This window comes from Rhinolophus ferrumequinum, chromosome 12 (assembly GCF_004115265.2).
Source record: "Rhinolophus ferrumequinum isolate MPI-CBG mRhiFer1 chromosome 12, mRhiFer1_v1.p, whole genome shotgun sequence".
In the NCBI taxonomy this organism is placed as follows: Eukaryota; Metazoa; Chordata; class Mammalia; order Chiroptera; family Rhinolophidae; genus Rhinolophus; species Rhinolophus ferrumequinum.
This window is the reverse complement of record NC_046295.1, coordinates 14,277,415-14,421,593: the sequence shown is the minus strand read 5'-3', so window position 1 is coordinate 14,421,593 and position 144,179 is coordinate 14,277,415. Positions and strand designations below refer to the sequence as shown.

Sequence of the window (144,179 nt, the reverse complement as noted above, 5' to 3'; positions counted from 1 at the left end):
AAAGATGAAAAGTGGAAGCTACAAGGTCTCTTGTGGCCTCAACTCTGGAACTCACACTACTGGCCAAAGCAAATAACAAAGCCAGCCAGGTTCAAGGGTGTGGAGAAATAGACTGTGGCTGAGAGGAATGGAAGCGTCATATTGCAAAGTGGAATGTATACCAGGGGAGGAGGAATTATGGCCATTAAACATGCTTTCACCCAAAGTAAAAGGGAAAAAGAAAACAGGTTGTACTACTACAAAATCCATGGAATCCTTAAAATGCTTCTACCTAGGAAAAGGACGGGATTCAGGGTCCAATGTAGATGAGTATATCAAGAAACAGCGCAGCAAATCATTCCAAAGCTGCCTTGTCATTGCTGAATACGGTTCTGGTGTACTTTGAGAAGCAAAACCACAGATACACTATTACTGAGGGAAAGGCAGGGAGTTAGCTATCCAGACAGCTCAACCCATGTTGGCAGTATGAGCAGTCCCCACGTTCCTGAGTCTGGTCACCAGACTCAATTGTCAACATGCCAAGAGATGATTAGCATCCTGGAGACTGGACCATGCTAATCAAACCCATGAGTGGCTCTTGTGTAAAGAAGATTGCCCTAATTTGCAAAGATAAAGAGTCCATTAGACGGTTTGGCTGCTTAAGTTCCTGTTCTAAATAAAGCAACGTGAATATCCAATTTGTATTAAAAAAAATCACTTAGTAAGAATAAGATTTCAGTCAGGGGAGCCATGTGGTGGGAAAAAAATACGGTGGAATAAAAGGCTGGGTCTAAATCCTACTCCTGCTGACGACTAGCTCTGCAACCTTTGACAACCTCCCTCTTTAGAGAAGAGTTCTCTCTCTCCAATCGTCAGTTTCCTCATCTGTAAAATGAGCATAGTTATATTTACCTGGAAGAGTTGCTATAAAAAGTAGAAAAGATCATAGAACATAGTAATGTGCTATTTATGTTACGATAAATAGTAATTATTAAAAATAATTATAAAGTGCTTAAAACTATTACAAGTTATTATTAAATATACACTTTATTTCCAATAACACCAAGATCTAATTGCTGGGTCACACAGTGAGGACACCTCGGCCCCTGGACACTGTTAGCATGTTTTGAGAAATCCAGATCAGCATTTAAAACTTTGCATGAGTGCCACCTTCTCTGTCAAAACTTGCTGGGTATCTTCTATGTTTCTACGCTTACATTACTACACATGTTTGTAAAAGACTTGGAAGCAGAGGGGGAAATGCACTAAAAGTGCAAATCCGTCTCGTAATTTTCTGTGACCTGGATGGAATATATTGGCTGAGATGTGAGAAACAATTCAGCTGATCTCCCAAGGATGAAGATGTCACTGATGAGGTTTAGTGTATAAAGCGACCACGGCAGTCTTAATAGCAACCACATCAGAGGCAATTTGCCCATCTTAACACATTGCAATTAAGAGTTTAGATTAATTTCCCACCATGACTCCACCGAAGGAGGATGTAAGCTTTGTTGAATAAAAGGGCAGTATAAGACCAGCGTGAGGTGAAAAAAACTACACAATTTTCTTAAAAATAAAAATAAAAAATTGTTTTAAATAATAATATTTCAACTATAGTGACTTCATTTTCCCCAGTTTTTCCCAAAATAATTGGAAAATGTATTATTCCTTCTTTTAGCCTCTTTCAACAGTTCCCCTCACTTATATTCTTGGTGAAATAACAGACCATGACAATCATTTTGAGGATCATTTCAGATGTTAATCTTCCCACTACCTAGCAGAAAAAAATAAATGGTCTTTTCCAGTTGGATTTATCCACTCAAACAAATACCTTCAACAAAAAGAGGATAACCACATCGTCACATCTTCCTTTCAGGGAAATTTCCCGTAATTCTCTAAACATTGATCATAAATGAGCCCTTCTCTGAGACATACTGGAAATTCTCCTGGGCAGAGGAGATTAGCCAAGATCAGGTGACACTGAGATTAAGGGAAAACTCACGAGCCAGCAATGCAGACCACAGAATCAAAAATTAAGGGATTTTACCCAATAAATTAAAAAATAAAAAAAAAATTTTTAAATTTAAAAAAAATTTTAAAAATTGAGGGATTTTTGCTCTCTTCAAACAAACATTCCTAATAGTAGGTACTTGTCTTAGTTAACTCAGGCTACCATAACAAAATACCACAGGCTGACTAGGTGACTTAAACAACAAAAACCGATTTTCTCACAGTACTGGCTAGAAGTCCAAAACCAGGGTGCCAGCAGGGTCTGGTTTGGGCGAGAGCTCTCTTCCTGGCTTGCACACAGCCATCTTCTTGCTATGTCCTCACATGGCACGGAGAGAGAGGAAGAGGTCTCTTCCTTTTCTTATAAAGGCAACAGACCTGTTAGATTAGCACACCACCTTTACAACCTCATTTAACCTTAATTACCTCTTTAAAGGCCCTATCTCCAAAGACAGTTCCATTGGGGCTTAGGACTTTAACATAAATGGGGGGTGCAAACTTCAGTCCATAGCAATACACAGATACTTAAGTGATTAACAAGCAATTCAAGATATGAGCAAAGGCATGAAGGAAAGGAATCAAGAACAACAAACAATGCTATTTAAATGGCACACAGTCTACTTAAAGGGCAATGATGAAGGCTAGGTTGGGACCAAATGGAGAAGGACCTTGAATATCAGCATAAGAACTCTAACTTTACCCTATAGGTGATGGTTAGATAAAGAAGGTATTTGAGCCAACAAGAACCATAGTTAATGTTATATCTTAGGAAAAGAATTATAGCAAAAGTATGGGGAATGGCGTTGCAAGGTGGAGATCAGAGGAAGGGAGGCTGATTGAGACTTGACTACAGAGATAAATTCTACATTGTCAGAAATCTGCTAGGAAGCTTATCATAATGATTAAAAGTGTGGGTGCAGCAGGCAGCTGAGTCCAAATCCTGGCTAAGCCATGTACTAGTAGGATTCCCTCAGTCTCATTGTTATCTGTAAGACGGAGAGAGAATTAGAACATACCATGAGCTAATCCATGAAAAATGCTGGCTGCATAGCAAATATTCAATACATTTAAACCATGGTAATTATGTGTTTTTCTCTATACCTGATATTCTTAAATATATCAAATAGCAAAACATATTTGAACTGTTTGTGCAGCACAAATTTGTTGAGCAGAGTTCAGGCTGTTCAGTAGAATCAAATGTGGCCTCATAACTAGAAGAATAAGTCACGTGTTGCCAGGAAGAGGAAAGGAGGCTTACCTTAAACAAAGAAAAATGAAAACTGTTCCCCTGAGCATTTTTGTTTAATTTCAAATATATAGGCAGACAGGCGAAGAAAATTCTGTCTAGCAAAAAAAATAAATAAATCATATATTCTATCTACTAGAGAAGGTCAAGCTTGTTGATTCACTCTTTCAGTGGTATATGTTTATGCTAATTTATGAAGGTACATTCTGTTGATTACAAATGAAATGATTTTACTAGGCAGACAAGTGCAGAAAGACAAATATCAAATCTCAGTAGCTACACTTCCAGCTGTTTTGCAAACAGGGATAAAAGATAATCCCTGACTAAGTAACATCACTTTCAAGATAAAAAATCAACTTTCAAGAGTACTGTATTGAATAGGGGAAGCCAAGTTTACCCTAAAAGTTTCCAACACTTTGGGTTGAATAACATTTATTAAAAGAACTTGTGCACTGTGTTGAAATTGACAGGAGTGGTACTTTTTGGCACAGCATGATGCTAATATCTGTAATTAAGGAAAAGCTTAAAGAGCATCTGCAAAGTGAGTGTTTAGTTTGACAAATCTCTCTGCAAGTAAATTTACTGGGCTTTGTTATTTCTTTCCAACCAAAGACACATTACAAAAAATTAAAGGTCATGTGGCATCACCTCATCTCATAAAGATTCATGACTTCTAAGCCCTACAATCACTTGTAGAATCATCAATATCATTACTATCACATTCCCCATCTCCATTCACATTCTCACTTCCAACACCAACTCTACTCCAAACTCAAAAACTATCTTCACCTCTCTCACCTCTATGATGACTCCCACAACCACAAACACCATCAGCCCTACCACCAATGATACCAGTCGACCATATGCCAAGTCCATCACCACTATCATCCCTATATCCATCTTCACATTTTCTTCACCATCATTATCAACATTACCCACCAACCATGAGCTACCTGTCCACCATCCCCTCATCATTCCCTGCTCTAGCACTCCATCACTCCACACTTGCCATCACTGTGGTGACACTGTCATATGCGTAGTCACAACCATAGCTCTTTGCAGACCTCTCGTGATATCAAATGCTAGACTCTTGTGGTTTCCCCTTCCTTCAATCCAGGCTGTCTAACTGGGACAGTAGTAATATTACAATTTAGTCATTTAGCAGTCAATCAATTTATATTCATAGGGTAATCCCAAACTCAATTTCTGCTGAAGTGCTCACAACTTAGAGTAGAGAATAATGTGCAAAGGAGCAGGATATTTTTATTTTTCATCTAGCCACTTTACCACTGCCATTTTGATGTGATAAAAACTTTTATGTGGTCACTGGTTTTTGAAACTCACCCATTGCTCATCCCGTCCCTCACCCTCCTTTTACAATATATTCCTGAGAGTTTAAACATTTAGTAACATTTTTAATAAAAGCAGAAAGTTTAGCAATAGAAACATACTTCAATCAAAGGAGCCACATCAAAATCACAAAGTCAAGAAATTTCTAGAATCAGAAGGATTATATTGAAATGCTCAGTTTGAAAAACCTTCATTCACATGTAGATAATTGACAATAAAATGTGTTAAACACTATGATATCAATAATGTATTTTCCTGCAAAATACGTTATCCAAATTATTTTTTCTGATGACAACACAAACTGACATGTACAATGTTTCTATATCATTCGGAATTTTTCTAACTCCAATTTGTTTATGTGAAAAGATTTGACCAACTAATATTTCTCATTCACCATACTCATGCATTACAGCCAAAAATACTTTAACTTAAAGAATCAATAATAACCCAAGCGTTGCATTGTAAAAAGGTATGATCTGGTGAGAAGCAGATGAAAGATTTAAGAAAATGGGAAAAAAATTATTTGGGAGATAGTAAAGAACTATTACACTAAATATCCTTCGTCTTCTTTCCCTATCCCCAGTCTGATCTCTACATTTTGTTGTTCTGTGTTCCAAGAGGTTGACCCTTGCTGCTGCACCATCTCAGCTCTCTTGGCAGCTGGCTTCTAGTTGGATACAGCCAATGAGAGACGTGGAAAAGGAAGTTGAGGTCTTTCCTCATGCGCCTTGACAACTTCAGTCTCTGTTTCTGTGTCTTTCCACTACCACAGCTGTAGCCAGGCACTGTCTCCTCATGACTCTCATTGTTTCTAGACTAACACAACACGATTTCCTTCCCTTGTTTTTTTGGTCCTTTGGGTACCAACAATTCCCCATCGTTGCTAGCGTCTGAGTGCTTCCGCTTTTCTAAACATGCACACACATTGAAAGTAACCTTTCCATTAGGGTTCCTTAATTTGAGCCATCTGGGATGAATTCTATCTCCTGATAGCCATCTGATTGAAATAGCAATAAACAGGCAGAGCGATACTGATCGTTACGCTGCTCTTTTAATATCTCGAGAAGAGCTCATCACCAAAATCTAGCACAGGCATACCTCGTTTTATTGTGCTTCACTTTATTGTGCTTCATAGATGTTGCTCCAAATTGAAAGCAAGACCTTATAGCAACAAAAATACTATGATTCGCTTTATACTCCCCTCTGTTGATTGCGGGGGTCTGGAACCAAATGCGCAATATCTCTGAGGTATGCCTGCATATAGATCAAACAGCTCAGTCATCTGCTTCAAACGCATTAAGGAAAATAGTCAGGCAAGTGTGTTTTCCTGGATGTATCTATGTCATGCAGAGTCTCTGGTCCTACTCCCCGCATAAGAATGCAGCATATGGTAAGGCCAAAGAGGAACACCAACGGAGCCATAGATAGGGTAGTCATACCACTATATTCTCACTGGCAGCTGGGTTGGAGACACGGGAAGCAGGAGCTACACAATCCGCAACCTGCCGACTGCTTCTCTGCCAACCAACCAACCAACCCCTTGCTAACTGCAATCCGCCCTTGCTAGCTCATTATATCAGTGGCCAATGGCTAACTGGTTACAGCTGATGGCCATCTACTACCTGAGCCAGCACCTTTCCACGGGAGGCCAAGAGCCTGGAAACTGCTCTCTGGGACTCTGTCCCCACAATGTATCTCTCCACTTTCCACTCCACTCCCTGGCCCTGACTTTATAGTAAACAGATAAAGGGAAACTTAACATTACATGGCAATTTGCTCACCTCAAGTTACAGGGTAGGAGGCAGAGATTCTGGGTATGTTTCCATCTAAGCCGAGAATAGTGTATAATTAGAATATCCTTCATGTCAAACCTCTTGAGAATCCAGGCATGGCACAGAAAATACAGAAGAGGAAGGAGTACTACAACTTATAGCTTGGTCTATAGTACTTTAGTTTCCAAAGTGCTTTTATAAGCCTTCATAGTATTTGACTTAAATATTGCATAATTAGTAAATCGAATCCTAGCAGTCTGAATGGAGAAGGCAAACCTAAGAGGAAAAAGAAAACACTGGAAAAAAAAAAAGCTGTATTGTAAAAAATAAATAACATTTGGAGAGTAGGTAACAGAGCACTCTCATCTAATGCAATTGTTCCCGTTTTTGTTTTAAAAAGTGACTATAAAAGCAATTTTCTTTTAATCAAAACTTATTTTCCCTATGTGTTCCCCATAGGAAATATTTTAGCCCTACGTCTAAATAAAAATCACATTTAACAATGCAACAAACCCCTCGAAAGTCAATTATCTAAAATAAAATATTTAGTTTTCTGACAAAACAATATCACACTGAAAATAATTCAGAAAACACAAATACAGCCTCCAAAACAATATTCCCTTGAGGATAAACCCACATAAAAGCAAAATCACCCAGAAGGGCTTCAATATAAGGCAGCCTGTGGTCTTGTGATTTACAGGAAGAATATACATTTGGTCTTCCTTGGGTTCTTGGCCCGGAGTCCAGCGCTGCCCCCGGGACAATTGGAGGCTCCTCACCCGCTCCTGGTCCTTGGAATGTAAGTCAGCCCAGTGCCCCACAGTGAGAACCATAGTCAGGGATGCAGCCTTGAGAGAGCAATGTGTTGTTGAGACCATCTGGACGTATTATATTATAGGTAACGAAACCCCGTTAAAGTCGCCGATAAACTTGAAGATTCTGGCGGGGGGATGCTGCGATCTAGCCATCTTGCAGCACCCAAGGCAAGCCTGGTAGGTTTGTTCCCTTGCTTATTAAACCTGCCACCTACTACAAACCTGGAGTGGTCCGCAGCTTTGCCTTCTTCAGGCTCTCCTTGGGTACGGAGGCCGGTTTGCAACAATTTCCTAATTTATACGAGCCATAAGGGTAAAAGGGAGTATTTATTGTTAGTCGGAACGAGATCCTTCCAATCACAACTAAGTTTATGTTTGCAGTGACTTTGGAAAAGCTCCTTAAACACAAGGGACTGGCTGCCAGAGGAACCAAACGTGATTAAAGAGTTAGAACTTTCAGCCCCACCCCCCACGTTCCCCCACCCCCACCCCTCACACCCCCAAGAGGGGTATAGTTCATACTTTGAAGGACTCTGGGGACGTGCGGCTTTATCCTTTCCTACACTGCCGCCTGGCATTTCATTATTGGTGACTTATTCCTGCGGGTTAAATACTTCCTTCTCCCAGAGTCTTCTTTTAAACTAGAAATATCCTTCCAAAGGATAACGTGTTATACCTTAGGAGCCGTGTTCTCCAAATTGTAATCTTTGGGCCACCTACACTAGAATCACCAGGGATCCTTATAAAAAATGTTCAGTTTTACCTCCACCCTAGACCTTCTGAATTGGTATCCCAGAGGTTCTTCTGCAAATCTGAATCTTAACAAGCTCCCAGGGGCGTGTTAACATTTGAAAAACACTACTTGGTGTGAATGGGGTCATCAAATCCTTTCCCTCAGCACTATTCCAGAAAGGGGAAGAAGACTACCCTATCTTGTGTATATTGTGGTCTCTGGGTGCACAAAAGTTCTTTATTCTCTGAGATGGTAGACCGCTATGAGGATACACTCACAATATTCTCGAGCTGTAGGAGCTTTACAGTGTGTAAAGCATGTTTTTATTCACTCCCTCTTTTAATCTGCACAGCAGTCCCATAGGGATTATTTTTATACAATTTTCTACATAAAAAAGTGGATTTTCAGAGAAATTAAGTATCTTTCTCAGGATTACACAGGACTCAGATTCAAAACAAGATCGTCTAATGCTAATTCTCATGTTCTGAGTCTGGAAAAGTTAAATCGTTCTTAAAAGGGGCAGAAAAAAACGACGGTAAATGAAACATAAACTGAAATCTCAAATAATCAAAAGATGAGCGCACAGATGGGATTAAAAAATTCTTCTGTTGGACACTTACAATTCAAAGTAAATTGCCCTGACTCTCCATAGCACAGTCAGATTGTAATACCACAAAAACACTTGACTCTAATCAAAGGCCAACAGAGCACTGGTTGTTCTCAGTCATTTGATTTTATAATAAGCCCTAAGGAGACTGTTTCAGTCTAATGTGGAATGTTATACATTCTGCAATGGACAGAGCGCTGTGAAACAGGATATATTTTGGCTTTGAAAATACAATCTTTTAAATCCAATTTTTATTAAGCAAAATTTTCAGTATTCACAGGCAGAAAGAGTAAGTACTGTAATGATCCCATGTGTATCCATCACCCAGCTTCAACAATGATCAAGATTCTGCCATTCTTGAAAAAAAAAAAAAAACGATTAGAAAAACATCCTTTAGATCATATAACAATGCATGAATTCAGAATTCCCCAGTGCAAATCTCAAACTATTTCCTAAATCAAGAAGTGAATGTGTATATTAACAAATAAATTTATCCATACACATTTTTAAGGGGAATGAATTGCTTCCCTGGTGGCAATGCATACAAAATGCCTGCTTACGGCTCAAAAATGTGTGGGTTTTCACAATCTGTTTGATGGCAGGCACTAATGGTCAGAAAAAAACTAAAATTTAGTCCTTACAGTCTGTCCTGTCTTTAAGCAAAATGTGTGCCATTTTCTTGGGAGCTATATAACAGATGTGGATTTAAAAGGAAGAGACCAGTTATAAAGCACGAGGGGAAGCTGTGCAGATGTCCCTGTTTTTAATGTGTTACTATGCGGGTCCAATTTATCTCACTGCAAGTGATCTAGGACTTAAGGAAACAGCTCTACATTATAGATCACCAACATACTTTAAAGGCCTTACATTATAAGAAGAAAAAGCATCCTTAAACCTGGCCATGAAGGCACACAGGGTGGTGCTCTGGACACATTAAATCTGATAAATAAGATGGACGGAGGGAAATGCTTGAAGGCACTCCATGCAAGGATATATAACACGAAGACATGTGTGGACAGGCCTGAGCCCTTTGTAGGAAGGCGATTTCTAAGAACTCCTTGTGGAAAAGAGCGTTAGATAGTTCATCACAACCAGAAGCCTGAAGCAGCTTCGTTATCGTGGGAACGAAAAAGCATTCTTTTTGCTTTCCCGGAGCTGTAGCTTTCTATAGACCCAGCAACTATCACCTATAAGTGATTGTTTTGTGCCAAGCACTACACTAGATTCTTTATATGTAAAGATTATATCACTTAATTTCTCTAACCCTTTGAGATAATTTTTGCTAATGGATTTCACCGATGAGGAAGCTGAGATTTGGGAATAAATAATTTAAGATTAAAAAGTGGGTGATCCGGGATCTGTACTTGGTTCTTTCTGATTCTGAAGTCTTTTGTGGAACTCTCATAAACAACAAGAGTCCGTGTCATTGATATAATCATTTTTAGGACAATCTAGCAGTATGTATCCCCTTGCTTGATTCAGCCATCCCTTTTCTAGAAATTTAACCTGTGAGAATAATTGAACAAGGTTGCAAAGCAGAACAGACAAAGAGATTCATTGCAGTGTCGTTTACAATATAAAAAATTGGCCACCACCAAAGTGTCCACTGAGACTGAAAAAATTAATTTTGACAAATCCATATATTGAAATAGTATATACCTGTTTAAAAGATTCAAGGAAAGATACATAATGATATATAATCTCTACTTATTTTGAGGTGAAAAGCAAATTACAGAAGAATATTACAATAGAATTATGCATATGTATGTGTATATGTATATGTGTGTTTGTGGGTATTGAAAGATTTGGAAAGACACAGTTCAAACTATTGGTCTCAGTCTCTTCGAATGACTTAAATTTTTAAATAATTATAGTATCAGATAAAAAGGATACATTTTTTTTTTCATTTGAAACACTTAATCCCTGCTGTTTTCCCTCAAAAGTCAAACTCCTGGTGCAACCCTGCCCAGATTTTGACAGTGGCATCAGGGGTATTTTGTGGGAGAGGAAGGGTTTGTCTCTTTTCAGATGTCACCTAATTTGCAAAATCTTCCCTACCACTGGAGGCAGAAATAGATGCTCCCTCTCTGGGCTCCCAGGACATCCTGAGAACTTTCCTCGTTATGATAGTTAGTTATCTCACTACCGTAAACATTCGGGTTACACATAAACATTTGGGTTACACGTCTGTCACGCTCACATAACTCTGAGATCCTCAAGAGCAGGAACCATACTTCTTTTACCTGGTACCATGGCATATGTTTAATATATGTTTGATGAATGAATGAGAGAAGGGAAGGGAGAGAGGAATCGTTGGTGGATGATGTTTAACTTCAAAAAGCTGGTGATGTATTCAAAGCCCACACCACTGAACCATAGTATCCCATTATGAATCAATTAATCAAAGCCAGAGCTAAAGGTGCTGCTGGGTCATGAAAGGAACATGGGCTTTGCGGTTAGACAATGAATAGAAACCCTGGATTTTTCATTTTGAAATTTTGTGAGAAAATCTCTTCATCTCTGAGTCTTTGATTTGCCATCTACAAAATGGCTAGGCTAATACTGGCATTTCAGGTTAGATAAAGTATGCACAATGCCAACACGTAGTCGACATTCAATAAATATTCACTGTCATTACACAGCTTGTTATGTGAAGAGTATTGGTGCTAAAAATGGCTTAGAGGAACACAAGAGTATAAAATTAAGGATTGTGTTTAAGCTACTAATGTTCACTTCAGATCCAACACTGATCGGTTCCTGTAACAGTGATGTCCCAAAATTGGATGGACCTCCTAGGTAATCTGTCTTGCGAGGTATCTACTAGACCACTTTGACACTTGGCTAAGGAAGAATGGCATGGAGGTTAAGTGTCCACCAGAACTGAAAGTTGAAGTCTTTGGTGACCTCTTGGTTTCATGTGTCAAAGAAATTTTCTAATTTATAAACATAAACAAACAAACAACAAATGAAGATATTAGAGACTCAGATACATTGTTAGTGGGAGTAGAAGCTGGAACAACCTTTCTTAGAGGAGGGAAAGGGGCAAAATAACAATATCTATCAAAATGCAAAGTATGCATTACCCTTCGATTCAGCAATTGTTCATGTAAGAATTTATCCTATAAAAATACCTGCAAAAATGTGCAATTCTACGTGAACAGTGTGAAACACTGTTTGCAGGAGTGAAAAATCAGCAACAACCCAAATCAATAGGGAAATAGCTAAATAAATTATGATACATCCCTCCAGTGGTGTATACTGGAACTGTTAAGTCAGAATTAAGCTATGTATACTTCCATGCCAGATGTATGAATAAGTGTCAAACGCAAATTGCAGGACACTATGAGCCCAATTTTATAAAAAAAAAAAAAAAAAAAAAAAAAAACAATAGTAATAGTAATTTTCGTATAATATATCCATAGAAAAAATGTGGGAAAATGTATTCAAAATTATTCTATCTTAGGGTAATATGAAGGATTTTCGCTTTCTACTGTATGCAATGCCCGATCATTTATATATTATAAATGAACATCCAGTGAACACACATATAGATGATGTATTATAGAAATGTACACTTGAAAGCTATGTAATTTTACTAACCATTGTCACCTCAATGAATTTTAATTAAAAATAAAATAAAATAAGTGAACATATATTACTTTGGTAATTAAAAAAACAAACGTTTTATTTTTAAATACAAGTTATTAACAGGAAGGAAGGTGAAATATGGGACAAAGCATGACTTTGTTAAGGTCTCGAACTACCCTTTTTGATGATTCTAGTTCCCAAGGCCCTTTGACCTTTAGCCAAAGAATTGGCTTTGCCCTATAACTCTGTGAGCTAACCTGATTGGTCTGACTGATGGTAAATGGGACAGGAGAACCTGGAATGGTCTTTTTTTTTTTTTCAAGATGAACAAAAGCCTAATATACAACCTGGCTGTGAAATATGTAATTGGAAAAAGTATTGCCCCTTGGTTAAAGAAGTGACCACCAATGGGCAATAATTCCTTTAAATTGAACATTTTGTTACAATTGTCCACAGAAACTTAAAGAGGTTATTTCCTTGATCTGCAGGGCATTCATTTTCTACTATAAGCATCCCACAGTGTAATGTATATGCCCTACATATAGAAGATTTATAGCATTTCTGTAGTGCTTTTCCCCTGAACTTCTCAGTACAAGTGGTGTTCGTGGAAACGATTTGATCGGAATCACTTTTGAGCCTCAGCATTTAAGCATTCCTAGCTGTTCCTGTTATTTCCACCACTATTGCATAGTCTTTCTTTAAAAAACAAACAAACAAACAAACAAACCAAAACACCCCTACTCACTTCTAATCAAAAAAGTGTAAACAAAAAATATTTCCCACCTACTAAATTGGTACAGATTACAGAAATGACAAAATCCAGGGTTGTTGAGTGCACACTCAGGCACTGTTTTGGGGGTGTAAATTAGTACCCTTCTTCTAGGAGATAGTTTGGCAATGTGTATCAAAATGGGAACTGTGAATCCCTTTGACCCAGCCATCTCGCACAGAAGTGAAAAGGTGTATGCTTAGTGAAAAACTAGATATAACCTGTCCTGTCATTAGTAAAGAACAGCTTTAAAAACTGCAATATTCAGACAATAGAACATTAGTGCTGAGACATTTAACAGATGAAAGGTTACTATAGGAGATGAATAGTGCCCCCCACACACACACATACACACACACACACAAAAAAAATCCAGGTCTACCTGAAACCTGAGAACATGACTTTACTTGGAAATAGGGTATTTGCAGATATAATTAAAAGTCTCGAGATGAAATCATCCTGGATTTAGGGTGGGCTCTCTATCCAATGATTGATGTCCTTCTAAGAAAAGGAGAGGACACACAGACACACACAGGGAAGAGGCCATGTGGCCATAGAGACAGAAATTTGAGGGGTGCACTTCCAAGCCACAGAACTCCAAGGATTGCCAGCAACCATGAGAAGCTAGCAGAGAGGCATGGCACAGATTCTCCCTCAAAGCCGCCAGAAGGAACTAGCCTTGTCCATGACTTGATTTCAGACTTTTGATCTCCTGAATGTGAGAAAATAAATTTCTGTTTTTTAAACCACTTCTTGTGTGATAATTTGTTATGGCAGCCCTAGGAAATGAATACAGATATGATGTCGGAGATTTGCTTTAAAATGAATCAGTGATAAGGGGAGAAGGGGGAGAACAGAGGGAGGTATAGATAAGACAAAATTAGATGATAGGAACATGGGGGTTATGCAATATTCTGAATGGTTTTGTATATAGTTGCATTTTCTGTAATGAAAAGTTAAACAGAAATACTACGAAGATCTAAATTTATTGACATGGAAAATGACTTGTGAACATCTTACTGGCCAGAATAAAATAGGTCACCAAACTTGTTGGTATCTTATTATTTATCCTCGAGAGAGATTCCTGAAGGATATTCATTAAAACGTTATGCCTAGTCATTTCTGGATAGTGCGATTTGAGTTTTTATCTTCTTCATGTTTTGTATTGTTTGAATTTTTTTACAGGAAGCATAATTGGTTTTTATTTTAAAAATGAATCTATTTTCAACAATAGTAGTAATAATAACATCCCCTTCAAATTACACCATAACAAAATTTCCTTCTTGACCCCCAAAGTGCCTGCGATAAGTCTGACATTTCCATTCCCTTTTTAAAGAAGATGAGGATCAGGGACATAACCTCTCTAACATCATTAAGGATTTGGGATCAGAATGCAAAATTAAGCCCAGGGTTTGCCAAAAGTGAAGGTGGTGTCATTGTCAGCAATTATCTTAGACATTTCCTTCTCACTATTAGCAAGAAACTTTAGGACGTTCGATCACCACTCAGACATCACCAGATACTGATCTGATGGGTAGGACATTTGCCCAGCCTCTGGATGCGACAGTGATACCTCAAGACCAGTGTTCTCTCCCCATGTATCAGGAGGGCCATCCTTTATTATAGTGACATTCAAGTTGTGCTGGAGGAAGCAATGAGATTCGGGCGGAGATTATCATCCTTCTAACCTCCCTCTACTCCAGCCCCCATTTGGAAGCAAGGGGAACGTCCAAAGAGGGTTTACATCCAGTGGGTAAGAGAAATAACTCTAGCATAGGGAGCAAATGCACAATATACTTGCTCCCCACTCTCAGGTCTGGGACAACCATCCCGAACTGACCGTGACATTCTTTCAGACTGGAGATTGGATCACAATCCAATAGGGAACTTTTCCTTATGGAGCTGGTTTGGTCCTATTCCAGAAAAAATTCTGACCAAAGGCCAAAGGAGCAGTTTGTTGGAAAAATAGCAAAAGAGAAGTGAGGAAAATCTTAGAAAAAGAATGACAATAGTCATACATTTTATTTAGCATCTACTATGTGCAAGCTCTAGAGACATAAAAAAAACTAAGACACGGTCTCTGCCCTTGAGGAGTTTATAGGAAAAGACAGCAAATTGCTGTAAAAAAAAAAAATGAAAATAGACTTTACAAAGACCAAAAAACAAGATTCTTTTAAGGGTCTCTTCTCCTTAGCTAGCACTAAGTAGACTGAGTTTGGATTTCTCAGAGGTATAACCAAGGGCTCCTCCAAATAAACAAGCATGATTCTTTGCTGTACCCAGAAAATGCAATAAATTCAGGGACTCCTTCATCACAAGAAAAATTTTGGAACTACATGTGGTGATGGATGTTAACTAGACTTATTGTGGTGATCATTTCACAATGTACACAAATATTGAATTATTATGGTGTATACCTAAAACTAATATGTTATATGTGAGTTATATTTAAGTAAAAAAATACTTCCCCTTGAAAATAAAAAAACAAACCATTTTAAATGCAGGGAGTTCAAACATGGTGACTCTCTACTGAATACAGAAATACTCAGTGCTATCATTTGTTGAGCAAGTATTAAGTACTTTTCATTTACGGTCTCTAACTCTCACAACAATTCTGCAAGGTAGATATTATTATCCTCATTTACTCAGGAGGAAATAAAAGTTCCAAGAGCTGAAGTAACATAACCAGGAAATAGCTTTAAAGGTGTGGAAGTGAGATTTAAACTTAGATCTTTCTGAGTCCATGTGCTTTACATCATACTACACCAACTCTAAAAAAGGAAAAAGTATGTATGTGAGTTTCTGTGAACAGATACACACACACACACACACACACACAGGCATTCTGCTTTCTTCTACCGTGTTTCCCCAAAAATAAGACCTAGTCGGAAAATCAGCTTTAATGCGTTTTTTGGAGCAAAAATTAATATAAGAACTAGTATTATATTACATTATATTATATTATATTATATTATATTATATTATATTATATTATATTATAATGTTATGTTAAAGACCGGGTCTTATATTATAGTAAAATAAGACCGGATCTTATATTAAACTTTGCTCCAAAAGATGCATTAGAGCTGATTGTCCGGGTAGGTCTTATTTTTGGGGAAACACGGTAAGTAACTGTGTGGCTGAGGAACTGGAACTCAAAGTGGCGAAGATAGAAAGAAAACAAAGAGAATGAAACAAAACTGGCAGATTTTGGAGTAAGGTGATATGAGGAGCAAAAGACTCACTTCATCAGTCTCTAATGGGGGTGGGGGGATCCGGTGGAATCTAAGGAAACTAGACCAGTTTGATTCAAAGATGCTGCAAAATGAAAAAAAGAAAATCTTTGCATCAAACAAGAGCTTTCTTCCCAGAATGAATTCCTCAGAGTAGTTAATCACCCAAAATTAAAACACGCGATTCTTATAGACTTTGTTTTTTTGTATTGCTAAGATGTTTCAGTGTTCAAGTAGAAGCCAAAGATTAAACATCCTCATATTTTTGTTGTGATTTTATTGCCAAATGCAAATATCTAAGTGTAAGTAAGTCATTACTCTCCCGCTGTTGTGGTCTGATTAATTCTCACAATATTAGCCAGCAATTCATTTTATCCCTTGGCGTCACAAGTCCAGTTGAAAGAGATAAGTGGCTGATAAAAGATCGCTGAGAACAGTTATAAATGATTCACTTTAAAAGAATAATAAAGCAGCCACTGGATAAGCTCAACTGAGTAAACCTTCCATACATTGCACAAAACTAATTTAGTTTAAAAAACTTCAACAAATTATAGTCAATAATCTTCACTGTCACCCTGCTGCTCACAAAACTTTGGAGAAGAAACTTACTGCTAAAATGCAAATATTTAATTAGATTTTAATGGTGGGGTTTATTTTTCCTAAATCTGGTCATCTGTCTCAATTACGTTCTCCATTTTTTACAGTTAACCAGGAATTGTCATCCTCATGGGCTTTGGAGGATGCTTTCTCTTTCCTAATTCCTGTTGAGCATTGCTTTCTCACAAGTGTAGTTCTTTTGGAAAAGAGAAACATTGGAAACAAACAAAACACAAAAACCAGTGCATGTTCTAAGCAATGCTTTTAAAGCTAGTTGTCCTTCTGTCCTAGTAACAAAGAATCTTCGGTAGCTAAACAATCAATTGTCTTTTCCCTCACTTTTCCCTCTAATTCCCTCACTGCACAGGGCAATTAATATATGTTTTTTATTTATTTAAGGCCCAATTAAAGCAGTTCTGTATATACTTGAAAATTCTAAAGCTTTTTCTTCCAAAAGTCGTTCAGATTTTACATTAATTTGCAGAAATTAGTGAAATGTGGCTATTCATGCCCCCTTCCAACAAAATCAACATTACAGTGGGTCATAAAATTCTTCAGATCTGGTCTGGGGAGCGGGGAGAATATTGAAACTTGCGTTTCTGAGCTTCTCTTCTTTGCTCCAATCATCAAGCTACGTTTGTATCCAGGGTCAGACCCGTGCTTCTACACTGAGCTCTGTGATGCTGGAGCTGGAACTCTGAATCCTCTTTCTCCTTTGCCAGCAGCTGTGAGACTCCGCCAGTAGGGGGCACTGAAAAAAATGGAGGTCAGGAAAAGGGACTTGCTCTTCCTTTCTGCTTCCAGTTCTGTGAGCATCACCGCAGCAGGGCTTCTTCACCCAGCAGCAGCAGTTGATGCCAGTCTGAAGTTGTGCCAACACTGGCAGAAACAGCCTCATCTCGCGCTCAGAGACACCAGCACCAGCCAGCAGCATCCCCCAAAGATCAGAGTTCCAGCCCCAGGGGTCCTTCCTCCAAGCCCCTTGGTTTGATAATTCCATTCTTCATTCCTTTGTGTCCCTAACCCAATGGCGGGTCACTGCTTCCTGCAGTTGCTACCTCTGTAATACCTTAATGTTCACTTTTTGCATACAATATTTCATACTGAATTCTGCAAATTAATTGCTGTCATACCAGCCTCCTGACTGAACCCTGGCTGATACACCTTGTTTATTTTCGAATCAGATAGACCTGTGTGGAAATCCCTATCCTACCACTTACCAGCTGTGTGACCTTGGCAAATTTCTTAAAATTGCTGAGCTTTCCTTTTTCTTTATACAAAATGGATATGATATCCTAGAGTTGTCAGGATTCATGACATAATCTATGTGAAGCGACTTACTTGTGTACATAATAAGGGCTAAAAAAGCTGATTCCTTTCCCCTTCACCTTCTGTAGGGTGAAGTTCACCCGTTTATAGCAGATGTAAGAGTTTTATGGTGTTTCCTTACTGAGAATAAATTCATTCTTTATCCTTCTTGACAACTTATATTATGCCAATTGTAGTTCTAAAATCACCCCTGTTAGCTCCTCCATGATGCCTTAATTCCAGGTCCAATCATCACAATAATTCCTTCCATCCTGTCAATACATTTTTATGTTAACCATATTCTTTTCCATTGCAGCCTATCTTTTGCCAATGCTCATGACATTTTTCTTTAAGACACTCCTGTATCTCGTATTCTCTGTCCATATGGTTTCTGGAGCTGTCCTTTCCTCTCGTCTCATCTTCACCCCTTACTCCCCATATCCTTACCCTGTTCCTTGGTAATTTCACACAGCCGTAAAATAATTGCACATCAGATCACACATGTGTTTAATAAACATGAAATTCCTCTTTGCCCATTCACTTTTCCTTTGTGAAGCTTTCAGAGTATGGTTCATAATAGGTCCCTAATAAATATCCACTGAGTGAAAACATTAATGAAATCTCCATTTATCCCAATCATCAATCTTTTATGTTCCACCCTTTCCAAATACTTTGCCTTTTACCTTTTGAAAGTTACTGTTTCCTCACTCTGAACAAGAAAGAATCAACTTGGGTCACATTCCCCTTTCTGTTCTACTCTCTCCATTAATATCATAACACAAAAACAAAGCTTCAGAGACACAAAGACATATAAGGTATTCATAGATCTAAGGCAGTATGCTTATGCCTAGGTCTCTTTCACTCAAAAACACTCTACTTTCAATTTTTTGTGTATGATCTATTATTTGATAAGGCACTTAAGGCATAGTCTCTGCAGGGACAAGCCATATTAGGTTATTGATATCCAATTATAGCTCCTGTAGCTGTGTGCATGAGTGTGTACATATGAAATATTTGATATGTTACATTCATTCTTTTAAAAAACCAACTTATTTATTTATACCTAATAATACCACCAAGGTTGTAAGGCAGGCAGATGCTGTTACAAATGGACATTCTTTCCATATGAATATTTTTTTAATTGCTCTGTGTAACTGATCTCTTTTCCTTTGGTTAGGTCATACAGTTTTACAGTTGAACATTTCTGTGTTAATATTCGTATGAAAACGTTATGGCATCTTTGGCTCCTTGAGTTTCACCCTCAGTCCCTCTTCCTAAAATAAAATCTTCATGTCATGGTTTTCTCACTTGTGTTTTCCACAGAACTGATTTAAACCTCTGGCAATGAAATCTCCAGACACTCTATGAATTAGGTGTTGACCTTAATTGTTTCAGGGCTTGAAGGAAACAATGGACACCATCTGTGTAATGGCCCTCCTTCACCAGCATTTTACAGAAGATGGAACCGAGGCACAAAGAGTGGGGGCAAATTGGCCGGTTTACAAAATGGGGATGACAGAACGGGTAGATTCCTTGAATCTCGAGCCAGTGTCTTTCTCTTCATTCTTATTGTGTTCTTTGGAAACACCTGCGGCTTCTTACAAATCTTGAATATCTGGAGGAAACTATTTTATTTTTCTAAACTCTTTTCATTCCACTGTGATATATATTTTTTCTGTTTTTCTTTCCACCTCCTGATGTATACATAAAACCTTGACTATACCCATGATTCCTCAACACCACGTGGTCCTACCACCACTTCTACACACAATATTCTTAACTGAGAGGCAACTCAAGAGAGAGATGTTAACATTTGCAAGCATGGGACTTTCAGTGTCAAGATGGTGCACTAAACACATCAAAAAATAAAACAAAAGAATAAACACTTTTATGAGTCAAAAGAATAAATACTTTTAAAATAAGCATGGTATGGATTTATAAAGGATAGTTGAAAACAAGAAAGGGAACTTACAACAGCCCTTAAAAATTGTAGGGAATCTCTGAAATATATAAAGCATCTGGGAAGCTACAGACAAATTCTGCAAACCCATTACAATACTTCATTAATTACCTCAGGACTAAGCCACAGCACACTCCTTCTTTATATTATTTAACTTTAACATTAGAGCTAAAAGAAATGAGAAAAAAACGTAGTATTTCTGTATTTTTTTTATTTAATCCTCAAAAGAAATCTATAAATTTGGCATCATTGTCCCTACTTTTCAGATGAGAAAGTTGAATTCCAGAGAAATTAAGTAACCTATCTAGGACCTCATAGCTAATAAGTGACAGAATAAAAATGGGAACATGGGTGTTTCTGGTCCTGAAGCCTCAGCAATTGACACTACACCAAGATGTCTTCCTACATAGCAGAAGAACGAGCACTTATCACACACTACCATATGATAGGCGTGGGACCAGAATCAACATGATTAATGGCATTGCATTATGCAGGTAGCTTGGTTTTCTTAAGGATTTTCAAGGAAGAATTTGAGTAAGACAAAAAGAGCTAATCCCATTGACACTAAGAAAATCTGAGGAATGAAAAGGAGACATCAGTGGCTTAGGGTCACAGAACTCATAAGCTCCATTTAAGAATGGAAGTCATCTCATCACCAGTTAATGGTCACCACCCACAGTTCTCTTCTAGTCCCAACTTGGACCCAGAGTGCACATTTGTGAGATGACTAGTCAGAGATTAGGATGGCAGGCTATGGTTCTGGACCAAAACAAGATCAAATCCGTGGCCTTGGTCTCATTAGCACATGCCCTAATACTCTGGGTGGTCTCACTGAAGGCTTAATATCATCGCTGAGGAAACTGTGGTAAGTCCCCTGGGAAAAGCAAACCAAGAGTACACAAATGCCAGAGATTCTCCCACCCCATGGAAATCTTAGCCACCTCCATAGAGGTTGACTATATGTGCATCTATCACTGGCTTAGAGCTCAGAGATCTCAGAGATGGGTCTTCAAGAGCTCCTGGGAGATTTCAATCAGCAGTTTTTGATCTACGATGATTCACCCTGTGAGCTTGACTTTCTGCAATAGCAACATATTCTTATTTTAAGGTACTCTCCTCAGAGAAAGCGTTCAATATGGAAAAAAGAAGGAAGAAATGAACTTACATTTATTAAGTGTGTATTATGTACTAGACCCAGTGTGAAGTGCTTTAACTATGGTATCTCATTTAATTTGTACAAAACTCTACAAGATAAAGTGAGTGTCTCATTTTGACAGGTGTTAAAACTGAAGATGGGTGAGATTAAGAAACCTGCTCAACTTCACACAGTTAGGAGGTTAGGGACTTAAGAGTCAAATGTGGTTCTCTTTGAAATCCATGATCTTCTCATTAAGTTACCTTCTATAAAATAGAAAAACTGTTAAAGTTTTCTATACGATAGCCCATCGTATACATCTGCAGATTTGTATGTAAAAGAAAATATCATTAAATAACTAACCTTATTCTTATGCTAACTGATGCTTGGAAATAATTTGATATAAAATATAGTTTGCCTTTTTTAGGAAAATTTATCTAAATACAGAAAATATTGTACCAGTACCTAGTAAATTGTTTTTTACATCCCATAGTTTATCATCTGCAGACACTGTCAGGGCCTGATGTTTGAGTCATTATGCTTATGGGATTTAATTTTTAATGATGCAAAAATTATGCACAATATACTATCATTTCTCTCCCAAACCCAGAATCTGATAGCTAATAATTGCTCCTTACTTAGTTTCCTAACGCTCCGTGATATGAATTAGAATGCAACTGAAGTCAGAAAAGTGACTCTCTGAAAATGGCCTTTATGGATTCTGCGCTCATTTTCTTCCAATAACTTCAAGATTAAGGTTGTTGAGTATACACATCAACAGTTTTTTTTTCCCCTGGCAGACTCTTGTACACTTAAGATGTAAGCTCTGGAAAAGCTAGTTGGTGACCTTTCTGCTTCATGCAAATGCAAAGAACTCTGTAGTTGGATGAGTTAGAGTAATACTCGCCGGTTTAGTTTTGTAAGAAACCGCTAAACTGAAACATTTTTAATACTGAAGAATTGGTACAATAAAAATGTCACGTCCCTCGCGAGGAGGGTTGTGGGAAGCGAGGAGGGCAGCGCAGGGTTAAGAAAAGACAGTAGCCATGAATAGAGTGCAAGTGGGGCCAAGGGACTCCCAGCCTCAAAGGACTGGGCCTCTAATCAGGCCTACGCATTAGCTTTTATTAGTTAGGTGAGGATAAAGCTGGTCGGTCTCAAGCTCTGTGAATCCTGTACATCATAATAGGAAACTGATTCAAGCCAGTCACCCTTGCCTGCAGGCAGCAGAACCATAAGTCTCAGGGTGTATGCACTTCCCCAAGGGACAAAACCTTTATGCATATGAATAGATGGAGAGCACATCTTTGAATCTCTTCCCCTGCAGGTTGTGGGAAGGAATGCAGCCACAGAGGCAGAGGCTCTCCTTAGCCAGGGGAAGGTGGGGGGCTGTGCCCACCTCTATGAACCCCATGGGTTCTCCAGTGGGTCCCCACTCAACTGTGCCTGGCTTGAGTTGTCCCTCCACCCCCGCGTGGGGAATCTTACTCATCATTGACTAACCACCCATCTTTCTGGGGCCAAACAGGGAGACATAAGGAGCAAGCACAAAGGTGAAGCAAAGTCCCTGAAAGGATCCGTCTCACAGACTCTCCTTTCTTTAGGGGCAGGTACGAGGAGACAGACGGGTAGGCTGCTGCATGGCAACATAAAAATACATAAAATTTTATTTTCATATCAAAGAACATTTGTCCTATAAAAAATTGCGATTTCCATCGCCCACTTTCACGCTTCCTTTCGCTTGCATACACTGTAGACGATAGTGCCACTCTTAGACCCAGCCAGAGGGCCTGCCCTGGGTCCCAGGCTTACGAGGCAACCTCCACTATCCTTCTGCAGCCACACATCTTCCCATGGTCAGAAGTTTGTATGGCCAAAAACACTTGCCCACCCAAAACCCAGACGTTCCCTTTTCTAGACCACCACTGGGTTCCAGAGACCCTTAGAATTTACTGCCTATATTCCCCCCAAACTGCTTCTAGGACCAGTATGGTTTTCTTCCCCAGGTCTGTCCTATAGAGTACAGGCTGCACCACCAGGATGTTCTGCCCTAGGCCTGATTGGTCAATAGAGAGAGACTATTTGTGGAGCTTGTGGATAGAATGTGGACATATATCCGGAGATATATTCAGTGTATGGGCCTGCTTCTGAGGCCTCTTGCAGTGCAGGAATATGTGAGTCTGGGAAGAGAAGGGAATGGGTCCAGAAACTGGGCCTGCTCTTCCTGTGCTCACATATTGCAGCGTGGAGCTCCACGGAGTCCAAGAAGCCAAAATGTGAGTCTGGTCTTCCATGTCATTATAAAGGCATATTTATAAAATAGGATGAGAGAAACTATTTAATAGTTTACTAGCTTGATTTACAATTTTAAATATTTAGACATATGGTATCTAGGCCTCGATTTGTGCTCGTGTCCTGAGCCTCATAAATATTTGGGAAAACCTGACAGACTAGGAAGAGGGACAAAAATAGAGGGGAAAAATTATTCTCTCATAGCTCATCATCACTTTTTCTACGCATACATCATTGAAGAAATAACTTCTATTCCTTAAACATCTCCATCAAGTGAATAATTTCTGAAAGTTGAAATTTGCTGACTACATTTCAGCATTTGCTTAGTGCCGGTAAACATGAAATTACTTGCCACACGTTGACCACAGAGTGCAGTGAGAAGGCTGATGAGGCACACAGAAGAGCCTCCTCTGTACCCATACATTCCCCGGTTCTGTTCCAGGACCATGGTGCACTGGTCTGCTCAGCAATTGCTTCTGTGATAAACAGCTATGGTAGTTCCCTTGTCCCTGTGATCCTGAAGTCCAGGTGAATAAGGGAGTGAACCTACGGCTCTGAAATTATGTTTCCAAAGTTCATTTCCAAGGGTGCACTTTTAAGTAATTCTGAGAGGCAGCTTGAAGGTGAGGAAGGCCATGAATTTTCAAATCAGATGGAGTTCAGGTTTAGCTCTGAGTCATATGGTATAACCAGGCCTCTATTTGGACTCATGCCCTGACTCATGAATGCCAACCTTTCTGAGCCCTGGATTCCTCACCTGTAAAATAATACAACCCAGTTTACCAGGCTATCATACAGGTCAAATGAGAAAAATGGGTAGCATACATACTGGAACTGCTGGCACACAGCAAGTGCACAACAAGTGTTGGTTCTCGTGTTTTCCTTTTTTTCTCTTCTGAGACTGATTCTTTGATTCTTACCTGGATTCTCTGTCTTTGGTAAACAAATTGACTTTAATTCTTCAATCTGCTACTGATATCTGGTTTCTGAATATTTCCATCCTCTGACTTCTTTTGGATTTTATCACTTTTTCCTTATTCCCTCTCTGTGAGAATCTCATAACCAGTCTCCCAGAAAGAGTCAGCAAAGCAAAGGAAGAAAAATAAGAAATGGGAGGTAGGGACCTCATCCCTCATCACTACCATGCCGAATTGCCAACAAGAGTTCCTGACGACCCCTCAGCTCAATATGAGCGTCCACCCTCCCTGAATTTGGTACATGCTTACAAATTCACATATGATAGAAGCTCTGTAAGTTGTACTCTTCCTATAATCAAGATAATTTGCATAACAATTACAGCTACCAGGAGACATTTGGCTCTGCAACATGCACCATTTGCAAATCCCTGCAGTGGACAATCACTTTTGCAGTTGACAGGAAGGAGAAGGTGGGAAGTTAGTCATTTGCCATAATGACTTTTTCATGATAAGCAGTGGGCATCTGTGATTATTTCCAAAGGCAGTGAATAGGTTCGAAGTCTTACATTATTGGACTTTAATTAGGAGTCTAGTTTGTATATATTTTAAATGTTAATCACTGTTCAGTAAGCTGGTGAACTCAAGATAGGTCACCCAAAGCCTATTCTCTCTCCAGGAAGAACATATCATTTCTTCCTTTTTGTTGAGATGTAAAGTAATGTGTGACAGTGGGACAAGATCCTACGCAAAAGAAAATGGCAAAGGACAGGCACAGTTCAGAGTGATAACTCAGAATCTTGGGATTTACAAATCTCACTATTCTTAGCTAAATTCTTATAATACTCCTCTCTACTCCCCAAAATGTGGAATCATATATATTGCTTACAGATTTTATTAGATTTTAACACTATTTGGGAGACTGTGGATATAATTTGTGGCACAGTGACAAATATAGAAGCAGAGTCAAATATCTGGGGCCTAAAATTAGTCTGTACTAGATCTGAGCAGGTCATTTGAACAGAGAATTCTAAACCTGGTCCATCACCCAATTTCACCTTCTGGCAAACTGAGAAAACCAAAGACTAATACAACACCTGTATTTTCTTGAATAAAATTGTCCATTATTATAAAATTATGCTCTTCCTATTTTTTCCGGTTTTAAAATGCCCTTTCTTTTATAAAAAATTCGTTCTTAGTAGATGGTAGTCATGTGTTGATTGTTTTTTTAATAAGTTCTCACATAGTAAAATTTAAAAGTTGGTTGGTTTCCTAAATGTAGGGGGGAAAAACTCGCTAGTAGATGGGTAAAATTCTCAGGTCAAGGGCATGCTGAATGAGTGCACCTCTAGTCCTGGTATTTGCTGGCACAAAACCACGCTGCACAAGTCTGCTGAAGACCAGCATCCTGGCTTTGACTCTACTGTTTTGTGATCTTTCTTTTCTGTCCAAGACAATGTTTAAAAGTCAATATTTCTCCATTTCCTGCCTCTCTTTTAAATGAGAAAGGACAAACACTCGAAAACAAAAATGTACACAAGGTGCTTACAGACAGAAATTATTTCCTCACCGTGCTTTAATCATGCTTGAAAACCACTTCTTCCAGTGTCTTGATCACATAAATCATAGTAAAAGGTTAAAAACAAAGTACAATTGTCCCAAATTGCCTGTGATGGTTTCTCAGAAATAGATTACTTTCTATTATAAGGTGAAATCCTTTTGCTACCCAATGCTTTGATCAGGTGATCTCTGGGTTGTAACTTCACATTTCCTATTCAAATCATGAGCACGGACGTTTGATTTGGAGGACTGCTTATTTAGTTTCTATCAACATTTGATTCAGAAAAGGGCATAACAGCCATCCAATGTAATTACATACCACCAGCACCAGGGGGCAGCAGACAAGTTTTGTAAGAGGATAATGATGGTAATATGATCTAATTCCATTACTTCTGCCTTAATGAACTCAAATTATTATCTAAAGCAGTTTCATATCTTTATTATTCAGGGTACCCAGACACTAAGCATTGTGAATAAAAAAATTCCTCAGAAACATGATTTATTTATTTAACAAATATGGCAAGTTGATTAGGGAATGTATTACAATGATTCTTAATAATTTCAGAAGGATGGTGAGACAGAAAGAGCCCTGGACTAGGGAATAAGGAGACCAGGGGCCTATTTTTCCTTTGGTGTTGCAACTTATTCAGGTTACCTAATTCCCCTGAGCCTCACTGTCTTCATCTATAAAAGTATGTGTTTGGTCTGAAAAGACCCTTGTATCTCTGTTTATTAAGCATTTGTTTTGTGCCATATATTGTGCATGGTATATCACAATTACCATCTCATTTAATCCCTACAATAACTCCATGAGATGATTACTGTTATTAGCTTCACTCCTGCCCAGATTCCATAAGATAGTATCACTATACTTCCCTAAACAAAACACACTGGCTGTGATTATAGTGAAGGAATTGTGATATGGGGGTTGACTCTCCAGAGCAGGATTTGCTTTAGCAGGGTTCTGGTGCCGGCCTAGTCTGCCCTTTGGGTGTCCTTGGAGGTGGCCAGATGTCTTGGTCCGAAGCTGGCTGATGGGCGTGTCAGACCCCAGGGCCTCCTGGGAGGGGACCTGCTGCAGACTAAGCTCAGCTATAGCCTGTGCCCTGCCTGGGGCCACCTGGCATGAGCCACAAAGTCATCTGTAGATGGTCGCCCTCCAAGTTGTGCTTGGAGGTGCCTCGAGAGGCCAAACTGAGAACTAAGGCAGACTGTAGGTGATTTTGGGCTTAGGGCTGCTCAGCCAGAGGTACTGGACACACCAAAATCAGATGCTGCTCGTTTGGGTTTTGTGAACCTTTGAGAGATTTTTGCAAAGTCCACAGCATGAGCCAAGGCAAGCCATTTGTACAGAAAAGCCAGTGGAAGAGGCTTGGATATACCTGAAAGTTGGGAGGGGCAGGGTCTCAGAATCACCAGGGCTGGGCTGAACAAACAGTGTTAGCAAAGGTGATGGAGACTCAGATATGGCAACTGCCTGCATCTGCACACTGGGAGTGGGGTGGGCTCAACAAAGAAACAATGACTTCTGCCAGCTCCTCCATCTGGGAGAAAGCTGCCCCTTCAGCCCTCACCCTGCAGCCAGACAACTCAGTTCCTCGTCGTATGTCCCTGATGCTTTCAAGCTGCTGCCCCGGCTCTGGAGCTCAGAGCAAATGAGTCTGTCATTGAGTAAGTCCATGAGCAGATCCTTTAAGAGGAGTGCCTGGGACTCCAGCTGCCCTCTGTCTCACTCAGCCACAATCTCCACTGGTTTTCACAACCAGATGTTACGGGTATTTCTCTTCCCAGCACTGAAACCCGGGACTGGGGAGACTGGTGTGGGGCTGGGACTCCAGGGGGAGCTCTGCAGCCAAGATATCCCTCCAAATTTTTAACTGCCATGCATATGTGGGACCAACTCATTCCATTTCTCTGCCCCTCCTACAAGTCTCAAGGTCGCTTCTTCTGTATGCCTGTAGTTGTAAGACTTCTGTTCAGCTAGACTTCAGGGGATTCTCAATGATGGTTGTTCTGTAGTTAAGTTGTAATTCTGATGTGGTCGTGAGAGGAGGCAAGCACAGCATTTACCTACTCCACCATCTTGACCAAAAATCTGCAGCCTCTCTCTTTTCAATATGCTTTTTAAATATATGCTAAAATGTGCATGTGTTTTATAGGCTATCAATTTAATGTTACCATTTCCATATAAGCTGTAAAAACGACAGAACTACTATCACAGTATAATATCAAGAAACAAAAAGATCTAATTACACTTTACTATAGTCATATATCCCCTTAATAATATTCCTAAGTTTTCAGTTACATTATTAAATGCCAGAAGCGTTATCAAAGATACATTTTAAGGTCTAATTAACTGATAATAATTATGGTCCAATGCTAAGTCTACCTGATAATTAGTGAGACATTAAAAGAGAATGTCTGCTAATCTGAAAATTATGAAGCTCTTTCTCACCTGTTGCATCATGGATGAAGTTCTGCCTCCAAAGAAATGGCTTCAGGGCCTCAGGTTGAACTCAGAAAGTACAGATGTGGTTTTATGTGGACCTGAAATAAAATAATAATCACTGTTCCTGGACTTTTCTTTTTTTAAATTTTTAAAATTTTAATTGTGGTAAAATACATATGACATAAAATGTACCATTTTTAAGTGTAATAGTCTGTGGTGTTAAATATATTCACATTGTTATGCAACCAATCTCCAGGATTTTTTCACCTTGAAAAACTTTATACTCATTAAACAACAACTCTGCATCCACCCCCATCCACAGCTTCTGGCAAACCATGCTACTTTCTGTTTCTATGAATTTGACTACTCTAGTTAAGTTATATAAGTGAGATCATACAGTAGTTGCCTTTTGTGACTGGCTTATTCCATTTAGCATAATGGCCGCAAGGTCCATCCATGTTGTACAATGTATCAGAATTTCATTTGTTTGGAAGGTTTAATAATATTCCACTGTAGGAGGTGTGATCAAACAATACAGTACATATTTAAATTAAAAAAATTATTACAGTAAGACACATTGCCATTAATCCCCCTCAAAATATTCCCCCTCTCTTCGAACACACTTATCCCATCATTCTTGCCACTTTCTGAAGCAGTTCTGGAAGTCCTCTTTCCTGAGTTTCTTTAGTGTTGCTGTCATGGCTGCCAATATCCTGAATCATTTTGACTTTGGGGAAGAGTCAGAAGTCTCATGGTGAAAGATCTGGTGAATAAGGTGGATGAAGACACACCGTAATGTTTTTATTTGACAGAAATTGCAGTATACCAGATGTGATGTGTGACACGGAGCATTGTCATGAGGATGATTTACGACACACTTTAAAACACACCTTCTCTCAACCATAGCTCACACCCAACTGACTGCACTGAGCAAGTTGAAACTTGTCACACACTGTTACTAAGGTTCGACGCACCATTTCCCGAATTGAAGATCCCTGCCTTTCCGTGGGGTGGCATTCGGCAGCAGCATTCACCGTATTTTGTTATCGCAACAAAAAGGCTCTGTTGCATTCATAGTTACAAATTATGCTGTTTAAGGAGAGTCATTCTGCATGTTACATGTTTCTTTCTCTCATCTGTGCAACCCCTCCCATTCACTTAGTCACCCCCTATTATGTGCCTAGCCCCATCCTAGGCACAATGCGATAGTAAAGTATAAGATGAAGTTATACCTATAAGAAATTCACAGCCTATCTGGGAGTCATCATGGAAGGATTTCAAAGGAGTGAGTCTCTACAAACACAGTACAGTGTGAGTCAGGGTACAGGAATCCTGATCCCAGTGCTATCCACCATGGGTCCTCTGCTAGACACTTCACCTCCTAGTCTCTATATGAAACAGAAAAATGAAGGCATTGGCTTGGATTTCCTTTAGACCCTAAATTTCTGATGTCATTGCGTATATACAAACTGAGATGCCTATTACCAAGTGCCTAAGCACTTGAGGCCTTAGAGTCCTCATTTTTAAAATGAATATATGTCTTTCAAATTTAGGGGAAATTAAATGCAATATTTCCAAAAGAGTGCCAGGAATACCCTTTGGTAACAAAAAAGGTAGCTAATATCACTATAGAACTGCATGGTATACTGATAAAATCAACAGCAAATTTGTAGGGTAAAGATAATGATACAGTAAAGTACCTAAGGTGTAGTTTGAGGACTTTTGATCCCCCTCATGGAGAAAAATAACCCATTAGTAGGTACAATTTGGATTACCATTCTGATTCCTTTTGTGAGAATTAGACAGTGAGACACTCTACAAATTCTGTTTTTCATCTGCAAGGGAAAGGTTCAAGAATTTCATAGAAGTCCCATGGGTAGGTGGAGTAACAGTTATTTATCCACTTATAGAGCAGGAAGAGACCTTGAAAATCGTGGAGTTCTGTGATCCCCAAACTTTGCTGTCATCAAAAATACCTAGAGAAAAAAAAAATACCTAGAGTTCTTATTAAAAATACAGATTTCTGGGCCACTTCCCAGAAATATTTGATTCAGTAGGTAAACTGGGGGTGGTAGTTCTCCAACTACACTTGGACTCTCACCCTGACAGCTATGACCTCTTTTACGTCTTGCTTCCACCTTGTGCCAGGCTACAGCCATACTTTAAGAAGGTAGTTTTCTGAGCAATTCCATTTCTAGACATATACCCCAACAAAGTGAAAGCAGTCACTTGAATAGAGATTTGTACACCTATGTTCATAGCAGCAGTATTCACAATAGCCAAAGGATGAAAGCAACACAAGTGTCCATCAGCAGATGAACGGATAAACAAAATGTGGTCTGTATGCATATGATGGAATATTATTCAGCCTTGAAAATGATGAACTTAAAACATGGATGAACTTTGAGGACATTATGCAAAGCGAAATAACCAGTCACAAAAAGACAAATTCCGTATGATTCCACTTATACGAAGTAGTATTTAGAGTGGTCAAATTCATGGAAGCAGCACATAGAATGGTAGTTGCCAGAGGCTGGGAGAAAGGAGGAATGGAGAATTACTGTTTCATGGTATGGAGTTGCCGTTGGGGAAGATGAAAAAGTTTTGGAGCTGGAGGGTGCTGATGGTCACACAACAATGTGAATGCACTTACTGACATTAACTGTACTCTTAAAAATGGTTAAAATGGTAAATTTTATGTTCTATATATTTATCACACACATACACACACACAAAAAAAAAACCCAATAAAAATAAAGCAGTGAAAAAAGAATGAACTTCTCTGGCTGAGAGAAGGGAGACATTTACCTTGAACATCCATGGTGAACCAGGGTCTCCACTAAGCACTGGGGAAGTGATTACTTTTCTCAAAGAACCTTCTAGAGAGAGGCACTGGAATGTGTCAATAAATCCCACATGCAATGACACATCTACTCGGAAAGCAGCCCGCTGAAGGATTTTGTGGAGTCAGAAAAGGGGCAATCACCTCTTCCAGGGAAGGCTGGAGACAGACCTGTTGGGGGACAACTGAAGGCTTCTCCAGGAAGGTGACACAGACACTCAGGCTCCTCCAAAGGTCTGGCTCTGCTCCTACGCCCCTGCCCCCACCGCTTTCAGAATCAGTGCTGCAGTCTCCTCTGCTCCAGCCTCTGTATCATCTCCTCGGCCTCCAGGTCCCTTGTTACCTGGCCTGAAGTCACAGCTTTAACTTCCCCAGCACCAACTGATTGGCATTTTACAGAGAGCCTAAAATTCTTCCTCAGCCAACGGTTAGGTCTTTCCGTAGTCTTTTCTTATACCTAACATTCTGGGGCTATTTTTGTTTCGTTTTGCTGTTTTATTATCATCCACATGTCTGTTGTACAAAAATATAAATGTAGACAAAAAATAAAAATCACCCATAAATCCACACGTGCGCATGCGCCTGCACACACACACACACACACACACACACACACACACACACATTTCTACAATAATGGGGTAACACTATGCATTCTCATTTTGTAATCTGCTTTTTTTTACTCTGTTCTGTTTTATCTTGGGTCATGAGTCCTGTAGATGTTTGTGGTTGCGGAGAGCATTGAAACCAGATTCCAGCACTCATTATACCCAATTCTCATGCTCTGAAGGACTTCGCTCCCAGAGGGGCAAACCAGCGTCTGCTGTTGGAAGGGGCCAAGAGTCTGAGGTTGGGGACAAGGCAAGGAGGAGTAGTTCCCTGCCTCTCTGCTCCTTCCAGGTCCTGTCCCTTGCCCACTCCTTGCAGCTGCCCCTCCAAACCCAGTGCACTGAAAGCCCAGCGCTGTGGAGCATGCCTGCTCTGCCAGAGCCAGGCACAGTGCCATCCCAGCAGATGGGCTGGAGACTAGGTTCTCAATGTTCATTTCTATGGACACACAGGAGTATCAAGTGTGGATGCTGAAAATAGGACTCCTAGGTAAGAATTTATCCTTCAACGCTCAAATCAAGACAGACACAATCAGAATGCTAGCTGAGAGACAAATTCACTCTAACCCAAGAGAAACAGTTGTCAAGTCTGGGGGAAAAACACTTCCATGGAGAGGGGCGGGTGGCAGTGGGGCCAGGGAGCTCTCTGGTGGGTTCCCCTCACACGCGGCAGTTTCTCTTCAAGCCAAAACAAGCTTGCTGGGCCCAGCCAGCGCCTGGTTAAGCAGCCCATTAGAATGCAGAGTGGCACTCTGCAGGCTCTCCAGATACATAGAGTCCATAACATTTGGGCTGCAGCCCCGACTCATCATTTGCTATGAAAGTTTATGCAACCACAAAATTAAATGAGAAAAGCACATTAGGAAAGGTTTGAAACCTGCTTAACTCATGCCTGACAGCAGCAAAAGGCCACAGTGTAGCTGTCAGCTTAGTACCATGTTCCCCCGAAAATAAGACCTCACCGGAAAATAAGCCCTAGCATGATTGTTCAGGATGACATCCCCTGAACACAAGCCCTAATGCGCCTTTTGGAGCAAATCTTAATATAAGACCCTGTCTTATTTTCGGGGAAACAGGGTAGTTCTCCTTCCCACCATACATCATGGCTAGTCTTTCTGGGAAAGTTCCATGCACACCAGAGACTGTCACACATCCTAGGGCCTGCCCCTGTGGCCTGGTGAAGGGGAGTAGGATATGCCACCTCAAACGATGCCACTTTGGTATGTGGATTATTTTGAGCGGAAGGCAATCAAGACCCAGCTGACTCAGAAAAACTTTTACCTCTTCCTTAATTACCCAAAATAATTTAGGCTTGTACCCAGAAGAAGAGTCATTACCAGAGATAACTTTTTATCTGAAAGACTTATCTGCGTGGCAGGGCAAACTTCTAATGACCAAACGTCTGCTCTTCTGATCATCCTGTGAAGGACCCTCCTCCCCTTTGAAGCCACAGGCTCCCATCCCATGCCTGAGCTCAGGATGGCATGTAAGCCTCAATACCCGACTTGCCTTTGAATCTCATATCTTTGGGGCTTCCGTACAAAATTAAATTTGTATTTTTTCATTCCTCGTACTCTGTCTATGTCAACTTAATCATCAGAGCAGCCAAAGGACCTAAAAGGAAAGAGAGGAAAATTGTTTTCACTCTTACACTGGGATCTCCCTGACAGAGGTAAGCTAGCCATGTCTGCAGGAATGCAGTCTTACCAGGACACCGCTGGGGATCCCTGTTCCAGCTGCCGCTTTGCAAAAGTCTTGGGAGGGTTTCTGCAGGTTCATTTTAAAATAGGGTCTGAAAATCCCCATTCAACCACAGATTAGTCTTCTGACAAGATCTTTTCTTTCTTTCTTTTTTTTTTTTTTTTAAGATTTTATTGGGGAAGGGAAACAGGAATTTATTAGGGAAAAGTGTGTACTTCCAGGACTTTTCCAAGTCAAGTTGTCCTTTCAGTCTTAGTTGTGGAGGGCGCAGCTGAGCTCCAGGTTCAGTTGCCGTTGCTAGTTGCAGGGGTGCTGGCCAACATCCCTTGTGGGAGTCAAACCGGCAACCTTGTGGTTGAGAGGACGCGCTCCAACCAACTGAGATATCTGGACACCGGGGAGCTCAGCGGCAGCTCATTGACTTCGTTCTAGTTGTGGAGGGAGCAGCTCACTGGTCCATGTGGGAATCGAACCAGCAGCCCCGTTACCCAGAGCTCGTGCTCTAACCAACTGAGCCACCTGTCCACACCCTGACAAGATCTTTTCTTTAAATCATAGGTCCACAAACTATGGCCCCAAGTCCAAATCCAATCCCCCACCTTATTTTTAAATAAAGTGTTATCAGAATACAGCCACTCTCTCATTTGTATATTATCTATGGCTATTTTTACTCTACCAGGCAGAGTTGCAAAGCTGCAATGGCTGATAAAGCTGGATGGCCCATAAACTTGAAAAGATTCACTATTGTAGCCCTTTACAGAAAAAGTCTGCCAATTCCTCTACTAAACCATTATATATATATATATAATATGTGTGTGTATATATATATATATGTATATATATATATATATATATATATATATCAACTTGTTTCTGTTATTGTTATATGAGAATTGTCTGTATATTGTAGAGAAGACTGGAAAGCAGTGGTTTCTTAGGGATGGAGAGGTTGTGGATAATTTTATTTTCTTCTTTTTACATATGTGTATGTCCTACAAATGTTATATGTATTTTTCTAATTTAGGGGACTTTTTTTTTAAAAAAAAGAAAAAGGTGAATGGATGTCCTTGCTATGGAAAAAAGAATCTGCAGGACTGATTGTAGTTGTACAGATGATCCTAAAACCAGACCAACTGTTCCATTTTCTTCCATGGATAAGGTGAATTTCTCATGATACGAAATACAGGTTGTGTACTAGTCCAGGTCACCCAAGAAGCAGTAACTAAGACATGGAAGAAAATGCCTGCAAGAGAAAATGGAAAAGAGCTGGGTAAGCAGTCAGACTGTTATGCAGGTGTGACCCCGAGTGAAAGAGAAAGGGAAAGAAGAAAGATTGGGTGGACATGTTTAAAAATGTAGTGCATTTCTGGAAAAGTTCAGCAAGGCTGACGTGGGATCTTGCGTCAGTCACCTATCAGCGGAACGCTGCCTCTCCAGTGACGGGCGTGTTTTATATCCTAGCCCCACTCAGTCAATGACCGGTAACAGCCTGTGGGAAAAGTATGGCCTCACAAAAATGCAGGGATGGATACAGAGGCCAGCAGCTTGAACAATTACCCTCCTTGCAGTCAGAGATCACGGTTAACTCAAAGAAAACCATAAAGGACACACATATAAAAGTGAGGTATTCTATGAGATAAATCATTTGAAAACCCCAATTCAGCATATAAATGAGGTTCCAAAAAGACACAAAATTTTTGGAAGTAGAATGGACCGTAGAACTTGCTGATTTATCTTCCTGATTTTATAGATAAGATGTTTCAAATAGTGCCCCATGTAGAAAACGGTCAGAGCCCTCTTTCTCAGCACGGTATATTTTGTATTCTGAGCATTGTTGATGTGAGAGCTTGAGATATTCTGAATTCTAAATCCACAGGGAACGGAGAGCATCAGAGTGAAAAACAAGCCTCAACTGTTGGGATCACTTGTTAGACTTGGGCCCCGATGATAAGATTTCCAGACTGAAGTCAAATGACGATGTTATACATTATTTCTTAGAAGCATATAAAATATCATACTTAGCCTGGATTTTAAAGGTATCTAGTCTAAACCTTTCGATTTACCAGATAAAGCCACGGAAGCTGAGGAGGTAATGAAGTAGCATTTACTGGACAGCTATTATGTGAAGCAGTACTGCCAGCAATATCATGAGTCCACTTGAGTTTAAAGAAGTTAGTTCCAGCAGCAGAACAAAGGCTAGGCTGGAGGCAGAGAGATTAGTTAAGAGGTTACAATGATCGTCCAGGTGATAATAGCAGGGATGAGAAATGAGGGAGACGTATGTCCCCTGGTCAAACAAGAAAGTGCAGAACCTAAAAATTAGAGAACCTAGTGAAGAAAAACATAGATACTGAAGGAGCTGGAGGAAGATGAGGCCTTTAACAAAGAGAATCAATAAGGACAGAGTAGGTGGATAAAGATGGAGAAACAGAAGCTCACGAACAAAACTGGACTTGGATGGATGGAGAGGATGCTGGAACGTTCCCGTGGAGCCAGCTGGTGAGTGGGTTAAAATTCAAGTCTGAATCTCATTAGCAGAGTCAGGGCTAGTGATAACAGACTTAGGAGTTATCAACAAAGATCTGATCGTGGAAGCTGGACCTGAAAAGAAACCTGGAAAATGACGGTGTTTCCAGGGTGGGTGGAGTCACAAGACCCAGAAGAGCACCATGGGAAGAAGGGCAAAGGAAGACCCAGGAAAGATGGGGCTGAAGAAGGCAAAGGACAGAAGAGCCTCCAGGTGCTGCAACTGGCAATGGCGTCGATGCTACAGAGAGATCACGTCTGATGAATAATTTAGAGAGATCCTAAAGGCTGCCCTGGAACCAGGCCAGAAGAGCAAACGTCATACTGCAGAGCTGGAAGAGAGTAGAGCATGAGGAAGTAGAGTCTAGTGGTGAAAGGAGGGAATGGTGGGAGAGGGGAATAACCATTTGAGAGATGAAGGTTGTCATTGGCCAACCTTGAGCTTTTCTCAACTGATTTTGCTGTTGTCGGGAGAGCAGATGATGCTTAGGTCTCATTCACTCTCATTTCTGACACTTAAATTTGCCTAATCTGGTCTCCAGGTAATTGTACCCCATGGAATTCAACTGCATTAAGGATTAAATAGGATTTTGTGAGAAAGCCCCAGCACAACTATTTGTAATCACCTGCTACAAAGGAAGCTAAACTACTCAGGATGTGCTCTGTCTCTGCCTCTGTTCACAAAGGCTTAATTTATATCTTTTCTGAGCTTAAGCATTAGAGAAGGAAAGGGATTACAGTTAAAAGGCTTGTATATGAGGAAAAAAATTTTTTTAATATTTTAGAAAGTTGACCTCTAAGCATAATCATATCTTGGATCTCTCTGTGTGTCTGTCTCTTTCTCTTTCTCTCTCTTTCTCTTACACACACACACACACACACACACACACACACACACACACACAATAAATGTTATAGAAAGTTACCTGAATTTTTTGGCTCTAGGATCATCATTATTAGTAGTAATAATAATGGTTTTCAAAACATTTTTGTGTTGGCTCTGTAGCAAATCTTCACCGTAAAAATGTTAAGCAGTAACCGTTACATTACAAATAAAACTTAGACCTGTCTCTGTCTAAAATGCTACAGTTTATTATTATTGTTGTTGTTGTAAGAAAAAAGCAACCCTATAGGTATAACCTTTCACAGAAGAAAAATATCATGCTGGCAACTCATTATTTCAGGTTGTTACGATGTTGGATGATAGCTTCTAGGTGTAAGGCACACACCTGTAATGATCACATTAAGGCAGACCCTCATTAATAATAGATGAGATCTGATTATATCCATCCCTGATGTTCGTTTAATAACCTGTGGCATTTTTTCAACAAAAAAGTAATAATTTAAATCTTTTTGCTTTAAAAAGACTCATTCTTGGCACATCTTAGTACCAACCAGGAGAAAACAGGCTGCTTTGGAATCGAGGAGTAGTCCCGGACATGAGTCATTCTGTTGCCTTTTAACAGTAAAAACTTATCTTTCAAAGAAATAATAATTTTAGACTGAATTTCTGGCCTTTAGAGATTTGGGGAGGAGGGACTTGACAGTTTTTCATTGTTGTGTGTTGTGATTTTCTTTTGTCTTTAATAGACTCCATCAGCTTCTACATTCACACCAGACCCAAAGGCCTTGTATTTCTTGCCAGGGTACTTAGTCCAGTGGTTTCAATCTGTAAGAACTGGATAGATACTCTGTATAAAGAACTTGGTTTGTTATATCATATCATCAGAAACTTTGTTGCTGTTTTTCCTTGTTCAGTTTTGTTTAATCCTTCACCTCCTACATAAATCCCATGTGTCAGGCTGAGTGATGGTCTCCTGCTAAAACATCTCCATATGTTATCCTATATGGCACGAGGGACTTTGCAGATGTGAATAAGGATTTTGAGATGGGGAGATTATGCTAGATTATGTGTGTGACCGGTGTAATTATGAAGGTCTGTACAAAGGGGGAGGTTACGTGATGACAGAAGCAGAGACTGGAGTGATGTGCTTTGAAGATGGAGGAAGGATTCATAAGGCAAGGAATGCCAGCAGCCACGAGAAGATGGAAAGGGCCAAGAACCTGATTCTCCCCTCACAGGCTCCAAAAGAGCCAGCCCTACACACGCCTTGATTTTAGCCCCGGAAGACTCATTTCAGACTTCTGATCTCCAGAACTGTAAGAAAATTAATTTGTGTTGTTTTAAGCCACTAAGTTTGAGATAGTTTGTTACAGCTGTAATTGGAAACTAATACACCCCATACACTTTCCTTTCAAAAGAGAAAGAGAGAAGGGAGCAGAGAAAAAGGAAAAGAAAATCCAATATTATAATCTATGTGAGCTTTAACAACAATATCTTGTCCTTTTGTAAATGGTCATTTTCCTATTGAAAGATAAAGCTTACATATAAATTTGAAAAGTGCAGAAAAACAAGAGGAAAAATAAACACTCGTTGTTGGAATGCTATTGTTTTTCCTTCCAATGTCTTTTCTATACTTGAGTTTCTATTATCAGAGTGTTGGAAGTATCCATGGAAGACAGATGCTCATTTTATAGATAAGAAATTTGAGGATCAGGGAGCTTAAAGTCATTTTGCTCAATTATATTGCTCATGAAAGAAAGAGCCAGGAATCCAACATAGGTCTCTGTTGTTAAGAAAAGAAAAGAAAAGAAAAGAAAAGAAAAGAAAAGAAAAGAAAAGAAAGAAGGAAGGAAGGAAGGAAGGAAGGAAGGAAGGAAGGAAGGAAGGAAGGAAGGAAGGAAGGAAGGAAGGAAGGAAGGAAAGAAGGAAAGAAAGAAAGAAAGAAAGAAAGAAAGAAAGAAAGAAAGAAAGAAAGAAAGAAAGAAAGAAAGAAAGAAAGAAAGAAAGAAAGAAAATAAATGAAACTCTTACCCACAGCATATTACGAAGTTAGGATTGAAAGCAAAACCATGAGGGGAAAGATCCATCGATTTTGATGGAAGTTTTAAGATTCCACTCTTGCTCAGGGTAACCCCCAATGTTCCCAGAGCTTGGGGATGAGGTGGTGATGAGCTTCCCGGCAGAGCCATCTTCCTTTTCCCAGAGCTGACTCCCCTTCTAACAGGCCAGTGAGGCCAGGAAGACATCAGGTAGACATAATTGATACTGAGATGAGATGCATAAATTAAAACCCCTTTCCTACCAGCAGCCAAACTGTTCCATCCACAAAGCTAAAGGGAATTGTTGTTGTTGTTGTTGTTGTTGTTGTTGTTGTTGTTTTTAATTTTTTGCATCTTGCAATTCTCCAGATAAAGGGTTTCACATCCATGCATTTTATTAGCTGTGTTACTAATAGTACACTGAATTTGGTTCCACTTAAAAGCATTTGCTTTCTCTTTTCAAAGAAAGGAACGAAGAGAAGAAGGGAGGGGAGGCGAGGAGGGAGGGACCAAAAAAGAAAGGGAGGGAGAGAAGGGGAAGGAAGGGAGGGGTGAAGGAGAAAGAGATAGAGAAAGTTTGTGGAGCTCTACGATGCAATGAGAAAAGGTGATTAACATGCTCTCACAATTTCGTATATCGATTTCATCCATAGACTCCTTTTTTATTATTATTCATTAAACATTTCTATTTGTGTCAAGCAATTGGGAATTACTTGCATTTAACAGTTTAATGCCTTGTGCAGTCAGTGATGTAGAGAAATTAATGTAAATGAAAATAAATTGGGTATTATGCCCAGTAGGAAAGCACCCCAGCCTGAATCCCTCATCTAATTCACTGCCTACGCCAGAGTGCAGAACTTCTAATGCAGTATAATTTCCTCTTCCTAAGGCGCCAAATATAGCCTCCATTAATGGTCAATTTGAAGGATATTTCATAAATGGGGAGAATGTCCGCATCCCGAGATGCACTTGGGAAGCCGGTGTCCTCTATATGGGTTCCGGCTGGGACATTCATCCTGAAGGCAATTTGGAGAGAGAGACAATAGGCAATAAAGCTAAATCATTCCAGAGATATCAGAGGGCTCGCCTTTGTGCCTGGGTGGTGGAGCTGGGCTGGAGCCAAGGCTGTTTTGTCTACCCAGAGTGCAGTTCTCCCTCCTTCAAGGTCATTCTCCCCAGGAAAGCAGGGAAAGGGAAATGGGGTTGGACTGAGATGAGATCCCTGACTCGTTTTACACTGAAAGTCTATTGTCACTGTGCAGCTCACATTTTTCTCTTTAAGCCATGCGTCTATTCCTCATAGCCCTAGGACCTGGCTATTCCAGGGTAATCTGACTACATGGCTACAGTACATGAGAATTTGCTCCATGCTGGTGTTAGGACCTGTACTCGGTGATGCTGATGACGACGACGACGATGATAGCAGCTAGCCTTGACTGAACACTTATGTTCCAAGCACTAATTTAAAAGCAATCTGTATTTTTTGTTTTCTGATTTAATTCTCAAATCTACCCCATGAGGTAGGCATTATTACTATCCCCATTTTATGCATGAAGAAACTGAGGCACAGAAAGAATAAACAACATACCTGAGACAGCAGCAGCTATTAAGTAGAGGAGCCAGGATTTGAACCCTGGATGCCTGCCTCCAGGGTCTTCAGCCAGTATCTCTTCTGCCTCTTATACATTTATTTTAGCTAATTTCACAGCAACCCCAGGATAGAAAACATCATATTTTATAGACGAGGAAACTTGGCCTTGCCCAAGCTCACTCAGCTTCTCACATTTATTTACACTTCCATAGGGCACTGGTTTTGCAAACGTTTTTCTTCCGCTGAAGTCTTCCTAGAAGCGAAAATTTATTGGAAGCTTGAGGCCAAACAAAGCTTTTCAGATTAGAGCGAGAAGAGGGGCACTGCCACTCTTTACATCCCTCTGGCATCACAGCACCGGCAACCTCTTTGCTTGTTTCATAGCACCCATCACAATTTCTGATTATGTTATGCCATTGTTTGATACTCATTGCCTGTCTGCGTAACTAGTGGGTTCTCAGAGACAGGAACTTAGTCTATCTTATTCACCATTGTATATCTAGCACCGAGCAAATGCCAGGCACACAGTAAGCATTCAATAAATATTGACGGAGATGTACAAGTGAATTTATATGTTCCCCCTCCATCCCATTATGGAGCAAGTCAAAACAAAACAGAACTTCCCCAAACTGGAGAACAGAGGAAAATGTTAAATGGGGTTTTCCATTGACTGGGGTTTTATTCCATTTCTATTGCTATAAATTAGTTTACAGGGCACCGTGCCTAAACTGTCATTGCTAGGGGGAAACAATAGGACCATCAGGCCACCGGCGACAATCACTCAGCCCAGCGGTGCCAGGAGAGACAACATGAGAGGATGAACCGAACCAGCATCTTTCAGGGACGTCAACAGCTACACTTATGCACAGAAGGATAGTTTTCTTTCAGTTTGAAAAGTCTACCCAGGCCATACCTGGTGAATTCCCTATAGAAATTGAAGTAGAATTTGCTGAAACATTTCAATGTTCCAAAGGTTTCCATCAGGAAGTTCTACTAAACAATTAAAGAAACTACTGAAGTAAATGTCAATAAATTTGGCTACATAAAATATTCACCAATAAAGGTAAAAGAAGTTTAGAAAAATATTTTTAGCAAGTATAACAGACAATATTAAAAGATTACCCAAGTTAAACAAACAAACAAACAAAAACAAACTTCTCAGACTCAGTAGAGGGGCGTAAAAAGTCTGCAGGGGATGGGGTGGCCGGATGGCTCAGTTGGTTAGAGCACGAGCCGGTTTGACTCCCAGATGGGGTGGTGGGCTTCGCCCCCTGCACGTGAAGATTGAAAACGGCAACTAGACTTGGAGCTGAGCTGTGCCCTCCACAACTAGACTGAAGGACAACGACTTGGAGCTGATGGGCCCTGGAGAAACACACTGTCCCCCAATATTCCTCAATTAAAACAAAATTTTTTTAAGTCTCCAGGGGCATAAAAAGACAATTCTTGAAAGAAAGAATATAAATGGCTAGTAAATATAAAGCTCTTCAGTTTCACTGGAAAGCATGAGAACTGAGACTCAAAACCACAAGGCAATGTCATTTTTTAAAAAGTCAGGTTTACTGAAGTAGCGTTTACATACAGTAAAATTCATTTTTTCCAAGTGTGCACTTCAATGAGTTTTAACAAATATATACACTCATGAAAGCACTATCAAAATCAAGATATGGAACTTTTCCATCAACCCCAAGAGTTCCCTCAGTCCCCTTCCCTATCAGTCCCTTCCTCATGCCCAGACCCTGATTCATTTTTTTCCCTATAGTTTTTCCTTTTCCAGAATGTCATATAAATAGAATCACACAGTCAGTAGACTTTTGAGCCTAGCTCAATGTCTTGTTTAGTGTATCAAATTAGTAAAGATGTAAAAGGTAATAATAATGTTGGTGAGTGTGCCCAGACATAACTAGTGTGTGTAAAAACTACTACAACCTGTCTTGGGTGCAAACTGGCACTATTTATCAAGAACCTAAAAGTATTGATACACTTTGACCACTAACTCCATTTCTAGAAATTCCTATACCAACAGTTATTATCAAAGATGTACACAAAGACTTACATAAGCACAAAGATGTGCATTACAGTGTTATTCGTCATTGTGAAAAATTCCAAACATCCTAAATATTCAACATAAAGGAAATAAGTAAGTAAATTTATTTAATAAACACATTTATCTATATGCCAATTAGAAGTATAATTTACTGAAAGTTTTTGATGACATGGAAAAATACTGACGATATTGGAATAGCACAAAAGCAACACACAAAACTACGTACATATTATAACATCAGAGTCAAAATGCACAGAGAAAAGACTGGAAGGTAAATTATTGTCTCTGGGTAATAGAAGACTGTGAAAAGTATATATCCTGTACTGTCCTAATTTTCTCCAATGAACGTCTGTTATGTTTCTAACTAGAAAATACCTTAGAAAAGATATAAAGTTCTGCTTTCTAACATGAATCACTTTTGCCCTACTCTAAACTTAAAGAAGATTCAGATCAACTGGTCAATCGCTCACACCTTTAACCAAGACTTACTAAGCACCTACTCAGTCTCAAGCAGTCTGTTAGGTGCTAGAACTACAAAGAAGAATAAGACTCTGTCTTTATCTCAAAGGGACATTATGTCAATATGTAAACACATAATATTAATTACTTGTAATAATTTATTTTGCAGTTTTACTCTATGTTAGATACTAACCATTTTCATGCATTACCTCATTTTCTCATCTGTAAAATGGAGACAATACAAAGGTGGCTATGAAGAGTCACCATTACAGCACTTAGCCCAGTTCCTGACATAAGGTAAGTCAACAGATATTTGTTCTACTCTGAAGGGTGCTATAACAGAGGCAAGAACTAAATAAACTAAGAACTAAATATACTAGGGAACAAAGGAAGGACGTTTTTACACAGAAAAGAGAGATTTTAGACACTTGCACTTTGCTTGACAGATGATCAGGATTTTGCAGGTGGCCGAGTAAAGGAGGGTATTCCAGGCAGAGGGGCCAGTGTCCATCTTCATCTCTTTGAAGATAACTTTTCTAGCACTTTATAAAGAAATAGTTGCCTGGGTGATATATTCATAGGAGTCCTTTCAAAGCAATGTTGCATACATACACAAAAGAGCTTCCAGTGTTAAGACTCCTCCAACAAATGTCCAGATTCATTCTATAACTTAATCTATGGGAAAGAGAGACAATTTCATCCCATACATTGGATATTGCTCTTTTGTTGGCTTTTACTTCACACAGAGCAGGACCTTCACAAAACCTCATCAGAAAGCACACGGGCTTTGAGGTAAGGCCACAGGTATATAATCCTTTGAAGACAGCAGAACCTCAATATTGTTTCTGCCAACAAAGAGGAGTGTGCTTTTCTTCTTTACTCTTTCTCTTGTTCTTAGCATTATCTACTGGGAGCTCTTCTAGTACACAAATGACATAGAAATTCTAGCCATTTTAGTGATCTGGAAAAGGAAACTAAGAGAAGAAAAAAACTTTAGATAAAATTGTCCTTGTTTTGCTTCAGAAATATTAATCATTATCCAAAAGGTGTAACAGGTTACATCACTGGCTCAAGTGGCATAAACTGAATACACAAGTTCAGTGAAGACTGACAGCAAACATCCATGTTACTTGTCAACCATACCAAAAAAGAGAGCTGAAGAGAAACTCCATGTCAAGGCAAGAAGAGGCAGAGAGCACACCAACAATCATTCAGTTAAGAATTAGGTTCTTGTAACTGCTTTCAGCAGGAGATGGCACAGTTCTTTCCCTTTGAATATACATAACTTCCAGAGTTTCTGAACTTTCCTTCAAGAATTCCAGTTGTTTCAGCAATAATTTCAAAACACCACTGCTTCTGATAACACTTTGGCCCCAATTAAGAAAACACTGCTTTTTAATTTAGATTCCAACTCCCACTCATCTTCACATTTTTCTCATGAGCACAGCTCACAAGAAGTTTCTTCATTAATATAAGGAGTATAGAAAGTCACAGTAGACTAACAAAACCAATGGCATCCGTAGAAGTGGCCAAGTTCAGCAGAAACTGACATTTCATCCATAGTCACCTTCTCCTCCTAATGAGAGCACAGGAACTGGAAAATATAATACATGCTGGAAAGCACTAGTCACAAAAGAGACTGTGGGATTTCCAGTCAAGATGGCAGAGTAGGTAAATACTGTGCTTACCTCCTCTCAGGAGGTAAGCATCAATTACAACTAAACTACAGAACAACCATTACTGAGAACCACCTGAAGTCTAGCTGAACCAAAGCACTACAACTATAGACATATAGGAGAAGCCACCTTGAGACTGGTAGGAGGGGCAGAGTTGCAGAACGAGCTGGTCCCACACCTGTGAGTAACCATTAAAAATTGGAAAGGACATCTCAGCTGAAGAAGTACCCCTGGAGGAGCAAAAGGTCCCAATCGCATACATGTCTCCCCAGCCCAGGTTTCCAGTGCCAGGAAGAGAAGTCCCCATAACTTGTGCCTGTGAAAACTAGTGGAGATTGTGGCTAAGTGAGACAGAGAGGGGCTGGAGTCTCAGGTGCTTCTCTCAAAGGGCCTGCGCACAGATTTTATTCGCTGACGGACTCACCTGCTCTAGCTCCAGCGCTGGGGCAGTGGCTCAAAAGGCAGCAGCAACATATAGGGAGGAACTGGGTTGTCTGGCTGCAAGGTAAGGGCTAGAAGGACAGCTTTCTCCCGCATGGAGGAACTGGAGGAAACCATTGTTTCCTTGGTGAGCCTTCCCCTCCCTGCATGAAGATGCAGGCAGCCACCATATCTGAGTCTCCATCAAAGCTTTTGTCTGCCTCTCTCCTGATTTCTCCAGACCCTGCCCCCCCCCAACTTTCTGGCACACCCAAGCCGCTTCCAGTGGCTTTTCCATATTATTGGCTTGTCTTTTGGCTCGTGCTGCAGACTTTGCTAAAATATCTCAAAGGTTCACAAAATCCAACCAGCAGCATCTGGCTTCAGCATGTCCTGTACCTCTGGCTGAGCAGCCCCAAGTCCAGCAATACTGACAGCTAGCCTTGGTATGCGGCTTGGCCTCTCAAGGCATCTCCAAGCACATTGAGGGTGGCGGCTGTCTCTGGATTGCTTTGTGGCTCATGCCAGGTGGCCCTGGGCAGGGCACAGACTGCAGCTGAACTTGGTCCCCCCGTAAGAGGCCCAGGGTCTGGCAGTCCCAGTGGCCAGCTTTGGACTGAACTGGAGTATCACCTGGCTGCCTCCAAGGACAACACACTCAAAGGGAAGACTAGGCAAGCAGCAGAGTCCTGCTAAAGCAAACCCGGCTCTGTAGGGTCAGGCCTTATACAACAGCTCCTCCACTGTGGTCATGGCCATTCCTTACAGCCAATCAGCCTAAGGGTTAATCCCTCCCATTGATGTGCAAACAGCAAGCAAGGCCCATCTACAACAAGACGTCACACACAAACCACACAAGGGCTTTGGTGACAAGGGAGACTAAATCACTGGGCCCCATAGACACCTAGTACATAAGGCCACTCTACTAAGACTGAAAGGTATAGCAGCCCTACCTAGTACATAGAAACAAACACAGGAAGGCAGCCAAAATGAGGAGACAAAGAAACATGTCCCAAATCAAAAAATAAAACAAAGTTCCAGAAAAAGAGATAAACAAAATGGAGACGAGCAATCCACCAGACACAGAGTTCCAAACATTAGTTATAAGGGTGCTCAGTGATCTCAGAAAGAACTTCAACAAAGAGATAGGAAACGTTAAACTAGAGACAGAAAACAAAGAACAACCAGTCAGAAATAAGTTACAATAACTGAAATGAAGAATACATTATAGGGAATCAACAGTAGATTAGATGACGCAGAGGAATGAATCAGCAATTTAGAAGATAAGGTAGCAGAAAACACCCAATCAGAACAGTGAAAGAAAGAAAGAAAGAAAGAAAGAAAGAAAGAAAGAAGGAAGGAAGGAAGGAAGGAAGGAAGGAAGGAAGGAAGGAAGGAAGGAAGGAAGGAAGGAAGGAAGGAAAGAAAGAAAGAACCCCCAAAAATTAGTTTAAGGGACCTCTGGGACAACAAGTGTACCAACATTTACATCATACCAGAAGGAGAAGAGAGAAAGCAAGGACTGAGAACTTATTTGAAGAAATAATGACTGAAAACTTTCCTCACCTGGCAAAGGAAATAGATATAGAAGCCCAGGAAGCTCAGAGTCCCAAATAAGATGAAACCACAGAGGCCCACATCCAGACACATGATAATTAAAATGCCAAAGGTTAAAGACAAAGAGAGAATCTTAAAAGCAGCAAGAGCAAAGCAATTAGTTACCTACAAGGGAGCTCCCATAAGACCATCAGCTAATTTCTCAACAGAAACTTTGCAGGCCAGAAGGGATTGGCATGAAATATCCAAAGTGATGAAAGGCAAGTACCTACAAATAAGACTACTCTACCCTGCAAAGCTATCATTTAGAATCAAAGGACAGATAAAGAGCTTCCCAGACAAGAAAAAGCTAAAGGAGTTCATCACCACCAAACCAATATTACAAGGAATGTTAGAGGGACTTCTTTAAGACAGGGGGAAAAAAGATAAAAATTATGAATAATATAATGACAATAACTACATATCTATCAACAATTACTTTCAATGTAAATGGATTAAATGCTCCAATCAAAAGATAGGGTGGCAGAATGGATAAGAAAACAAGACCCTTACATATGCTGCCTACAAGAGACTTACTTCAGATGAAAAGACACACACAGACTGAAAATAAAGGAATGGAAAAAGATATTTCATGAAAACGGAAACAAACAAAAAAAAAGCTGTGGTAGTTATACCAGACAAAATAGACTTTATAAAAAGAGACAAAGAAGGACTCAGTAATCTACTTCAGAGTATCTATTTAAAGAAACCCAAAATGCTACTTTGAGGGGACATGTTTATCCATGTTCATTGCAGCATTGTTTACAATGGCCAAGATGTGCAGGCAGCTGGGTGTCCGTTGATGGATGAATGGATAAAGAGGAGGTGGTACATATACACAGGGGAATATTGCTGGGTCATGGAAGGAATGGGTTCTTGCCATCTGCCGTGGTATGGATGGACCTGGAGGGTATTGTGCTTAGTAAAGCATGTCAGACCAAATAAGTCAGATGCAAAGTGATTTCACTTATATGTGGAATCTAAGGAACAAAATAAACAAACAAAACAGAAACAAACTCATAGATACAGAGATAATTTTGATGGTTCCCAGCTGGAAGGGGGGTTGGGAATGGGTTAAAAAGGGGAAGGGATTAAGAAGTACAAATGGGGAGAGATCCAAAATGGCAGAGTAGATAAACATTGTGCCTGTGTCCTTCTGTGAACACATTAAAATTACAACTAAATTATAGAACAATCAACCTGGAGAACCATCTGAAGCCAAGCTAAACAGAAGGCCTGTAACTAAAACTATAAAGAAGAAGCCACATTGAGACTGATAGGAGATGTGGAGACTTGGAAAAGGCCCCAAACCTCCCTATGGTAGTTGAGAATCAGGAGGGATATCTCAGCCACAGAGGTTCCCCCTGGAGGAGTGAGGAACACCAGCCCCCCTTACCAAGCTCCCCAGCTTGGAACACTGGTGCAGGGAAGAGGAGCCCCCACAAAATCTGGCTGTGAAAAACAGCGGGAATTCAAACAATCCGATGGGACGGAGGGATGCGGGGAGCCCAGGCGTCCTCTTAAAAGGCCTGTGCACAGACTCACTCACTCACTCGCAGGTACTCACCTTGGGTTCCAGCAGAAGGATGGTGACTCAGAGGACCTTGGAGGCATATAGGGGATAGACTGAGGTGTGTGGCTTCAGGGGAAGAACTGGAGGACTGTTGGCATTTCCCCAGTGAGGGTCTCTTCTCCAGTTTGGCCAGCAGGCGGGCACCATCTTTCCTATGTTGAGCCCTCCCGCACCACGGCCAAATCTGAATCTGATTGGCTTGTTATGCTCTGTTGCTCCACTCTGCTGACTCAGCTGGGACCTCACCGCACCCAACTTGCTCACAGCTGGAGGCACTTCCTCCAATCAGCCCCTCCCACATTGCACTGTTTCATGGAAAACTCTCCACAGGACATGGGCTGGTGGTGACTGGCCTCAGTGTGCTCTGAGACCATTGCTGAGTCATTCTGGGCTCAGCACTGGCACCAAGCCAGTGTTTACATTAATCTGGTGACAACTCTAGTGAGACCCTACCTCATCTAACTCGAGGACCACATGAGGCTTTATTAGCTGCTGAGCATAGCAAGAGCCAGGAGATGGCAGCAGCCCTCCAGGTGTCATGGCTTTTTGTGGAGCTACCCCAGGCCTGGTCCTGGTGGCAGCTGTCCTTGGTTCTCAGTGTGGCCTCTCCCCTATGCCTCCAGGTTCAGCACAGGCAGCGACCAACTGCAGATCACTTTGTAGCTCCTACTGGGTAGCCCCTAGTCAGTCACAGGAGTCCCTTCCAAGAGGCCCTAGAACCAACATACTTGGAGGTTGGCCTCAGACCACAGCAGAGCACCACCCAATTAGCCCCACAAGTGGCACAAACAAAGGGTGGTCTCGACAGGCACCAGAGCTTGCTGGGGGGGCATCCCACTCAGTGGGGTAAGCCTCCCACACAGCAACCCATAAGCTATGGATGTAGCCAAACCCCACAGCCAGTCAGCCTGAGGGTCAATCCTACCCAATGACATGCCAATAGCAATCAAGGCTCAACTGTAACAAGAGAGCACACACAACCCACACAAGGGACACTCATGGAGTACCTGGCTCCAGAGACCAGGGAGACTGGACCCCACAGGACACCTACTACATAAGGACACCGGCCAAGACTGGTAGATATAGCAGATGTACCTAATACATAGAAACAAACACAGAGAGACAGCCCAAATGAGGAAACAAATAAATGTGTCCCAAATAAAAGAACAGGAGAAAAATTCAGAAAATGAACTAAATGAAATGGAGGTAAGCAACCTATCAGAGACAGAGTTCAAAACAATGGTTATAAGGATGCTCAAGGAACTTAGTGAGAACTTCAATAAAGAGATAGCAAACATAAAAAAGGACACATAAACCATAAAAAAGAACCAGTCAGAAGTGAAGAATACAGTAACTGAAATGAAGACTGCACCAGAAGGAATCACCAGCAGATGAGATGAAGGATCAAATGAGCGATTTTAAAGAGAAGGTAACAGAAAACACCCAATCAGAACAGCAAAAAGAAAAAAGAATTTAAAAAATGAGGATAGTTTAAGAGCTGTCTGGGACAACATCAAGCATTACAACACTTATAAGGGTACTAGAAGGAGAAGAGAGAAAGCAAGGGATTGAGAATCTATTTGAAGAAATAATGACTGAAAACTTCCCTAACCTGGTGAAGAAAATAGATCTACAAATCCAGGAAGTGCAGAGAGTCCCAAACAGGATTAACCCAAACAGGCCCACACCTAGACACATAATAATTAAAAAGGCAAAGGTTAAAGACAGAGAGAGAATCCTAAAAACAACAAGAGAAAGGCAACCAGCAACTTATAAGGAAGCTCCCATAAAACTGTCAGCTGATTTCCCAACAGAAACTTTGCAGGCCAGAAGGGATTGGCAAGGTGCATGATGAAAGAAAGGACCTACAACCAACACTGCTCTACCCAGCAAAGCTATCATTTAAAATCAAAGGACAGATACAGACAAGAATAAGCTAAAGGAGTTCATCACCACCAAATCAGTATTACAAGGAATGTTAGAGGGACTTCTTTAAGATGGAAAAAAAAATAAAATTATGAATAATAAATGGCAATAGCTACAAACCTATCAACAATTACTTTCAATGTAAATGGATTAAATGCTCCAATCAAAAGACACAGGAGGGCTGAATGGATAAGAAAACAAAACCCTTACACACGCTGCCTACAAGAGACTCGCTTCAGATTGAAAGACGCACACAGACAGAAAGAGATGAAAAAAGATATTTCATGAAAACGGAAATGAAAACAAAAAAATGCTGGGGTAGTAATACTTATACCAAACGAAGTAGACTTTAAAACAAAGGCCATAACAAGAGACACTGAAGGACCCAGTAATTTTACTTCTGGGTAATTATCCAAAGAAACCCAAAACACTACTTTGAGGGGATGTGTGAATCCATACGTTAATTGCAGCATTGTTTACAATGGCTAAAATGTGGAGGCAGCCTGAATGGCTGCCTGTTGTCTCTTGATGGATAAAAGGGTAAAGACGAAGTGGTACAGATATACAATAGAATACTGCTCGGCCATGGAAGAGGATGGATTCTCACCATCTGTAGTGCTGGGGATCCTGCCGACTTCGCCAAGTGTCGTGCGGGGTGTCAGGCGGGGTCTGTGGGATCTCTGCTCCCGCTCCCCACACAAGGACGCAGGACATGGTGAGGCCAAAAAGGAACACCCACGGAGCCATAGGTAGGGGAGTCATACCACTATACTCTCACTGGCAGCTGGGTTGGAGACACAGGAACCAGGAACAACACAATTCTCAACCCTCACTGCGCCGCTTGCAGGCTCAGCCACCATCTTCTTGCTAGCTCCCCCCTTCTTCTCTGCTAGCCTCTTCTCTCTTTGCTAGCCCAGCCACGGTAGTTATATTCATGGCTAATGGCTCACTGGTTACAGCTGACGGCCAACTAGCCACAGCTGATGGCCATTTGATCAGTCGATGGCCATTTACTACCTAAGCCAGCACCTTTCTATGTGAGGTCGAGAACCTGGAAACTGCTTTTTGGGGCTCTGTCCCCACACTCCACCCCTACAGGCTCTCGCCTCACAATCTACACGACAAGCGTCTTCCGCGAGGGGCCCTGTGCGAGGAACCTGGAGGTGAATGCTATTTCCTGGACAGAGCCAAGCTCTCTGGTCACAACCAGGGTTTCTCAGGGCACCACCAGTACTTCTGGGCACAGCCAGACTTCCTGGACTTCTTAGGGTACCACTAGTCTCCCCGGGCACAGCCAGGGTTTCTCAGGGCACCACCAGTACTCCTGGGCACAGCCAGACTTCCTGGACTTCTTAGGGTACCACTAGTCTCCCCGGGCACAGCCAGGGTTTCTCAGGGCACTGCCACTCTCTCTGGGCACAGCCAGACTTCCTGGACACAGCCAGGGCTCTCAGGGCACTGCCACTCTCTCTGGATACAGCCAGACTTTCTGGACACAGCCAGGGCTCTCAGGGCACTGCCACTCTCTCTGGACACAGCCCGGCTTCCTGGACACAGCCAGGGCCTCTCAGGGCACCGCCACTCTCTCTGGGCACAGCCCGGCTTCCTGGACACAGCCAGGGCCTCTCAGGGCACCGCCACTCTCTCTGGGCACAGCCCGGCTTCCTGGACTCAGCCAGGGCTCTCAGGGCACTGTCACTCTCTCTGGGCCTCTCAGGGTACCGTGCTGGAACAACAGCGGCTCACAGTCAAGGTGCTTACATATTCTCAATGGTGGCCGGTCAACACACAAAAGCAAACATCCCCCAGTTCCACTACATGGTGGTATGTTCCCAAACAGTCAAGCTGTCCATTAAATTAGGGATGGAAGGCAACTCCCCATAGTCCATAGTCATTCACCAGGGCTGTCCTGGGGGTGAGGGATGACCTTGACCTCACCCTCAGCTCCCACGGAGGATTCAGCAAGCCATTCCTCCTGGGACTACAAGTCCTGTATCCGGGCTGCCTCAGCAAGCACTTCCCAGCCCACGGGCCGCAACGACCTTCGCTTTCTCCGGCCTCTGCTGGTTGGGGAATCGTCCATGTCTTCCCACCCCTCCACAGGGATCCAGCTCTCAGGCAGCTGCTCCTCCTGGTCTTCCTGCAACTGAGTGTTCATAGGCACAAACTGCTCCACCGCCCTTCGGAGAGCTTTGGCCGACTCCATACCCTGCTCACAGCGCCATTTGTAGTGCAGGGGATCCTGCCGACTTCGCCAAGTGTCGTGCGGGGTGTCAGGCGGGGTCTGTGGGGTCTCTGCTCCCGCTCCCCACACAAGAACGCAGGACATGGTGAGGCCAAACAGGAACACCCACGGAGCCATAGGTAGGGGAGTCATACCACTATACTCTCACTGGCAGCTGGGTTGGAGACACAGGAACCAGGAACAACACAATTCTCAACCCTCACTGCGCCGCTTGCAGGCTCAGCCACCATCTTCTTGCTAGCTCCCCCCTTCTTCTCTGCTAGCCTCTTCTCTCTTTGCTAGCCCAGCCACGGTAGTTATATTCATGGCTAATGGCTCACTGGTTACAGCTGACGGCCAACTAGCCACAGCTGATGGCCATTTGATCAGTCGATGGCCATTTACTACCTGAGCCAGCACCTTTCTATGTGAGGCCGAGAGCCTGGAAACTGCTTTTTGGGGCTCTGTCCCCACACCATCTGTAGTGGCATGAATGGACCTGTAGGGTGTTGTGCTGAGTGGAGTATATCAGACAGAGAAAGAGAGATGCAATGTGATTTTGCTTATATGTAAAATCTAAAGAACAAAATAAACAAACAAATAAGAACTAAATAAACTCATAGATACAGAGGACATTTTGATGGTTGCCAGATGTGAGGGCATTTGGGAGTGTGGGTTAAAGAAAGGGAAAGAATTAAGAAGTACAAATTGGTTGTTACAAAGTAATAATGGGGATGTGGGGCACAGCATAAGGAATATAGTCTATTTAATAATCATGGATGGTATCAAATAGGTACTAGATTAGTCAGGGGGATAGATAGAAAGCGGTTTGGGGGCAGGGTGAAAAAGTTGAAAGGATTAAAAAGTATAAATTGGTATCTACAAAATAGTCATGGGGATCTAAATAAAGTATAAGGAATACAGTCAGTGATGTGGTAATAACTATGTGTAATGCTAGGATGGTACTAGACTCATCAGGGGGATCACTTCTTAAATTACATAAACGTCTAACCATATACTGTACACCTGAAATTAATACAAAATAATATTGAATGTCAACTGTAACTGATAAATTTAAAAGGGGGGGAAGGGGAAAGGGAATAAGAGGTTCAAATTTCCAGGTATAAAACAAACAAGTCATGGGCATATAATGTGTAGCATAAGGAATGTAGTCAATAATACTGTGATAGCATGGTATGGTGTCGTATGGTTGCTGGACTTACCCTGTTGGTCACTTCTTTACGTATATACGAGGTCACACAATTAAGTTTGAGAACTTGTTGCAATAATGTTGCTAACCTTTTTTGATATCAAAGGGATTATTCATTATGAATTTGTACCAACTGGACAAATAGTTAACCAAGTTTACTACTGGGAATTGCTGAAAAGGCTGCATGAAAAAGTTAGACAACCTGAACTTTTCGCCAACAATTCATGGCTCTCGCATCACAACAATGCACCAGCTCACATGGCACTGTCTGTGAGGGAGTTTTTAGCCAGTAAACAAATAACTGTATTGGAACACCCTCCCTACTCACCTGATCTGGCCCCAATAACTTCTTTCTTTACCAAAAAGATAAAGGGAATATTGAAAGGAAGACATTTTGATGACATTCAGGACATCAAGGGTAATACGACGACAGCTCTGATGGCCATTCCAGAAAAAGAGTTCCAAAATTGCTTTGAAGGGTGGACTAGGCGCTGGCATTTGGTGCATAGCTTCCCAAGGGGAGTACTTCAAAGGTGACCGTAGTGATATTCAGCAGCGAGGTATGTAGCACTTTTTCTAGGGTGAGTTCGTGAACTTAATTGTCAGGCCTCGTAAATGTTGAAAAACCATTGTGTACCCCTGAAACTAACATAATGTATAATAGCTCTATTTTTTAATCAAAATCTTAAAAAAGGGGGGAGGGTGAAGAATCCGATTAAGGACAAAAAGGAAATACTCTGATGTAAAAGATCAAGCAGAGCATCTTTTTCTCAAAGTTAAACGCTCAGTTTGCCCAGTGTGCTCATGCACCCCTTAAAGAAGAAACTTTTCAAAATAGTCTCACAATCTCTAAAGCCCAAAATTCTGCCTCTTATTAGCACTGTGACCTTAGGCAAGTGTTTTGACCTCAGCCTCAATGTCTGTATGTATGAAATACAGATAATACCTAGATGATTGATGTGAAAATTAAATGAGATAATACAGTACAGTTCCTGGTACATAGAAAGCATTCAATAAATGGTAATTATTATTATGAACAAGAAAAAAAATATATCACATGGACTCTAAATAATTTAATATTCCACCATTAGGTATTAATGCATGGCCCTCTACAGCTGTCTTTTATTAAATGGAAGTCCACCATGGAAAGGGTAAACTATTCCAGTCATTAACACTATAAGGTGGAGGCTTTAAACTGATCCCGTCTTCCAAGCAGCAGGAGAAATTTAGGGTAGCATGGTTATAAAATAGCATATGAGATAAGAAGGAAGGAAGGAAGGAAGGAAGGAGGGAGGGAGGGAGGGAGGGAAGGAAGGAAGAAAGGAAGGAGGGAGAGAGGGAGGGAGGGAGAGAGGGAGGGAGGGAAGGAAGGAAGGAGGGAGGGAGGGAAGGGAGGGAGGGAGGGAGGGAGGGAGGAAGGAAGGAAGGAAGGAAGGAAGGAAGGAAGGAAGGAAGGAAGGAAGGAAGACAGGAGAAAACACCAGTTTTGAATTTATCATGTGCTTCTTCCGCAACATCAAAAGGGAGAGAAAAGGTTGATATAATCCTGCCTTTGTCTTAATCAAGTCATTGTGTATAAGAGACAGATTTCAAACAGTGTTAAAATGAGAAAGCACAGAGTCAAAAGAGAGGATTAGAAATTTAGTAAAACACACCAAAGAGAGAGTAGATGTGAGTTTGAAATGAAAATTTGACGTGGCTTTCAGGGTTCTCACTGGTGAGCAAAGATGTTGGAAGTGAGTTAGGGTGAATCTCCCCAGAAACTGAAGAAAAGAGCTGGGTCTAGACACCATGTGGCAAAGCAGCAAAGGACTCAAGAGTCGAGAGAGGGTAGAGTCTAATGAAGAGGCCAGTAAAGAGGGATCCTTGCTGGATTTACCATCTATTACTGCATTGCTTTGTTTACGTTTCTTATACAGCAAACTTGTCTCTCAATATTAAGTCATGAGACTCTGTAAATTATTTTTAATAATGTTACCTCTTTAATAATTCTTCCTCAGATCCCACCATAGTGAAAATGGATATTATACTTCTTTTTAAAAGTTCAACCTTTTAAAAGAAGGTAATTTTAAAGATGAAAGAAAATGAATTATTATAAAAATAAAATGCTATCATAAGTTTATCATACAAGACATGCCCATTCCTCATTTTAAAGATGATTCATGAGTTTGTGGCATAAAGAAATCAAGAAAATGAAAAAAAAAAAGAAGTACAAATAGATTGCGACAAAGTAGTCATGGGGATTATGGTATAGCATAAGAAATATAGTCAGTAATATTGTAATAACTACATATGGTGTCAGAGGGGTACTAGGTTTGTGGGAGGGGGTGAGGGAGAAGGGTGAAAAAGGTGAAGGGATTAAGAAGTACAAATTGGTAGTTACAGTATAGTCACGGGGATGTAGAGTAAAGCACAGGGAATACAGTCAATAATATGGTAATAACTGTGTATAGTGCCAGGTGGGTGTTAGACTCGTCAGGGGGATCACTTCTTAAATTATACAAATGTCTATCTACTATGCTGTACACCTGAAATCAATATAAAATAATATTGAATGTCAACTGTGACTGAAAAATTAAAAGGAGGAGAAGGTAAAGGGGAATAAGAGGCTTAAATGTCCAGATATGAAACAGACAAGTCATAGGGATGTGATGTACAGCACAGGGAATATATTGTGATAGCATGGTACGGTGTCAGACGGTTGCTGGACTTATCATGGTGGTCACCTTTTTAGGTATATAAATGTTGAATAACTATGGTGTATCTCTGAAACTAATATAATATTGTATGTTAGTTATATTTTAATAAAAATCTTTTTAAGAAATTAAAAAAAAATAAACATGAGCCATAAAAAGAAGAGATTGTGAAATATCTGTTCTTAGAGATATTAAGCATAGAAACGAGGCCCATCCATCCTAGACTGCTTTGGTGCATTTCTGTTTTAACTGTGGGGCTGACTTTGAGTTTGCTCACTGCTATGCTTTTGCAGAAGGTAAATTGGGTTACTATGAAGATGTTTTCCCAAGTAACCAATTAGACAATGTGTCACTGAAAGTGATGGGATCATTCAATCCTACAGACAATTGTCCATGTAGAATAGGAAGGCTACAAGGTGAAAAAAAATAGCTTCCACTCAGGAATCTCCTTTCCCTAATACCTAGGACCTACTGGAACTTCTGGATAAATATGTCCCATTTCATTTCAACTCAGCCAACCTACCATGGCCCTGAGCAGAACCCATAAATCCACCTATAAGTTATTAAAGACTTCCATGGCACTCCACTCAACCAGTTCACACAGCATGCTCTGTTAAAAAATGATCCCGTCACTGGAAATGAGGAAATATAAGACAGGGCTGAAATAGGTTTAGAGGGACTGCATTTAAATGTTTATAGACAGGAATTCCAAGTACGTCTTGCCTTGATGTTGACAGGGCAAACAGCTCTGCATTTAGCCACAAGTGATGGAATGTGTGTCTATGGACGTTTCCCAAAGGATGGCCGAACAGAATTTCATCCACAGCTTTCCCCACCTTCAAGGAGCCCTCAACTTCTAAGGTAAAGTTACAAACAAGCAACACTCAGGTTTTCTCTATAATTAAAATCTTTTGTTAGAAGCTTCTTTTTCCATTTCGAATCCCTTTAGAAAGAAATGCTTCATGAGCACACCACGTAGGAACAACCCTACTGTGGATGTGTTGTTTCTATTTGGTGTGTAACAGATTTTTACCCAGGGCCAGTAGAAGCAGCAGAAATGATCCATATAGATTTCTTAAAGGGGAGCAGGAAGGAGAAAAACCCTGAGAACACACAATTGTGACACAAGAAAGGTCCAGAGCCTCTGGATAAGTTGGAAGAGTGGCTACACAAGACCAGGAAAAGTCTGAGCCTTCATGAACGTGGTATCTTCCAACTTTCTCAGAGCCGCCAGTGACAGAACTAGAGGGGACCCTCAGAATCAGAATCAATGCCCTATCTGCTAGGCATTGCGCTAGGTCACATGACTTCCATCATGGCCACATGCAAAGGGTTCATAATTTATAGAAATAAGACTTGGCTACCTTTTGCTAGCCAGAGAATGCAACAGGACCTAAGGAGGAGGCTGCGGGTTGGGAGGCCAGCTGTCAGATACCAGGAGGCCAAAAGTGTGACTACTGCTGGTTGCTACTGTAGAACAATCACTGATCTTCAGAAGAAATTCCAGTGGCTACAGAAATTTAAAGGGATGAAACAGAAGCTCAAGTTCGAGGACAGTTTTCCAGCAGATCATGTATAATTACTAAGGTCTTCTCTCAAGATGCCTCCACAAGATGATATTCCTTATCTTGAGAGTATACCATGGTCCTCGGTAAGGCAAAATCAGAAACAAAATTTTGTTGGGATGGTGAGAATGAATCCACATCTCACATTAAACAAGTTAAAGAAACTAATGTGTAAAACCAAAATACCAATTTATTTTTTTCACAATGAGACATTAGTGTTGAAGGGAATACGTCAAGTCCATTGAACCATTGTTTTCTGACCCTGTACACACATATTTATCGATAGTCCATTATAACCTACTCAAAAACAAGTAATAGAAAACCCTATTCAATTTGGTTAAACAATAAAGAGAATTTATTAACTCACATAACTCAAAAGGTCTGTGGTATGGGATGCTCCAGGTAAGGCTTGATCCAGCAGCCTAAGGCTATCAGCAAGGATTAAATTTCTCTCCACATATTGGCTCTATTGCCCATCACACTGGCACCTTTCTAGGGCTACTTCTTTTCTTGACTACAAATGGTTGTTGATAGCAATAAGATGATATGCATTTTCTTTATTCAACTTCAGTAAAAGAAGGATGGCTTCTTTCTGCCCAACCATCAAGTAAAGGTCCTAAACTTCACTTGAATTGAACTAAATTAGGTAACTTCCTGTCCACGAACTAATCACTACAGCAGAGAACTGGTTTAGGACTAGGTCAGTATCCATCAATCACTGTGACCAAGAGTGTGGATTTCTGAAAACTGGTTTAACGCTGATCTCTGAAGTTAAGGGATGGTAATGCCACCCAAACTGAACTGCAATGCCATACAATGTAAACAGGATGGGATGGATGCTTGGGAGGCAACTAGTTGTATCTATTGTAAGAAGCCATACAATAATCAGAGGATTGCTTTGTGAACATGGCATCAGAAGACATCCAGATATACAAGTGTTTCATGGCATCAAAATAAATAGGAGGATTCACCCAACTCTTTATAGGAATTTCATTGCCAAGGGTTCTTGAAAGTGACTGGCAAACTTAGGATTCCATCAATGTACCTTAAGAATGATGAGAACCAAAAGACAAATACTGTATGATTCCACTTACATGAGGTACTCAGAGTGGTCACCTCACCTTCACAGAGACAGGAAGTAGAATGGTGGTTGCCAGGGGCTGTGAAGATGGGAACCGGGAGTTAATATTTAATGAGTACAGACTCTCAGTTTATAAGATGGAAAGAATTCTGGAGATGGATGGTGATGATGGTTGCACAACAATGTGAAAGTACTTAACATCACTGAACTGTACACTTAAAAGTGGCAAAGAGAGTCAATGTTATGTGTATTTTATCACAATTTTTTTAAAAGGCATTGAATGGATCCAGCAGATGAGGTGAGGGAATATCTCATAGGCCTTGGAGTTGGATTTAAGTATCTCCACTCTAATGTATTATGTTATTATTAAGTCAAATTATGAACGAACAAGTATTATTTTTCAATTGTAAAAGAGATAGCGTCAAACCCCACAATGATACACAATGAAGAAATTATCAACATTTGGGCTCAAGGAACAAGATAGAGGCAGCGTCCTCGTCTCACCATCTCGGCTTACACTAAGTGTGTCCTGCTTAAATTTAAGCACAAAATTTAATTGTGCTTAAATTTTGCTTAAGCACAAAATTTAAATTGTGCTCCAAGAGAGAGACCATCTAGTGCACTGCCACCTCATATGCTTACAGCTGGGAGGGGACAGAGATCCCCTGACCCAGTTGCTCTGAAAACAAGGCCCGGCCTTGCCTGTGTGAAAAACATTCTACTCTCACGGTCCATCTTCTCGGAAGTTTGCATGTCAGCACTGTTGCCAATGAGCAGAACTTCTGGCTCTCTCTGCAGGGCCAGCTCTTTACTGGACTACCTGAGAGGAAGTTGCTATAGGCATCCCGTAGAGGAATTGGCTGGTCTCTCCTCTTAATCTTACATCCAAGTGCTTGGAGGAAGCTTTACTGTGGTCCCTAAATACTGACTGAAAACAATGATTATGTTTCCAGAAAAAAACGATCAGGCAGAGGAAAATGCATCATTGGTAGCTAACATAGGATATCCAGGGGCCTGGAAAAAGAGCTGGTGGGGTTAGAGCAGGTAAAGGATGAAAGGAGAATACTGAGTGTGAGTGCCTGATAAGGTTTATCAGCCACGCAAAGCTACAGCCCGTCTTTAGTCATCTCGGCATGAGCAATGGTGCTCCGTGGAGCTCTTTATTCCACTTACTTTGGTTTCTTTACGCCATGCATACGTGATAACTGAACTCTACAACTGTGTGCAGATGTTCAGCTGATGTGACCCAACAGCAACTATAGATACTCCCTCCAAAGAATACGTCGAACTTTAACAACTGAAGGATAAATATTGCACTGACTTCATCCGTCCGTGGATTAGCATTTCCTCAGTGAAGGAGCAAGTCCCCACACAGATGCAAGACATTAACTAGTGATGAGTTAGTGTTTTCTTTAGGCTTCGTAGTGAGAAGCTTGACACACATATTCTTAGTATAGCTACATATTATTGTTTGTGACATGGCAACAGTGTTTCGAGAGTGTATTAAGTACAGGACATTGTGGTAAATTCTCTCTCTATATCAGGCCCGCTAACCCTTTAAACATGATACAGATCATTCCTAGCTTATAGGCGGAGAAATCAAAGTTTGAAGTATTTAGTAGCTTGTCCGGAATCACACCGTTAAGGAACAGTAGATCTGTGATTCAAATGCAGATCTGTCTGAGCCACAAAACTCATATTTTTAATCATCATGGTTAAATAGGCCTATATCTGTTTTGGACCAATTAAGCTTTGGTGGGCATTCTTTGAGTCTTCTTCTCAAGAGGCATCTAAGGCTGGATGTGGGAAAAACATAAATTTTATCCTTTAGGCAAAATACGTGCCACAACTTAAAGTTCCATAATGTCTCCTGCAACTGGTGGTGGGCTGTCCTATCAGGAGAGGAAGTGGGAATTGCCTTCCTGAGTAATAAGTGAGTTTCCTGTTTCTGACCTTGGCTTTAGAAGCCTCCTTCAAAGGACTGTTGCTTGCATAGCATGGAGGTTAAGCAGGAATTAACAGACTTGGGTTCAAATTCAAATTCTACCACTTGATAACTGGTTACTTATTTCCCTGAGCCTCAGTTTTCTCATCTATAAAATGGGCATCAGCATAATGTAAAATTATTAGCCTCCTTTTAACGTTAGCCACTTGAATAAGCATATCATTGCTGTATTGGTTTTCATTTCCCTGATTTCTCTAATGACTGCATCTTCTTTCGCAAATTATCTGTTGAAATCTTTTACCCATTTAAAAAAATTGTGATATTAGTCTTAAGTTTTGAGAATTTTTTTTTTAATAAATTCTGGAAATATACCAAACGTAGGTGAGGATATGGAACAACTGGGACTCTCATACTTTACTGGTGAGAACATAAGATAGTACATCTACTTTGTAAAACTGCTTGGCAGTTTCTGAAAAAGTTAAATATACACCTACAATGGGACCCAGCCATTCGGCTCCTTGGTTTTACCCAAGAGATATGAAAATATATTTTCACAAGGCCAAGACTTGTGCATGAATTTTCATAGCAGCTTTGTTGATAATAGCCCCAAATTGGAAACAATCCAAATGTCCATCAACTAGTAAATGGATAAACAAACTGTGGTCTATCCCTACAATAGAATGTTATTTGTCCGTAAAAAGGAATGAAGTACTGATACATGTTATAACACAAAGGAATCTCAAAATAATGGTGCTAAGTGAAAGAAATCAGACAAGAAAGAGTATATATTGCATGATCCCATTTATATACAATTCTAGAAAGTGCAAAGCAATCTATAGTGACAGAAGCAAATCCGTGATTGCCTAGGGAGAAGTAGAGGGTCATGGAGGGGTAGGAGGGTGAGAATACAAAGGGACACAGGGAAACTTTCAGGGATGATGGATATATTCATTATTTTCCTCATGGAGATAGTTTCCTGGAGATAGATTGATGATGATAGATAGATAGATAGGAAGAATGTATCAATTTATAAAATCTAAATACGTGTAGACCACCAGCTCCTGATATTCCCTTGCCTTGGGAGTTGCCGCTGATACAGACAAGGGTCCCCAGCAGCCATGCCTGTCCCACATGATCCTCCTGCCTCCCTGGCTAGAGTCAGCCCATCTGATAGCAGGTCCCTAAAAATAAGAAATACAAATGTCAGTGTCCTAGAGAAAAGCTCCATAATTTTGTGCTTCCGAGGTCCTGAAGTTGCCTGGCTCCGGCCCATCCAAAGACTGGTTGTTTTAATTCTCAGATTTCAGGACCTGAGAGTCCTGTTAATAAATTCCTTTTATGTTAGCTACTGGAATTGGTGTATGTTGTCTGCCTCCCTGGGGAAGAAATGAAATTGACGTTTAACTCATTGTGTTGCTATTTCTCAAGCTTCCTATTACAAATGGCCACACCACTACTTTAAAAATGGGGTGTCCAACTGGCTCCACGCGTCATGCAGCCATCCGTTCATTTAACAAACGTTTATCCGATGGCATTCTATGTGTCAGGTACTGTACCCAACATGGTGACATCTTGTTCACATTATACAACAGCATGCATAGCAATCTCCTGTTCAGCTGAGAAAGCTCGGGTTCAGAGGGGCTCAGTTACTTGCGTCAAGTCGGAGTTCCTAGTAGTCGGTACTGGACCTTACCTATTAGGCTTTGAGTCCGGGCCTGTCTCCCTTCCGAGGTCACACTTTTTCCATTACCCATGCTCTGTGCCTCGGTGGTAGTAAGTCCCAACATCAATAGTGAGCTCTCGGGGTCAGGCCATTGCGGCCTGCAGCTTTGTGAGCCAGGAGTGCCGAGATGCTTCCTGGAAACTCTCATGCCTGACAACAGTGTCACCTGATGGTGGCAGCTCAGGGGTTTGGTCCTGCAGGACTTAGTGTCCTGGGAACAGAAAAATGATCTATACCAGAAAGCAGGGACAATCAGGGGATCCTTTTTCCTCGGCAGTGATGTCTGTCAACTAGCAATGAAACTGACTCCTCGGTGACAAATGAGCCGCAAAATCCTGAAAATAAAAACAGTCAGCCAATTACAGGAAATGCCCAAGCAAAGCCACCCTTGGCCACAAATCAAAAGATAATGGGGCTGGAATATTCTTCCGGAGAGCTCACTGCAACTTTGAACACTTATGACAAGCTCAGGGTTGAAGCTGCATTTGTACACGGTTGCCGGAAGCACACCTAGTAATTTCAGTCGCACTGGCTCAGGTTAAAGCTGGAGACCTCACACTACTTCCTTTTCCTCAGGGAAGTAAGTCTACCTGAGCAGGGGGAGATTTTCAGTTTCAATTTTACAGATTTCAAGTATAGTTTAAATGTGTTACTCTTGAGTTAAAAAGTATTATAAAAGAGGAAAATCCATAAATCTTCAATTTATATATTCTTCCTTGTGGTCAGCCTTCAGAAATATGAAACCTGCTTGTAGCTCAAGGGCGTATAAAACCATCAGTGTCATTTGTAAGAAGAAAAATAGAAACAAGCATTCAATAATCTGGTAATGTTTGTTTAAATTATATCCATGTGACAAAAAGGATGCACACATTAAACCCTTTCAAACATTAATCAATAGCACAGGCGTAACAGATTTGTTAAATGATAAAAATAGGGTACAAATATAGGTATGTGGTCGGAGCCTGAAATGGGTGTGGTGTGCATTTATGTCAGTGTGTTAGGAAAAGAATATACCAAAATATTAACAACAATAATATCTGAGAATGGGAGAATTGCTTTTCCTCTGACTTTTATATCTCATCCATTATCAAAATACATATAGGCTAAATGTAACGTAGTATTCCAGGCTGGATCCTGGACCAGAAAAAAGGATATTAATCAAAAAACTTGGGAAATCTGAAGAAAGTCTATAACTTAGTTAATAGAAATGTACTAACAGTAATACCTTAATCTGATAATTGCACCATGGTTATGTAAGGTGCTAAGATTAGGGGAAGCTGAGTTTATAATGGGAACACTCTCACCTATCATTGCAACTCAATTAAAATATAACATTATTTTTCAGGAAAAAAGTGTTTAAAAATACCTTTATGGTAAGTCACACTAGGAACCATAATGGCAGAAAGCCCTTGTTCTTTATTTGTTAGGACAGCTTAATATAGCATGTGTGAATTCCTTTACTTCCAGGATGTGTCTTGTTCTTCCATCTAGGTTGTAACTTCTCATGGGCAGAGCTATCCTGGGCTTCTCTGGTCTCCCCCAGACAGGACTTACCCCAGTGCTGGGCGAAGGATGGCAACCAGACTGAAAGGTCCACTGACTCATCAACTTGCCCTGAGAAAGAAGACACTGACAGGAATACCAAGTTCACTGTGACGTGGCTTTTCTCCTTTTGCAAGTGCTTATAGCTCATTTCCAAGTGTATCTTAGATGAATGATAAAACCATATTAACAAAGGAATTACTTTGAACCATATGACATTGCATTTTTAGGCCAAAGATGTCTTATATTTGCTCTCACAGGTTTGCCTTAAATAATGAGTATTTTAGGTTAAGCATTGAAGGAAGGTTTCTGAGGCAATACGTTACAAGTAACAGTATACACTTTTTGCAATTATCATTTCCATGAGTTCCTCTCCTATAAGGTTTGCTATTTTTGCACTCTCAACGCAAGCATTTCTTCTTCCCCAAAAGTTACATGAATAATGAAGTTCTCCCTGGCGATTTGGGACTAATTTCTAAAACATACTGATGTGTCTTAATTGCTCATGAGGTGTGTAGCAAGCAATTCCTTATTTAAAAAAAAAAAAACACCCAAATTTATAATTGGTTTATCTTTTGTTTCTTAATATAAATGAGAACAGATTCAACATTATCCTTCTAATAGTCTTACACTCACCTCACTCACTCAATTGCATCCCAATATGGTTTCTCAAGTGGGGAACGAAGAAGTTCATGAACAGCCAGGACTCTGGGAACCACACACAATGCTGGGTGTGTTCACAGCACATGTCAACAGAGCTGCAGCCGGTGTGCGCCTGCAGACAAAGGGAGGTTGAGAACCATTGTCATAATGGCTTAGCAACTGCTACATGCTCTGAATTCAGAACACAAGAGTCTGTTTAACTGTACAACCACACATAAGAAGTTTACTTAAAAGATATATTCAAGCTGACATCTGTAAGGATATCTCTTGGGTTATGGCCACATTCATTGAAAGCAGTGCTTTTTATTCTTGCTTGCTTTTTTAAAAAATGCAGTCTTACCATTTATTAATTTGTACACAAATTCTGCCTGAGTGTGTACCGTGTGTCAGGAAGCACTGTACTACAGTAATGAGTAAAATAGATGCGATCCCCACGCACAAGAAATTCGTTGTGGAGACAAACAATAAGTCAGGAGAATACTAAATAAAGAATTATAAAGAGTGCAAAGTGTCATGAAATAAATGAACAGGGCCGCGGGTGAGTGAGGGCTGCATAGATAGGGAGATCAGTAACGGATTCTCTGAGGCAGTTAGTTAGCTGAGAACTAAAGGATCGGAAGAGGACAGCCACACACAGAACAGCAGACAGTGCATGAGGCAAACAAAAGGCTGGAAAATAGAAATGTTTACAGAACCATGTGACTTCACTCTGGTGATGCTCAGTAGTCCAAGTAAAGAATACGAAAGGAATATTTTGGCTTGACACAGCATTGGGGATTGGCAGTCAGGGTCACTGAGAGTCTAGGAGGTGGGAGAGATGAGGTGCTTTAAGAAATATGAAAATGTTAACATTCTGCAAGAGATCAGAGAGACCCAAAATTCACCTAAGTAGAACTTTTTTCTTTTTACTCCTATGCCATCGTTGCAGAGATCTAAATGTTTCTGCTCCATCACAGAGACACGGAGACATTCAGAACTGTCAAGGAGTTTTCACTAAAATCTGGAGGTGTCTGGAATAGAAGTGAAAGTTCATATCATCAGGATTATATCATTTCATAGAAGACAGTCATCATCTATATGCCAACCAATAAAGCCGAAGGCAGCCATTGTTTCGGTACTTTTCAGTGAGTCCATCCCCCAGCTCAGGAAATATTGCAAAATCTGTGGTATCTTGCCATATCCCACATATTATCCACATTAACATAAATCAAGTTTTCATGTTTGTAATTTATGTTTCAGCACTTAGAGAATACCTTGCTAGTTATTTTAAATAGATAAATCAAATCAAAATTTTGTTAATAAAATATTAGAAATGTCATTAGACCTCTGATTTATTTAAAGATGTCTAACGTTCTTGATCTCCATTTATTTCAAGTTTTTAGGAAGAAAAATGGTTAGCTGGATCATCCTGCTCTTATTTTTATTCCTTCATTTAGGAGATTACATCTCAGCTCCAAAACCATTTTTAATAATAAGATATGCAATTTTTAGCTGTTGATATTGTTAAAAGAATAAACATGATCAAGATTAATTCATGCAGTCCCAGATTAATTCTCAAATAATGGATTAGTCTTCAAAGCATATTTGATTCATGTCTGATAGTGAAGCCTTTCTTTTTTGGCTTCATCCATATATACGGAAATTTACTCCTTTGCTTAAAAGCCAGAACTGCTTATGCAATAGGAAGGAATGAACATGGACTAAACACTACTAGGTAGCACATAGCCATTACCCAGCTTGCAAATTGTACGTATTCACAGGGAATGACGAGGGCATAGCAAGTTAATATGATAAAACAAAGAGCAAATGGTGTCCATGGATTACAGAAAGGTTCTGTTCAAAAGTAGAGTGCCAACTGATAAGAATTACATAAATGAATAGAGAGGGCAGAAGGAAACTGTCAGAGGTGATGAACAGGTTTAAGGTATAGATTGTGGTGATGGTTTCACGGGTATATACTTATCTCCAAACTCATCCAGTTGTAGATATTAAATAAAAACATACAAAAAGCTGTATGTCGACCACAACTCAATATTAAAAAAAAACATTATAATATTGGTTTAAAAAAATAAAAAGAACTAAATAAATGGAAAACACTGAAAAACAAAAACAAAATCTGGATAAGCACACCGAAAGGGAATGGAAGGGATGCTGTCCTCTTCTAGCAAAGTTATGTCCATACCAGTTCTCAGGTCAGAAACTGATTCTACATGTTAGGTGCTGCCTTATTTATATTTTCCATCTCAGAGTCTGAGGGGTAAAAGGTTTCTTGTTGACCTTGGAAATAATTACCAACATTCTTCATTTATTACTTGAATGATTTTTGTCCTCCTGTGTTGGTGAACAGACATAATCTATATGCTGATGAAAACTCAGGTTCAACAGGTAACAGAGCTAGTCACCATTTTTAGTTTCAGAATGGACAGCAAAACAAATTCATAGTCTGAAACTGCACTAGAAGAACTTAACATGTTGATTTTTGTTTTTTAGTATTTGACAGATTATAGTATTAAGGAACAATGTTGAACATCAAAACATTTATTGTAAAATGAGAAATAATCCATGATAGAGAGGTTTTAAAAAATGCAAAAGAGAATTAGTAGTTCCTAAAATCATTCCTATTCAGTGTTGACTAAACTTAATGAAGCATAGATTGGGGGGGGAAACTTAACTAGACTCAGCAACTAAGCAGCCAGGTGATCTAGAAAAAGTCCGCAGCTTCATTTTCATCATGTACGAAGTAAGATTATTAAACAGCGTGATTTCTTAGGTTCTCTATTGGCCATAAAGTTGTATGATTGTCTCTAAGAGCCATGACACTGGTCCCTTCCATCAAGTACAGCTTCCTGTATATTAGTTTCCAACTTTTAAGTATGCTTAACTGACAAATTACTGGCTAGTCTAATAAAACACTACATTTTCTAGCTCAGATCTTGCTACCCCTGGGAAATACTGAACAATAACAGTGAAAGGGATCTTTAAAATTAGTTATTCTTATAAACTCAAGCCTGAAGCAACATCGTCCTTTCAATTGCACTTCTATTCCTCACACGACTTGTTGAAAACCAAAAGAAGTAAGTGCTATTCTCGCTTCTCACCTATGGTCGTTCAATACTCTCTTACACACACATTACTCATTGTAGTCACACGACTCTCCTTGCACACGTTTCCTATACTATCTGCACACACATTATAGAACTATCAAGAGTATGAAGAATCATATGGCGAAAGAACAAATGCTGCGAATAGTGTGGTTTTTTAAAAGCCTCTAAATATTTTAAAAGTTAAATAACAAAGAGAAAGAGTTGCTTACTATTCTCAAAAAGGCTTACTTGTAGACAATCAGGAAAAAAAGGGTAACCAGATTCTCAGAAATACCTAATACACAGCAAAGCCATAGCTTAAGAAAAATAGAGAAGAAAAATGGTTAACACTTAAGCTTAAACAGGGCAAAGATCAAGTTGCCAAAACAAATTTTAAACAGGGATTTATAGGATTAGACAACACAATGTTGAGTCTTTTTTTCCCCCCTATTTTCAGATTTGCAATTTCTGTGACTGACCTTCCAGGGAGGTTGCCAATATACCCTACCATGGTCGTGAATAAAACAAATGAGCAACCAGATGCTAAAAGAATGAGGAAAGTCTGTATTCCTACAGCTTAAAGTCAAAATTCAACGTTGCTATTCCATAGACTATCCAATAAAAGAGAAAAATTCAGATACTTGAGTTTAGTCCCAAAAGAAAAGACACCCTGTTAAATAAAACCCTTCACAGCCCTCTTCTCTCTGAAGCTATTGCCAGGAGCCCTTTCCACCCACGTTGCCATTAACACAATAGCGTAACTGCCTCTGACATACATTTGAAAAATGTAACAGCACGTCGATCTGCCGTTTCCAGTCGCAAAGATGGCAGAGAAGGTTGCGGTGGAACCTTATGCCTCCTTGCCCAGCAATGCCACAGCTTTACTCACAAGCTGTAGTTGGTTGTGAAGATGCAGTGGCCTCGAAGAGTCAGGCAACGCAGGACGTGGAAAATCTAACTCTAGCAAATGACCTAAAGGGAAAGCCACGGATGCCTTGCAATTTCCTGGGACCAGAGGGGAGAACTGCTCTGCCTCTCCCAGTTTCTGAACAATTCCAGGAATCTCACAGGCAGCACGTCCCATTGCTCTGTTTGGTGGAACTTTGGGGATTAGGTGGCCCTGAAGAGAAGCCTCAAATACCACATCTAAAATATAAGGAGGAATGTATTACAGGGAGATAGGAAAGGGCCCCACCCCCGCTCTAGCCATGGCTCCCTCACATACTTAGAGATTCGATACGATGGGACCAGAGTCATTAGAACTTACTTCATGCTGACCTTCCGCATTAACACTCTAAAGAAGAGATACCTCACTTAAATTTCCATGAGCTCAAAGAGTAGAGATGCAGAAAAATAGGTGTGTGCCTCAGCCCTTCTCTGACCTGTGAAAGCATCACTATGACCATCACGCCCGATCCACCTACACCTAACCCGTGAACCAGAACATTACATGTCAAAGGCTGAGGCATCCTTCCACCATTCGTAATTCTTCTTCTTTCAAATCCAGGTGTTTGGGGAGCCTCTAACAGCTTTCAAGAGTATTTGGAGCAATTCCTACTTTTCTACCAAGGTTGAAGGCGCTGCAAGGAAATTGGTTCATGTTAACACGGGTTCCTCTATCCTGGGCAGAAGAAGGTTAGATGAGCAGGGATCCAAGTCACATGCATCTGACACAGATGGGCTTTTATTTCAATAAACTGCTTGCACAAGAGGATTTCGAGCAGAACAAGAAAGAAAAGATGCTTATGATCTGGGAAAATGTTCTGAGAAGTATGCTAAGTTTGAACTCAAATTGAAAAGGACCCTATTTCAAAGTATTTTTTCTGAAAAATCGGGCCACAATCCTAAGCTCTCGACATCTAACTAGCAGTTAAAACAAATATAATAGATAGAGAAACAAGTTAAATAAATCTAGAGGAAATATCAGCCTCAGAATGTGAGACATTCCACAGGACTTCTGGCATGGTACATTGATTGCATTAAAACGTGTGTGTGTGTGTGTGTGTGTGTGTGTGTGTGTGTGTAATGATGTAACAACCAATTGTAATGTGTAAATCATATTTGGATCCTAATTTGCACAAACCAAATGTGAAAAGTTACTTATGATAATCAGGGAGATTTAAACATAGACTGAGTACTAGGTGGCAGTAGGGAAAAGTCCTTTTCAGTTACAAGTCTATCCTGAAGTATTTACAAGTGAAATGAAAGATATTTGAAATTTCCTATAATGTTCTCAAGAAAAAAATGGGGGAGTAGACGGAACAAAATGGGCAAAATGTTGATTCTTGTTGAAGTTGAGTGATAGGTAGTTGCCGTCACCTTCCAGTCTCTTGCGAATATTTCCAAATTTCCACAATACTAGAGGTTTTAAAAGCCAATGTATTAATCTAAAAAAGTACATAAATATCATTATAACATAACTTATTTAGTAGCACAGAATAGAAATAATCTAAATGTTCTATAGTAGAAGAAAAGTTTTTTTAACTGATAAACCAATCTGAGAAAATTATGCAGCCATTACAATGACAATATGGAAGAGAGCAACAAAGAAAATGCGGCTGGAATTATTATTTTTATAATAAGGACAATACCCACATTATGATCATAACTCTTTAAAATATGTGTGAATAGAAACAAAGAGTAGAATAATGTATAAGAAAAAATAAAATTGCAAGTTGATGTGTCATAAAGTATGGTGAAACGATTTTTTTCTTTTTGACGATAAACTAGTAATTCTGAAACAAAAAGCTGACGTGAACAAAACAACAACAAGTTGATATGGACGTACCTATGCTGAAATGTAGCATAATGCAGTAGAAACAGCACTCGCTTTGGACTTGGACAATGAGGGCAAGGTATTTAAATGATCTGAGAATCAATTTCTTCACCTCTAAAATTCCTATTAAAATATCTACCCTTCAGGGATGTTGCCAGGATGAGAGATGTAAGTAAATGCTTATCACACCTGGGATGTAGTAAACATTCTGCAAACAGTACTTATTACCACTGTCATGTTAAAGATGGAAGAGTTCTGAAAAATAGAAAAAAGGGAGGTGAGCTGATATTGAAGTGGCCGCAGAACTGTACGGTAATATGGTTTTTGCACAAAAAATGAAGAGAAGGCAAAATGCAATGAGGCTTTAAAGTCTTACCTGAGCCAGCTCGAGATAAGGGCTGGTTGGAGATGGACTAAGGCTTGTATGAGGGGCTGGAGAATGAGGCAAAGACGGGTAGTGGTAGGTGAGTAACCCCTACAGGAAGAATGAGAGAGCCATATAAGACCTCATTGTGTTCAAATTATCCTGTGGCTTCAAGGCAAAATCTATAGTTCTAGAGGAAGGGGAAGAATGGTATGAAGGAAGAAAAACTAAGAAAAAGAACTAGAGGACTCCAAATCTGAATAGGGCACAAGAAATGGTCAAGTGCCTTTGTATGGGGCCAGTGACAATCCCTAACTGTTACGATAAATGACAGAGTTTCAGAGCTTGATGACATGGAATTCATGTAAGATTATCTCATCCTGTCTCTCAAGCCTACAAGATGAGAAAATTAAATCTAGAAAGGTGAAGGCTCCAGGTACCATGGCAAGATTCTATGGGAAAGATATGCCCGGAACTCTGGCTAATGAACCCTGAGGCCAGTGCCCTTGTTCTACCTTCTTATGCCATCCTCCAAGATGGCTTGTCCCATCACCATCACAAGTCAATTATTTTTACACATATTTATCAAACATGTCTTACAGCAAACAATAAAACATAAGCACTTATTCTTTTCACTAATATCTTTCACATCAAAAGCTCCCTACTATCTTCAAATTATTTTGTTGCATGTAACAAAAAAGAGAATGTATTGAATATTTGTTCAGCAAATGTTCCATCAGCACAGATTATGCGCCAGGCATGTAAAAACGAATAGCACAGGGAAACAAAAGAAAAAAATAAACAAATAGTACTACATCAAAACTAAAGAGTTTTTGCACAACAAAGGAAACCATCAACAAAATGAAAAGACATCCTACTTAATGGGAGAAGATACTCACCAATGACACATCTGATAAGAGGTTAATATCTAAAATATATAAGGAACTCATACAACTTAACACCCACAAGACAAATAATCTGATTTAAAAATGGGCAGAGGACTTAAATAGACACTTCTGCAAAAGAGGACCTACAGATGGCCAATAGACAAATGAAGAAATGCTCAGTGTCACTAACTATCAGGGAAATGTAAATTAAAACCACAATCAGATATCATTGTCAGAATGGCTATCATCAAGAAATCAACAAACAACAATTGTTGGTGGGGATGTGAAGAAAAGGGAACCCTTGTGAATTGCTGGTGGGAATGTAAATTGGTGCACCACTATGGAAAACAGTATGGAGCTTACTCAAAAAACTAAAACTAGAACTACCATATGACCCAGTAATCTCACTTTTGGGTATTTATCCCAAGAAATCCAAAACACTAATTCAAAAAGACTATATGCATATGCAGCCCTATGTTCACTGCAGCATTATTTACAATAGCCAAGATATAGAAGCAACCTAAGTGTCCATCAATAGATGATTAGATAAAGAAGTGGTACATACATACAATGGAATATTACTCAGCCATAAAAAAGAATGAAATCTCGCCACCTGCAACAACATGGATGGACCTAGAGGGTATTAAGCTGAGTAGAGTAAGTCAGACAGAGAAAGACAAATACCATGTTTTCATTTATATGTGGGCTCTAAAAAACAAAATAAATTAACAAACAAAACAGAAATAAACTCATAGATACAGAGAACATTTTGATGGTTGCCAGGTGGGAGAGGGGCTGGAGGGTGGGTGAAAAGGGGGAAGGGATTAAGAAGTACAAATTGCCAGTTATAAAAACAGTCACAGGGATGAAAAGTACAGCATAGGGAATATAATCAATAAGATTGTAATAACTATGCAGGGTGTCAGATGGATACTAGATTTATCGGGGTGATCACTTCGTAAGTTATATAAATGTTTAATCACTACGTTGTACACTTGAAACTAATATAATATTGTGTGTCAACTGTAATTGAAAAATTCAAAAGACATGAATGGCTTGGACCCTGTCGTCAAGGAGCCGACAACCCAGTGAAGAAGAGAATCATGTCTACAAATAAGCATAATCCTGCAGGTACAGTTTATTATGTTCAATGTACTGTGGAGGTAATGAGAACAGAGCCCATCGGACACGAGACGGGAGAGAAGGAAGAGAAAACGTCACTGACAGGTGATGCTGCAGTAATCCTGGGGAAAGAACAGCTGGTCAACAGGCAGGACAAGAAGGCAGCCGGTTTCCATACGTGCCTGGCATAGTAGCTTAGAGAAAGGTGCTGAGGACCGCACAGCAAGCATATATAGGAGTGGGAGCTGGGTGGGGCTTGCGGACAGAAACATCAGTCAGGACAACTGGCAGCAGAGGCAAGAGCAAAGGGAAAACCAACCTCTTTTAAACTGTAAGGAAATCATTTTAAAAAGAGAGAAAGAGACAAGAAATGTGTTTGTGGTCTCTGAGCTCTATAATCAGGTGATTAAACTGAGTCACCCCTGGCTGAACTATAAGAAGACTCCAAGAACAGAACCAATGCTGGTCTTGTACAGATTCCAGCAGCTGTTACCAAACCTGTCAGTCCCGGGGTGAGCATCCAAATTCTGGATTCCTGATAAAAAAATTCCTTTCTTTCCCTTTTTTTTCTGGAAGCATGCCTTTTATTTTTCTGGCTTCCTCTAGCCACCCTCCTCCCTTTTCTCTAGAGGCCAGTTGTGGTATTTAGATTAGAAATTCCAACTGAAAAATAGTTGGTCTCTGGGGTGTGGTCTCTCTGGTGCTGTATGGCATCGAAAAAAAAAATGGCCCTTGAAAACCACCCAATGATGAGGCACTGATTGACAGCCCTCGAGAAGCAGACACTCTTCTAAAGAACAAGGGCTACGGGCATCAAATGATAGGGACGTAATAGTGCAAGAGGGAACTATCAATATAGCTTCATTTCCAAAGTCTACTCTGAGCAAAACTTTATGAGAGCTGCAAGATACGCTGTGCACAACATGGGAAGGACAAGGGAAAGTTCCCATGGGAAAGGAACCTCTCAGAAGCGACAGAGTGGGAAACCAACACGGCTGTGTGCCTCCTCCTGCTGGGCATCACCCTCGTACGTCACACGGGCCATTTAATGTTGTTCTTTTCTTATTTCCTCGTTTTATTCCCTCAAGTATCTCACCGTAGTCTATGCACATGATATCATTTCTACTAAGGATGCATTTGGAGATGATTGGACCAAGGAGACTGCCAGTGCTAGAGTCAGAGAAAACCTATTTCTTCAGACGCCCAGATATATGTTCTTTGTAAGAGTTCCAGCATGTCTCAGACGACAGAGCATTTAAGGATCCACGCTGACACGAACATTTTCTTTCTTTACATGCACTGTGGGCATAAAGAATGTTAAACACTCTGTGAGTTTTGCTGTGTACAAGCATAGCCTTCTGTTCAAAGTGCCTTTTCGGAAACTGGGTGCTGATATGAGAAGGAACCCAGGAAAGCGTTAGGAAGACTTAGCTCTCCCTCCTGGCAGACTCTCTGGAGATGGCCCAGCAGCCCTGACCACCGATTCTCATTCTTCTCTGTTGCATGCAGCCTATTAGACTATTAAAATATTAATAGGGTCTTGGTATCTGTCATTATTAATTTTAGAGAGTAATAAGGCCATGCTGAGCCATAGTATTGATAGATTTGCAGAATATGTTAATCGTAGCACTCATTACTCAGCTAGGATGGGTTTTCTCCACTAATCATTTTTGATATTTAAGAATTTGTCATCTGTAACTCCACATACTCGTTCCTTCGGTCTCTATTTATATGTGTGTTTTATAATGTCTTTAGAGCAACAATTTATTAAACACTTATTGTGCCCCATCACAAAAGACAAGATCTTTTGACAAATATCTAGAGAATTTAGCTAAGAAATTAGTAGATTATTAAACCTGGCATGAAAATAACATGTCTTGCTTTTTAAATGAGAAAGCTGAAGCAAAAGAACCAACAGGCAAAAACATCTACGTTTTCCAATTCTTGAGGCTTGAAATGGACTAAGTTTAGATTTAAGAGGTGCATTTAACAAGGGCAAAGTCAGGTACTTTTCTTGGTTAGAGTATACAACTCAAATATAGTTGAAAGGTAACTAATAAGTATTTTTTGTTATTGTTACCTGAAACAGAAATTCTCTGGTAAGACACTGATTCTTATCCTTAATAGGTGAATGCCATCATACCCACATGTCTCCCCAGTCTGTTTATTCTCCTCAACCTAGTCCCACGATCGTTTCTAAGAGATCGGTACTTGATCTGCCTCAAAATGGAATGGTGGTGGCAAAATGTATAAGCCACAGTCTTAAGTGAGAAAGGCTTATGTTTCCTATCCAATTGCATGCAGTGCAGTCCATCTCTAAACACTCAAGAGGAATTAATGCGCACACCGTGTGTGATAACTGTGTTACTGCTTATTTACTGTAGTTAGTAGCCTAGCCCTCCAGGAAGTGGGCTCTGATGAAAGGGTGAGGGTTGCAGGTGCAAAGTAATTTGGCCTGTTGCATTATTACCATCACTGTTTATGAAATACCTCTTACTGTAGCTTCAAGCAGAAGCAGAAATGGTTTCACTTTGGAGGCTGAAATAGCCTCAGTTGTGCTTTATTTAAGGCTGTCTCTATCACAAGTCAGATGGTGATGATTCTTCCTCTTCCCCTTCTCCTCTCCCGCTTCTCTCCCCCTCTCCCCTTCTCCTTCTCCTCCCCTTTTTCCCCCTCCTCCTTCTCTTCCCCCTCCTCCTTCTCCTTCTTCTTTTTAACATGGTCAGTATGGCTCTTCATGGCACAGACTCACAAAATGACAAATGAAAATAACAATAGTCTGCTTTACTTATTTCTCTTGGGCCACAACTAAAGTGCAAACAAACAAACAAACAAACAAACAAAACCCAAACAAACAAACAAACACACAAGACCCAATCAACCAAACAAACAAAAAATCTGTTGGGGGAGGTGTTTTCAATTTTCAATATTGTGCAGAGTTCAAGTTTAAATTGATAAATCAGATCTCTTCTCATGACCTTGAAGAAGCTCACAGTTTTTCAACTGGCAAATGTAAACCTCAGCCCACCTCCAATAAACCTTCAATGATGAATTCTATGAATGAAAACGTTACACATAATGGGATGCTCGGGAAATGGGATGTTGCAATCAACTCATGATTCTCCACAAACTCCTTCTTCCTTTCTACTCCTGTCATTAGAAATCTTCTGGAAGTTAGTTCTCTTTCCATCCTTGGTATTCAGAGTATAACTGAAAAGTTGTTGGCTGAATGAAGCTCTTTCGGGGGTTAATTCGTCATTCTGAAATCAGTGATCAGTCCCTGCAAGGGTAGAAAGTGTAACAGAAAGTACAAGAGAATGCTGGTTGATACCATAAACATCCTGAAGGTTACTTTCCATTTTCTATTTAATCCCTGACACAAACACTTTCTCTCGTGGTCTCTTTTTCTAAAAGCCTACAGTGGGTGTGGCAGGGATAGGCGCGTGTGGGTGTGGGAATGTGTGAGAAGGGATACAGAAGATGGCTAATCCAGTTTCCAGTTGATTGACATTTGCTCCATCATGGAATGAACTACAATATACTCTTTGTAGTGCAGGGGATCCTGCCGACTTCGCCATGTGTCATGCAGGGTGTCCTGCGGGGTCTCTGGTCCCGCTCCCCACATAAGAACGCAGGACATGGTGAGGCCAAACAGGAACACCCACGGAGCCATAGGTAGGGGAGTCATACCACTATAGTCTCACTGGCTGCTGGGTTGGAGACACAGGAACCAGGAGCAACACAGTTCTCAACCCTCACTGTGCCGCTTGCAGACTCAGCCACCACCTTCTTGCTAGCTCCCCCTTTTTTCTTTTTTGCTACTAGCCTAGCCACGGCAGTTATATTCATGGCTAATGGCTCACTGGTTACAGCTGACGGCCAACTAGCCACAGCTGTTGGCCATTTGATCACAGTCGACGGCCATTTACTACCTGAGCCAGCACCTTTCTATGTGAGGCCGAGAGCCTGGAAACTGCTTTTTGGGGCTCTGTCCCCACACTCTTCATGTGAACATTTTTGGCCAGACAGTTTTCCTTGTCTCACTCACAGTAATACAATGACTTACTACTTTGTCACAGTCATATAATTGAGTAATGATATGGGCTGAACTGTGTCCTGTCAGATTCGTACGGTGAAGCCCTAACCCCCAATGTGATGGTATTTGGAGATGCGGGCCCTTGGGCAGGAAGCAGGTTTAGAGGAGGTCATGCCGGTGGGACCTCATGGGATGAGTGTCATTGTTAGAAGAGACATCTGAGAGCTTGCTCTTCCTTTCTCTCTCCAGAGGCCACGTGAGTACACATTGAGGCAAGCCGGGAAGGCAGCTCTCACCAGAACCCAGCCACGCTGGCACCCTGCTCTGGACCTTTCAGCCTCCTTGTAAGAAAATTAATTTCTGTTGTTTAAGCCAACCACTCTACAGTATTTTGCTATCACAGGCTGAGCTGACTTAAACGAGGTGGCGACACAGAGACCATTTGGAAAGAGTCTTTTCCATCACAAGAGTTGTTCTACATACAATGGATAGTTATTTCATCTCCTTCATACTCATATTTATTAAAGTTTCATTTAAATAGACACCCCTTGGCCAGTACCCAGGGCTGCCACCCTTAGAACAGCAAACAAAAGCGTAAGAACTAAGGAACAAAAGAGTGAATACAGGCCTTCTCAGAAGATGGAGCAGTCAATTCCATTTTCTCCCCACCAGGTCCTACTCCAATGGCAGCAGATAACAGCAAAGGCACTTCCTGATCCCTCCATGAAGAGGCGGGGGCCCTGCCACTGGCGAGGCCAACACTGGGGTGGGTTGTGTTGCTAAACAGCCTTCTGCACCTGGGCTCTTCTCATGTCTTGTACCTTACAGTGCCCGTGTCTCCGTGACGTCCAGGAAACTGCAGTGAGTTCATTGACAAGATCACTGGTCTCCAACAGAGTAACTTGAAGGAAAACTGCTAAATCCCACTATATTAAACAGGTTTGTTCAGTTCTGACTTTTGCAAATATGCAGCTTTCTCTTTGACACGATATGGTTCTGTGACATTAGGGCTCATGCAAGGTCAACGTACACAGCTAGGTTTACCACCTGCCAGTGATAAAAAGTGAAGAAGCTCTCAGAGACAAATCAGTTTCTAATGAAATAACAGTATTCTCCTGTTTAAAAAAAAAGAAGAAAAAAATGTCAACACCATGTAGGTAAATAGAGATGAAAATGAAAGCTCTGCCTATCGCTGCAAGCTTTATTATCATTATCATTATTTTTTTAATAAAATTGATTTGCATCAATTTGAGATAACTGCTGGGAGATGGAAGGTTTTACTTTTAGACACGTCATTAGTTTTTGTTTCCGATTTGGGCTCAAAAGGAACACTGCCAGTGTTTTTCCAGTGGCACAATGCAGTTCTAGAAGAGTTAAAATAAGAAACCCTACCTGTTTAATCTGCCAGAAAACACAGGAGAGGAGCAATCAACTCTGGGAGAGTCGCTCTGAATGAGGCATGGCTGGCTGCGTGAGGCCGTGCCGTGTGTCAGTCTTTCAAAATTCAAGTCATTACCAGATGCTGATCTACTATATAATATTGTGATATTTTATCTGATTACACTTACCTGATTGTGCCTTATCTATTTGCCTTCCCATTCTTCCATGTATATTAAATGCAGGTGCTTTTATTATTCTGAGAGCTAGAAAGTGTTGACTGCTCTGAATATAAATGGGGATATTATATCATTAACTCGCTCCGAAAGCAGGGCCATTCACAGTGTAAATCACATGCAAGGTACCTGGTGGAGACACAATAAACCATAATGTCTTGAGAAAGAAAGCAATGAGGGATGGATAAGGAGATAAAAATTTGAGGCATTGTTAAAGAAGGGTAATCTTCAAAATCCTATTTGGTTCTTTCAAACCAGCATTTGTTGATAATATAACCTTTGTATTGAAAACTTTTTTAAGTTCATAAAAGAAAAAACTTTGGGGGGAGGAAAGCATCATCACATGGAATTTTATCACCAGCAGAATTGCATGAAAACACGATCACGAACATTCTATGGCTTGTCTAAGAAAAACGTTTTGCAAGTACCAGCCTAATCTTTTAGAGTGCACTTTTCTTTGGCAAATCTATTCTTACCCTACCTGGGTGTACAGTTCAAGGAAGGTGAACAAATGGCCAAATGCTTTAGGCATTTCCAGGTATTAATAGGTAAATAGTTGAGAATCCGGTTGCAAATTTCAAAGGAGTTAATGTGCAGTGAATGAAGGCAGAACCGTGTCACCATGCGGCTGTCCAACGGTCTGGGGTTATACATTCTACTTAGTTTCCACCATGGTGGCCTCACTAAAAGTTAATCCATAGTTATTTAAGTGCAAGTGTTCAGGAAATCCATTTTTGGAGCAAATACTATGTGAGAGTTTGAACAAGCCACTGCCCTCTGTTGGCTAGAATAGCCGATGGCCTGTCGTGTGTCAGTGTGGGATTCCTCCGCCGGCGTAATGAACAGCTGGGATCCAGGCCTTGTGAAGGAACAGAAGTTACACTCGTTCCCTGGAGCAAGGTGGCCAGGGTCACCTTCTGACTATCGGATCTGAACGTGTGAGACAAGAGAACAAGTATGAGAACAACTGGGAACAAGAGGAGGGAGGTTCTCTCCCGTGTAATCAGGGAAGATGTGGTTTCTCACTTTCCGCCCTGATTCCATGCAGCGCGGAGTGGATGCGAGGCCTGTCCCTGCTGTTTATCATGACATATAAGGGGACGGAAAGGTCAACTTCCTTTTAACTGAACAAGTGTATGTTTAAAATACCGCTTTAAGTCAAGGTTGCTCTTTAATCAGAGACGCCTTTATTCTTCTTAAACTATATGCTTGAAAACAAAACATGAATATGAAAGATGGTCTGATCTTTCCAATAATTCTATATTTGCACGTTTTCTCAGGAAAGATGCTGTAATAGGTTTCTCATAACCTGATTAAACTTCGTTTATTTGTTTTCATGTAAATGTAATTTTACTTGGCTATTATTTTACATTGTTTGGAAGATCTATTCTTGAAAAACGGTGAAAATTAGTGAGAAGGCAAAATATGTTACCCAAATATATAAGGTAAAACTATAAGGCTTTCACAAGAGAGTACAGGAGAGTATGTTCATGACTTATGGGTAGCCAAGATTCGGTAGGCTGGTCACAAGAAGCAATAACCATAAAAGAAAAAAAAATAGGCTTCATCAACATTAAAAACTTTTACTCATCAAAAGACCTCATTAAGAAAATGAATAGGTGAGCCATAGATTTGGAGAAAACACTGGCAAAACATATACCTGATAAAGGACTGTTATCCAGGATATGGAAAGAACTGTGACAATTCAACAACAGAAAAAGAAAATTAAAACGGGCAAAAGATTTGAAGAGTATAACACACACACACACACACACACACACCAGTAAGCACATGAAAAAGCGCTCAATGTCATCGTCATCAATAAATGCACATTAAAACCACAAGGAGACACCACTACACATTCACGAGAATGGCCACAGTTACAAAGACTAACACCACCAATGAAAGGATGAGGTGACAGAACACATGGAGCAGTATGATTGACGGCAGGGTACAATGACACAACCACGCTTGGGAAAAGTATGGTAGTTTCTTTTAAAATGAAAGATACACCTACCACATGACCAGCAGTTCCATGCATAAGTATTTCCCCAATATAAAGGAAAACACGCTCACAAAAGACTGGTGATGTTCACAGCTGCTTTATTCATAGAGCCACAACCAAGAAAGAGTCCCAGCACCCATCAGTAGCACAGATAAATTAATGGTGGTGAGAAGTGCATGGAGCCGTGCAAAACAACAAGTTGCTGGTACATGAGAGAATATGGATCAATCTTCCAAATATTATGCAGAGTGAAGGAAGTCTGATGCAAGAGTATATATTGATTGTATGATTTCATTTACATGATGCTAGAATATGCAAAACGAATCTACAGAAGAAAAAAACTCAGAACAGGGGCTGCCGCTGGGGTTTTGGGGGAGGGATTCACCGGCAGGGGAATGAGAGAAGTTTCTGTGTTCCATATCTTGATAAGTTATACATGTGTATATGGCTGTCAAAACTCAAGTCAATGCACTCTCAACAAAAACCATTTTTAAAAATACCTCCATTTGTCCAAATGTAAAAAGGTTGAAGCAGTGCAAGGAGGCAAACACTGTATGAAGACTAGTATTAAAAATGTGACATAATTTTTTAAACTCTATCTTCTAACTTCTAACCATCCTGCCTGCCTACACCTGCCAAAAAACTGAGACGATAGTTGATGGCACCTCAGAGACCATATCCAGGCATCTCCTCCCACCTCATTCCTCGTCTGCAGAGATGGATAAAAGATTGCTTGGGTTCATAGCTCACTTGAAAGTTCAAATTGTTATTCACTTGCTTTTGGATCATCTCCTTGTTCATGTATAGAGTTAGGGAATAATGGCAGGTTCCAAACAGGGAAATGGGTTATTTAGCAGCACACCCATCAAATAGCTACAAGTTTACAGAGACACTGCATAACCCAGCCTCACAGATCACTGATGAGCTCTATACTTTCTCAGCCCATGACATCAGGGTCAAGTTCAATTCACTAAGTGATCATGGCACATTTCCATGACAGCAAGTTAAAGAGCAGAGTTTCCCCAAGAGGAATAGGGGTGTCTCCACTGAAATTACAGTGTACCTCCATATATCAGCACTCAGTTGCTCATCTGTTAGTCTTTGTTACTCTGTAAAAATTTCCTGATCTCTAGGATCTCACTGAATTCCAGGGGTCTGGATTAGGGAACACATAGAGCATTCTTAAACGTCAAAAGAAGTTAAATAGTTATTTGCTTATAGACCAAGTTATCCATCTAGAGATTGATCTCTGCTATATTCCTCGGGATTCTGCTACTGTTATTTATGAGGACTGCAGCATCATGTTTCAGAAAATACCAGTCAGCACTGATAGGTAGGTATTTTTCTTGCGTACTCAGTGGCAAGACACATATATAATAAATTCTTTGGAACTTTCTCTCTTTCAGTTAGAGTCAAAATAACTGCTGATTCAATGATTTGCCACAAAATTTATTCCTGGGTAAAAGGGGGGACCACCCTCTACAGAAAAGTATTTCAATACTTTAGGATTTCCAAGAACAGAGAGGTAACACCGAGAAGCAAAATAAGGAATTATGTTCCATGACTGAGAAACTATCTCTAAATATTTTTATACCATTTTAAATTTATTTTCAATAGAAGAATGGCAACAGATTAATTGCCCACATATCCATTGGATAAAAATTTTTTTTTTAACAAACTTATTTTACTTTCATGGCTGCAAATAGGAGTTATTAACCATCTGCCTTTGTGTTATTTAAGCATTATACAAATAAACATTACTTTACAACCAGAAAAGTTATCCATTGAATTGTACATTTATTCCCCCAATAACTCTTCTTTGCTACTTTAATCAGGGCCTGAAGTTACCATGATTTCAACTCTTTTTAAAATTCATTACCTATAATACTAAGAAAAACAGATGACAATACAGAATTTCACTGCAAATGAAGAGGGCCTTAAAGTGAGTTTTAAAAATCTACAAGCAGTATCAATTACCTCCTTTTAAGGAAACAGTTAAGAGAAAAAAAGGATCTAAGTTGTAACTCGGGCTGTTACAGGAAATGAGGGTGACACCGTGACCAGGTGACAGAGCCACTAACTAATGCTCTTACATGGGCATGTATGCTCTTGCATCATAACAGAACATGGATAAACAAATTAACATTTTACTTCTCTACGTCTCTGAAACAGAGAAATAAGTACGTCTTCAGAATCGGACAGTACATCATTTAAAATAAATAGAAAGACTTGCTCTGTAGGGAAGGGAATAGAGGAAAATAGGGGTAACAGGAAGTGGAGACAAGGCTTACGATCTCCTGAAGAGAGTAGATTCTGACCCAAATTTATTAAGATTAGAGAAACACCCTAAAGAAGTCAGAATAAACCAACCAAAGAGAAATCTGCATTGAAGACAAACTCTGATGTATGCTCTAACCCCGCAATGAGAAAGAACTCTGGAGAACTGCAGTGTTCAACTGAGTACTGAACAGGGCGTGTGAGGAAACTACCAAAGCCAGAAAAAGAACTACCAAAACAGGTAACCGTGCTCAGTGGCCACAGAAGGCTAGGAGGAGTGCTTATTCACAATAGCCAATGGGCAAACCTTAGGATTCACAGGGCATTACTACGCAGAAGCGTGTTTCATTCGTAGTGGGAACTAAAATTTGCCCTAGAATGACCATGTTCCAGTGGGACCTAACAAATCTTAAAGGCAAGAATGGAAAGACTCAAACTGTTTACAAGTAACTTAATCACATCTCATTTAAAAGGGCTCAAGACTCTATATGAATATAAAAATCCAGTACCCAACAAGTAAAAGTCAAAATGTCTGGCATTCATTAAAAAATTGTCAGGCCTATAAAGAAATTGGAAAATATGACTCATCATAGTGTGACGGGCCAGCCGCCACAAATCGAACAGTACCCGAATGGGGGAGTGGGAATGAAAAAAGACACACAAATGATGATGCAGCCGGTCTTCAGTGATCCTGAAGCACTGAGTTTACTTTCTTTCACCAATTTATACCATCTGTGTACATGCAGCTTAACAATCATGAGTATGCATTAGCTCATTAAGAGTAAATTTATGACTTTTACATACAAACTACAAAATCCTTGAAACTTTCCCAAAGTCATTATCTCATGACAAAGCCCACCAATTATCCTGCTAGTCTTCAGTCCTCAGTGTCCGAGAACCGGTCACTCCCACCTCATTTCTCAGCAGCTTGCAAGCACCCTCCAGGTGCTGGCAGAGATAATGCCTTAGAAGCTGAAACAAGTTAATCATAAACTGAGCCAGTCTGCAAGGCTTTAGAATAACAAGAAATCATGGCTCCCCACAATCATTAAGAGAAAAATTCAACAATTGGGACTAACCCAGGACTGACAGAATAAGCAGACAAGGACTTTTAAAAAGTTATTATAACTATTTTCTATATGTTCAAGATATTAAACAAAGACACAGAAGATATAAAAAGATGTAAATACAACTTCTTAACATGAAAATTACAAAGTATGAGAAATGTATACATGGGATTAACAGCAGGTTAGATGTTGCAGAATAAAAGATTGTGAATTTGAAAGACGGAGAAAAAAGAGAATTTTAAAATATCAACAGAGCTCACTGTGCTCTGGTAAAAACTTGAAGTACACTCTACAAAATACGTATAATTGGAGTCTCCAAAGGAAGAAAGGGGTAATAAAAAATATTTGAAGAAATGAAGACTGAAAATTTTCCACATTCGATAAATATGATAAACACAAATCCAAAAAAAACCAGTGAACCCCCAAGCACAAGAAACATAAAGAAAACTATTCAAAGTCACATTGTAATCAAATTGCTCAAAACTAGTAATAAAAAAAACTGTAAAAGCAATCAGAGAAAGACATATTCAGAGGAATAATGATTACAGGAGATATCTTATTGGAAGCAAGCAAATGAGAACACAGTGAAGCAACATCTTTAAAATACTAAAAGAAAAAAGACAGACAGTAACAAGTACTGACAAGAAAATTGGAACCCTGACACATTGCTGGTAGGAATGCCGAATAGTGCAGTAATTTGGCAAAATGTCTGTAAATTCATCAGAAAGTTAAACATCATCCAGTAATTCCATTCCTAGGTATACATCCAAGAGAAATGAAAGTGTGTATCCACACAAAAACTTGTACATGAATTTTCATAGCAGCATTATTCACAATAGGCCCAAAATGGAAATTACCCAATAGTCAACCAATGAATGCATAAACAAAATGTAATGTATCCATACAATGGAAAATTATTTGGCCACAAAAAGGAATGAAGTACTGACATAAGCTACAACATGGATAAAAGTTGAAAACAAAGAAGCCAGATAGAAAAAGCCATTTATTGTATGATTCCATGTATCTGAAATGTCCAGAATAGTCAACTTCATAGACAGAAAGTATATTAGTTGTTGCCCAGGGCTGCAGAAAGGTGGCATGGGGAATGACTGGTAATGGGTATAAAGTTTCTTTCTGGGGTAATAAAAATGTTCTGGAATTATATAGTGGTGATGGAAACACAAATCTATAGAGACCTCTAAACTGTATACTTTAAAAGGCTGAGCTTTAATGTATATGAATTATATATCAATGATGCTGTCAAAATAAATGATAGAAATACATTGTGGAAGGCATCTAAAAGGTGAACACTAGTGTTATAAATGATATGTGATGCACAAAGACTGTCCGTAAAAAATAAACTGTAAAGAAAATTTTTAAAATACAGAAAGGCTGAGACTGTAAAACTGGGTGGAAAAGGAAGACCCAACCATATGCTGCCTATAAGAAACATAATTTAAAGACACAAATAGATTAAAAGATTGGAAAAGACATACCATACAAACACTAACCAAAAGAAAACAGAAGTGGTTATATTACTAACAGAAAAAATAGACTTCAGAGCAAAGAGCAGTACCAAGGAAAATAATGTCATTTCATAATAATAAAGAGATCAAATTTTAAGGAAAACATAATAATCTTAAACGTCTATGCACCTAATAACAGAGCTTCAAAATACGTGAAGCAAAAATTACAGCATTACAAGAAGAAATAAACAAACCCACAAAATTGTTGGAGATTTTAATATTCATTTGTGGTGGGCAGAATTTTAAGAGCACCCCCAAATTCTCACCTCCTGCTATACATGCCCTGTGTAATCCCTGGCTGACACTTGTGTATATGATGAAATTTCACTCCAATAATTACATTATGTTTTATGACAAAAATAAGAAATTTTGAGCATGTATCAGTTGAATTTGAGTTAATTAAAAGAATTGAGTGGGTCTGACCTAATCATGTGGGTCCTTTAAAGTAGGGTCTCGAGATTAGAGATGAAAAGTCAGACTCTGTCCTACTGGCCTTGAAAAAACAGGCTACCATGAGTTCTACAGCTGCAAGGAAGTGTATTTTGCCGACAACCAGATGAGCTTGCAAGAGGCCGCCACGCCTCCTATGAGACCACAGCCCCAGTTGACAACTTAATTGCATTCTTTTGAGACCCGGAGCAAAGGACTCAGGTAAGTCATCCGCAGATTCCTGACTCATGGAAACTGTGAGATAATAAATGTGTGCTGCCTTAAGCCCAATCTGTGCTAATTGTTATGCAGCAATAGAAAACTATAAACGCTCTCAACAAGTAAAGAAAAATAGACAGGAAATCAGTAAGAACACAGAAGATTTGAACAACACTATTAAGCAACTTGGCCTAATTTGATTTATGTAACATTAGACAACAACAGAATATACATTCCTTTAAAGTGTTCAAGAAATACTTACCCACAGACTACATTTTAGGTGATAATACAAATCTCAGTAATTTTCAAAGGATCCGATTCATACAAAATATGTCCAGATGTCCTATGACTACAACAGAATTAAGTGAAAAATCGGGAACAGATTTTCACAAAATCCCCCAATATTAGGAAACTAAGTAATACATTTCTAAATAACCCATGAGTCAAAGAAAAAATTAAGCGGGACTGATCCTACCTGAATCTTGCTAAACACCACAAAGACTGAGCAATTAGAGCTTCACAAAGTTTTAGGCAAATGAACAATCAAATGTAGACTTACTTATTGTATTTAAATATTTTAAAAATGCAACCAGCATAGAAGATAATGAGCTGCTATTGCAGGAATAGAAACAGGAGTGTTATACTATCAAATATTTTTCCTATAAGCTGACAAAAAGAAGCTGTCTCTTAGCCTGATGGCAATGAAAGACAAGATGAATCATTGCTTGTGGAAACCAATTTATTTAGTCACTTCAGACTACTGTTATTTATTACTTGTCAGCACACGCTGTTAGTTCAATTAAACATAAAAATCTAAAGTTCTCTTTTCTTTCCCATCCCTATTTTAAATAAAAAATAAATGACACAAATTTAAAACATTAAAAGAACATTGTAATTTTACTGTGCTTCTATTATGTGACCTAGGTGTTGTTTATTAAACACTCTGCCACAAAGGAAAGACTGACTATTCATTGCTTTGATAAGTTAAATTTAAATGTTTACAGAGACCAGATATGGAAATATAATGTGGGAGCTCTCCTTCCAGGATAACACAAACACAAAAATTTAAAACAAGGACTCGGAAAAAGTGCTTCTTGCACAATACTGCACTGATCTGTGAGGCAGCCAGAGACACAGTCCCAGCTGACAACGGTTGGATTTCCTGACTGCAGTGTAACTGAACTACTTTAGGTAAATTAGAATACACAAGCTTGCTACACACCAAATATACGGTATTTTGCTTTGACCATCCCACAGGGTACTCATCATTTAACTGCAATCAACCATTAAAAAAACCTTGTTCATATAAAGCACCAGACATACAGGGGCACATGTTGCCATGAAAAAAAATGGTATTTGGAGAATCTGTCAAGAGAGTAATATAAGCAATGTACGTATGTTAAGTAAATGCGCCACCTACCTCTGCCAAGCATAAAAGCCTGTTATCTCTAACGATGTTTCCCACTGAGTTTATACCTTTAAAATGTCAAACACAGCCCACTAGTTTGGGCGCCAATTTCAGCTTTCAGTGATAAACGTAGCTCATGCTTCAAATAACATTAAGTGGCCATGTACTACAAAGTACACAAGTCCATTTTCTTTATTCTACTGTTTCAGTGAACAGATATTTCCAGCAAACTTAGAGTTTGACTGCAACTAGGACTCAAAGCAAATGTAAGTGGATATACCAGCTATTTTCAAATAGTTGCTGGAAGGTGATGCCTCATTTATTCAGTAAATCAAGAAAAGAATCTTCCTAGTTGTCTTATAACAAAACCGCTTTTTAAACATGTTTTACAACAAAACAAATTTGCACACATTTGCACATGAACCCCTTATCTTGCAGGCTCACATTGATCATTAGAAACACCAATTATCATTTAGTAGTGTGACACTTAAAGCAAACAAAACTCCTGGGTGTGATACCATTGGTCCCTGCACTAAACAGTCTCCAAAGACCACATAACCATAGTTCTTTCACTGTGAGCTGTCACTTCTTTCTGTCAGAAAGAAATGTGCTTCCTCTGCACATCTCTCACCCTTCCAACATTCTATGAGCTTAAAGAATCGGCAACCATAGTTAATACACAATTCCAGAATATCAACACAGGCATTTCTTGATCGTTACTAAATCTTGATATCATAAGGATACCAACCCAATGGCTTTCATATTTGTGCAAATGCTTTTCCTCCAGATTGTTTTTTTAATCCTTTTACTCCTTATACTCTTGCCAACACTGAGTAGCTCATGTGCGCACACGTGTGTGTACTGTTAATTTATCAACAGATAATCAGAATTGGAAAACAAGGGAAGACAGCTAATAGATTACATCTAGGTAGTGGAAATTCTCTCTATAGTTTTTTGTCTGCGTTATTTGCAATAAATCTACAAGACTGCAAATGAGAAATAAGAAATTAGGAACTAGGAAGCAAAGCTTTAAAAAAAAAAAACCCTGAACTCCAAATCACCCAATGTTCACGTACTTTTGATGATTTAAACTGAAGTTGTGGGAGAGAGATAGGAGAAAGAGAATTAATATGTGAGTGACATATGCAATGAAATTATTATAGCAAGTGGGGGAAGGAAGTGGCATGACCAAAAACTTTACAAACTTTTCTTGAAATGTAAAAAACAGTAATTCAAAAATAAATTTTTTTGAAAATCATATGCAATAAATAAACATTCAATTTGTTGGTATTTTGAACTAGATCTTTAATAGCCCATCCAATAAGAAATTCTTTTTCTCTGGTTCACTATGATTACAAAATTCTCAATTATCTACACTAAAAATGAAACACAGGTTTTTAAACAAAGCTTTTTTGGCATTTAATTTTGTTTTTTAAAGCATATGGGTTGAGAACACAACAAAGAATAAAAGACCAAACCCTTTTATCTCAAATAATGATCAGTTAAGGAAAAAAGTGCAGGATAGGAAAATGGCAGAAGAGCAAAGGAAAAAGAGTTACTAGTGAGATGGAAAAGAAAAGGGAATAAAAGAAGATCAAAAAGAGTTACTAAAAAGGCTGGTCAGGTCGGGCTGGTTCAAAGCAGACACATCGACCAAGCTAATGTGGGGAGCTGCACCCCTCAGTTTCCTATCCATTTGGTAGTTCCATAAGATCTCAATATAAACCTCATTTTCCTATCAATCAAAACTATTTTCTGATATCTAGCTAATAAAGGCAAATAATTTCAAACTAATTCACAATGAAATGTGGTTTAGATTGACAACTCACTGCATGTCTATATACAAACAATGAAATACCAGAAGAAAAGTGAAGAAAACAATCCCATTTACAATTCCAACAAAAACAATAAAATACCTAGGAATAAACTTAAAGAAAGTAAAGGACCTGTACACTGGAAACTACAAGACACTGTTGAAAGAAATTTAAAGACACAAAGTAATGGAAAGATATTTCATGTTCATGGATTGGAAGAATTAACATTGTTAAAATGGCTGTATGACCTAAAGCTATATACAGATTTAATGTAATCCCCATCAAAATTCCTATGGCATTTTTCAAAGAAACAGAACAAAAAATCCTCAAATTTGTATAGAACCACAAAATATCCTGAATAACCAAAGCAATTCTGAGTAAAAAAACAAAAACAAGGCTGGAGGTATCACACTCCCGGGCTTCAAACTATACTACAAAGCTACAATAATCAAAACAGTATGGTATTGACAGACAAACAGACACATCAATCAATGGAATAGAAATGAGAGCCCACAAATAAACCCACATATATATTGGCAAACAATTTTCAACAAAGGAGCTATATAAGACAATGGAGAAAGGAAAGCCTCTTTAATAAGTGGTGCTGGGAAAACTGGAAAGCTACATGCAAAAGAATGAAACTAGATTGCTGACACTATACACAAAAATTAACTCAAATGGATTCAAGACTTGAATATAAGACCTGAAATAAGACAGAAAAGAAAACAGATGCACTAAACTTATGGACCTTGGTCTCAAAAAAGTTTTTATGCAGTTGACCCCGCAGGGAAAGGAAATTAAAGCAAAAATAAATCAACGGGACTACAACTAAAAAGCTTCTGCACAATAACATACACCATCAACAAAACAAAAAGGCAACCAACTGACTGGGAGAAGATATTTGCAAATGATACCTCCCATAAGGAAGGAGCTAATACCCAAAATACATAAAGAACACAGACAACTCAACAATAAAATAATAAAAAAAATCCTATTAAAAATGGACAGAGGACCTGAATAGACATTTTTCCAAGGAACACATAAATGGCAACAGATATATTGGAAGATGCTCAACATCACTAGTTATAAGGAAAATTGCAAATCTAAACCTCAATGAGATACCACCTCACACCTGTTAGAATGGCTATTATCAACAAGACAAGAAATAAAGTGTTGGGGAGGATGTGGAGCAAAGGGAACTCTTCCATACTGCTGGTGGGAATGTAAACTCGGGCAGCCACTATGGAAAACAGGATGGAGTTACCTCAAAAAATTAAGAATAGAGCAACCATATGACCCAGCAATCCGTCTTCTGGGTATCCACCAGAAAAAAAAATTGAAAACACTTATTCGTAAAAATATATGTACCCCTATATTCATTGCAGCATTATTCACAATAATCAAGACATGGAAAGAAATTAAGTGTCCTTCAACAGATGATTGGATAAAGATGTCTTTCTCTCTCTCTCTCTCTCTCTCTCTCTCTCTCACACACACACACACACACACACACACACACACAGGCACACCACAGAATACCACTTATAAAAAAGGATGAAATATTGCCATTGGTGACAACATGGATGGATCTTGAGAGTATTATGCTAAGTGAGATAAGTCAGAAGGAGAAGAACCATATTTCACTCATAAATATGTGGGATATAAAACAAAAAGCAACAAACAAACTCATAGATACAGACAGCAGGATAGTGGTTACCAGACAAGGAGGAATGGGAAGAGGATGAAGAGGGTAAAGGGGGTCAAATATATGGTGACGGAAGGAGACGATGTGGAGTGGTAACCACACAATGGTGTATACAGATGATGTATTATAAAATTGTACACCTGAAATTTGTTATTAACCAATGTTACCAAAATGAATTTAATTTAAAAATTACAGACCAACAATTCACAATGTTTAAATACTTGAGGAAGAACTACAATTTAGATTTTCTGAATTCCAAATCAATAAACCTAATAAAGGTTCATTTTGGGGTTTCAAAAATAACTATCAATGAAATGTCTATCCTTCACTAAAGGCTAGCACACTTTTTAAAAAGATATCAATTAACAGTAATTTATAAATGGAAGTATGAAAACCAAGTTCTTACAGTTGTCATTTGTGGATGTAACCATGTCCTATAACTGAGAGGGATTGATTCATTTATTCACTGTGGAAAATGATGCTAGATAAGACTGATTTTTGCCATCGGTTAAAATTCACATTAAGTTCCAGGAAGAGTTTACAGATTAGGTGGTAAAAGATGGTATCTTAAGATATATTTAAAAGAGAATAGCGATTGTATGAACATGTATTTAAAAAACAAACAGGGATGATTACTTGTCCTCGTTTCATATCCCTGCTGTACCTACAGTTACAGTCTTTGATTCTTTGTCCTGTGACGACAGCAGCAGTTTGATTAACTAGCATGCAGCAAAAACCTTTTAGCAGGCTTCAGAATGCATGTTTTCCATTTACATTTTTAGTGTTAATGGTAAAAAAGAATTATAAAGCATGAAACTTGACCCAACAAATGCAATATTTTAACATTTAAATTTGGCTATAAACGTATTGCAGATTTGTCGTAGAAATAAACATGAAGGTTTATATAATAATGATTAAGACAAAGGACTTCCTAATCAGATTTGGTATCTTAGTGTTCTTGATGTTATATTCTCTTCTTCCATGTTTACTAATAGAAAAACCCCATAAATAACCTATTACACAGGTGTTTAATACCAAAAAAAAACCACCCCCCAAAAACAAGCAAAAATCGTTTTATAGCTATCAACTACACCAATCTATCTTTTTCACTAAGGGACAGAGGGAAAAACTTTATGTGATACTATGAACTGGTACTTTCTGAATCTTGTTTCAGGCAGAGAGGTTTTTTGTTTCTTTCTTTTCTTTTTTTGTGACCATGTTATAATAGACTGATAAACATGACAGGCAATAATACCAAATTTTCATTACTTTGGTGATTTTAAATATCACACTAAAGACAGAATCTTATTAAAAATCCTACATCAAATGTATTTAGAGGGAAAAATATCAGTTACATACCAAAATTTGTAGTCCTTTTTTGGACTTTGAGAAAATACAATGCGGGCAGAGAAGACACGCTAAAACAGAAGAGTAATGAATAAATATAAATTGTTCAAAGGAAAAAAACTATCTTTTAAAACGGACACAGTGAATTCAATTATTTTCTTCTGAAAGGTTTTAAAATAACATTAAAATTTGATCCTTTGAATCTATAATGCCCTATCTTTTTATATAAACGACTTCTAATCTTAATAGATTAAAAAATCTTTAAGCTGACATTAACTATTATAAGAATATACCTAATGAAGCTAAATTCCTTTGCTATTAAGGAGCAATGCTAACTTGTTCTACTTTTAGTAACAAGTAAGATAACAGGCTTCTACCAAATAAGATAAACAGGCTTTAGTTTTAAAATAAAAAATAACTTTAAAAACGTAAGAAAGGTTTGTCATAATTAATAAAATATTAAGAATACTTTGTGAATAATTCACTAAGATATTTTACATATAAATTAGTTCTCTTTGATATAAAATACTACATTATTATTTGTATATAATAAAGACTGAATACATATTTTAAAATGAAAACACAGGAGTATCCTGGAAACATGGTGGTAGCAAAGCAGAGATTTTTTAAATTTCTCCAAATCCCTACATAACACCAGGCAGAGAAACAGAAAGAAAAATCAAAATCCATAGACAATATAACATTTAAAATAAAACTATGTACGAGTATCTCCACAACCCCCAAATATAAGCATGTTAGAACAAAGCACTAATAATTCATAAGACCTTCATAATAATATCAGCACTTCTGTGGCAGAAAACAAAGGGAAGCCAGTTGGGCATCTAACAGACCTGGTAATAGGAGAAACCCCAAAAGAGTAGAAATTATGGCAAGCCAATTTGAGATAGCAACTGAAACTGGGAGAGGTTTTGCCTCTAATAGCAGGTGAATAAATGGTGTAAGGAGGTCTGAAAGAAGCTGGAGCAGTCTAGCCCCTAAGAACTCCTGAAACTGACCAGCCAGGGCTCCCTTTCAGGACAGAGTCCCACACTAAGAAGAATCAACTGGTTATCAAATCAACAGGAGCAGGACAGAGAAAATAACAGGATGGAAAGTGAAGTCCAGGTAAAAGTGGGGGAGGGAGAGTCAGGAATCTCAGAAAGCAAGCTACCATATTTTGAACATTAGATAACAAAGCAGACAAGAGAGATAAAAAAGCTAATCTGGGGGCGGCCAACATTCGATTCCCACATGGGCCAATGAACTGCGCCCTCCACAACTAGATTGGAAAAAAACAAAAAAAAACCAACCAAAAAAACCCCAGCAGCTTGAAGCTGAGCCGCTGGTGGGCGGTTAGTTTGCTCAGTGGTTAGAGAGCAGTGCTCATAACACCAAGGTCACCGGTTCAAGTCCCACATGGACCAGTGAGAGGCAGCGGCTTGAGCTTGGAGCTGGGCCGCCAGTGGGTGGCCAGTTTGCTCAGTGGTTGGAGTGAGATGCTCATAACACCAGCTCATGGTACCAAGGTCGCCGGTTCTAGTCCCACAGGGGCCAGTGAGCTGCGCCCTCCACAACGACTTGGAGGTGAGCTGTGCCCCACAACTAGGTTGAAAAAGAACACAGTTTTTCATCCTGGAAAAACACACTGTTCTCCAATATTCCCCAATGAAATAAAAAAAAAAGCTAATCTGAACCAGGTTCCTTCTAAAAGTTCAGGAAAATGGGCTTCAAGTGAAAATGAGAAACAAAACTACCAAGGTCAAATCCTATGAAATATTGTTATAAATAAACGAGAGAATAAGGAGCAGAATATCCTGACAGACAATAAAAGTATACCCAAAAGACAGATGCACAGAACATGTGAAAACTATTATGTTGTATTTTAAAATGGGATCAATGTCATTACAAAAATGATACAAGCCCTAAAAAAATATGAATCAGAATTAGACATGAGGCGACAGAATTCAGGGGAGAATTAGAAAAGAAGAAAATCTTTTTTAGAAATGAAAAATAAACTAGAAGGAACCCAAGGAGTGAATAAATACAACAGATAATGCCTTAAGAGAAATAGATGAAAAGTGAAACATTTTAAACTCAAATTGAGAATAAAAAAAGATTCACAAAAAGTACTGTATATTGAAGATAGGTGAAGACAGAATGCAAATAACATCAAAAAAAAAAAAAAGCAAGGGAAAAGAACAAATACTACAATAATAATTCAAGTAAATATTCCTGAAACTGAAAGAATGTGAAATTATAATACATAATGAAAGAGCACACCACAGCACCAACACATATTCTGGGAAAAATTACTGGGGTGAAAGAAGGAAGAAAAACAACATGGCCAACTATATAAGCAAGTTATCACTGCCAGCCTCAAGGACCACTGATTCTAATCTGCTGTAATCCTTGTCTGCTACCTTTCTCACACCTTTCCACTTGTAATCAAGATTCTAGGAAAAAAAAAAAAACACAACAAAAAAAAAACACCGTAAGATTGACAAAAGCAAAAACAGTTTAAAAATTAATCAACTAACATCTGCTTCCACAAAGTATACTAAATACATTTGCCACTGTTCCCTCATGGAAGTCCATTATAATGACAAGCAGAGATTAAAAGGACAAACTCATTCAGATAGATAGTAAAAGAGAAGACAGATTCGTTATGAAAATTTTGGAAGCTGAAAAACAAATGACTGGAACCGACTTAGTGGATGAAGAAGGCTGCAAACTAAGGGCCTGTGGAAAACTGGGAAGCAACTTGCTTCTAAACACAAATCCAAGTGAGGCTCAGGAATGAAGATCCCAGGTTCCTCCAAAGACAGAATGCAGTAGATAAAACATGAAAGTTGGTCTCTTCACAAACAGCCAACCATTTGTTCACCAACTCCACCAATGACTGGCCAAGTGGAAGCATGAGATTCTAAACTCAGACAAACCAAGCAGAGTTTAAGCTCAGGGTTAGCCTATTAAAACAAGGGGACTAAATAAAAAGCCCTCAGAGGGAATGGTAGATACCCTCAGCCAGCCCAAGAGAAAATTAAATTTTACCAATTAATGAGCCTCATCCATAAAGAGAGCTTCCAGTCAGCGTTTTAGTGTCTTTCTTTCTCCTTATATGTGAAAGCTACCAAATATCACCGAAGATTTACGGATATTTGAGAAGATATCAAAGAGCAAAGCAAGAAAAAAATTAACTTGAAGGAAATAGAAGGCAAAAAATAGAAGAAAACTTGAAAACCACCACGAAAATTCACATCCTTGGAAAGGTAAAATGTTACAGCCATGAAACTGTCAAACAAAAAGCCAAGGCCAGGGCCAAGGCAGGCCTGACAGATTTAGCTGGTAAAGAAAAACAATGAGCTCTTTTCAGATACAGGCAATTTATTACTTATATAAACAGCAAAACAAACAAAGAAAAAACCAGCAGTCAAGTTCCCATGGCCCTTGTGCAGGGTGATAACAAAGTAAAAGATGCAAGAGGATTGATGGGACACCCTGTTGCTGAGAAGCTAAAGCCAGGCTTCAGCTATGCACTTTGATAACCTGCAGCTATGCACTAAGTTGAGCAAGGCAGGAAGTCGCATGTCTCAAAGGAATCAGAGGCAAATGGGAAAATTGTCTCAAGACATCCTTCTGCAAGGACCACAGGTAGAGAAGAAAATGTTCCTGTGATGACTCCGCACAGGACTGCCTGTCCAGAACGTTCCTGGGAGGATCAGGTGGCACCAGATAGGCCAGTTGGAGGGTCACGACCTGCCTGCATGTCCTCACAGGATATAGCACAGTCACCAGGATGAAGCCACGCCCCTACAGACACAAAAACATGCTATTTTTAAAGTGGAATATTCAGAGAATAAAACATAAAAAGATCTTTTGGATATTAAAAATACAATTTTTTTTTAAACATTGGAAGAATTGGAAGAGAATACTGAGAAAATATACAAGAAAGTAGGGGAAAAAATGGAAAATAGAGACAATAAGAAACAAAAAATCAGGCCTAGATAATCAGTATCTTAATGATAGGAGTTCCAGAAATAGAGATTAGGGAACAAGTAGAGAGAAAGTAACGTAATCAGGAAGCAATATTTAAAAACTTCCCAGGACTAAATGACATTAATTTCCCCTCTGAGATCACCCACCAATTACTAATGAATGCCAACAGATCCATCCAACAGTCTGTGATTTGAGGAGTAGGATGGAGCCTAATTATTTCCAGTATAGGGTCTCCCAGCACTTGCCTAGCAGGATTTTCACTCGGTCTGGGTTTGAGATAGGAAAAAAGACCACGAGTTGTTATTTTTAAACAAACAAACAACAACAAAAAGAGAGCCATCCTCTGACACATCATCAAGAAATTTCAGAATACTGGGAATAAAGATAAGATCCTAACAACTTCCAAAGAGAAACAAATAAGGCACACAGAAGTGAAAAAGAATCAAAATGACAAATGGCTTCTCCCGGGCTTCAGCGGAAGCTGGAGGCCTGATGCAATGACAAGGATTTCCAGCCTGGGCAGCAACACGCACATAATGTGACAATGTTATAATCGAGTGTATGGACAGAACTGAGCCATGCTGAGTCACACCAATGAATCAAAACAATTTAATGTTCATGCCTTCTTTCACAGGAAGCTGTTGGAAGAGGTATGCCACCAAATGTGGAAATAAATTCCAGGAGGAAGACAGAGGATTCAGGAATGCGATATCCAACATGCCAGGTGAAGGGCACCCAATCCAGATTAGCATAAAACAGAGTTCCAGGAGGAATGTTTTTCAAGAAAAAAATAAATAAACAAGAAGATTGTATCATGTTTTGCATCCTGCTGAGATTTACACTTCTGGAAGACAGGGTATAACATAAGTTAATGTGTACTACAGAGAATACTGAGCAAATGAAATAATAAAGTATTTATATTATTAATTCCAAAAAATTGGAATAAAAAATTGGAACAAAAGAGGAATATAATTACAGATACCACACAATCCAGTTGTCTATATTATTTACATAGTGAAAATAGTATAAATATTAAATGCTAACTTAACCAAAAATGTACCCTGTCACTGCACTCACTGTATTGAGAGACCGAGGGAGGAAGATACATGTTTAGGAAAGAGGTAGAAGAAAGAGAGCTTCATCTTCATAGTCCAAAATAGATCAATAGAAAAAAATCAAAAAACAAAAATATCAAGATAGAGCCTAATAATCGTGTTACTTAAAAATACAGAGATAAATGGAAAAATCGGTTAAAAGATTTTTAAAGTGGTTACCTCTCAGTAGCAAACACTGATGTAAAAAGAATAGGGAAAGAGAGTACTATTTTTCATTATAAGCCCTGGAAAAACATCTTTTTTGACTTAACATTATTTACATGTTATTTAAAGCAAGAAATAAAGCAAGAAATTAAAGATAACCTATATTTATGGACCAAAGTGAATAATTCTAGATAGTATACTTATCAAGTGATCCTAACAATAAAGACTGTAAAAGGTAAAACGAAAAAAACAAAACATAAAAACTGGATTATTGTTCACATCCAGCAACACTGGGAGAAAGATTAAATGGACAGCTTCATTTTGAATGGGGGAAGAAGAGCAAAGGTAAACACTTGAACTCAAAAGTTCCCTAAATTTCCCAAATTTTTATGGTATCCTGTACTAGAATCACAAAATACTACAGCAGAAAGAAATCCTATACATTAGTTAACAATTTCCCTCGTTGTAGGTACTTGTCCAAGGTTACACAGCTGGTTTGGACAGAATCAGAACCTTCTGTTCTTAACTCTCACACTCTTTTCATTGCATCACAAAGCTTTTAAAAAATGGTTAAATATCAAGGAAATGTATTTGAGTTCCTACTGATATATTCATTCCCACCTTTCCTTTAAAAAGGGAGTCTACTTGAAAATAAAGAAAATGTAAAAATGCCTAGGATTTTTAAGTAAAGGATATTGGTCTTTTACTTTTCAAGAATTAAATAGATACAATAAAGGATAAGTATATATAACTGAACTCGTTTTTCCTACTTTTTATGATGACATAGAACTGAGAATTTAAAAAATTTTTAGGCTGCCATCTAAATTTGGCCCAAATTGTGGGTTCATTCCTGCTTTACCTACCTTGGAAATAGCATTGAAAAATACTTATTTTATTGTAATTTGTATTATTGTTCAAATGACTCAGAACACCTCTACTCAGCTAATCACATACTAGGATCTAACGATTTGTTGAAAACAAGTTTTGGCAACAAAATTTACCAGGAAGGATATATTATTGCCTGATAGTTTTAAGGAACTGACAGTGTTTGGCAAAAAGATTTGGGGTATTTAGGCGATTTTTTGTAATGTACCTTACACAGGTAATCTGGTAATAGGTTTTTGGCTATATCTGCGTGTGTAAATTAGTAGGAACATCAAAAAGTGGGCTAAGGTCTAATGCCGAGGACCCGTTATCAGTTGCCACCTATCATTCAAATTTGGGTCAAGATCTTGGTCAACTATCAGGATTACTGACTTTAAATGGAAAATTAGGCTGCTAAATTGCTTTCTCTTTTAATTATTAAACACTGCCTGTAAATTTTCCTTATCTTGGCAAAGGGAAAAATGAGGCATAAAAGGAAGCAGCACCCGTATCTTTATGAGTCAGTCTACTCCATTCTAAAATCTATACTGTGACATCCCAAGTTTAAGATTCTGAATAAGACTGAACACCTTAAAGGTAATCAATAAATACCTGTGAGCTGATGATTTAAATAACAGCATCGGATCAATATATGGTATTTTCTCATTACCTAGGCATTTCTAAAATAAACTTATCCCTTTTCTCGAAAGCCATTCATTTTCAAAAAGCTCTCATGTCTTTCAACATTAAAAAAGCAGGAAAAAAAAAGAATAAGAGGAAAAGTTGATTTTCCAACTAGGAGTCTAAGAAGCTTCTAATTTGTTCAGCTCATTCTACCTCACAAACACCAACTCTAGTCAAATGTCCCCTGAACCCGTGTGTGCACTGAATAGAGCAGACACACGATGCTTCAAGAAGGTGGTGACTTTAATCGGATACAAAGCACTCAGATCTTTTACAACTTCTGTATGTTTAATCACATATGTCATCTACTGCATTTTATAATTAGTAAGCAGCAATAACATTTATCCTGCACTACTTCATTATTTTCAGTTTCAGTTATAGTTGAAATAAAAAATTATTTTACCATAATCAGTGCTCTGTCATCTTGAAGCAGTAACTATGAGAACTCACTTTTTAAATCAGATTCACATCTACCAGCCTAAGCATTCCAAATGATAGAGGCCTCTGTGCTTCATCAGAAAGATTCAGGGAGGAAAAAAAAATGACAAGATTATTTAAAGGCATGTTCAGGGACAACCAAGAAAATGAATTTGTAACTGCAACTCCAATGTTTCATACTCTCTATTTCCATAAGAAATCCTCTAAATTTACATATAATTAATTAAGCCAGCTAACAAAACACAATCCCTGAAAGTTTTACGTCTGAGGAAGATCCTCGTACAACATTAGTAGAGCATGGCTTACAAATAAAATATACCATACCTGTAAGTAACTATAAAAACAACAGTTCCAGATGTATATTTCTGGAAAAAAATTAAGAGTCTCTATCTAAATTTATTTTGGTATCAAACAACTGCAATTAGTGATGGGGCAAAAAGCATCTGTAATTGTGGCAGGATGTTCATTTATTCACAAAAATTATACAAAAGTAGATTAATTATAAAATCAATTTATCAAAACTTCCTGAAGTTAATTTTGCATTTGGAAATGTATCAAGTCTTCAAATCCAGAATGACAGTCTTTATTATTTTTAATTCACGGAATTATAGCACATCAGATCTTCACAAACACCAGAGGGAAGCCTATACGATAAAATATTCTCCTTTTCCGGATGGCTTACAATGAAAACGTGTTCCCTTTTTATTGAAAAACAAAAAACAAAAAACAAAACTTAAACAAAGTATCCAATAATATCAAAAAAAAGAGCGGCTTGTCTGCTGGAACTACAGTTGGGCAGTTACTCTACAGTTGTTAAAAACTGCCTTAAATTAAGTCCTTTTTCATTCACAAATTAAGTTTTTCTCAGCCATTTCAGATCTCTAATCCTTATAGTGAAAAATGTTACTCAGTTTCTACTAGTAAATAAACACCCATAAAGTATCCTCAAGACAACACGTATTTTAAAAGTGCATATAAGCATTAATTAAATTTCTTAAAATGTTAACAAATCTAGGAGCAATAATTTAATATTCTATTGCAAAATACAGGCAGCCTTAAGAGCAACATGCTTGGTCGATTTTTCTTAAGCTTTTAGGTCTGTGCCAAAACATTTACAAATAAAGAAAAAAATACCATGACTCTATGCTAATGGCTTTTCAGATATTAATCTACAGACATAGCTATATATACTCATCTAACAAAGTACCCAGTTATCCAACACTGTTTGCCATGAACTCAGAAAACAGTCACACATATAATATAAAAGGAACAACAACAAAAAAACCCAAACATATTCTAGGTCTAAGATGAGTTTATCTAATAGTGTTGAGAAACATCATATTAAGACCCAAAATAAACTTCAGATACAAAATTATATGACGTGGCTTTGTTCAAACACACCTAAAATTCAGGTTGAAGGTAAGTGACTAGGCTGGCTTTTTTATATCACCAGCTTTCATCAGGGCTTTGATGGCTCTTGCCCTCATCTCCAGTTCGAGCAGCTCCAGCTGCTGTGCAGAAGGCTGAACATCTTCTGGAGGAGGAACAGTCAGGGTGGCGGCTTTGGGCTCCTCTGGGCTAGACTCTGCCAGACCCAGGATCTCATTCACACTCTTCTCAATGTCCTTCTCCAGGTCATCTATCTGACCGGCTTCACTCTGGACTGTATTTTCTGGGACCTCAGGAGCAGCTGCTTCTTCGTTGCACGGGCCTTCTATGTCGCTGTCATAAGCATCTGCATTTATACTGAGCGCATCACTATCTTCCCCTTTTCCTGAAACAAAAAAGAGGAGAAAAGAAGCATGTAAACTAAATGGTCAAAATTTCCTTTCTATTTATGATTAAAAGGCTGCTGTGATCCCACCTCCCACCATGGACTCCCAAACACATTCCATAATCCCCACCTGCCTTTCCCACTTATTCCTCAACTCTGAAAACAAATCTAATTTAAATTTAATGTATTTTCCATTCCAACATAGAATATGGAAACATTGGGAAATTCATCCCATCATATGGAGTTCCATGATCTATTTTCCTAAAAAACATCATCAACACTTTATACCACAGTGAAGCTTGTAGTAGCATTGGAAACCCTTTGGGTAGCGTATTGCTTATTATTGAAGTAAAACTCCCTTCTAGAAAGAGTTTAAAATACTTTGCTTTATAAACTACAAAAAAAGGAAAACTATCACTGGCAAGCTGGATACTATGTGCATTGCAATTATCCCAAATCCTTTTTCATATGCTTTTTCAAACACTTTGTTCTAAATCAATACATTAAAGGAGAAGCCTCAGGCCATTTTCTAAGATAAAATAAATTTTCATCAGGAGGATTTTAATTAATAAAGTTAGTACACCATAATTTTTAAAAATGCATTTGTTATAAAACTTCTGTAATTGATGATAAAAAATGAATATAAATGCAGATTATAGCTCTCACCCACTTCGGCCTTGCATGTTACTCAAGTTCAGGTGTCATTTACAACTCTGAGAGCTGCCTTATCCCACCAATTTATTTATCCTTTAAATCCCTAATATGTTTAAAAAACAAGTTGTGATCACCAAAATGTTAGTTTTCTTAACCTTTTTATAGTAGGAAAAACTTATTTATAAAACACAGATTGACAAATGGAAAATTCTGATAATACAATGTATAGGAAGGACATAAACAATTCTGCTCCATTGGTTTTATAAAAAATGGTTTACTGCTTGACTTACCCTCCTACATCCTAGTAATTCAAAAATAACTCCCATTCCAAAATTAAAGTAAAAAGTGAATCAATAAATGATCGGTGTCCACAAATAGAACTTGTAAAAAAAAAAATGGTTGCAATTTTAATTATTTGATGCCAAAGAATATTTTACATCTCTCCAAAAAAACAAGTATTTCCAAATAGCTACAGTATTTCCAAATAGCCTTTTGTATTTAGAAATAATGCTTTATATAAGAATTCTAATTTGAGATGAAAACAAGTTTAAGAAAAGAAGTGCTAACTTATTCATTGTCTCAAAAAGTTAATTTTCATGCCTGGCAGGCTTTTGATCTAAAATTCTAGATCTGTAGCCACTGATTCTGAATGAAAATCTGCAGTCTGTTTAAAAGAATTTAAAACATATGTTCTTGAAAAAATGTGATTGTTTTCAGACTAGAAGTTGTTCCTTGATAATGAATGAAGAGCAGGAGAATATAATGGTTGGGTGGTGGGAGGGAGAGTCTGAATATTGGGGTACCTAAATCCTAATTCTTATCCTGACATGAAGTAGGAGATCTGGGGCCAATCCTTTACCTTCTCAGTTTCTCTTCTGTAAGCACTAAGGCAAACTGTTCTAGGATATCTCTAAAGTCCACTGAAACCACGCTATAGCCTATAATATTCTACTTGCCAATAATTCAATCTATCAGAAATAGTTTTGATGCATAAAATGAAAGCATATCTAATGGTATGAGTGAATGCATGCTTCTGAAATTTCTTGATCGTGACTTATTAGATTAAGCCAAAACAAACACTAGTACATAGGATAATTAAATAACTGTCTGAATTCTTGCTGGAAACGGCTACAATGAGCACACATATTTAATTTCTTCCCTACCAAGAACTCACTGAAGGGACAGAAGAGAGATATTTAAAAATAATAGTATAAAAATTGTTAAGTTAACTGAGGATTAGTATTATATATGTATTTTATATTTTGTGAAATGTGTAACTGTTTCTACCCTTTGCACATTTTAGTCATTTCTTAAACATATCTAATCATTATATATATTCTTGCAGTTGTCCTTTTTAAAAATGTATTGCACTCATATTTTTAAATTGTCTGCCTTGTCTTAAAATCAACGAATATATTTAAAAAATGCTCAACACTTAAAACTTCAAATCAGGGAAATGCTATTAAAACAATAAGATATGGCTTTTTACTCATTAGTAAAAAATAGGAATTTTATCCATCTGGAATAAATTAATAAATTGGTAAGATGGAAAAATATTCAAGAGATGCTGTCAAGTCAAAAAACTAACAAAGACTAATAATCATATTTATTTAAAAGTAATCAAATTATGAATAGTGGTTACTTCTGGGGAGGGGAATAGAGAGGGAAGAGAAGAAATGAGTTTTCAAATTTCATTCTACACACATGTATTTCTTCAAATATTTCTACTATAATGTAAAAAGTTTAAAAATAAAAACTGAATTCACTATATTAGGTAATAAGAAAGGGCATCATCTAAAAAGAAAATTTTCAGTATTTTTAAAAAATGTAGGTAGGCAGAATGAAACTGACAGAAAAATAAAAGCAAAGCAAACCACAGCAAAAAAACACCACAGATAAGAGACTCCTAGAAGAAGAGTTGGCTATAGAACAAACTGCAGGATAATTAAAATTAAATTCATTCAGAATAGTTGAGCCATTTGAACGCTTCGTTTTTTACCTTCCCTTTCCTGCCACATGTCCAAGCACTCTACTGCGAGTGCTATTTTTACTACAATAAAGAGAGAGATCTCTTAGACGAATGTATCTAAACAGCTACTGAAGAAACACAAACCAGCTACCAGAGAAACCCAGCTACAAGAAATGAAGGACCAAGATGAACAAAGGAAAAAATAACAAAAATTTAGGGATCAGAAGATAATGTATTAGGAGAGAATGAAGGATGGGAGAGTTTACTTGGCATCCTTAGAGAGACTGCAGCCATAAAACAAGTACATATTACAACGGAAAAGACGAGAGGACAAGAAGTATCAAAATTAAAAACACAATTATCAAAGGCATATATATCCAATGGTTGCTGGAAGAAATGTGAAAAAAAAAAAAAAAACCCTCTCAAAATGTAGAAAAAATACCTATATTTAAAATACAATGAAAGTTGAAAGATGAGGATGAATGCTGAATCCAACAACAACCTAATATAATTAACTCAATATTACTGAGCACCTACCATGTTTCCCCGAAAATATGACCTAACAGGACAATCAGCTGTAATGCGTCTTTTGGAGCAAAAATTAATACAAGACCTGATATTGTATTATATTAGTATAAAAATACTAACTTATATAATGTAGATTTGTGCTACTCGTTAATCCAATGTTCCAGAGCACCATAAATTTTATTCAAATACTTTATTCCATTGAAGTTTAATAACAGCAGTTTGTGGAGGACTCTTTTATCCACAAATTCAGTTTTGTTAGCACTTACTGATAATTTAGCATTTGGCTCAATGCCAGTGCCCTTTTGAAAGTTACTCATACTTACATATCATGTTTCCCCAAAAATAAGACAATCAGCTCTAATGTGTCTTTTGGAGCAAAAATTAATATAAGATCCGATATAATATGATCTGATATGATATGATATATGATATGATATGATATAAGACCCAGTCTTATATCAAAATAAATCCGTGTCTTACATTAATTTTTGCTCCAAAAGATGCATTAGAGCCGATGGTCAGGCTAGGTCTTATTTTCGGGGAACGGAGTACTATGTGCAAGGTTGTGATTTTTTGGTGATTTTTTTTTAAGGTGGATACGTTAAGTGTTGGAAAGAGGTCTGAATCCCAGAAATAAATCTGTAGTTGCCAGTCTTGGAACTATGGAAGATCACAACCTGAAAATGCAGAAAAGAGAAGTGCAAAGAATAAAACTTGGGGCACTCAACCTCCAGAAGTCGAGCAGAGGAGAGCATAATGCAGAAGGGACTAAGAATAAAGACTGAGTCAGGGAAGGGGGGATAATCAATGGTGTCGAACACGACTGGTAGGTCGAGATGAGGACTCAGCAATGGCCAGGGAAACAGCTGCTGGAAACAGTTCACTGGGGGAGGGGTCGCTGACTACGTAACCAGAAGAAACAACTGCAGGTCCCAATAGGGGATGCGATCACTATACACACACACAGGGGCTGGTCTCAGCAACACAGAGTTCATCCACTTTAACAGGACAGAAGGGGAGTATATAAATTCAGATACAGGTGGATATGAAAAATTAATTAACACATCTGTTTTCCTTTATTAGACAAGTTATTTCCAAGCCAGGACACATTTTATTTATCTTTCTATTCCTGGTGCACAAAATAACAGTTTGTTGAAAGAAGGGATGAGCTTCAAAATTCGAAGAGACATCATTTAGAAGAGGTATTAAATTCATGTTCTATAATCCAAAGGGCACAGAGGGTCCAATGAGTAGAAGTTACATAAAGGCAAAGTACAATTCAATATAGAGACACTTTTACCAATTAAAGATGTTGGGATGATCCTGAGGGAATGAAGCAGAAAACGTTAATGATAACAATAATGAGGGTAGAAATAATGATAACGAGCTGATATTTACTGAGCACTTACTATGTACCATGCACAGCTCCAAAGCACTTGACAATGTGTTACCTCGTTTAATCCTTATGACAACCATGAAATAGACACTCGTATTTATTGTCCCCATTTTATAAATGAGGAAACTGAGGAACAGAGAGTGCAACTGGCCCTAGTTCACACAACTGAAGTGGCAGAACCAAAATTTAAACCCAAGTATATTTTGAAAATCTATGCATTTAAACATTTTATTCTGCCTTGCAGATATTAACAGAATCAGAATGACCACAAAGCTTCCCAGATTACAATGTTGGTTTGGGCTGAATATATCTTCTTGTAGGTCTTTTAAATCCACCTGAATAAATGTAGTATGTAGGAGACATAGACTTAAAAAGTATGTATTCACTATGAATAAATAGTAAGAGAATGAAAAGGCAAGCCACACACTGAGAGAAAATACCTGCAAAACACATCTGATAAAGGACTGGTATCCAAACTATATTAAGAACTCTTAAAACTCAACAATTAGAAAACAAACAACCCAATTTAAAAATGGGCAAAAGATCTGAAGAGACTAGTCACCAGATAAGATATAGAGATGGCAGAGAAGCATATGAAAAGACAGTCAACATCATATGCCATTAGGGTATTGCAAAGTAAAATCGGATACCACTACACACCTATTACAATGGCCAAAATCCAAAACACTGACATCACCAAATGTTGGTGAGGATGTGGAACAACAGGGAACTCTCATTCATTGTTGGTGGGAATGTAAAATGGTACAACACTTTAAAGAGAGTCTGACAGTTTCTTACAAAACTACACGTGGTTATTTACCCAGAATGAAAACGTATGTCCAAACAATGACCTGCATACAAATGACTGTAGCAGTTTTATTCATGAATGTCAAACATGGAGGCAAACAAGCTGCCCTTTAGCAGGTGAGTAGATAAACAAGCTGCGGTAGGTTCACACAATGGAAGATTAGTGAGCAATGAAAGAAATGAGCTATCAAGTCACAGAAAGACATGGAAGAACCTCAAATACATGTTGGTAAGTGAAAGAAGCCAATCTGAAAAGACTACATACTGTATGATTCTAGCTGTAGGACATCCAGAAAAGACAAAACTACAGACAGGAAAAAGATCAGTGGCCGTCAGGAGTCTGGGTGAGGGAAAGTTGAATAGGTGAAACTATACTGTATGCTATTGTAGTGGTGGATAGATGTTATTATACAGTTATTAAAACCCACAGAATATTAAAATACAAAGAATGAACCTGAATGTAAACAATGGACGTTAGTTAATAATAATGTATTAATGTTGTCTCATCAACTGTAAATAATTTATCACATAATGCAAGATGATTATAATAAGGGAAATGGGAGAAGAGGTGGTAAGTGGGTATATAGGAACTCTGCCTAAGTAAGCTGCCTCAATAATTAAGGAATACTATTATTTTTTTAATTAAAGTTTATTATCCAAAAGCTCAATATCTATGAACTTATGACATGGCAACCAAAACTGCTAATTAAATCACAGGCTATGGTGTGGGATGTGTAAAAAGGTCAGAAACTGGCAGTAACAAAATCTGATTTCAAGCCTAGTGTTTACTATCTTTCCTTTGGTAGGACCACTTCTGTGGTGGGACCTCTTCTATGGGAGGCTTGAAATCTACACCTAAAAATTCTGCTTAATAACTGATGATCTTCATTCTCTCTTCTTTTACAAAGCAATAAAGTTTCTGATGGTATTTTCCTCTTTACCTTTTTAATTTTTTTATAGCTTGTATTTTATTCGTTCAGCTTTGGTTGTAAAATTCTTTTTAGCAAAACTCAACTACTTTTTAACTGCAAAGTCGTTTCTTCATTCTTTTTTATTCTAGTCCCTCTACTTACCAGCTTTGCTTCCCCTGGTGTAGTACTGCTTTGGAACAATAATAACAACAGCAACAAGAACTAAAATTAATTGGGCTTTTCCATTTGTCCCTCACCTTGAAGATTCAAACGGTCTCATACATTTACTGTCTCTGCTAAATGAGGGGAAAATCTCTTATACCACATTTACTATTTAGAAGTAAGAAATGAATAAGTTATGCCCATTGTCAATTCTTTATGACAGTCTACAAAAGTGGTCTCACTACCTACATAATCCTATCAGTGAAAACATTTTTAAGTACGCTATATATTTTTGATTTACTTACAAATATGCACTATTATAATCATATATCTGTAATCAGAAATTTTAAAAGGCAGATTGCTTAAATATATAAGATTCTTTACTGTAGAAGTTCTGGTGTTTTCTTCCTGCATTCTCCGGGAGTGTGTACAATCACACTTTAGTGATGAGTGGTCTGAAAGGTTGAAACAAGCTCAAAGAAAATATCTATTCTCAAGTTTCATCACATAGTTTAACCACTGAGAACATTTTCCCCCTATTAAAGTCTACCTTTCAACTTCCTGAAGCTCTTGTTAACAAGGTGTGTTTTAAAGCTGTCTGTCATTCACTAACTCATCAACTAGAAGGCCAAAATATAATTGCACGAGGCAACTAGATTACTAAAAAAATAAAAACAAGATGTCAAATTATAATGGTGTAAACCTGAAACTTATATAATGTTATAAACCAATGTTACCTCAATAGAAAAGTGGCAAGATTTAAGCCTAACCACAGCAAAACTATGCATCAGAAAGTTAACGTGAAAGAATCAGAGTAAGATGTAGTAAATGTCTTATTGATTTTGATTATTTTATATATTATATGGTTACATATTTATTGTTGACTGTATTCAAATGTATGTATTTCAAGGAATCTTCATATAACTTAAAGAGTATATCAAGTATCTTTTCCTCTAATAGAATAAAAAACGGAGTGATAGAAAAAAAAAGTGTATTTCATTCTGCTTCTATTAAACAATCTAAGAAAACAGTTATTAAGCATTCCTCCCAAGTGAAGACACTGCACTAGGCACTCACTGATCTTCACAAAATCTGAAAGCTAGAAACTTCAAGATGAAGGCCAAACATCCAAATCTTGCTTGAATCTGCTCTACAACAGTGCCACCAAGTGGCCGTTTATGTAACCTGTGTTCAAACACCTTCAGCAACAGGAACTTATTTCAGAAGACAGCCCACTGCATTTTCTGATACTTGTGATTATTATTTGAAATAAATAAATTGTCTAATGATAACTTTATCTACTGACCCTATTTTTATTCTCAGAGTCAATACAGAACAAGCCTAGTCACTCTCCACTTGACAGACCTTCATATATTTTAAAGTGACCTTAACTCTTACTTTCAACCTAAATACCCAAATTTCACTTAGCTACTTCTCATGTATAGTTAAAAAAATTTCTCCTTATGCCTTCCAAGAAAGAATGCAAACATAAGAACTTAATTCTTAAAGTTACAAAGGAGACTACTTTACAAAATTACACACACCCCCAGCTGTAAACATTAAAGCGACAATTTAAATATAGATCATTATTTTAATATTGCTGAATGTCTTTTTTTTTTGAGATTCAATATTATTTTATATTAGTTTCAGGTGTACAGCATAGTGCTTAGACATTTATATAATTTATGAAGTGATGCCCTCCAATTACTTTAATACCCACCTGTCACTGTAAATGGGAGAAAATATTTGTCAATGATATGTCTGATAAGGGATGGATATGTATGTATGTGTGTGTGTACACACACACACACACACACACACACACACACACACACACACGCGAAACTCAGGCAACTCAACACACAAAAAGCCAAACAATCCAATTTAAAAAATGGGCAGAGGACCTGAACAGACACTTCTCCAAAAAGGACATACAGATAGCCAACAGACATATGAAAAGATGTTCAGTATCATTAATTAACAGAAATGCAAATTAAACCGCAATGAGATATCACCACCTCACACCTGTTATATTGGCTATCATCAACAAACCGATAGTCAATAGTTGTTTGTGAGGATGTAGAGAAAAGGGAACCCTCATGCACTGTTGTTGGACTTACAAGTTGGCGCAGCCACTATGGAAAACAGTATGGAGGTTCCTCAAAAAATAAAAATAGAACTAACTTATGACTCAGCAATTCCACTCCTGGGTATTTATCTGAAAAAATCCAAAACACTAATTCGAAAATATATCTGCACTCTATGTTTAGTGCAGTGTTATTTACAATAGCCAAGAAATGGAAGCAACCTAAGTGTCCATCAATAGATGACTGGATAAAGATGTGGTACATATATACAATGGAGTATTACTCAGCCATAGAAAATAATGAAATCTTACTATTTGCTAAAATATGGATGGACCTAGAGGCTATTGTGCTAAAGAGAAATAAGACAGACTGAGAAAGACAAATACCATATTATCTTACTTAGATGTGAAATCTAAATTACAGAATGTCGTGAGCAAACTTATTTACAGATACATTTAAAGGAAGACAATTCATTAATATTAGCAGAGATTTGATATTTTAAAAATATTTTCTACAAATTACCTTGGACAAATAGCAGTTTTCATTTTTTTAAACTACAGCACAAATGACTAATTTAGAGAATTTATATAAACCGTTATTATTTTAAAAGCTGAGCTAAACCTTTTTATTAATATAAGCCTTGAAATTCTCCAGAACACTAACATAAGTTCTCAGGCTTGCATATGCTCACAAACACAGCTGTGCTAAAGATAAAGAGCAAAACTATACCTGTGTTTCTTATACAATGGCCCTCTTGCTAAAAATGACTTAAGAAAATAACCCCAGCAGAAGAGTTTCTATTTTACCACAGTACCAATCAACCAACCAGTAGATTACATTCATTTAAATAATGTTTGCGTAGCGAAGGTAAATCTTCAGGTATTAGTTCATTTTTAAAGTGTGATAGTAGCTACTGTACAATCAGATACACATCGTCAGCACAGCCGTTTCACAAATGTTGTCTCCTATCAACAAGATGAATGAAACCAGGTCTAGACAAAGAAACGCGTTTCAATTTAACTAATTCATAGTTAATATTTCTCAATATTTGAGTATTTTAGAAGTTGAAAAAAGTGAAAATGTAATTTTAATAACCTGTCAGTATCACACAGGTAATAGGTTATACAGTAATTTTTATTTTATTCTGAAAGAGCAAAGAGAAAATTCAATGTTGCTTTATATTCTGGTCTACTGAACAAAGGGTTACTTTGGCACTAAATAAGCTTCAATGAATTTTCTTAAACGGCCAAGCCATTAAAGAAAATGACAATGCATTCACAAGGAGCATTATATTCTGTTTTTATTGAGCTCACTGTGAGCAAGAATAGCTAGCTATGCAAAAAATAAGTTAGAGATAATATTAAGTCAATTTTAAAAGTTTTGCTTATTAAAAATAGACAATATTAATTCGTTTAGAAAAAAGGCAATAACCCTTATTGAGCCTGCCAGGATTTCTATTTCCTGGTGTTCCTCAGCTTCTTGGGGAACTCCAAGCAAGTTACTCGTTAGCCGGTTCAGATGTGAGCTATACTAATATTTATCTGGAACATGCTCTACATAATTGCATAGTTTTAGGTAATTTATGTTTATCCCATTATGCAATAAAACATTTTATACTGAAACCATTCCTATAGACATTTTTCTAAAAGAGCCTACTTATTTCCCTGCTTTCTTTAAAAAAAAAAAAAGAGTTGAAACTTAATTTAGCCAATTCCTACAGATTCAGTCACAACATGAACATGAACTGCTGTGCTTTGATCCTATGTTTTCTCACCTCTGCTTGCTGTCACTTATTGATGACACTGTGTTCCTGGTGTTTCCCAAGCCTAAGTGAGAACCTAAGAGTGGTCTGTAAAAGCTCCTACGAGCTTTGTGATATCTAGCTACTCCAAGTCCTTTTTCTTTCTTCTTTGCCTCCATCGCTGGTTTTCAAATGACTGAAGTTAGCTTAAGAAAATTCCAGCAAAACAGGCTGTTGACACCGGGGAGTTCTAAAGACTCCAGGTGCCTGAATATCAGAGCAGAAAAAAATCTTCTCTCAAATTGGCTAATTTTTGTAAAGAGGTCTCCATTCCTTTTTCCCTAGAAACTGGAATCAGCCTGCCCATTGTAGCTTTTTCTATGCATTACATAACACTCTTCTCTCCACAGATAATCTAACAGCATAACCTCCACAACGCCTGCTCACTTGATGCAAAGAGTAGAAACAAAGGCAGAAACAGTAACAAAGTTGTCTAATTATACTCAAACATGGTACAAAAGCTACCTGACTATGACTACATTATATGAAAACGATGTGTGCTTAGCATGTATGTACATGTGACAAATAAATGCAAATGTCTTGGGGGTGCTCAGAAGTAGTCAGAATACAAAGATGTAATTTTGTCTGGTTATTTAAGAGGCTAACGCAACAGGACTTCTGAAAAGCAATGGAATTCTCATGATCATCAGAAACATTTATAAACCCCAGAATACGTAAGTTAGAATTACAGAAAATCTAGATTTCATTCTCTCTACATATAAATTGAATGAATCATAAAATTAATTATCTGACTTTATTCCATTTTGTTAACTAAGCATTGGTAACACAGACCATAGTTGAAAAAAAGAAATTCTGCCTAACTAAACTGAGAACCTGCTTCTCTCTACCAAATAAGTTCCTTTGACTCCAGTTTTAGAGAAAGTATCCTAAGCCATCAAAGATTAGTTGCTTACATAATAAATAACACAACCTTCTTGTCTGCAGCAGGTTATCAATTACTAGGAAAAAGGAAAAATGTGATATATCCTGTGAGTAATTAATAAAAATTTATTTTACTTTCAATTTTCCCAACTAGGATGAGAAGAAACAAAACAAACAAACAAACAAATATCTGAAAAATTAGCCCTATTAATCATCTTGGTTTGAGCGTCACAAATTACCACTTTAATTCTGCTAGCTGATAATGTCGAAAACTACTGATTTACAGAAAACAATAAATAAGGAAGAAAGTAAACACAGACAAAATATCTCTGCAAAAAAAGAGAAAGTTATCCCATAAAACTTATTTTTTCCACATACAACCCGAAGCTACCCAGTTAACATATCTCTAATATCCTGCAGCTAATGATACAAAGATTACCAACGTAAAAATACTTAAGACGACAACTTTCTGGTGGCATCTTTATGCATCACTAAGGCAGAACTACTCCAGTTGCTAAAGGAGTCATAAAACAAAGTATATATTCTTCTCTTTTGATTTTGGACCAAATATATCTTCTGTCCCCTGTCTAGAAAAGAGGTGACTAGCTGGAACACTGTGAAAATTTATTATTGTAAATGCTTATAATCTTCAGGTAAATGTCGTAAAACAATTAAGTATTTGATTCATACCTTGTTTTAATTCCAAACCTTCAGGTTGCTTGTTCTCTCTCAGGGATGAAGTAGAATCTATACAGATGTCTTGCCTGAGGAATGAAAATAAATAAAAAACAATTTTAAAAACTACATTCAAATCAAATAATATTTACAGCTCAAGACCCTAGAATTAAGTGAGACACTTGGGAAGACACACAGAATTCTTCTAAGCCCCAGGGTACCACTTAGTGCACTCTGGAAACTCAGAAACATGCATACAAGTGTCAAAAACAGCAGCTATAAACCACTACCAATTTAAGCAGTATGGTCCCTTGGAAAATCAAGGGGCAAACCTGGAAGGAATATGGAGATAACTTTTTATCCCTTCCAATATTCTACAGGGTCACTAATGGGATAAGTAAGTCACAGATGAATCAAATGATTTTTCAACTGTTGAATTTAATGGGCACTTTAGCATTCAAATTATTTTATATTCATCTAATTTCACATCTCAAATGCTTTAATGCCTATAGTACGTAGGAAACACATATTTTATATATAGTATACATATGTAATCAAAGTAAATGGATTAGGTGTAAGATCATGCCATAAAAAAGTTTTGATTCACCATGTTCTGCAACAGAGGTGCAAACTAAGTTAATGTTTTCTTAGAGGGCATTATACCATCTTTAATATTTATGTTACAAATAGTTTTCAGCAAAAGTCAAGAAATTAATTGCAAATACTCAAAATGACTATCTTCTTTAAAGTATCTATTATCTTCTGAGAATTTTTACATATACACACCCTAAAATTAACATACTACCAATATTTAGGAAATTTTCCAACACAAAAAACTATTTCTATCTACCTGACAACAACAAATAACCAAAGGATAAAGACTTTTGCTCTTTTCTTTTGAGAAATTTACAATATTCTTTGTAGTCAACATACTTGGCACTTACATGTTTCTTCTGTATTTAAACATTGCTAATACAAACACAAACTCAAATAGACCACAAAATAATCTGAATTTGGTATTAATTATAACATCTAAGAGACTTACAATTGAGATAGCTCTGTATTTTATATTTCTTTGTATCCAATGTTACCTATTCAGATTTTATTCTGTCATCAAAATGACTGGCAGATCCCAAGGAGGATATCAACAATATTAAGAGCTTTGCAAGGAATAAAGTTAGAATGTGCTAGCTCAAGTCTTAGAGTGAAATTAGACTTTACCAACTGGAAGCATTAATCTATTTCTAAGTATCTTCCTTGAAGAGAAAATGTTTATTTGTTCTTACATATCCTGATGGACACTAAATTTTTCTTCTAAAGATATACAACTAAATTTACCAAAAAAAAAAAAAATGACTTGAACAAAAATATAACGTAACATCACCATTGAAACGACCATGAGCATATGTAGTAATACCCTAAGGACACAACGTCACCCATGCAATATTCCACCTGAGAATGTGTAACCTATCTTACGAGGAATCGTCAGACAAACCCAAAATGGAAATGAGTAATGCTCTATTTAAGGGGGGGGCAGGGAGTTAAATGTCAACGTTATAGAAGACAAAGAAAGGCGGTGGAAATATTCCAGGATAAAGGAGGTTAGAGAACCATGGCAATTAAATGTTATAATTGACTTGAGACTGCTGAACTGGAGGAGGAGAAACGTTGCAAAGGACATTACTAAGTCAAAGGACAAACGGAAACACCAATGGTAGCCTGGATAAAAGTATTGTTATCAATGTTAAATTTAGTGAAGTTGATTTACTAAAGTTGACATTGTATTATGGTTATATAAAATAGAATATCGCCATCCTTAGGAAAAGCATAATGTAGTAAAGTGCCATGATGTATGTAATTTAGCCTCAACTGTTTCAGGAAAAAACACCACACATGTATATAAAGAGAAGGTGTGCAAATGGCATGTAATGCTCATGAGTAAATCTAGGTAAAGGTTATATGGATGTTTCCTCTACTATTCTTATTCTTGCAACATTTTAATAAGCCTAAAATTATTTCTAAACAAAACATTTTAACTAATAATAATACTGTAAAATACATTATTTTACACATTATTTTCTCTGTGAAAGCACCTTGGGTTCCCTTCAAATAAAACTGGTCCCCTCTATAAAAACTATCTGCTGTCACAAACAATTTCTTTTAGTGCCCAACGTGGACTTTTATAATGTTCTGTTTTATCTTAAATTGGGTTTAATTCCGTGTTTGAAGAAAGTCATCAACAGAATTTCAGACTAGGTGTAGTGCACCACCTTGTGTCTGAACAGGAAAAGGTTGATGATTTTGCATCAGTACTATCTGAAGTTGAAAACAAATTTCAGAAAATAGTTGGGAATTTTAAAACCTAACTAATTTCCCCAAGATGTAGACTTTGAAACCAAAATTATCAAAATGATCAGAGTTCTCTAATACAATTTAAAAATCTTCACCAAAGAGCATGAAAGGCAAAAAAGGAAACGTCTTAAAAATAAGAAAACTACAACGTGAACATACGATGTTTTCTTATTTCTAGTTTTACGGAAAGTAAAAAAAAAAATTAAAAAAAATGCATCCCTAGATGATAAAACAAATTAGGTGTCAGAGTTAGGAAAACTAAAGAAATTCCAAGTTACATTTAAATGACATTTAAATATTTCCATCAAATAGTTTAAAACTACGTAAGACTTTTATAACTGGAGAAAGAGAAAAGGGGGAGAGAAAGCGGGGGGGAGGAAGGGAACAATGCTACAACGGATTTGGGTTTAGAATCTTGCAATGACTTTTGTACTTTTTTCCAATAAAAAAAACAAACTCATTTTTACTTTTCTAATTCCCTTCTCCCACCTGCAATTCTCCTTCTTGAAGCAGATTAATTTATAATGTTAGCCTTCAATGATAAGAGTCCTCTATCTGTCTCTGGAATTTAAGTCCTCAAACCAACATCAGTTCAACTTTCTTTCTTTCACCCCATATGTAGTTCCACTCTTTATTCCTTCTTACAACTCAATGTATTTTTTTTTTAAATTAGAGTAACACACTGGGGAGATCTGCAGAACTTAATCAAGAATAATCACACATGTGAATTACTAAAGATTTAAAATATATTTCTAAGTTGGAAAAGAAAGTCAATTTCTTGTCCAAATGAAAAATACTGAGAAGATACCTCAACAGAAGGATTAAAAAACTGGACCAACGATCTGGACCAAAGGAGCCAGATTCTTCCCACTTTAGCAAAAGTCAGCTGAAAAAGAAATCAGGCAAACTAGCATAACAAAAGGTATAACTAGATTCTCTCCACTCTCCTGGGAGCAAAGATAGAAGCTAAATGAAGCCAGTTTATCATCCTATGAGCTTTCCACTACTAAACATAAGAGACAGACAAAAAAAACTAGAGTAACCAAAACAATTTTGAAGAAAAACAACAAAGTTGAAGGATGCACATTATCAAATTTCAAGATTATAAAACTACAGTAAATCAAGAGGCTGTAATATTGGAGAAAGGATAAACGTATAAATTAATAAAGTCCAGAAATAGATACACACATATATGGACAATAAATTTTCAACAAAGGTGCAAAAGCAAGTCAATGGACGACCTAAAACATGTAAACATATAAAATTTCTAGAAGATTTTAAAAACCTTTGTGACCTTGGGTTAAGCAAAAATCGCAGCAAAAGCGTGATCTATAAATAAAAATAATCAATAAGCTGTATTTCACCAACATTAAAAACATTTGCTCTTCTAAAGAGATGCTGAAAGAATAAAAGATAAACCACAAACTGGGGAAAAATACTTGCAAGGCACGTATCTAATAAAGAATTTGTACCCAGAATACATAAAGTATTCTCAAATGAGTAAAATAAAGAACCTAATTTAAAAAATTTGTTAAAAAGTCACTTGACCAAGGAAGATATACAGATGGCAAACACGATAGATGCTGAACATCATTGGTTATTAAGGAAATGCCAGTTAAAACCAGAATGTGCTACCACTACACATATATTAGAATGGCTGAATCAAAACTGACAAACAGAATTCTCATACATAGTATCAGGGAGGATGCATACATGCCCCGGAAATCCCACTCTTAGGTACTTAACAAAGTAAAATGAAAAACTTATGTTTATACAAAAATGTGTATGTGAATGTTTATAGTAACTTTATTTGAAATCACCATTAGCTGTAAATGATTCAATATCCCTTCATTAGTTTGCTATTGATGCCATGACAAATTACCACAAACTTGGTAGTTTAAAACAACAATATAATTGTGTTATATTACAGTTCCATAGGTCAGAAGTCTGTCATGGGTCTCACCAGACTAAAAGCAAAGTGTCTGTAGGCTGCATTCCTTTCTGGAGGCTCCAGGGGAGAATTCACTTCTTGTTCTTTTGGTAGGTTGGCAAGTTCAGTTACAAGGTTGTAGGACCAAAGTCCCTGTTTCCTTGTTGGATGTAAACCAAGGATTATGCCCACCTTCCAGCCACAAGTCACATCTCTCTGCAGGGAGACCTACTCTTCTGTCTTTCTCTTCCAATTTTAAGAACTCATGTGATTAGACTGGGCTAACCTGGATCATTCAGGAGAATCTTCCCATCTCAGTCCTTAACCTTAACCAAAGCTGCAAAACCCCTTTTGTCATATAAAGTAACATATTCTCAGGTTCTGGAGATTAGAGGGTAAACATCCCTGGAGGGTCATTATTCTGCACGTTTACCTCAACTGGGGAATGGATAAACTATGCTACGCCCACACGATGGAATACTAACTACTCATCAATAAAAAGGAAAAGAACTACAGATATACATAACAAAGTGAATGAATCTCAAATGCCTTATGCTAAGTGAAAGCCAGACTCAAAGGCTATATACTGTATCATTCCATCCAAATGACATTCTGGGGGGGAAAGTATAGGGGCAGAAATCAGATCAGGGTTATCAGGCGTTGTGGAGACAAGAGCAGACTTGTCAAAGACATGCGGGAAATTTTTGGTGTGATGGAACTGTTCTATATTGTGATTGTGGTGGTAGATAATTATAATCTATTTGTTCAAATTCACAGAACTGTATGGTAAGAAAGGTGAATAAAGAAATGTATCTAAATTATACTTTTTGTTTTTAAATTGGGGCACCACCAAAATCTTAGAACAGGTTCAGAAAAATGAAGTCATGCAGTGGTAAACTGTAACCTTCAAACATTATGGAATGAGGCAAAACGATCTTAATTTTTCTCAAAGGTCCTTTCCAAACAGCAAATAAATCTACATCTGTACTGCGGCCCTAGGAAATCTCCTTAGGCAAAAGACAGCAAAATTTCACCCTTATTATCTCCACGTCCTTTCCCCAAACAATATAATTCAAAGGCTCAGTTACTATACCTCAGTTTCTTTCTCTGATCTATATTTGTCTAAGGGATTCACTGTATAAACTGTCCCCTGCAACTCCAAGTTTTTGTGAATAGGCCAATTCCCTAAAAAGGGGGTTCTATTCTATATAAAACTGACTAAAGGAAACCAAAGAGGTCTCTACTTTGTTCTATCCCTATATTCCTATATTTTCCAATCTTTTCCCATTTCAAAAGTTAGCATGAGGTCACATTGTCAGGGCATTTAAAGGTGTAAACATGTAGGATGTGCAAATATCTTATTACTTTGAACGTGGAATCCTATCTGAGTATTAGGTCACAATGTTGTCAATGGTTAGTCATACTTTCTATGAGGGTTTTTCTTAAAATCTTATCCTGTTATTTCTGATAAACTTACCCTATAATGTAAAACAGTCTACCTCAGTATTATAGCCCAATAAGAACTTATAAAGGACATGAGAACGTAAGTGGAGTAAGAACCATTTGTTCACACTTGACCAGTCTAAAGCACAGAGTCAGCTCTCTATAATACATATGTGTTTAAGAGAACTGAGATTATAGAAGGTCAATATAACTAACTGATCTCAATATTGATTTGTGAGAAAAATCCTTTTATGCTTTAAAATATATACTTAGTTCTCTTAATTTAAACTATTTTTATAATAAATGAAAAATTAGACATAAGCAACAAATTGTTTTTTAAAAAGCAATAACATTAAAGAATCATAATTAGAAATCACAATGAATTATTTCACTGCTTTCTTCAGGCTTTCATAAAAGCAATGGGGAGAAAATCCCCACCACTTACCAGGTTCAAGTGGAATTTTAGGAATAGTTATTGTTAACAGATTCAAAATAAAAATTCCAAAGCAAATACAGCAATATTTTTTTTCCCAGTGTTTCCTATGTGATAGGTACTATTCTAAGCACTATAAAATCTTTTTCTCACTTAAATGATCACAATCCTATGGGGAAGGTACCGATATTACCCCTACTCTCCAGAAGAGGAAATTGAGGCCCAAGGTTAGATAATTTGCCAAAGGTCACAGAGATAATAAGCTGTGGAGTTCTACTGTTAAAAAATGTAGGCAGCTTAACTCTAAACCTTCACTCTTCACATTTATCCAGACTTTCTATTACTTACAGAAATAATTCTCTAGTTAGTAATACCTAAAAATTCTATGTAGCCATATACATATATATATATGGCCATATATTTCAAAGTATAAAGTGAGTTTTCACTCAGAATCTCCTCTCAAGGCCCCAGAAAAAAATACTTCTTTCTTATTGTGAAAACTAAAATATGCTATTAAATCATCAAGACAGAATTATTATTTTAAAAATTTCAATAAAAAGACAAACATGAACAATGGCAACAAAAGACCAACAATCCTCAACAAAGGGCCTGAGAAAGTTGGGAGTGAAAAGGTTGAAAAGAAACATTTCTCACTGTGTACCTTCTGTACGATTTTGTACTGTTTTAATTTCTTTTGACCATGCCCATGGTTGCCTATTCATTATAAAAAATAATTAATGACAGTACAGGTTCACATTAGTTTGTATGAAAACAAGGGGAAAAAAAGAAGTAGCTGATGGAAGATAAATACACAGAACAAATTTACTGAACATTTGAAGTCTAATCAAGAACTATAAAAATAATATTCTGAGTGAATCTTTGATAATTATAAAGGGAAATATGGCATAATGAAAACTGAAATGGGATCTTACAGCCCCTACCTTATAGCAAAATAAATTCCAAATGAGTCAAAGATTTAAACATTAAAGAAACCCATAAAGTTAATATTAATAAAGCCTGAAGAATACTTTTTATAATTTCAGAATAGAGAAGGCCTTTTCCAAACATAAAACCCAGAAACCACAAAAGATTGATACAATTAGACTGTGTAAGCATGAAATATTTATGTAGGTTAAAAAAAAAAAGCCATAAAGAAAAAAAAGCAACAAGCAAATAAATACAACCCCTATCACAAACAATAAATTAAAAAGACCAGAGTCCTCCATATATATACAGAGTAAATAAATGACAAAGAGTTCATAGAAAAAAATTCAAATAGATCTATGCTATATGAAAAGATGGTCAATTTCACTCAAAATAAGAGAATACAAATTAAAATTCCAATGAGATATTACTTTTTAACCTAACAGATGAACAAAGATCAGCATGTTAGGTAACACTATATTGGCTAAAGCATATGAAAACATGTACACCACATTTGAGGGGAGGAGTATAAATTGGTTTAAACTCTATGTAAGTCAATTTTGGCGATATCTATCAAAATTTCAAATCTCCAAATATCTGACCCAACAAATAACTTCTTGGTTTTTATGGTACATATAACCACAGAAGAACAAGATTATGTACTTATATACAGACATATTCACATCATTTGTAGTAACAAAAGACAGAAAACAACTTAAAGGTCTACAGATAGACTGTTAATGTTTTGCTACATCCAACAACGGAATAGTATACAGTATACATAGGAAGCCTTATACATACTGGGTAGAATAAAATCCAAAGAAAGACATACTGTTATGTGGGGAAAAAACTGAACGGAAAAAGGTACAGAATAGTTTGCACAGTACACCATTTGCGGGAAAGAAAAAATATACATACACATATATTTGTAAATGTATGGAATATCTCTTGGAGGATACACAAGAAACTGACTGGTTGCTTATAAAAAGGAAGAATGAGGAACAGGAAAAAGAGACTTATTTTCACTACATACATTTTAAAATGTTGTACTATGTGTATGCAATAACATTTAAATAAGTAAGCTATTAATAATAGACAATAAATGGCTACATGGGAAAATGTCCTTATTTCCTGGAAATTCTAACATAAATATTTAGCATTAAGATATCTATAGCTCACGTTACAATACTTCAAGAAAATAGATGAAGTAAATATGAAAAATTATAATAACGGTTAGATCTAGGCAATAGGTATATGGAGTTTCATCATACTATACTACTTTTCGATACACTTGACACTTTTCATAATAAAAAGAAAAAAAAATGAAATCATTTTTAGCTCAGAAGGTTAATGTTGTTTACCTGGAAAAAAAAAAGTTTTATTAACCAGGGAAACACTTTTAAAAGTTATAGTTTACGCATTATAAGTTAACATAAGACAGAAATGTAACTTCATTTACCAATCTTTGGATATAAGGCCAGCCTTACCTTTAATACAAATCCATGGGAAAAAAGGCAGTCTCAACCTACTCACATAAACCATTTCTACTTTTGGCTTATTTAAACTCGTATTGCAAAAATCTGAGTGCAAAAAAACAATAACCCTTTATATTTACAGAAACTTTTATTGTTGTTATCCCACAACTAATTGACAACTTTTCAGCAATCTCCTCTTTGAGTTTTTCCAAAGCATGCAACTTAATCAACTACTTTCATATTGATACTTCATCTTTTTATACATTTAACTAAATTATATAACTAAGATAACTGAATTGAAAACAAACATGAGTGACTCTTGGTAAGCAAACAGTTCCCATGGAGGGAGAAGTACACGGGAGTATTAGAGAATGAATAGTCACTAACAAGTTTAGCACACTGTGAACATCAGTGAATTTATTTTCAAATGAAACGGAAAGGGCAATTAATATAATGAATTACTTAAGCTATTAAAAACTTAAATTTTTAAAAAAGTAAGTGATAAGGGAATAGCAGAAAAAAAGGGAAAATACCTGCTAACATCTAACCCAGTGCTTGAGTAGCAAGATTAGGCAGTAAACGGACTGACAGAAAAAATGACAATAGATGCATTTTCAAAATTAGGTTTCTGAATAAACAGAATACAAACGTGTGTGCGCGTGCGTGTGCGTGCGTGCGTGTGTGTGTGTGTGTGTGTGTGTGTGTAGAACCAGTTACAAAACCAGAAAACAATGCTTCCCAAATCCCTCAAATGCAGTTGCACAGTTCAAATGAAGATGCCATTTAAAACCTCTGAGAAGCTCCCTTCCTCCCATTCTAGGGAATGTTCTAGAGATTCTGGAGAAGTCGGGAGGAGGAGATACGAGAGGGGACATAGTGGGTGATAGGTATGTAAGTGTTCTTTGTACATTGAAATTTTCCATAATAGAGTTTAAAAAACAAACAAGTAACTGGTACAAAACAACAGCTATATATTCCAGAGGGGGTTATGTGAGTTGGGTGAATTACAGGTCAATTTCTGAAGTGTATCCTTCCCGCCAAAACCAGGTCTTGGGTCTACATGTGGCCTATTTTTGTATCCACTGATAAAAAAACTAACTTAAGTAATGTAGATTTATGCTACCTGTTAATCCAATGTTCCAGAGCACCATAAATTTTATTCAAATATTTATTCTATTGAAGTTTAATAATAGCAGTTTGTGGGGGGCTCTCTTATCCACAAATTCAGTTTTGTTAGCACTTACTGAGAATTTAGGATTTGGCTGAATGCCAGCACCCCTCTGAAAGTTACTCATATACCGTGTTTTCCGGAAAATAAGACCTAGCCGGACAATCAGCTCTAATGTGTCTTTTGGAGCAAAAATTTATATAAGACCCGGTATGTTACGTTATGTTATGTTATATTATATATTATATTCCCAGTCTTATAGTAAAATAAGACTGGATCTTATATTAATTTTTGCTCCAAAAGACGCATTAAAGCTGATTGTCTGGCTAGGTCTTATTTTAGGGGAAACACTGATTTCAAATAATACATGTTACTTATTGAAACAAATCAAATTCTTAGTACTCTAATGAGATTTTATGGGGATCACATCTCTCAAGGGGAAAACAAGGCAGGCAGTTAGAGATAGGCATCAGGTCTCTGCATTCCTGCATAACTCATACTGAACTGCCCAAAAGACTTCCCTTCTCCGCCCAAAACTTCCCCTTTTCATTGTAATTATCTACCCCCTCTGAGGAACAACTGGGTACAAAATACCCAACTAGATTAAACTGGCCACTCACAGCTGGCCACTCATATCTGCGCAGTTTTAAAAGATAAGGTAATAGCCTCTTATCAATCACAGGTGTCCATCAAGTGGTTCCAGGCCCAGAAAGGAACAGCCCATTTGAGAGAAAAAGATAAAAACTCCAAGTCCACGCCAGTCAGGCCCTTTTTGAGCCCAGGCTCTTGCCCCTTTGGGCCTTTTTGTCTTTGAGCCTCTTCTTTTGCTCGGCCTGCTCCATCCAAACTCTCTGGAGGGTACTTTTGCTCCTAATAATTCCACCTTGGGCCCTTGAGCCATTCTCTATTGCTCTGGTCCGCTTCTATTTCTTTGGAGTGTACTATCCCTTTTAGTAATAGCCCTTGAGCCACTGCTTTCTGCTTGGGCCCACTCCCTCGTATTTCTTTGATCTCTTCTAATAAACTGCTTTTTCACTACTTTACCTGGGTGTCTCGTTCAATTCTTTGCTCCAGATGCCAAGAACCTGGACATCGCGCTGAGGAGGGCCCACCCTCCTGTAACAGCTCTAGTTCATCAAAAAGGACATGGATGTTTTACACTTATTAAAAACAAAACATGGTAGGTAAGTAGCTATGTATGATAGCTCATAAGGAAAACTAATGCTGCCATTAATCGCAGGCTTTTTAATAAATTAACAAACAGCGTATCAGGGTTCTACCACATATCACTGCTAGGGTTCAGCAATAGAAGAGTAGTCATCCACACGATTCTAGTTGCTGGCTCTCAATAAGACAACGGATGGAGCCAGAGGAATTGCCCAGTATGTTCAAGAATAAACATCTTAGGGCAAAGCAGTCATTTATCACCCCTACATTTCCACACTACGCTCCTCTTTCATTCTGACTGCTCTGAAGTGCCTAACCCAACCATAAACAGCAGTAAAAAGGAAGCTACTCGATTTGAAAGGTGGTATAACTTGTAGACTATTTAAGAACTATGACTATTATAATGCATTAAAATCCAGTATATTGTAGCCAGTAACCAGCATATTGCAAGTAGTAACTAATTCTAGATGACACCAACTTGCTCTTTTCAATCATTTATATTTTAAAAATACTCTCCATTTTAAACAAAAGTGCTGATGTTTCAGATTTACAAAACATAATTAAATGAAGATTTAAAAATAATTCCAGAGACTTACTCACTTTACAAAATAATTCCCTGTGAATTTTATTTGCTATTTAAATATTATAGTGAATATAAAATGGTTCAATTTATATGTGTTAAAATCTCTAAGGCCTATTTCGGAATATCTTATTTTTTAAAAAAATAACTCACCCAAAATTGGAACTGAATAATAACTAACTTAGAACGTATACATCTTCTCCTAACAAACTAGCAGTGACTAGGACCATAGTTCTAGAACACTCACATAGAACCCACTTTTCAGTGTTCCTTAAGTTTGAGAACCTGGATTTTTAAATTTTATCTTCTAAAATGGTAATATTATCTCAACATTGCTTATTTTCTGTAGGGAAATACTTCATTTCCACTGACATCTCCCCCAATATCATTTACTAAAAGCACATTAATTTAAAACTCATAAAGGTATTTATTACAGCAATTCTAAACCATTGCTAAGATTTCCCTAAAGTGTTTGTATTTTTATTCTTTATATATAAAACCTCAATCCTGATTATTTTATTGCACTATTCAACACTTAAATTTCATTATAAACATATTCCTTAGAGCACAATCACCTCGTATTGTGGGCCAAGATAATACCTGTTCTCATTTGTAGTGCTATTTCAGCTATAATAAAGCTTTCCCCGCACATCTCCAAATGCAGACAGCACTCTAATTCCAGGCATCCATATTACCGTGTTTATTTGTTCTTATTAAGCAACTATAACAATCTGTAACATATGTAAATCTTGTCACAAGACCTAACTTTTAAAACACTACAAAATTATAGATGCTAAAGTCTTTAGACTATTTATACATAGTTTTAAATTTACTTATTTGCTTACTTAAGGTGAACCAAAGTGACAGCCCCATCCTTCATCCTTTTAAAAATGAAAATATTTAGAAACTATGCATGCTTTATCTTCATACTTCCTAAGTCTCACTCCTATAAAAATTATGTTAACACTCATTAATTTCAAGTTTCAAAGCAGCGCACTGTCAAAAATGTCTTACAATTACTGCTTTCTTGTTATTTTTAATAGTAAAAAAGTACTACTGCAAAATAAGAGTAAGCAAATAATCTTTTTTTCTGGAATGTAAAGCTTTTTAATTAAAGTATAGTTGACATACAATATCACATTAGTTTCAGGTGTACAACATAGTGAGTTGATATTTATATCCCTTGCAAAGTGATCACCACGAGAAGTTTAGTAACCAATTGTCACTGTACAAAGTTACTGCGATATTATTGACTGTATTCCCTATGCTGTACATTGAACCCCCATGACTTATTTATGTTATATTGTAAGTTTGCACCTCTTAATCCTCTTCACCTTTTTTGCCCATTCTACCCACTGCCCAACCCTCTGGCAACTATCAGTTTGTTCTCTTGATCAATGAGTCTGTCTGTCTTCTTTTGTTTAATTTAGATTCCACAAATAAGTAGAACGATACAATAGCAAACAATAGTTTGAGCAGCAGCAGAGCAAAAGAGTTTGGGAAGAAAAAGATGCATTTGAAAGCTGACCTTACAGGATAAATATAACTTGAACATATAAAGCTGGCAACGTAAGGACACAGTGTAAAACTACAGACATTTAAAAAAAAATTTGTACTTGTGCATAAACATTTACTTGTGCATACACAAGTGTCTACTTCTGTATCTTAAAACATTTAATGCTTTATAAGAAAAATTAACTTATATAGCCTTATTATATGTCATATACAAGGTGTGATCAAAAAATATGGTGACTGTTTAAATAAAATTTATTACAGTAAAAGACACATTGCCATTAATCCCCCTCAAAATATACCCCCTCGCTTCGAACACACTTATCCCAGCATTCTTGCCATTTTCTGAAGCAGTTATGGAAGTCCTCTTTTGTGAATGTCTTTAGTTGCGCTGTCATGGCTGCCTCAATGTCCTGAATCATTTTGACTTTGGGAAGAGCTAGAAGTCACATGGTGCCTAATCCAGTGAGTAAGGTGGATGAGGACACACCGTTATGTTTTTATTTGACAGAAATTGCCATATACCAGAAGTGATATGTGACACGGAGCATTGTCATGATGGAGGATGAAACCGTTTGCCCATTTCATGTTAATGCATTGTTTGTGATCCATGATTTATGGCACACTTTAAAACACACCTTCTCTCAACTGTAGCTCACGCCTGACTGCACTGAACAAGTTGAAACTTGTCACATACTGTTATCAAGGCTCGACACACAGCATTGAAGATCCCTGCCGTTCCGCTGGATGGCACTTGCATTCACCGTATTTTCTGATCACAACAGAAAGGCTCTGTGTCACACATTGCTTTGGGTATGGCAATTTCTGTCAAATAAAAACATTATGGTGTGTCCTCATCCACCTTATTCACCAGATCTGGCACCATGAGACTTCCAGCTCTTCCCCAAAGTCAAAATGACCACGAAACGTCAACATTTTGAATCAACTCAGGACATCGAGGAAGCCACAACAGCGCAGCTAAAGACACTCATGAAAGAGGACTTCCAGAACAGATTCCGAAAGTGGCAAGAATGATGGGATAAGTGTGTCTGAAGCAAGGGAGGAGGTACTTTGATGGGGATTAATGGCAATGTCTTTTACTGTGGTATTTTTTTAATGTAATCATTCACCATATTTTTCGATTACACCTCATACATACACATACCCATACATATACCTCATACTGAAAGTTGTCACTTTATAGTATCTTAGTTCTATTAATGTTACGTCTTTTCTGATAAAAACTATAATAAAAGAGCAGATAGAGGTTGCTGATTAAAGTAATACCAAATTTTTCATGTATTTGTAATAACAGATTTCTTTATTTTGATCTGTTTGAAACTATTTTATTCATCAAACTAGGATAAAAAGGTGAAGGTATATGTGTCAGTTGATAAAACACTGATAAACTGATATAATTGGTTCCAAGGCCAAGTTCTGGCTTTTATATATTTTTCCCTTCAGAGTCTCACTGTATAGACCTTTTTATTTATTTATTTTTTTTTAATTTTTTTCTTTAATTTTATTGGGTAATTAATAAATTTATTGGGTAATTTATTATTGGTAATTTATTGGGTAAATAAAAATATTGGGGAACAGTGTGTTTCTCTAGGGCCCATCAGCTCTAAGTCGTTGTCCTTCAATCTAGTTGTGGAGGGCACAGCTCACTGGCCCATGTGGGAATCGAACCGGCAACCCTGTTGTTCAGAGCTCGCACTCTAACCAATTGAGCCATCCGGCCGCCCCTGTATAGACCTTTTTAATATTAAACATTAAGACAAATGAAGTATTATGTAGTACGCTGAAATATACATTCTATATACAAAAACAGAGTAGCTACACTCAGCTCCAACTAACTTTTTGCCCTCCCAGGAAAAGCTGCTTGATCCGATTTTTCAAGCAACTCAGAAATCCAGATTTTGATGTGATATCACTTGGTTTTCAAATGTTGGGTACCATTTGAACATTTTTTTAAATGTTTAGATCAAACAAAACATCTCAATGGCTCTAGGCAACTGATCTGTAACTTTGGCTTATGTCTATGTTTTAATCAAGTACTTTGAATTAGTTTTCTATTGTCACTGTAACAAATTACCATAAATTTCATGCCTTAAATAACATGAATTTATTCTTACAGTTCTGGAGGGCAGAAGCCCAAACTAAGTCTAAAGGCACAAGAATTAAGGGGTAGACGGTGCTGATTCCGTGGGGAGGCTCCACAGGAGAACCCATATTCTTGTCTTCTCAGCGTCTAAGAGGCCGCCTGCATTCCTTGGGCTGTAGTTCCTCTCTTCATCTTTAAAGCACATGACTTTAAGCTCTGCTTCCAGCATCCCAGCTCTTTCTGCCTTTGTCCTCTTTACCTCCCTCTTATAAGGATTCTTGTGATTATACTGGTACCACCTGGATAATCCAAGATAACCTTCCTATCTCAAGATCCTTAATTTGATCACATTAGCAAAGTCCCATTCTGCCACATAAATTAACACATTATTAATAGGTTCTGGAGATTAGGACATGGACATACATCTCTGTGGGGAGGTCATTATTCTGTGTTCCAGGAGATTTTTGTACACTCTTGAGATTTTTTACATAGATGGTCATGTGCCATGGTATGAATGTCTGTGTCCCCCACAAAGTTCACATATTGAAATCCTAACCCTCAAAGGTGATGGTATTCGTAGATGAGCCTTTTGGGGGGTGAACAGGTCACGCTGGAGTCCTCCTGAATGGGATTAGGGCATGAGTAGTAGGAACTTGATTTCATCCCTTTCATCCATCCCATAATAGATCTAAAGGATACCAAGGACCTAAATGAATTAATTGACAGAGACTATACTCTGAAAACAGAGATCATAAGTCCTGTGGAATATTCATTGAAATTGATGTTTGCTCATAAAACATCAATTAAGCACTCAATGAAAAAGTTAAGGAATCATCCTGATTTTGGAACAGTAAACTATGAGTAAAATGAACAAAAAGAGTCTGGGTAACCTCACTACTCACAAATGTTAAAACTCAACAGCTTTTAGGTTAAAGAGGAATTATAAACGATCTAAAAACTAACAATAAGTAAAACACTAACCAGTTTTATGGGATACGGAGAAAAATTTTAGTATTAAAAATATTACTAACCACAAATAATTAAAATAAGTGATCTAGTTATCTAATTAAGGAAGTTAGAAAGAAAAATAAAATAAGCTTTAAAAAACAAAAGTATACAGGTAATATATCATATTGAATTGTGAAAGCTGAAGGCTGAATGCTTTCTAAGATAGGAAGAAGCAAGAATATCTACTCTCACCATTCCTATTTAATAATGTACTAGAAGTCCTAACAGATCAATAATGCAATTTTTAAAAAAAGCAGTTAAAATCATATAGGTTAGAAAATGTCAAAAAACAAAATTCAACCAAATAAATTTTAACATCTAATAGGCTTTATTAAGTGATTCATGAATCGGGCAGAATCCCACCTAACAAGTAGAATGGGGTTTGGGTATGGATGGGGTTGTGGAAAGATGAAGTTTTATAGGAACATGAGGCAAAGAAGCTATTAGCAAAAGAAAAGAAAGGATTATTTTAGGCCAGGACACCATGTTTTGGAGGGGAAGGAAATGGCAAGAGTTTTATCATGCAATTTGCCTCTTCCTCCTTGGGGGATGGGGGCGAGGGGTGAGGTGATGGACAGGGTCCCTAGACAGATTACCTTACAGGTGCTTGACAAGAAAATTCCAAGCTGGTTGATAAAGATTACATTTCTGGTGAAGATCAAAAGTGCATTTAGGTCAGGTATTAAATCTACGTTTGGTATCACGGGATTTAGCACGTGACGCTATTTGGGGGCTGTGGTTTTCTTTTTTAAACAAGAAAAAAAATAACTGTCCCTATTTGCAGAGGATCTAATGTCTTAATCCACTGGGGCCACTATAATAAGACAGACTGGGTAGCTTATAAACAACACAAACTAATTTCTTTGTTCTGGAGGGGGGAAGTCTGAAATCAGGATGCCAGCATGGTTAGGGCTCTCAGGGTGCAGACTTCTTGTACTCTCACATGGTGGAAGGGGCTCTGAGATCTGCGGGATCTCTTCTGTAAGAGCACCAATCCCAATTTTTACACCTATATTCACAGGTGAGATGGCCTATAGTCCCTCAATCCCCTTTTTTCACACTATTTATGACATTTTGGGTGTTAAAGCTATGCAGAAATCAAAGTAAACTGAAGATTTTTTCATCTTTTCCTAGGCCTGGACTAATTTAAATAACACAGATGTAATCTGTTTGAAAAAAGTAAAAGGTGGTATTTATTGAATGTTTTATTAGCTGCAAACACAGTGCATGTTATTGACTCATGTAAGTCATAATTCAGTTGTGAATCTACCTTGTCATGGTGCTTTTTCAACAGTACATCTTAACTTTCTAATTTCTTCTTTGTTAATGTCTTCAAGTTGTCCTCTTCTGGGGGAAGTCAGTTTGGTTAATTTGCATTTTGATAGAAAACCATCCACTTGATGGTATCAAGTTTATTTATATAATGCTGCATGTGGATTCTCATTATGCTTCTTCCTTCCTAATCTCAATTATAATTGCTCTGTATGGTTTCCTTAACCAGATCCAAGAGGAGTTCATCCAAGTTCTGGTCTTTACAAAGACCAAGTTTATGGACTTACATAAACTTATAAACTTTTTGTTTGTATTTTCTATTTTTTTAATGTTTACCTTTGTTTTTTCTTTTCCCAACTTTCTTTTGATTTGTTATTTATCTAATTCCTTTAAGATGTAAACTAAGTTTCTGGGCTAGTCATGAAGGTTTTATCTCATATATCTAAATCTTTCCTTTAAATTCAACTTGTGGGCCGGCCTGGTGGCTCAGGCAGTTGGAGCTCCGTGCTCCTAACTCCGAAGGCTGCCGGTTCGATTCCCACATGGGCCAGTGGGCTCTCAACCACAAGGTTTCCAGTTCAACTCCTCGAGTCCTGCAAGGGATGGTGGGCAGCGCCCCCTGCAACTAAGATTGAACACGGCACCTTGAGCTGAGCTGCCGCTGAGCTCCCGGATGGCTCAGTTGGTTGGAGCGCATCCTCTCAACCACAAGGTTGCCAGTTCGACTCCCGCAAGGGATGGTGGGCTGTGACCCCTGCAACTAGAAAAACGGCAACTGGACCTGGAGCTGAGCTGTGCCCTCCACAACTAAGATTGAAAGGACAACAACTTGACTTGGAAAAAAAGGCCTGGAAGTACACACGCCCTCCACAACTAAGACTGAAAGGACAACAACTTGACTTAGAGGAAAAAAAGGCCTGGAAGTACACACTATTCCCCAATAAAGTCCTGTTCCCCTTCCCCAATAAAAATCTTTTAAAATAAATAAATAAATAAATTCAACCTGTGAAGCTAACAATCAAACGCAATACAGGACCTCTCATTGGATCCTGGATCAGACTCGAACACTTAATTAATTAAAATAAATAAACCTACTATAGGAGTGCTGATGGTTTCGTGGCTATGTAGAAGACGGTCCGTATTTCTAGGAAGTGCACACTGAATGTTCAGCCCTGAAATGTTCGGGTATCTGCAACTTACCTTTAAACGTTTATGGGCTGAACTATGTCTTCCTCCACCCCAAATTCCTATGTTGAAGCCCTAATCCCAACACCTCAGGATATGACTGTTTTGAAGACAGGGCCTTTACAGAGTTAATTACATTAAAATGAGATCATTATGATGGGCCCTAATCCAATCTGACTGGTGTCCTTTTGAGACTGGGACACAGGGAGAGATGCCAGGGGCGCACACACAGGATGACCACGTGACGAGGCAGCAAGAGGAAGGCCGTCTGCAAGCCAAAGAGAGAACTCAGAAGAAAGCAAGCCTGCCAGTACCTTGATCTTGCACTTCCAATCTCTAAAACTGTGAGAAACTAAATTTGTACTGTTTAAGCCAGCCAATCTGTGGTATTTTGCTACAGCAGTACTAGCAAACTAATACAAATGGCTCTGAGGAGAAAAAGGATAAATATAAAAAGAGAGAGAAAGCAAAAATTGCAAAATACTAATGTTGCTGAATCTAGGTGGAGGGTATATGGTATTACATCATTCTTTCAACTTTCATATAAATTTTAAGTTTTCCAAAATAAAAAAGTTTGGGTGGGAAATTTCACTAGGAAATTCATGTGTGTGTGTGTGTGTGTGTGTGTGTGTGTACATATACATTTGTGCGTGTACACATATATAAATTTACTTTCATATTAGTTTTCTAGGACTGCCATAACAAAATACCATAAGCAGTCTGGCTTAAACAACAGAAATATATTTCTCTCAGTTCTGGAGGCTAGAAGATATAACATGAAATGAAACTGTCCTGTTGAGAGATATTTACCCTAGAGCTTTCCATTAGAAATGAAAAAATACTCAAGATTGCAGGTATATATGTGCTACTTATTTATGCTACTGCCTCTGATAACCTTTTATTTGTGCCACTACGACCTGTAGCCAAACTCTGCAAAGAGAGATACAAGTCAGTCATTGGCAACAACCAAAAATAATTGTTTTAGTCAAAAATCATCAACAGAAGCTAAAATTAGTGGATGCAAGTTTGATGAACCATGGCGGAGCAGACAAATTTAGGAAAAAAATTACCATGTTGCTTCATGATTAGTTAGCATCCCAAACTTTAGACACTGTGTATCATCACAATAATCAAATTATATGTACCTATATGAAACAAAACACATTATTATTGCATCTGTGAAATAAGGCTATTATCCCCAAATACTGATAGATCTGTAGAAGAATTCAGTGAAATAAAGTGTTCTAAGCTACTAAGTGTCCTAAGTAGAGTAAGTACTTAGTAAATAGTGGGTATCACTAGTAGTATATTCCAATTCCAAATGAGAGCTGTGATTCGGCTTCAAGTTGGTGTTGCTGTTGTCTTATATCTCAGTAGTAGTTTAAGAGAATCACCTTAATCCTGAAAGCAATGAACTTTATCCTTACATACACCAAAAGGACCGATCATTACAATTCTACACTGTTGAATTATTTTATATAAATGCAACACAGAACAATCATGATTCTGGAGGTAACAAATCACCAAAGGAATAACAAAGAAATTTTGAAATGAAAGTTTTAACTTACTGACTGACTAAATCAGATCCCATCTTAGAGCCATCCTCTGCCTCCTCTTCCATATCAGAGTCCATACCATTGTCACCTTATAAACGAAATAAACTATTGAAAGCATGCTGATAAATGTCAGAATGACTTAATTTTAATCATTATGCAAAAATTATCGTCTTAATAGTGACGCAGAATATAGAATTTTATAGTTCATAGGTAACTAAAAGCAATGAGAATAAAAAGCAGAAAATAAAAATAATTGTACGATGTCTTTGTACATCTCAAAAATTAATTTTACAGAATTTTTTAAATTTTGTTTTTATTATTTTGTACAAACTCATGCTCTTACCTATATTCTTGGGATGGAAAATATAATATATACATCAAAAAGTGATTAGACTGAAATGATATTCTGATATGTAAACTATATTTCTCTGTACAAACAGAAGTAAAAAATGCTTTTTAATGATTACTCAATAATGAAATTAAATATTCACATCAGAAAAAGAATACCTCAGGATTTATTCTGAATAAAGTATTAACTAAAAAGTTACCAGAATGTACAAATATGTATTCTTACCCTCAAGAATCTTCATGATTTTTTTTTCAGACAGAAGCTCTAACTGTTCTTGGCACAGTTTTTTAATTTCTTCTATTGAACAGTTCTAAAGAAAATGACATTAAAAAATGCATTTATGTAACATAGCACCAATGTAAACCAGACAGCAATCATAAAAAAAAAGTCCAGTTAGCAAAATCTTACAATAAAACAAATTGAAAGCCACATAAATCTTTTCATGAGATGAAATCTGAAAAACTGCCAGTTAACATGTGAACAAAATAATTTACAAGATTTGAGGAGAACTTATAGTCATGTTTATTATGAAAGGACAAACTAAAGAGTAAGTCAGGAGCTCAGATATTAATAACAGCCTACGAGTATTTATGTTCAATAATTCCTCTAAAGTTTTAAGTATCAGCTCCATACATCTTATATATATACAATTTTGGGCTTAACTTGTCCAAGTCCTATTTCCACAGCTCTAAAATTAGAATACCATGCATTCCCTTGAATAATTTTCAGAAATAAACATATGAAAACATTTATAAATTTAATGAAATACAAGCTACTACCAAACATCCTTGTATATTGTTATATAGCAGTATATTCTTTCTTGAAGCACTAGAAAGAATTATTATACCTTTAATTTAATTACTAACACTGCCTGAATTTCATAAAATTATTTCCAAAAGGTCAATAAATTCCTTACCTAAACACAGTAAATTGCCCCAATTTTTTCTTGGCAAATTTTTATATATACAAGACCAGTTATGGTTCTAGAAAATCCTTTGTTTTCTAGTAGCTTGTTTTAGTTGAAGACATCCAATTATAATTTATATTAAGTAAACTGATTGCTACAAAAAAGGTTTTTGTATATTTCTATGTATGTGTATAGCCTGACAACGTAATGAAGTACCTTTAATACATCAGGAAGCATCTTCTGTAACTTCTTCTCTCCGATGATACAGAAACACTGCTGAAGCATTTCTTTTTTGTCTGATATATAGTAACTAACTGGTTTTAACGACACAGTCAGGTCCAATCCACCTTCTTCAAGGTCACTGTGCTCTGCCAAGAATAATTCTTTTTCCAAAGTTGGTAAAAGGTATTTGGTTTCCTAAAATTAAAAAAGAACTACTAAATAATTCTACTTGAAGTATACATAATACATACATAATGTCACGCATTTTCATTTAATAAATTCTTCTTAACTATTTCCATGTTCTTGGTTTGCATAGATCATTTACCTAAAACCATAGGAAAGAGGAAAGAATTCTAATACTAATTCTTCAGTATTCTTTGAACTTACTCTCCACACCACAATTAACTCAACCAACTGATATAAAGTGAAGAAATAATATCTTAGGGCACACAAATATTGAATGAGTTCTTACAATTTTAGACTTCTGAAGAATTAGAATAGTCCTTGGCCATTCACCCAAAAATCTTATGTATGCACTGTCGTTATTCTTAAATTCATATAAAGAAATGGGATAGCAGCAAAAATGTTACAAATCACAAATGTTCTAAAGTATCATTGCTTACTGGGAGCTATTATCACTTTTTAAAACTGTTACATCATTTAATCATATTTAAAGTAGAGAAGTAATTGGAGACATTTATGCCAATTTTACCACCGTCTCCCAAAGCGATGCAGTCTCTCTAAATCTACTGTCATAATCTTGGTTGAAGGTACCCTAACCTTTTGCCTAGATTACCTCAATAGCCACGAAACAGGACTTGCTGCATCTAATCTGAAGTCTCTCCAATCTGTTGTGTTACTAGAATGGATTTTATAAAATGTAAACACAACCTTTTTTACAACTTTTCTAGTACTTCCTATTTATAACCTTCCAATGACTGCCCTTAGGATAGTATGGACTATCTGGCACTTCATGCTTATTCTTTGTGTTTCAAACACAATGACCTTCTTTGAATTAGTGTAATATAACCTGTTCTCCCTTCACCTCATACAGGCAGGGCTTTTGTACATAACTGTTCTTCCGCCTAGGACATTCTTTTTTCCCCAGTTCTCCTACCCCATACACTATACTACCAAGATTAACAAAGTCAGGTATCAATGCAAGAGTCATTTCATCAGGAAAATCTCCCTACAAAAGTATATACAAAAAGTATATACAAAAGTAGATTTCTTTGTTATATTTTCTAATGGAATTGTCTAAAAAGCAGTTTAAAAAGAAGCCAATTTTAAAATATACTATGATAATTAGACTGAAAAAGTACAGAAGGTCAACTCTTATTCTAATAGCTCACAAAATAATTCAAATGTTTGTGAGAATGTAGAGAAACTGTAATTCTCATACAGATAGTAAGAACATAAAATGTACAGCCACTTTTGAAAAGTTTGGCACTTCCTCAAATAGTTACTGTATGCCTCAGCAATTCCATTACTAGATATATGAGGTATGATAAAACAAATACAGTGAATGCTGCTGCCGAGCGCCTTCCAACGGAAAGGCAGGGATCTTCACTCAATACGGGAAGCAGCACATCGAATCTTAGTTAACAGTGTGTGACAAGTTTCCGCTTGTTTGGTGTAGTCAGTTGGGTGTGAGCTACGGTTGAGAGAAGTTGTATTTTAAAGTGTGCTGTAAACCATCCTCCACCATGACAGAACGCTCCGTGTGACACATCGCTTCTGATATACGGCAATTTCTGTCAAATAAAAACATTATGGTGTGTCCTCATCCACCTTATTCACCGGATCTGGCACCACGTGACTTCTGGTTCTTCCCCAAAGTCAAAATGATTCAGAACATGTAAGCAGCCCAACTAAAGACACTCACAAAAGAGGACTTCCAGAACTGTTTCAGAAAGTGGCAAGATCGATGTGGATAAGTGAGTTTGAAGTGAGGAGGAGTATTTTGAGGGGGATTAATGGCAATGTGTCTTTTACTGTAATGAATTTTTTTATTTAAACATTCACTGTATTTTTTGATCACACCTCTTATATCTAAGAGAAATGTAACCATAAGCCTGCACAAAAAGTTGTACACAAATGTTCATAGCAGCATTATTCATAATAGCCAAAGGTGGAAGCAATCCAAATGCCCACCAAGTGACAAACTGAAAAACCAAATGGGGTATTATTGAGCCATAAAAAGAAATGAATTTCAGATCTGTGTTACAACATGGATGAACTTTGAGAAAACATGCTAAGTGACAGAAGTCAGTCACAAAAAGACCAGATACTACATGATTCTATTTGTATAAAATGTCCAGAACAAGGAAATCAATAAATTCATAGAGATAGGAAGTAGATTACTGGTCGCCTAGGGAGGGAGCAAGGTTGAAGTGCGTATTAGGGATAACAGCTAAAAGGTACACACAGGGTTTTCTTTTGAAGAGGGTGATGAAAATATTTTAAAAATTGACTGTAGTGATGGTTGCACAACTCTATGAATATACTCAAAACTGAGCTGTATACCTGAAATGGGTGAATTGTATGGTATGTAAATTATATCTCTATAAAGCTATTATCAGTAAGTAAGTAAATAACAGGGAACTCAATACACAACAAATATAATGGCACTTTCAGAATTCTGAGATGTTATCTACATGCCAAATATGCAATTTCTTTTTTTCCTTCACAAATACACTAATTCTCATTAGAAATAGGGTTTAGTTATGTATGCAAATGTTTATAACTTAGGAATACTGGTCTCAGCATTATGATAAACTATTTCAGATAAGAAGGGTGATATACAAAATTGAATCTAGAAGGGGTGGAAAACTGAATAGATCTATAACTATCAAAGAATTCGAAAAAAAGAGTTATGGGACCAAAAAAAAAAAAACAAAACAAAAGAACCTACCCCTAAAAAAAGCTACCAGACTCAGAGAGCTGTATGCTGTATGGTCCAATGGTCAAGTTTTGACAAATCTTGGGGAAAACGTATAAACTTTTCTGAAAGACACCAAAAAAAAAAAAAAAAAAGAAGCAGCAGCAGCAAGGGTTCCCTACTCAATCCACGAAGCTAGCAGAATCTCGACAGGAAAACCAGAGAAGATAACTACAAAAATAAAAACCATAAGCTGATTTAACTTAGGAACATAGACACAAAAAATACTGAATTCCAGCCAAATACAACCAAACCAACGAACCAAATAGGATCTGTCTCAAGACTGCAAAGAAGTTCAGTATCCATTAATTTTATCAATAAAATTATATTATCTGACTACAAGAGGAAAACTATTAATATGTGATCATCCCAACAGAATGCTATAAAAGAATTTGGTATAATCCTTATCAAACTAGGAATTTTAGAAATTTCCTTAACCTGATCAAAGATATCTTTCAGAATCTGTAGTAAGTATGTTATTGGTAGAACCCTAGAAATGTTCCCACTAAAAAAAAAGGATTAGGAAAAGAATGCCTACTATCACTGCTTTTCTTGAAAACGACACAAAAATATCAGACAATGCCAAAAGAACAGAAAATGAGAAAAAGAGCGCTGAAAAAGAGGTGACAAAACTGTCACTGTTAGAAGACATTTTTTCAGAGTCAACTTTAATTAAATAATTAATAGTATGGCTAGAAACAAGAAAATGCATAAAAATAAATGGCCTTCTATGCTTCCACAATTCCCAATTTGAAGATGTAATGTTAAAAAATATTAGAAGAAAATGCAAAATAGTTCATAATCCTGGATTAGAAAGGAACTTTCTAAACAACATACAATCCAAACAGCATCGGAAAATAATACTAGACTTGACCACAACGAAATCAAAAGCTTCGGTACACCGTGGCCAAGGTTACAGAAACATTTACAATATACTTGACAGAAAGCATTAGATTCAAGACTTCATGTAGAGAGATTCATAACTTATTAGTGAAATGTTGAAAACAATGAAACTGAAAATTAGCAGAGGACAGGTATATCCAATTGACATAAGAAATGAAACGTCAAAAGTATCAAAATGTTCAATCTCACGATTTATCAGGAAATATAAATAAAACAAATGGAACATTAATTTCACCCATTAAACTAACAAAATTTAAAAAATAGATATAGTGAAATTTTTCAGAGATGGGTATTCTTATATACTGTTTGGATTATAAATCAGTAAAGCCTTTTTTGGATTCTAAATCAGTAAAGCCTTCCTACTGATTCTAAATCAGTAAAGCTTTCAAAATATATTAAAAGCATTTGGTTGTACCTACCAAAATTTTTTTAATGAATCAACTTTGACCCAGCAATTTCGCTTCCTAGTCTTCAATCTAAAGTAATTCTTGCACAAGATACATGTACAAGGGTGTCCATTTTCGTATTACCTCTTTAATAACAAGACAACTGAAAATCTAAATATTCATCAATAAAGATACAATACACTATCGTGCAATAACTAAAAAATACGGTACTGCATATATAAAGACACCCCCCTCCCCAATCCCAACAATGCAGCGATATTATCCAATTCAATGGGGATATTATCCAATTCAATGGGGTTAATATCACAACAAAGATTCTGTGGAGAAATTTTAAGTACAGGTACCTGACAAGAATTAACGAAGAGGCGGGGTATCAAACTATTAGTGGGGAAGGAGGCTTAAAAAGAGACTTCCACGCTTTTCCCTTTATTTCTCTGTTGTATAATTTTAATTATGCATTTATGGACTTGTTTTATAATGTATGAAAAGCAAATGATTTTTTTTAAAAACGCCGGTATGTTGGCAGGTCGATGGACCATAAAGAACGTATCTTTTATATAGTGAGACTCGATACAAATCCAGGAGCTAATAACAAACTGCGGGTCTACTTCCTTAACATCTTTGAGCCTGTTTTCTCTTCTTGTAACGTGGAAGAGACTAAAAGGTGAAAAAGATAGGAGAAGGAAAGCGTGGCTTGCAAGGGCACTTCAGGGAGACTAAAGAGACCGCAAGAGTGGAAGGGGCCAAAAGCAAAATGAGTCAGCTATCAGCAAATCGACTTGAACTTGAACTTCAAGACATGGGAGTGTGGGGTTCTCCGGGACTAAGGAACATGGACCTCAAACCCTGGTGGAACTGGAGGATCGCAGCGCTATAGCTAGCCGGCGCCCCCTCCCACCACTCGGCGCCTGCCTTCTTCCGAAAATGCAGTTATCCCAGAGCAGCGAGAAGGGGGCACACACACCTGTTGCAGGGAGCCGGAGACGCAGGAAGATGAGTCAGTGCTCCTCCGCTTCCGGCGCTCGCTGCGCTCCACGCCGCTCCCAACGCCCGTGACACTACCACTGAAGCTGGTGGTCCCACAACAGGTTACGCTCCCGCAGCCGCTGGTGCTCCCGCAGCCGCTGGTGTTTCCACTGCCGCTGCTGGCGAGGGCGGGTGTCAGGTCCGGCGCCGCGAGGGCCGCGGCCGCCTCCTGACTGCTGCGTTTGCGCCTCTTCTCCCGGGAAGACTTCTTCCCCGTCATGATCCTGTGGCTGTTACCATCTGGAGGCAGCCCACCGTCTCAGGAGGGACCTACTGCACGCTCCGGTGGGCGCGGCGGTAGCTGGCGGCGCAGTTTTGCGTCACTTCCGGCCTCGTCGCAGACGGCGCGAGGCGTAAGTGGAGCGGGTCCCGGACCAATAAGGCCCCTTCCACGAACCGGGGAGGTCGGTTTGAATTTGCACAAGGGCTGGCTGGTTGTCTCGTTGGGTTTTCGCTGTTCTTTTTTGTACCTCTACAGAGGCCGGAGGATGGAGCTTTGCAACAGCTCTTTGCCTTATTGATACTGCCATTCTGTCTCGGTCAGTACACAAATGCACAGGTAGAGGTGTACTTACGGATTCTCCAATTTCATTTCTCTTTCAATGTTTGTTTATGACACTAATAGCATTATAACAATAAAGTGAATTTAGGGAAAACTTCATGATCATCATCACCTAGGGAAATTTTTAAAAAACGTATTTTAGGGAATTGTACAGTACAGGGTCTTGTGCTTCCTCGTTTTTCCCCATTTACACTGATTTCTAGGCATGATTCCTGTTTTCTCTCCTGACGACATTTGGCTCTAATATTTCATTGCATTTATGAATTTAAGTAATATTCAAATGCTGTGTGTAGGTTGTTGACATTCTGTCACGTTTCAGAATAATACAGCTATAAACAGCTTAAGAAACAATTGACCTCATTTCTCCTATAGTATTTTGTACCCCAAACGGAAATGGATCAAAGGATATCAACATCTTATTTTTCTTGTTCTATTTAATCGATTCCTTGGAAGAAAGACTGAGCCAAACACTGAAATCTTGTAAAAACTTTGTTCAAATGTATGGTAGCCTTAGATTTTTAACGTGCATTTTTTATTTATAATGTTGAATACTTTTCCATTGGTTGGAACACTTTCCTCATCATCAACTCATCTGTTAATAAGTTTAACAATTTACTGAAATCAATGTGTTAACTTTTATACATTTACATTAATTGTTTATGTTGGTGAGATGGGAGAGGGTAGCAGGGATAAAATTGTTAGCATATCAGTGTTCCTTTTTTATCTTTTTAATGTTCTTTGTGCACTACAGCCACTTTTATTGTTAAAGAAGATGGTAGCCTTGTGTTATCTTTGAAAGGAAAGCTTGATAAGCACTTATTATGTGGCAGACATTTGCTAGACTTTTATATAAATATCTTACTTTGTTCTTCTATTTTTTGAAGACCCAATGTGCATTTGATTATATTGGGGCTGAGGTTAAGCAACTTGTCTTAATTCATTAGCAAGTGGTGAAATGTTATTGAAATGTATGCCTTTTAACTCCAAAGCCAATAGTACTCTTTCACTATTGAAAATTTTAAATGATGTAGAAATAAGCAACCATTTCTTGAATTTATTAGTTCCTTTGAGGACACAAGACTAAAATATGGTTTGAAGGCTTGTCTCCAGCCACTTTCTGCTGTGTATCAAGCTTACATGCCTCCACCAGAACCATAGTTGAAGTGGCTACCACAAATTGGTATTTTTCTCTGTATCAGTATCCAGTTTTGCCAACATCATTTATCAAATACCATTCTCTTCTACGTTGTTTTAATACTGACTTGTTATGTAAAGATTTACCTGACTTATTTTAATTTTTTCACCTGTAGAAATAAGATTACTAACAGTACTTATCCCATAGGGATAGTGACGATAAACTTAGAATGAGTATAAAGTAATTGCTTAATGCATGATATCTTACTAACCTTAATTTGTGTTCTTTACAATGCTACTTAACTGGTTTGCTTCAAATTCAAATGTGAAACGTTGTAGAAACATTGCTATATCATATGCCTTTAAATTTGATGAAAATACCATTGCCATTTGGACATTTTACTTTCCTGATTTATTGCAATGTGTGCAGGAACCCCAAGCTCCAGTTTTAAGCCCCCAGACCTCATTTTAGGCCTAGTACCAACATCAGCCTACCAACTCTGAAGGGTGTTTAGTCAGCTTTCTCCTCTTTAAAGATTCCATTACTCACCGTGTTCGGAAGACTGTTTTCCTCCATGACAGGCACTGTCGTGCGGGGATCCTGCCGACTTCGCCATGTGTCGTGCGGGGCGTCCGGTGGGGTCTCTGCTCCCACTCCCCACATAAGAACGCAGGATATGGTGAGGCCAAAAAGGAACACCCAAGAAACCATAGGTAGGGGAGTCACACCACTATACTCTCACTGGCAGCTGGGTTGGAGACACAGGAACCAGGAGCAACACAATTCTCAACCCTCACTGTGTCGCTTGCAGACTCAGCCACCACCTTCTTGCTAGCCCCCATTTTTCTGCTAGCTTAGCCACGGCACTTATATTCATGGCTAATGGCTCACTGGTTACAGCTGACGGCCAACTAGCCACAGCTGATGGCCATTTGAGCAGTCGATGGCCATTTACTACCTGAGCCAGCACCTTTCTATGTGAGGCCGAGAGCCTGGAAACTGCTTTTTGGGGCTCTGTCCCCACAGGCACCAAAGTGGTTTACTTGTTGCCCTCAGAGTCAAGATCCTGCCTTTCTTAGTACCCCCAGAAAACAAAGCACTCTAATTTTAAACATTAAAACCTGATCATCACTTTGGGAAGCAGACAGATAGGAAATAAAATATGAATGGAAGAAAAACTTTAAAAATATTACCCGTTTCTATTAAGATGATAACTAGAAGCCAATTACACCCAAATATTTTTGTTCTCCTAACATCCTGTAGTTAGGGGAAGGGAACTATCTTTCAGGAAGCTCAGGTATGATGCAATCAAGTAAAAAAAAAAAAAAGTACACATCACCTATGAAGTATTCTTGCCATAATAGCTTAATCTCAATTTCACCAAGTCTCTGGATTTAGCTTTCAGTTCATAGGAAATAGAAGGTATGGCAGGCAGAGTCTAAGAAGGCCCCCAATGATCCCTTTCCTTGGTGTTCACAGCCTTGTGTAATCCACTCTCATTGAGTAACTTGCTTCCAACCAACAGAATACCTTGATATTTAGAGGATGTCATATCTGCTGTTATATTCTGAATTTAGTCCTGCTAGCAGACTCTCCCCTGCTGGCTTTGATGGAGTAGCTTGCTGTGACGGAGAGGTCCACAAGTAAAAGAAAACAAGGGCAGCCTCTGAAGTCCTCATCCAACAATCTGAAAAGAATTGAACACTTAACCACGCAAGTAGCTTGGAAAAGCATCCTTCCCTAGTCAAGCCTTCACATGAGAACCCAGCTGTGGCTGACACCTTGATTGCAGCCTCATGTGAAACAAAGAAGCAGAGGACCCAGTTAAGCTGTGCCAGGATTCCTCACTCACAGAAAACTTGAGATAATAAGTGTGTGTTGTTTTAAGCCACTTAATTTTTGTGGTATTTTATTAAGCAGCACTAGGTTACTAATACAGGAGGGTTATATATAGGAATATATTTTAGAACTATAAAATGGGGTACTTCACATTCTGGACTGCCCTAGACACTTTAAAGTCAATGATTGGATGAATGGATGGATGGATGGATAGAGGAACTGTTCTAGATTGAGACCAGAGACATATAACCAAATAAATACATTGTGAACCTTGATTATTTGGATTAGGCCCTTTAAAACAAGTTATAAAAGGCATTCTGAGGGCAATGAGGACATTTGAATATGGACTGGACACTGAATATTATGAAATTACTAATTTTCTTCAATGCAATATTATGGT

General features: G+C 38.1%; 1 protein-coding gene across 3 annotated transcripts; it reads right to left on the bottom strand.

Annotated features, from left to right (window-relative positions):
* Positions 1–78,070: 78,070 nt before the first annotated feature.
* CAAP1 (caspase activity and apoptosis inhibitor 1) lies at positions 78,071–140,544 on the bottom strand. Of its 3 annotated transcripts, XR_004424711.1 has the most exons (8): positions 140,182–140,544; positions 134,961–135,161; positions 134,063–134,147; positions 133,501–133,576; positions 113,395–113,468; positions 101,135–101,507; positions 78,651–78,824; positions 78,071–78,197 (listed from the first exon to the last, which is right to left on the bottom strand). XR_004424711.1 is itself a non-coding variant. In XM_033123636.1 (7 exons), exons 1-6 carry the CDS (start codon positions 140,461–140,463, stop codon positions 101,161–101,163), a joined length of 1,065 nt encoding a protein of 354 aa, XP_032979527.1. In that variant the 5' UTR covers positions 140,464–140,544; the 3' UTR covers positions 94,709–96,302; positions 101,135–101,160. The 3 variants fall into 3 exon arrangements, 2 of the variants coding, with proteins under 2 accessions (XP_032979527.1, XP_032979526.1); XM_033123636.1 differs by lacking the exons at positions 78,071–78,197; positions 78,651–78,824 and adding an exon at positions 94,709–96,302; XM_033123635.1 differs by lacking the exons at positions 78,071–78,197; positions 78,651–78,824 and having other exon boundaries at positions 99,461–101,507.
* Between the last annotated feature and the right edge of the window lie 3,635 nt (positions 140,545–144,179).

Bases quoted from the DNA above. Each gene is read 5' to 3' on its own strand.
- CAAP1 (XM_033123636.1), bottom strand. From the start codon at position 140,463: ATGACGGGGAAGAAGTCTTCCCGGGAGAAGAGGCGCAAACGCAGCAGT. The intron at 133,577-134,062 runs GTAAGAATACAT...TTCGTTTATAAG, and splicing joins AATCATGAAGATTCTTGAGG to GTGACAATGGTATGGACTCT. The intron at 101,508-113,394 runs GTATGAATCAAA...TTTTTGTTTCAG, and splicing joins AGGTTTGGAATTAAAACAAG to GAAAAGGGGAAGATAGTGAT.